This window comes from Cucurbita moschata, unplaced genomic scaffold, assembly GCF_002738365.1.
Source record: "Cucurbita moschata cultivar Rifu unplaced genomic scaffold, Cmos_1.0 Cmo_Scf00001, whole genome shotgun sequence".
Taxonomy (NCBI): domain Eukaryota; kingdom Viridiplantae; phylum Streptophyta; class Magnoliopsida; order Cucurbitales; family Cucurbitaceae; genus Cucurbita; species Cucurbita moschata.
Window position 1 is genome coordinate 9,130,603 of NW_019268517.1, and position 121,896 is coordinate 9,252,498.

General features: G+C 36.6%; 22 protein-coding genes and 1 long non-coding RNA gene across 31 annotated transcripts in view; 12 read left to right on the top strand and 11 right to left on the bottom strand.

Moving 5' to 3' along the window:
* Positions 1-983, bottom strand: part of LOC111449450 (heat stress transcription factor A-3-like) — a 3,041-nt gene extending 2,058 nt beyond the window's left edge. Inside the window, exons 1-2 of the mRNA XM_023089347.1 lie at positions 604-983; positions 5-487 (exon numbers count right to left, since the gene is read on the bottom strand). Of these exons, the coding sequence (XP_022945115.1) occupies positions 5-487 (483 nt within the window). The 5' untranslated portion in view covers positions 604-983. The remainder of the gene's footprint in view (positions 1-4; positions 488-603) is intronic.
* Positions 984-1,611: 628 nt separating this feature from the next.
* On the bottom strand, positions 1,612-9,580 carry LOC111446547 (serine/threonine-protein kinase CTR1-like). 2 transcript variants are annotated; one of them, XM_023085410.1, is made up of 15 exons: positions 8,814-9,580; positions 7,484-7,785; positions 7,262-7,403; positions 6,914-7,017; positions 6,041-6,249; positions 5,328-5,735; positions 5,142-5,182; positions 4,927-4,995; positions 4,732-4,832; positions 4,515-4,596; positions 4,277-4,375; positions 3,859-3,927; positions 3,631-3,762; positions 2,414-2,508; positions 1,612-2,337 (listed from the first exon to the last, which is right to left on the bottom strand). In XM_023085410.1, the coding sequence occupies exons 1-15, from the start codon at positions 9,381-9,383 to the stop codon at positions 2,229-2,231; spliced, it is 2,532 nt and encodes an 843-aa protein (XP_022941178.1). In that variant the 5' UTR covers positions 9,384-9,580; the 3' UTR covers positions 1,612-2,228. The 2 variants fall into 2 exon arrangements, with proteins under 2 accessions (XP_022941178.1, XP_022941173.1); XM_023085405.1 differs by having other exon boundaries at positions 5,328-5,738; positions 8,814-9,579.
* Positions 9,581-11,542: 1,962 nt separating this feature from the next.
* On the bottom strand, positions 11,543-20,899 carry LOC111445641 (protein ROS1-like). Its single transcript, XM_023084190.1, has 19 exons — positions 20,360-20,899; positions 18,204-19,898; positions 17,724-18,116; positions 17,129-17,219; positions 15,660-17,034; positions 15,489-15,568; positions 15,253-15,337; positions 15,088-15,179; positions 14,505-14,573; positions 14,349-14,385; positions 14,195-14,277; positions 13,441-13,917; positions 13,183-13,219; positions 13,010-13,073; positions 12,735-12,871; positions 12,568-12,633; positions 12,366-12,480; positions 12,258-12,296; positions 11,543-11,882 (listed from the first exon to the last, which is right to left on the bottom strand). Exons 1-19 carry the CDS (start codon positions 20,862-20,864, stop codon positions 11,764-11,766), a joined length of 5,559 nt encoding a protein of 1,852 aa, XP_022939958.1. The 5' UTR covers positions 20,865-20,899; the 3' UTR covers positions 11,543-11,763.
* On the top strand, positions 20,852-22,412 carry LOC111445755. Its single transcript, XR_002710909.1, has 3 exons — positions 20,852-20,940; positions 21,379-21,565; positions 21,908-22,412. It is a non-coding gene; the product is annotated as an uncharacterized LOC111445755 (long non-coding RNA).
* A 1,829-nt stretch (positions 22,413-24,241) lies between these two features.
* On the bottom strand, positions 24,242-30,564 carry LOC111451551 (delta(14)-sterol reductase-like). The gene is made up of 13 exons (XM_023092029.1): positions 30,256-30,564; positions 30,054-30,171; positions 29,864-29,934; positions 29,658-29,714; positions 28,259-28,350; positions 28,039-28,086; positions 27,726-27,846; positions 27,589-27,635; positions 26,853-26,934; positions 25,621-25,697; positions 25,401-25,520; positions 24,723-24,797; positions 24,242-24,643 (listed from the first exon to the last, which is right to left on the bottom strand). Exons 1-13 carry the CDS (start codon positions 30,322-30,324, stop codon positions 24,490-24,492), a joined length of 1,131 nt encoding a protein of 376 aa, XP_022947797.1. The 5' UTR covers positions 30,325-30,564; the 3' UTR covers positions 24,242-24,489.
* Positions 30,565-32,623: 2,059 nt separating this feature from the next.
* LOC111450473 (histone deacetylase HDT1) lies at positions 32,624-36,357 on the top strand. Its single transcript, XM_023090642.1, has 10 exons — positions 32,624-32,731; positions 33,684-33,754; positions 33,833-34,044; positions 34,216-34,226; positions 34,323-34,367; positions 34,447-34,625; positions 35,268-35,396; positions 35,507-35,597; positions 35,776-35,914; positions 36,003-36,357. The coding sequence occupies exons 1-10, from the start codon at positions 32,719-32,721 to the stop codon at positions 36,064-36,066; spliced, it is 954 nt and encodes a 317-aa protein (XP_022946410.1). The 5' UTR covers positions 32,624-32,718; the 3' UTR covers positions 36,067-36,357.
* A 1,037-nt stretch (positions 36,358-37,394) lies between these two features.
* Positions 37,395-38,337, top strand: LOC111446159 (peroxiredoxin-2E-2, chloroplastic-like). Its single transcript, XM_023084856.1, has one exon. It carries the CDS (start codon positions 37,495-37,497, stop codon positions 38,179-38,181), a length of 687 nt encoding a protein of 228 aa, XP_022940624.1. The 5' UTR covers positions 37,395-37,494; the 3' UTR covers positions 38,182-38,337.
* A 382-nt stretch (positions 38,338-38,719) lies between these two features.
* On the bottom strand, positions 38,720-41,263 carry LOC111446151 (glucomannan 4-beta-mannosyltransferase 9-like). The gene is made up of 9 exons (XM_023084845.1): positions 40,865-41,263; positions 40,673-40,771; positions 40,335-40,587; positions 40,124-40,234; positions 39,902-40,038; positions 39,707-39,820; positions 39,413-39,612; positions 39,127-39,321; positions 38,720-39,032 (listed from the first exon to the last, which is right to left on the bottom strand). Exons 1-9 carry the CDS (start codon positions 41,192-41,194, stop codon positions 38,870-38,872), a joined length of 1,602 nt encoding a protein of 533 aa, XP_022940613.1. The 5' UTR covers positions 41,195-41,263; the 3' UTR covers positions 38,720-38,869.
* A 1,469-nt stretch (positions 41,264-42,732) lies between these two features.
* Positions 42,733-44,250, top strand: LOC111460568. Its single transcript, XM_023103794.1, has one exon. The coding sequence runs from the start codon at positions 42,733-42,735 to the stop codon at positions 44,248-44,250; it is 1,518 nt and encodes a 505-aa protein (XP_022959562.1).
* A 2,425-nt stretch (positions 44,251-46,675) lies between these two features.
* Positions 46,676-49,366, top strand: LOC111446144 (leucine-rich repeat receptor-like protein kinase PXC1). Its single transcript, XM_023084833.1, has 2 exons — positions 46,676-48,435; positions 48,548-49,366. Exons 1-2 carry the CDS (start codon positions 47,064-47,066, stop codon positions 49,219-49,221), a joined length of 2,046 nt encoding a protein of 681 aa, XP_022940601.1. The 5' UTR covers positions 46,676-47,063; the 3' UTR covers positions 49,222-49,366.
* A 1,106-nt stretch (positions 49,367-50,472) lies between these two features.
* On the bottom strand, positions 50,473-55,971 carry LOC111441124. The gene is made up of 7 exons (XM_023078056.1): positions 55,093-55,971; positions 53,577-53,721; positions 53,427-53,480; positions 53,252-53,343; positions 51,614-51,849; positions 51,331-51,501; positions 50,473-51,019 (listed from the first exon to the last, which is right to left on the bottom strand). The coding sequence occupies exons 1-7, from the start codon at positions 55,917-55,919 to the stop codon at positions 50,922-50,924; spliced, it is 1,623 nt and encodes a 540-aa protein (XP_022933824.1). The 5' UTR covers positions 55,920-55,971; the 3' UTR covers positions 50,473-50,921.
* Positions 55,972-57,116: 1,145 nt separating this feature from the next.
* Positions 57,117-59,071, bottom strand: LOC111441130. Its single transcript, XM_023078068.1, has one exon. It carries the CDS (start codon positions 58,666-58,668, stop codon positions 57,259-57,261), a length of 1,410 nt encoding a protein of 469 aa, XP_022933836.1. The 5' UTR covers positions 58,669-59,071; the 3' UTR covers positions 57,117-57,258.
* Positions 59,072-62,436: 3,365 nt separating this feature from the next.
* Positions 62,437-65,282, top strand: LOC111441140 (F-box protein PP2-A15-like). Of its 2 annotated transcripts, none has more exons than XM_023078080.1 (3): positions 62,437-63,408; positions 63,574-63,692; positions 64,533-65,282. In XM_023078080.1, the coding sequence occupies exons 1-3, from the start codon at positions 63,094-63,096 to the stop codon at positions 64,978-64,980; spliced, it is 882 nt and encodes a 293-aa protein (XP_022933848.1). In that variant the 5' UTR covers positions 62,437-63,093; the 3' UTR covers positions 64,981-65,282. The 2 variants fall into 2 exon arrangements, with proteins under 2 accessions (XP_022933848.1, XP_022933858.1); XM_023078090.1 differs by having other exon boundaries at positions 62,443-63,405.
* A 5,932-nt stretch (positions 65,283-71,214) lies between these two features.
* Positions 71,215-73,369, top strand: LOC111449045 (homeobox-leucine zipper protein ATHB-22-like). Its single transcript, XM_023088886.1, has 3 exons — positions 71,215-71,524; positions 72,068-72,411; positions 72,763-73,369. The coding sequence occupies exons 1-3, from the start codon at positions 71,428-71,430 to the stop codon at positions 73,036-73,038; spliced, it is 717 nt and encodes a 238-aa protein (XP_022944654.1). The 5' UTR covers positions 71,215-71,427; the 3' UTR covers positions 73,039-73,369.
* A 1,369-nt stretch (positions 73,370-74,738) lies between these two features.
* LOC111453997 (60S ribosomal protein L24) lies at positions 74,739-76,863 on the bottom strand. The gene is made up of 5 exons (XM_023095260.1): positions 76,794-76,863; positions 76,064-76,139; positions 75,761-75,862; positions 75,167-75,315; positions 74,739-75,085 (listed from the first exon to the last, which is right to left on the bottom strand). Exons 1-5 carry the CDS (start codon positions 76,802-76,804, stop codon positions 74,929-74,931), a joined length of 495 nt encoding a protein of 164 aa, XP_022951028.1. The 5' UTR covers positions 76,805-76,863; the 3' UTR covers positions 74,739-74,928.
* A 333-nt stretch (positions 76,864-77,196) lies between these two features.
* On the top strand, positions 77,197-88,417 carry LOC111450750 (E3 ubiquitin-protein ligase UPL7). Of its 5 annotated transcripts, XR_002711873.1 has the most exons (16): positions 77,199-77,645; positions 78,040-78,162; positions 78,402-78,642; positions 79,353-79,945; positions 80,388-81,386; positions 81,468-81,802; positions 82,877-83,155; positions 83,241-83,493; positions 84,566-84,736; positions 84,960-85,052; positions 86,339-86,446; positions 86,894-87,010; positions 87,239-87,328; positions 87,499-87,597; positions 87,950-88,300; positions 88,399-88,417. XR_002711873.1 is itself a non-coding variant. In XM_023091022.1 (15 exons), the coding sequence occupies exons 1-14, from the start codon at positions 77,616-77,618 to the stop codon at positions 87,580-87,582; spliced, it is 3,516 nt and encodes a 1,171-aa protein (XP_022946790.1). In that variant the 5' UTR covers positions 77,199-77,615; the 3' UTR covers positions 87,583-87,597; positions 87,950-88,324. The 5 variants fall into 5 exon arrangements, 2 of the variants coding, with proteins under 2 accessions (XP_022946790.1, XP_022946802.1); XM_023091022.1 differs by lacking the exon at positions 88,399-88,417 and having other exon boundaries at positions 87,950-88,324; XM_023091034.1 differs by lacking the exon at positions 88,399-88,417 and having other exon boundaries at positions 88,031-88,324.
* A 602-nt stretch (positions 88,418-89,019) lies between these two features.
* Positions 89,020-90,686, top strand: LOC111450790 (nucleoporin GLE1-like). The gene is made up of 2 exons (XM_023091088.1): positions 89,020-90,057; positions 90,273-90,686. Exons 1-2 carry the CDS (start codon positions 89,326-89,328, stop codon positions 90,627-90,629), a joined length of 1,089 nt encoding a protein of 362 aa, XP_022946856.1. The 5' UTR covers positions 89,020-89,325; the 3' UTR covers positions 90,630-90,686.
* A 301-nt stretch (positions 90,687-90,987) lies between these two features.
* LOC111450798 (peptidyl-prolyl cis-trans isomerase FKBP16-4, chloroplastic-like) lies at positions 90,988-94,755 on the top strand. The gene is made up of 10 exons (XM_023091100.1): positions 90,988-91,211; positions 91,298-91,429; positions 92,743-92,798; positions 92,878-92,933; positions 93,171-93,228; positions 93,740-93,814; positions 93,900-93,989; positions 94,066-94,143; positions 94,363-94,403; positions 94,490-94,755. Exons 1-10 carry the CDS (start codon positions 91,133-91,135, stop codon positions 94,515-94,517), a joined length of 693 nt encoding a protein of 230 aa, XP_022946868.1. The 5' UTR covers positions 90,988-91,132; the 3' UTR covers positions 94,518-94,755.
* A 159-nt stretch (positions 94,756-94,914) lies between these two features.
* Positions 94,915-97,319, top strand: LOC111450783 (wall-associated receptor kinase-like 20). Its single transcript, XM_023091075.1, has one exon. It carries the CDS (start codon positions 95,106-95,108, stop codon positions 97,047-97,049), a length of 1,944 nt encoding a protein of 647 aa, XP_022946843.1. The 5' UTR covers positions 94,915-95,105; the 3' UTR covers positions 97,050-97,319.
* Positions 97,320-98,425: 1,106 nt separating this feature from the next.
* Positions 98,426-104,275, bottom strand: LOC111450769 (cactin). Of its 2 annotated transcripts, none has more exons than XM_023091055.1 (13): positions 103,745-104,275; positions 103,524-103,615; positions 102,910-103,009; positions 102,187-102,258; positions 101,999-102,061; positions 101,722-101,862; positions 101,102-101,197; positions 99,989-100,273; positions 99,740-99,899; positions 99,529-99,659; positions 99,266-99,445; positions 98,908-99,174; positions 98,426-98,813 (listed from the first exon to the last, which is right to left on the bottom strand). In XM_023091055.1, the coding sequence occupies exons 1-13, from the start codon at positions 104,087-104,089 to the stop codon at positions 98,694-98,696; spliced, it is 2,052 nt and encodes a 683-aa protein (XP_022946823.1). In that variant the 5' UTR covers positions 104,090-104,275; the 3' UTR covers positions 98,426-98,693. The 2 variants fall into 2 exon arrangements, with proteins under 2 accessions (XP_022946823.1, XP_022946832.1); XM_023091064.1 differs by having other exon boundaries at positions 99,266-99,442; positions 103,745-104,274.
* An 814-nt stretch (positions 104,276-105,089) lies between these two features.
* Positions 105,090-109,832, bottom strand: LOC111438716 (aspartic proteinase-like protein 2). Of its 2 annotated transcripts, XM_023077273.1 has the most exons (11): positions 109,429-109,832; positions 108,765-108,894; positions 108,419-108,669; positions 107,594-107,821; positions 106,984-107,146; positions 106,784-106,857; positions 106,592-106,688; positions 106,449-106,512; positions 105,888-105,959; positions 105,662-105,797; positions 105,090-105,581 (listed from the first exon to the last, which is right to left on the bottom strand). In XM_023077273.1, the coding sequence occupies exons 1-11, from the start codon at positions 109,668-109,670 to the stop codon at positions 105,548-105,550; spliced, it is 1,491 nt and encodes a 496-aa protein (XP_022933041.1). In that variant the 5' UTR covers positions 109,671-109,832; the 3' UTR covers positions 105,090-105,547. The 2 variants fall into 2 exon arrangements, with proteins under 2 accessions (XP_022933041.1, XP_022932566.1); XM_023076798.1 differs by having other exon boundaries at positions 105,090-105,797.
* Positions 109,833-111,007: 1,175 nt separating this feature from the next.
* On the top strand, positions 111,008-113,374 carry LOC111446735 (dnaJ homolog subfamily C member 28-like). Its single transcript, XM_023085676.1, has 3 exons — positions 111,008-111,411; positions 112,129-112,459; positions 112,902-113,374. The coding sequence occupies exons 1-3, from the start codon at positions 111,023-111,025 to the stop codon at positions 112,986-112,988; spliced, it is 807 nt and encodes a 268-aa protein (XP_022941444.1). The 5' UTR covers positions 111,008-111,022; the 3' UTR covers positions 112,989-113,374.
* Positions 113,375-113,479: 105 nt separating this feature from the next.
* On the bottom strand, positions 113,480-118,925 carry LOC111446745 (vacuolar protein-sorting-associated protein 37 homolog 2-like). The gene is made up of 7 exons (XM_023085687.1): positions 118,636-118,925; positions 117,472-117,651; positions 115,818-115,905; positions 114,764-114,803; positions 114,620-114,666; positions 114,405-114,525; positions 113,480-113,927 (listed from the first exon to the last, which is right to left on the bottom strand). The coding sequence occupies exons 1-7, from the start codon at positions 118,647-118,649 to the stop codon at positions 113,773-113,775; spliced, it is 645 nt and encodes a 214-aa protein (XP_022941455.1). The 5' UTR covers positions 118,650-118,925; the 3' UTR covers positions 113,480-113,772.
* Positions 118,926-121,896: the final 2,971 nt, after the last annotated feature.

Below are 121,896 nucleotides of genomic sequence, written 5' to 3' on the forward strand. Positions count from 1 at the left end.
CCACATAAGTATTTAGCTGTCTGACAAAACTGGAGAAGTTGTTGTGCTTGAAATTAGATGGAAGAATCACTCTAGAAAACTCCACAGGATCCCAAACCACAAAACTCTGCCCTGCTGAACCCCAAGACACAATCGGATCAAGCGCAGGATCCTCAACAAGATCAAAGGTCTTCCACAGAAATGGCGGAACTAGCTGACCGTGAAGGCCTTCTAGAGGTTGAGGCACATCAGTACCCGAACCCCACATGGAAAATGGATCCGACGCTCCTTTATCTGGTTTCGGCATAACGTCGAACAGGTTGTGTGCAGAAGAAGATGGCATTGGGTTTTCAGCCCAAGAGCCTCCGCCAGTCGGAGACGAAGAAAACCCAATGCTCATCATCAATTCAGGATCAGAAGAAACTCCAGCAGCATCGGAATCCGACTGAGCAGAAGAAGAATTCGCCCCAATTGGAGAAACCGAATCGCCCTCTTCTAAGGGATTCATCTACTAAACCCCAAAACACAGTTTCAAAACGAAAAGGGAAAACCCAACAACGAATTCCTGTAATTGGGCAGGTAAATGGAACACAGAAATGGAGCAGAGTATATATAGAGACTTACGCCGACAATGCATTCGATAAAAATCTGGGGAAAGAAATTCAAAGGCGGTGGAGACAGTGACTGTGAATCGAGTCGTAGCTCTACAGTTGAGTCGTTCCTCGTGCAGGGACCCCATTAAGATTGAGCCAAAAAGTTGAGTCTTTGGATTCTCTGCAAATTTAAAGGAAGAAAACGCACAGAAGAAGCCGACCGACCTTCGTTGATCGGATCGTTTTCGCCGAAGCTGCACTATTTCGGAAGGCCGTTATTGTGGTTGTGGGAAAACGGAAACAGGGGGTGATTTCTTCAACGCGGGATTTTAGATCTTTTGTCCGTACGGTTTTTTCTGGACCGGTGGTTTTGGTTTGAAAGCGACGCTTTGGACCGGGGCCTTGCTTAAGGACGAAGTTAACTCCACTCTGTCAGTTGATGATATTCCCATTTTTTTTTATTAATCTAATTAATTTTTTTTTAAAAAGATGGGCCATTAGGTGATTTTTTGGAATATGCCCATTTTTTTTAATCTTTTTAAAAAAGAAAATATAATAATTTTAATCGAGAAACATATAAACTTTTAATTATTTTTTGTTAAATTTTCACTAAAAATTACTAATTGATTATAATAAAGCACATATAAAAATATTTCAAAGCTTATAAATTTTAAATAAAAACCAAAATTTGCATAAAATTACACTCAACTCAGTTTTATTTGAAGAGCTCTGAATTTGTTTAGCTAATATATGTTTTTAATAATTCATATAATTTTTTTTGAAAAAAGAGTAAATTCTAAATTTTTAAATATTATCAAAATCATCTATTTAAGTTGAAGTTAAGAATATTATAGAGAATTTTATGATATTAATTTAAAAATAAAAATTAATTGAATCAAATTTCAAGATATACTTACTAATGGGATGCCCTAACACGTTACAAAATTTCACTCCAAATTTCATTGATATTGGAAGGTCGGGAGGTCGGGTATTGTTTCCATTCAAAAATCTTTTTAACAAAAAATTAAACTTTTGAATATTTGTCAAAAAATATCACTCATGACTACTGGTTGATTGAATGTTTCAACTGCCTGTTAAATAACAGTTATGATACTCTCCTTGGTAACAGGCCAAGCAACACGTTTAACTGAATATATGATTGTATCCAGCCACAACTAATCACCAGTATGTACAAAATTAGTTCCCGGTCCCAGTCCTAGTCTCGGTCCCGTCACGAAATAAGACCAATAGATATACAATCAAATAAGGGTGTGGCTTGCAATAGGCTGATATGGAGTTGAAGCTTCCCTATCACCGTAGGAAAAAGGTTGAAGCTTCCTTGATTGTGGGACATTGAAGTGATCCACATTCTTATAATTTCTCTACATTTTGATGATCCTGAACTGAGAATAAGCTTGTTGAGGTTACGTGGCAGTTGAATTTTCGCAGCAGTTCTCCGTCCCTTCGCAAAAACCCGAGAGATGCACAGTACAAGATCTTAGCTTGAAGAAGGGAACTACTAGTAATGACAAAATGGAAGATTTGGCTAAGAGAATCAGAGATCATTTGGAGTATCATTTTAAATGCACCAGAGATCTCTAAGAGAATACTGTAATTAGCAGGAGAAAACGTTATGCATTCCCATATTCCATATTGTCACATAACCGAGAGTGTGTCTGCACGGCCTTGTTGAGATGGTGCTTGTTTAGTCATTGGCTTCAAGGTTTCCATTATGCTGGAGAAAGATGGACGTTTCCACGGCTCACTGCAATGTTTTCAGTTAGCAATATTAATTGGAAAATAAAAAAAATAATGCAAAAGAGCCAAAGATTAGAACTCACTCGGCCCAGCAAGCCACTATTAAGGAAGCCAATTTGGGATTTACATTACGTGGGATTTCAAGCCTTTTGCACTTAAATCCAACAGCTGCAACAACCTATGCAACAAGAAACTGTTACAGATCTAGCTACAACAAATTCAGCTGATAAATACGATATGCAAATTGAAGTATATTTATACCTGAACAAAAATGTATACCACAAACATGTAAATCCCACACATCACATAGGCGAAGAGTGACAGGGGGAAGAGAGGGGGGGGGGGGNGGGGGGGGGGGGGGGGGGGGATCGTCACAGTTTTTTATGAACTCTGTGGTAGAAACTGAACTTCACCAAATCCATTCTCCACTATTTTTCAGGGTATCATTGTTGTGATATTGGGTTATTTTATCACACCTAATAGAAATCCATCTATGAAAAGTTCACACGGTAAAAATGGAGAGGTCATGTTATGCGGCAGGAAACTCCTAACTTTTGCTCTGAAAGGACTGACAAATTGGTAGTTAACTGACTTTTATCTGGTAGGAAAGACTGATAAATTCTTGAGAACGGCTATTCCATCCCGAATTTTGGTTTGCATACTAAACATACTATGGTGTTTAAGGAAAATTGCAAGGGCAGTCTCGTTGCAACCAGAACGAACTCAAGACCACCTCTTTCCCCTCTGCTACTTTGCCACCATGTTTCGGAGCCACGTCTTAGTCTTTTTTAGTTTGTCCTTGATAACGGACAAAAAAGTTTCCTCGAACCTCCAATCTCTTATGGTATCTCACCCATTCAAAATGAAGGCTAAAATACTTTGGATCAATATCATCCAGAGCTTCTTTTGGGATATTTGGCTAGGCAGGAACAGCAGACTCTTTAGTGGAAAGGAAAGAAACAACACACATATCTTACTACTAAATCTTCACAGCTGCCTCACGGTACAAGCTTAGCATTATGTTTTCTAGTTATTCTTTAAATGATATTTGTGCTGATTGGAGGGGCTTTTTGTAACGCTCTTCTGTTTGGGGGCTCTCCCTTTATTTTCATTTTTTATTTTTGTAAATCATTACGTTAAGGAAGTTCCATTTAACTTTGGAGAGAGAGGATGTTTGATATTTTAAGCCAGGAACCTCAATCAACAAGACATACAAAAGATCAAAGCTTAAAGAGAACATTTGCTTTTGATATCTTCTTATCTGACAACTTAACTACAAGAAGATTGGAAAAATAAAAACCTGAGCTGGGTTTAGATTACACCATGGTTGTTGCAAAGTTGCCAACTCCCACAGAATCACTCCAAAGCTGTAAACATCTGATTTTTCATTTGAGGGCTCATCACGTAGTACTTCTGGTGCCATCCACTCAGGCTAACAAATTGAATAGTTAAATATTAGAAATTGCATAGGCAGCTTGCATGCATAGTGATACTGTGGCAATATATTGCTACAAAGCGAAGCACTCACTGTTCCAGCCGCGGATTTTGATGAAAGAAATGTGCGTGCCTTTAAGCGGGAGAGACCAAAATCACAAACCTGAAAAGAGATCAAACGAAAATTTTGAATCACAAAGACAACAGAGACTGACATCCTTTCAGGTTTCTTATTTATAAATAAAAAAAATAACATGCTCTCAAATAATTCTTCCTGGAGTCCAACTCGAGCTCTCTTTTGTCAAGCATAACATGTACTTTAGGAGTTGCAAGTTTATCAACAGTGATAACAAGTAGATGAGGGACCAGTAAAGAGTATACAGTTTTGATGGACCAAAAAAGAAATCCGGAGCTCTTGTTAGCAAAGAATCAACTTAACAAGAGATAGAGGGCCAGGAAAATAGTGTCCCCTAGAAGAAACATTTTTAACGCTGAGTTTGAAATTTATCTACCTTTACTGTATACTTCTTGTCGACTAAAAGATTTGGTGATTTTAAATCACGATGAACAATTGGAGGGTCACGTCTATGGAGATAGTTCATTCCCTTTGCCTGTATAAAAACAAACGACCGAGCCATTTGCCAAAAGATAGATGATGTTATAATGAAGGTAAACAACACAGCACAAGATAAAAACCTGGGGTAGGGGGTTACTCGAAAACATTTGGTGAGTCATTAGAATAATACATACCACATCATAAGCCATATTTATCCGACGTGTTTCATCTATGTCTTTAACACCTGACTTGTGCAAAAACCTATACAAGCTACCTCTGCAAATAAAACAAATTCTTCAACTTTCAAACCTTTTCTATCGGTTGTCTTGGAATATACCTAATAAATTCACTAAATATTTGATGCTAACTTTTTCAACTTTGATTAGGAGAATGAAGATGGTAAAAGAATACCTCGATAGATATTCAGTGACAATGGACAGGTTTGGTGGCTTGGTCACGGCACCCATAAACAGTACAATGTTGGGATGTCGCAAGGATTTCATGATAGCAACCTATCATGCAAAAATAAGAAAAAACAAAACTAGAGTCAACAAAATAATCCACGCCTCTAGAACGCATATAATTGATATTTCCACCACTGAATACCTCTCTCAGAAACTCATTAACACGTTCAGGATGGAAGTCTTGTTCTGTAAGGATCTTCACAGCAACTTCCTGACATGCCCATGATAATATCTTAGAAATAATAGTGGCGAACACATCATATTGCCGACCATTTCACATGGTAGACAATTAATCCATGCTTGCATGGTAGACTATTTTTGGGAAATAACAATCATCGACCATTCCACATTACTCACCGATCCATGCCAATCAGCACGATGTACAGTTCCAAAAGAACCTGAAATTAGACCCGTAATACACTCAGAATGATCTTAAAATATTAATTGCAATGAGTTCTATAGATAGGATTGACTTCATTTCGTTATGAGCCAACTATCATATTAAAAAATCCAGAACTTTTTCAAAATTTGCAGGATATATACCTGCTCCAATTCTTTCTTTTAAAACAAGATCCTCCCATGGAATGTCCAAATCCTCTGCACCAAGGGGAAGTGTTTTACTCCGAGTGTTTGGTATTAGCTGACCTCCCTGCGCAAACCTTACGTCCATAGTAAAATCCATAATTGGCTGGGACAGATCAAAAGGTGACTGCACATTTCTACGGCTGTACTTTAGTGGGATTGGATCCTCAACCAGGATAGTTGGTTGTAGCAGTTTAAATCGTTGGAAGTCTCCGTCTTGGGAGTTAGGCTGCGAAGTTTTCCCGTGCAGTAAAATGGATTTTTCATCATGAACACCAGTGACAAGCATTTGGTTGCTTCTGTTTGTGAACTTCCTATCAAACTGCTCTGGATACAAGGGAAGTGCACCATCTTCTCCATCCACAGTAACTTCTGTGATGGTAACTTAAAAACTTGTCACCAAAAACAAATAATATACAGGAAAGGCTGGCAATATCAAGTGTGACAAAAGTTTTGTCAGAGTAAGAAAAAGTAGGTGCAAGCCATAACAAGAATTATACAATCCGGTGTATTTCATACAAACTATGACCTTTTCTAAATACTATTTTAGCCTCAAAATCTGCTACTCTGGTTATAACTTACAACAAGGACTTCAAAAGAGAAAAATGCAATATAAAATTGTAAAATATGATTTGCATAGTTTTAAATTAAAGTTTGAAGAGTCAAATAATTACCTGAGGAACATTCATCAAAAACAACATTAAGTAACTGGCAATCTGCAAAGTACTGTTTAGCCAGTGACCTGAAATCAATGGCTGCCTCTACTGGCTTTAGTCGTGGAAATCGCAATGGCGAGGAGATCAAAATGGAGGAGGGACCATTGAGTAAGGAATCAGGCTCATATAAGCAACCAGGATTACCAATTAAGTCGACCAGATACTCCCTGAAAAGAAAATAATCACACCACATATAACTGTATTAATAAAATGAGGGACTGTTGCAAGCTATTCCTAAAATTAAGGCTATTTCTTCAATATGAACAATAATCAGTTTCACACCCTTTCCACCATCCATATCTGCAAAGATCTAAATAGATGGCAAAAAATGATTGCAATTTTTTTTTTTTTTTAAAATCAGCTAGGAAAAACAAGAATGGGTCAATTTGAGGGGGGTTGTCACTGTAAAGTGCAATATATACGTTTAAAATTAAAAGAGGAGCTTAAGCTAATAATTGCACACCTTAGAAAACAAAATAAGTGACAACATAGAAACCAAAATTTCAAAGGAGAGTAAAACCAATGAAAAAATGTGTTAACCATTGCCTCCAAGTCATTTTGTTTTCTGCATATCTCGCCCCACTTAGCAATTTTCACCGTGATATTGTCTATAACTCATTTTGATCTGAATTGGATCCCTCTGCTCTTTTATTATCCCATAGCAATTATTTTCTCGAATGCAATGAAGAATAAAATAGTTTCTAATTGCCTTATTATATGTCAATTAATGGCAGGCACCAGCTTAATTTAACGATATTGTTTGAGCTGCATATTCATTTAATGCAACTGTAAACATTATAGAACTCAAGAAGTATTGCAGAGAGAGCATACTTGTCAAACCCAAACTGCACAAGACAAGAAGAAGAATCATGGCACGAGCAATATTTACAGCCCTTGGCTACTCGACAGGGTAAATCAATTGTATCAGCTAACACCTGCAAATGCCATACTCTTGGATAAGTGAGCCCTGAACTATATCGATTTACTTGATAATGTAAATAGTATCAAATAGCAGCTATGCAAATTGTAAAAAACAAGATTACAAGTTTACCAGAAGCCAAAAGCAGTAAGCAAGCAGAAAGAAATATATGAAATTAATTACTATAAAGGGACTGCAGGAACAACAAAGCATATACAAAAGGATGGCTATTTAAAGAGTAAGCAAAATTGGGATCTCACTTTGAAAAGAAGAGCACGATGCCGGCAGAGTCCTACAGAGAGTGCACCAAGAGGAACAACCACAGAGCCTAAGGTCTCCTTCAAGTTATTACTGCACTCCTTCCAGCTGGGCACCAACACATCTTCTCCAGAAACCGAGCCACTATTGATAACAATAAAAAGGAAGTTATTGGTGTTGAATGAAATAGACAAGTTTCCAAATGGAAAGCGTGGATGTCTCACCCCAAACTCCTACAGACGAGTTTTGCAAGCAGGTCTACAACCTCTTTTGTGGTTATAGAGCTGCAAGAAATGCTTCGGACCCGATTTTGGAGGTCTTTTAAGTTGGGATCAGTGCGCTGATCAATCAAAACAACTTCAATTGAAGAATCTGTGCTAGGATCAACAGACTTTAGAGATTCAATTGATGGCATGCGATCATTATCAGGCAGGCTGGTGCACAAAGTCCATACATATGGATCCATTCCATGGATTAGATAAAACCCATCAGGAATTTTGTCAAAGTATGATAGACAGCCATTCACCTGATCCATATAATAACACGACAGAACATCATTTTTAAAAATGGTACTCTGTTTTGCTAGCCCAAAGAATATGTTCCTCTACCACATTCTCAGTGATATTACAATGAAACAAAGAAAAAAAGGTCAGATCTTCAATATTAGCCACACATGTAAATATACCAGTTAAATTTCCATATTTACCATTTCTCGTTCATATCTCGGCTTTCACAACCTAACCTAATTTTGATAAATTCTTTTTATATCTTCCATGGCTCAGAGTAGAATCCAGCCAACTTTAATAAATTAGGAACTGGTCGACCTATTGACAAACAATTGGGGTGTCCAATACTTCAATGGATATAGCACATAGCTAACTTCCATTCTCAAATAAATATAGGCATAACAAAGTCAGGTGGTTGAACCTAACCAATTAGCACATTGACCACTAAAGACTAACCACAAAAACTAGAAGAAGGTAAACAAAACATGGATCTTAAACTCTTATCAGTTTTCCAAACTTATACCATCACTTTCACAATAGTACTTCAGCTTAGACGGCACCGTTGCCCCAAGGAAAACGTCCTTGATGTAAATTCCAGAGATCCAATAAAAATTTCACGTTAAAACAATAAACTAAACTTGGGTTTTCTTCATCTGTTACCACATCCCAGATCAATAATCCCCTTTCGGGACTTCATCAGCCTTAAGCCTTCTCCTAGGAAGCAACCAATTGCTTAAACCGCTTCAGTAACATCTACAGCAAAAGTCTAACACACTTCTTGAGTATAGATATAAACTCAAGCTCGGACTATCGTCAGAGATCTACATTGTGCCCTATAATTCAACGTTAGCAGTTTTGAATCTATTATCGGGAAATCAGGATTCGACCCAAATATGGGACAGTAAACGAATTAGGTGATATCTAGACTAGCAATGCTAGAATAAACAGAACGTGAATTAGCATTGTCACTGAAGTCAACGCAACAAAACCAAAATAAAAAACCATAAGCACGAATTAGAACATGAGATAGATGGAAAAGAATCTCTACCCAAAATCGATGTGACACGGCCTCAGCAGAGCTAATCGACCTCCTTAAAGCTGAATCATCCTGAAATGGATTTAAGAAATTAGGATCATCAGCACAAGTCGCATCTGAGGAAAGCCGGAGCGCCAATGCCAACTGCAGTTGATAACTCTCCTCCGTATGTTGCGCCCAGCTCTTACCAGAGGATCCTCCAGTTCCGGCTACCTGAGCTCTTGAATCGCCTCCAATCCTAAGCACATCATCCGTCTCATTAGCCACTGTAGTCGATGGTGTCAGTGCATAATACTCCCCGGATATCGAGCTCTCTCCAAAGCTGCTTCCACTGGACTGCCTCTGCAAACCAAAGGCTGAGTACATATTGCCGATCCAATTCACCTGCGGCTGCTGGCTCGCCCTGTGATCACCACCAGCTTCCCAATCCAATCCTCTTTCCAACTTCCTCTTATCGTTCTTCCCCTCTCCCGATGATAATTCGATCAACGATGTCGAAGCTCTGACAGGACCGCCACTGTTTTGGTCATCTGGAATTTGACTAAGAAGCGTATAGTTCAACCTTCTACCGGGCATTTCCATCGAGATTCAGAGAATTCCGATCAACTGGATTCCGTTTGGACCCAAAAATCCACCATCGAAGCGATGAAGAACTCCCTCCCTTCGATTTTTCACCTTTCCGGTGTGCGTCTCTTTCTGGAATTCGATTGTCGGAGAGAGACGCTGAGAACCATACAGGGACCTTTAGGCGTAGTGGCATTTTCGTAATATTCTATTTCTCCAATAAATTCTTAATTAATTTATTTTGGCGAAGATCTAAAACTAATTCGCGGTAATATTATTCGGGTGGACGAAAGTCATTTCCAGTCCACGCGCCTTAAATTCTGAGCCTCGCACTCGCACGTGGCTTTCACACGTGCGCTCGACTGTATCTTCTGGTTGCTTCTGTGTTCAAATCGCTTGTTTAATTGTTTTTTAGGAATAAAAATAATCAATAAGTATACCTTACAATATTACATAATTATTAAAATATTTTAAAATTAGGCATTATATACCGATAATGTCATTACAAATATTTCAGTAATTCATTTGGTAAAAAATATTTAAGTAAATATTTTTTTTATAATATTTTGACTTTTAATATAAAATATTCTTAAAAAATTAAAATATTTGATAATGCTCTTAAACATTAAAAATAAAAAATATTTTTATGCTAATATTTTGTTTTAAAAATTCATTTCAATTCTTAATTTTTTATTTTTATAACACTTTTATTTAACAAAATAATAATAATAAATATTATTAATATTTTTTCAGAGTTTAAAAATACGTTTATCATTAATATATAAATAAAAGGATAGAAACATAAGAATTTTAAAAATATTTACTTTTCAAAGTTAAAAAATATTTATTTTTTGAAATTTAATATTAATAATATAAATATTTTTTAAAATTTTAAAAATTGAAGTTATTTTTTAAGTTTTTAAAAAAATATTACGATATTAATAATATTTTTGAAATTTTGAGATATTTTTTAAACAAAATATTAACGATGGTAAAAATTATTTATTTTTAAATATTTCTAAAATTTAAAAGTATTTTTTAAATTTTACGCGTATTATTATTATTATTATTATTATTATTATTATTATTATTATTATTATTATTGTTGGTTTAAAATTTAAGAATATTTTTTATAAAATTTAGATGAGAGGTATTTTATCAATTTCGGCTAATTAAAAAAAAGTGCTTAAAAAAAATAAAAGCAATATAACTTGGCGGGAAGGATAAAAAAGAAATTGGCGGCAAGAGGTAATAACACCCATTTTATCACGTTTTCTCTCGCTCTCTCTCGTTGTTTTCGTTCCCGCTTGCTCACATCTTTGGCTTTTCACCGCTTTGTCCTCAGTCCGATCTTCATCCGCGAATCGATCTCTCTTCGCTCTCACTCGCTTTACACGTTCGGAATCGGTACGCTTCTTCATCTGAAAAAATAGTCTCAACGATGTTTCAAGCGCCTAGTTGAAATTAGTCAAATTAAAGATCTGTTTATCTTATAATTGTATCCTGCTTCGTCTAATCCAATTTAGTTTCTCACATTATTTGTACTTTTGCTGAAGATTTGATGTCGGTTCTATTAAAGTAATTGTCTCCAGTTTAACGGCTTGATGTTTCAGAATCTATGGTTGTTTAGGAAGTTGCGCAAGATTTGTTCATTGCTATATAACTCGGCTACTGTTATTTTGTTTATTGTTCGATGATTGGTAATGGTTTGAGCACAATCCGCTTGTTCTTCAGATTGATATTCCTCTGTGGTTCGTTTTCCATCTGCGCTTTCGCTTGCAGCATACATTATGAGTCAAGGTATGCTTCTCGATTTGAAATAGTGGTTTTTATTAAGATGTTTCTAGCTCTAGTTGAAATTTGTCGGGGATCAGTTTATTTGATAATTGCGTCCTGCTTCGTCAAATACAATTTATCTAATTTCCGTTGCAAGAAATTTGATGTTTGTGTCATCAAAATAAAATTGACAACGCCTTGCTGCTTAAGATTTTAGAACCAGTGGTTGTTTACGAAGTTGTGGAGTAGTTCATTACTAGATAATTCGACTACTTTTAGTTTGTTAATTAGTTGATGATCAGTAACCGTACTAGCTCCATCTGCCTTTTTCTTTTTAGTTGATGAAAGTCTGATGTGCTGTAATCTGCTGTATGCTATTTAACCTGGTATCTCACATCTTGGATAGAGAAATTAGTAAATAATTCATGGCTAGTGTTGGTCGATATGAACGGTTCGGATCTGTGCCCGAAATGACTAATTCTAATCCCGTTAATCACGTATAAGACAAGAATTTACAAATGGATACTAACTTATTCGCCATGGGTTGGATGCGGTGTCACTAAATGTTTCTTTTCTTACTGCTATGTTGTTCGTGCCATCCTGGTTTGGGCTTCACCTCCTCTTATTGGTCCCCTGTCTTGCCCTTTCCTCTGTTCAATTTGCTGGCTGGAAAATGAAGCCTGGCCATCAAAGGTCGGGGTGCCCTTGATTTTTGATCAAAACCTCTTACACAGACGAATCCTGCAAATTATTTGAATACATTAGAGTGAAAATAGATGGTTTCTCAAATCTCTTTTTGGCTGGGATTCAGATAAGTTAGACACGATCGTTCAAATTGATTAGATAACCATTCAATTCAAATTTTCTACATGCTCCATTTTTAGAATTTTTTAATGTTTACTCCAAGTTATTAGTTGATGCTGGACCAGTAGAGCCTAAAATTGTGTACGCTGCTACTAGTATTCTTACATTTTTAACCTCGTACTTTGTTTTATAAATGTTAAACTTGTTCATATATCATCTGCAAATGTTTACATATATGTGTGTTACATAGCAAACTATATTCTATTTCTTAATAGCAAATATAGATACAGCAGTAAATTGAAGAATAGGTACCTCTCCAGAAACAGTGTTGGATGCCTTGTGTAGATAAACCTGGTGGACAAAAAGAACTGTTATTATTTAAGTAATCATATGATAAGAGGTATATGTTCTATGAGCAACCTTTAAATATTGTTGGTATGGAGGTCCCAAAATACACAGTACGCCTAGGAAGGTTCCATATCCAGTCCCTAGGAATATCTATTGGGTTGAGGCTTGACTCGTGATCCGCAAATACCTACAAAGGAAATAGTCATAGTTAGTTGTGGCACCAAGCCTCAAAGGAAGAACGGGATAACATTGTATATATCTTATTCAACCTTACCTCATTGACTTGAAAATAGGTACCATTCAGTGGAAAGCTTCCTCTCATTGCCGTTCGGCATGGTATCTGTTTTTTTTTTTTTTTTTTTNNNNGGGGGGGGGGGTATCGGTTAGGATTTTTTATACTAATACATTCATAACCCACTTATTTGACAAGTATTGTCTCACCAAAAGAGTCCCTCGAACCATGAGGGAGCTAGCTTCTCTGACACTGTTGCATGAGAAGCACTCCTCCTCATGACACAATTGATGTTCTTGATTACCGCACTTTTTTTCTGGAAGTTGGATGGAATTTGCTGTTTCACCTAAATAATATCAAAATAGAACATGTTACAGAATTCATGAGCGAATACATGTCAAAGTAGTACTCCATAATTTATCTCCTTTTGGCTAAGTCTTCTGTCCATGGCTTCGAGATTTTTAATGTTCTGGAGGACATCTACCTGGTGTCCATATAGCCAAAAGGTACGAGCAAGGATCATCTGGTTCTCTTCTATCTAACTTCAACTGTATTATAAAAGATACCACAGTTATATTGCTCCATATTCCCCATAAAAGAAAAAAACACCCAAAAGAAAAGTAAACTTTTCGTCCTTTTGATTCATAAATCACGAACCTTTTCAAGAAGAGGATGGTTATCTGGAAGTTCATAGCTGCAGATGAAGAAAAAAATTAGTACGCAAAGTAGAAATTTCGTTGAAATGTGATGCAATATAGACCGTTAAATTTGGATATCAGTTGGCCAAACTATTTTCTGAACCATTAAATTATTGCAACTGTCATATACTGCTTTCAATTCACTCCCTAGTGATACAATCGTCTATTGGGAATCTGAAAGATCTTTAGGAGCAAGGATAGCAAATATTTTGCTTACACTTGGTGCTCTGTTCGCAGCCGGCTGACATTCTTAAGTTTGGGCATGGGAATTGATGCAGCTTCTGGGGTTAGTGCAACTAAGGCTTTTGACATGTCACCTTCTTGAATTTCCATGTTCTTTTGAACGTAGTTCTGTAAATTCAATGAAAACTCCTCAATGTTTAGTTTTATTGTAGGAATTTCATCAGGATCTTCATAGAAGGCATCCTCAATGTCGCTGATTGCAGCTTGTATGGTGCTTTCTTGCTCTGGTGTTGCAGGTTCTTCAATAATGGGTATGCACGTACCAGTCGCAGTCATTTTACCAGATTGATGGCTTAAGTCTGATAGCTTGATCTCATCAGGTGATAATGTTGAGTGAGGGAGGGACAGCATTGGTTGGTCGATTGTTCTGGCTTGGTTATCGTTAAGTTCTCTGCATTCAGTAGTACTGACTATTCTTTTATCTTCTGGTGCTGGAAGACCGAGCCTTGCACTGGATATGTAAGAAGTATGTCTATTAGTTACCCACATATCCATAATTAAAGATTGTTGTACCTATAAGAAATTGCTTGCAAGAATTAAGTTTTAAAGTAGGGTATCTGCCCTTAACATGCAATGCAGTGACATTCTGGAAGAATTAAACTCAATATGGTTGTCATTAGTTGGAGCCCAAATCGTGTTGCTTATGCGCACAGTCTCTCTAAAAGGAGAGGAAATGAAGAAAGAGAGGGAAATAAAGACTGTATGGACTAGGATAAAGATGCCCAAACCTCGCAAATGCGCTTGCAAAGTGCCTACATTCTCCTCTCATTGGACAAGCATTACAATTTGGTTTGCTTTTTGTACAAAAGACCTGTATCAAACAATCCTGTTAAGCTCTTATATAAGTTGTTTATGTTAGAATTAATTTCCAAGAAAAATTACCTTTCCAAACGTAATCATTTGGTAGTGTAGCTCATACCTGTATCCAGATTTTATAGCAAAGTAGCAGGCGTTTAGTTTGAATTATCGTCATTTCCACAACTAAATGATAAATAACTTGCATCCGTTTCTAGGTTTGTAAGTAGAAAACAAGCTTACAGTGTTCTTTGATCAAGCTTGCAAAGCCGAGGCCATAGATACTTCTGGATTGACTCCAGCACAGGGTACCTGGGAGTGGCAGCAAGAAAAGCTTGAAATGATGTGCGTTCCGTTTAGATCTGCCTATTCTTTTATAGGTAATATTAGAAGTTTTGTAGTTTTGTTATTATTTATTTGGAAAGTAGTAATAATTAAAACCTCCTTAAAGGTTTAGTTCATTTCTATTCTTTTAAGAACTGGTATTATCAACTGAACTATATTTAAAAATAACATTTATTTTCATATTATATGTTTTTTTACTTGGAAAGATAGTGTTGTAGATCTTAGTTTATATGTCATCATAATAATCAAATGTTTAATTCTGTTTTTCATGTGCAAATTATTCATAAACAGTGATAACAGTGATATAGTTTAAAATAACTTGTAGCACTAATCAAAAGGAATACATGAAATAGAAAGATTGTCTTTAGTTAAAATTGTAAACTTTAAATAATGGATTATGGATTTCACAATAGTTTTCTCGACATCTTTTTTTATATGGTAAAGATGTATGGATTTTTCTAACAATGCTCGTCATACTCACAATTCCAGAAGATGCAACTGTAAGGATTCTGGTAATGGTTGAAGGGGTACCCATCCCAGTCGTACAGCTATACGTCCAACATTAGTGTCAACCTGTTCAAGGTACGAGTGAGAATCATACATATGTTTTATCTGGTTTCATATCAATACTTCATTTTGAACTTACTGGGAAGGCAAGATGATGAAGAGTAAGAAGTCGCACACACTCCACGCTTTTTAGTCCCAATCCTCTTATGCTTAGTAAATATTCTCTGCATGTTTTCCATTTATGTATAAATTCCAATGTATGCTTCATGCAATTTTGGTGGATGCAACATATTCTCAAGTGCAGAAGTTAACATTCTGACTATTCTTCAGTTTCAATTTCAAGAATTTGACATTTAAGCTCTCAATTAATCTTACTTTGCTTGGTCTGGTGCAACATCCCTTAACCATTCCAGATCAATGCTCCCATGATCTTTCACCAGTCGGTTTAGAAAATCCTGTACAAATTACTCATCCAATGCTCAACTAGTGTTATGGATTGATTAAAATTTTAGATCATGTTATCAGAAATCAATGTTATATTGATACCTTGATTCGTTCAGCAAGCATGTTGTTCATGCCCCGTTCTCTGATGGTGTGTGCAATTTCATTCACATCAGCACATCTTATAGCTTCCCAATCCAATGAGTCCATTGTATTTTCAGTTCTTTGTGGTGTCCTTCTGTTGGCTTCTGCCTGTTTTCGTAAGTCATCCCAGTTAATGCTACCTTCTTTCTCCTTTGCACCTTGTTTTCTCGGAGATTTTGAAGTATCAGGTTTCATCTTTTTGAATTCGTTACTAAGCGAATGGTCATACTCCTTTGGATTCGACTGTGTTGCTATTTCTGTAGCATTTGGTGAAATATTTGGTGGAATTTTACGCACATTGTCTGTACATTCTGCTGGCGACTCTACATTTTGAGGGTCTTCGATCACACTGCCTCGAGACTGTAAGGTCAAGCTTGGCTCCTTTGCATTAATGCTTAATTCACTACTAGACAATGGTGCTTCGTGGATATTTGCCATGAGCTCTATTTCAACGTTAGCATGATTGTCAGATTCTACAGTCTGTGTACTTTCTTCAGTAGGAAAAAGTTCATCCTTGTTCTGGCAATCATTAGAAGTTTTAACTCCATTGCGCGTCTGGCAGCAGTCAGCCTCCAAGGATTCCGAGGTGTGGTTTTGCTGCATTTGATAGCCACTTAAATGACTGACAGAATCTTTTATGAATATTTCCTGTTCATCTGATTGGAACGTGCTATCTATTCCATTATCACACTTCTTTGCTGCTAATTTATTGATTGTGGTGTTCTCTGACTGGTCAACGGAAGTATCAGCTGTAACATGAGCATCTAGAGTATTTAGTCCTGCCATCTGAATAAGCTCCTCTGAGGAAGAGTCCAAGTGTGCCACTTTGGCACAGCTTGGTAGATCTTCTGAGTTTCCCTCCGAGGAAGGTTCAATGCCCTCACTGGTATGAGAAATCGAAGAATCCACACAGTCTTGAAATGAAAACGAATCAAATATTTCTCTCTCTCCAGAGAGACATACTTGCATTCGGCTGGTTCCAGTCAACGATACTTCTCCCACTGAATTGCTACATGTCTCAAGAATGTTATGAGATGAACTAAAACTTTTCTTTTCTGACTCCTTGTTTGAGCTCTCATCCTCAATATTACTTCCGCTAGATTCAATGTTGTCAACATTTATTTGTCCTTCACTTTTTTCCATTTCATTTTTCATCAAGGACCCCTCTTCACTTATTTGTTGCTGCATTATCTGTTTGTTAAATTTCATGCCATCCTCTAAATTTAACATGTATTCTTCCGGTTCATCCAACTCTATAATTGGCTCTTGATAGCATGATGGTTGGTGACACTTTGGCTTAGGAGGAAAGCGTGCCGCAAGAGACATAAAGGCAGAGCTGCCAACCTTAGATGGAGTTAGTAAAAGAAACAGAAGAGGTAGAGATGACTTTGAATTACACTTAGCTTACACCATTTAACAATCTAGCTTACCTAGAAAGGTGATCGGAGACATTCTGGGTCAAGAATACTCCAACCACGGAGTCCACAACTGATCCCTTCCATTGAGAGAAACGCCTATCTCCTGAAGAAATGCAATTATGTTACTTTTTGGCCTGATCAGCAAAGTAGTTATTGTAAGGATGCGTACTAGGCCTAGACTAATCTTTCATGCAAGTTAATTTTCATTTGGTGTTTTTTGGAACACATTGCTGATACAAGCACATGTATATGTGCAGAAGCATGAAGACATCAAAGCCTAGGAACTTGATTTTCTGTTTAATCCTCTCTGAAAAAGCATATACAAGAAGGAATGTCTGAAGCACGAGACTGGTAAGCCTAGGAACTTGATTTCCTGTTAAACTCTTACAATTGCCCTAGAAACCTTCCTTGTACTCTCTTTCTCGCCTGTATTGATTTTCCTGAATTAATGCATGCTCCATCACTCATAAACCCAATTGTCTAACGAACTTATCAAATGTAAAGCTATTTCATTGTTAAGATTTGTTATTCATTTGATGTCTACATGGAGTTCTAGATGTAACTCTTTAATAGTGGTTGGTTAAGAGTTGAATAGTTTATATTGTACCTTGAACAAGATGCATCCGTGCAATAAATGAATCTGCTCTCCCTCGAAACACCTTCCTCTCTTCTTCCCACCATTTAATCTTTTCCTCATCTGTTCCATCAATGCCTTCGCTGTTTATATTTCCCATCAGAAGCTTCCATACTCTGCCAGTCTCTTCATCGAGCTCAACTTTAGGCCGTGGCCGTCGTTTCTTTATAGGATTAAATGGTACAATAGTTCCCTCTCTTCCATAAACGACAATGGCATTGAGTGCCTGATTTTGCATGTTATAGGGTACAAGTGCTCGTTCTCTATATCCCAAATTGTTGCTTTCCTTGTTGATGTCTAAATGCTTAAATTGTTCGATTATGGCATCAATAAAGCACATTTGATTGCCATGTTCTGAAGCAGTGCCTGTATAGATAAAGGAAAGTGAAGAAAAAAAAATCGTTAAATGGGTGAATTTCTTCAGCATTCGAGAGAAAGTTTTAATCTTGATACCTGATGTTTTGGGAAAGAATTGATAAGGATTGAAGGATACAGATCTGCAGTCCTGAAGATCTTTGTTTATATTGAGAAGTGCTGAGTTTGAAGGAAAATTCTTCTTGGTTCTTTTCTTCTTTGCCACTGTTGCATGCATTGTCTCAAATAGCCCATTTATGCATGTTCGAGACATATTGATATTTTTTGCAGAACTGTCCAAAGAAGTTTGATTAGTAGGATATATTTGCCGCTTCTCACAGTCATCAATTCTTGCTGGTGGAGACAATTTAGAAAGTCGTTTGGTTGTTCTGGGTCTCTTTTTTGTTCTCTCAGTCTGACCTAAAGCCACGATACCTCCATATGTTAGCAACTTACCCTGAAGGTCGTTTCCTTCATGCCAAGCTGCGGTTTTACTTCTACAAGTATTAAACTGAGGTCCAGCTATGTTGGATCTTGATACCATGTGATCTCTCTGAGGATTATTGAAAGAGCATGCATTTTCTGGCCTCATGAAATGTGTGGCTACAGTTGTTCTAGTAAATGCACTAGAGGAGACTGGGTTCTGGCCCTTCTCAGATCTTTTCTTCTTGTGAATGTGGGGAAAGTGTAAACAGGACATCGACTGATATGCAGATAATGTATTATAATGGGCCCCTGTTAAATTTATGCTCGTAGCATCTGCTTGTTTGTTGGTCTGAGAACGTTTTGTCAGGCAACAAGTTGCTTGCTCTCTTGCAGTCAAATTGGAGTTCTTGCCATCATTGAGCATCGTTTCTACCATGTTTCCTTCTTCAGAATTGGAAATTACTTTACCATGTTGTTCTGTGTTCTCCATTTTGTTGTTCGAATGCAATCTTCTCTCAGGAGAATTATTCTCAGCTGAAATTTCAGCTGGTGGGGCTTGTTTTTCTGGCAGAGACTTGTAGCTTTTCAACATATGATTCGTGGGCCAATTTGGATCGGTGGAAGAGCCTACTTCTTCAAGCCTCACTTCCTCTAGTCCTGTAGTTGATTGAATGTTTTGAGTGAGTGAATCTTGTTCCAGTGGCCCTGAATTGAAGGACCCGTCTCTTGTCTGTGCCTGAGAATTAAAATTTATGGCCCTTCTGCATGACTTCCTTCTATGCATGATCATTTCTTGGTCGGAGATTTCACCTGTTACTTGTATTGTGGGAGTTGCTGAAGGCGTACTGAGTCCACTTTTCTTGACACGCTTTCTCATACTTGGATTGGAACTGTCTGACTTCAAGTTTGGCTTTGTTCTTTTAGTTTTTCCTTCGATTATGACCTTAGGTCTATGTTTTCTCCTTCTCTGCCTCGGTGGTGGGGTTTTATTCAGGTTACCAGCATTCTTGCCTTCCTTTCCATCTGGGGTAGAGGTAGCAGTAATTGTTGAGTGCATTGCAGGATCAAGTTCTTTATTTTCTCTCGGGTTTTCCCCGCCAATTGTTATTGAAGTACTACAGTTTTCTCTCAGGTTATCACCATCAACTGTTATCAAAGTATTGCAGTTGTGGTTCTGTTCTCTATTATTCCTGCTGTTCTCAGTTGGTATCTGCTGTACTTCTGTCTCTCTTTCTGTATATTTACTCTTGCCCATATCTGGTGTTGGAGGTGTGAATTGGGAAGTAAGTCTGATTGCAGCTGCATCTGATTCCATCCCAGATCGAAAATTGAGGTCATAAGCATGCCGGAAATGGTCAGATATTTCATCTGTAAATTTGAAGGTACAAACTTTCAGAACACTAGATGTCAACAACAATGAACTTATAGAGATTTTTCATATTATTCATTATAGGAACAAATCTGAATTACATTCTTCTCCATAGCGTAATTAGAAAGAATATGATAAACTAATTGAAGCATGTAGATTGCAGAACTTCACAGGAAACAGAAATGTCAAATAAAGAAAATGAATATCCAGGAACTAACAATTAGCTGAAAGTAAACTCACCATGAATTCTCCATTTTTAATCAGTTTTCTCCTGCCAATTCCCTTATCTGTTAGATTGGTTCAGTTTCCCCAAAGATTTACACTTTTAATACAACAGCCTGCTTTTAACTCATCAATTTATTCTTTAATGCTTCTTATGCTAAATTTTGTGTAAGCATCACAGTTATACCATATTTAAGAATCCTCAGTGTAAATTACTATTTATATAAGCTGGACTTACACCCTGTGGCTTCAGGTACGCAGGAGTTACTGAGACGACCCTTCATAGAGCTAGACTCCAATTCAATTCGATAGCTGGAGCCAGAATCGAACATATCGCTTGCATTTCCACCCAATGTAGCATCCGCACCCACAGTAGAAGCCGCATCTGCCAGTGCCATTAGCTGCAAAAAGGGAATGCCCTCTACTAATGCGTCAATAGAGGGTTTCGCCACTGTTCCATTATCATTACAGGCCACTTGGAATCGCCCAGTCTGAGCTGCTTCCCAACCGTAAGAACCATTAGCTTCACCATAACATGCAACTCCACTGCTGGTCTCAGCTTCGTTAGAATTTGAGAGTCTCTCTGATCCCACCCAGTATGACCGTGACTGATTTCGGTCTATCCTTGCATAGATCAGCGGCTGCGGCGGAGGTTTTGGTAAAATGGGCTTCATGGGTGTTGCCGGAATCCAGGAACCGCCTTGATCATAGGCCGGATTTCCCTCATGTTGGCCGGAATCCATTCGGTTGGTTTCCACTCAAGCAGAAGAGCCAATTTAGCCCTCAAGCTTGCTCCAGAAAGCCCAGCTTCCGGCAAAGGTACGCCTTATTTTCTTAACGTAATTCTTCGTTCACTGTGAGAAAACGTGATAAGTTTAGAAATTTCATGGTGTCTCTTAGCACCGAGAAACCCAAAAAGCCAGTTTTATGTTCCAGCTCAAACAGATCGTAGCTGAAATACAGTACAAAATTAGACTTAACGATTAACAGCCCATCTGAATTAAAGATCTCCCTTCTACAAAACTTCTGCTCTTTCATGGCAGCAAACACCCAGCTTTCAAAAATGGGGGAAAGAAAATGAAAGTAGAGAGAGAAAAAGAAGAGTGAGAGAGAGAAAGGTCCAGTTCACAGCTTCAATGATCATTGGAATTGAAGGGCAAGACGAAAGGAAAAAAAGAAATCCCAACAAACCACAATAATTTTCCCTTTCCCTTCCATTACTAAATTAATTAAACTGAAAAATCACCATACTTTCAGGCGAATAGTTACCGGAGGACTGAGTCAGTGTCGGCCAGATCTGAGTTGTTACTACTCACCGGAAAGCCAAGAAATCCTTATCTTCCTTCAACCCTTCACTCCCTTTATCTCTGTAAGGGGAGAATTGAAAGGAAAAACCAAACAAAAAGATGGTGGGTTTTATATATTTGCAGAGCTCTTTGATCAGGTGATTACTTATTTTCTTCTTGCCCATTCTCACCTTCTTATGTCTCAGTACCTTATCAGGAGCTGTACATAGTTTCTTTTGCTTGCACGAAGATCATCATGCATGTTTAATATGTTACGTCCTTACAATTCTGATATAAAATTTTTTAAATTAAATATTTTAATAATTTTCAAGTCATTATTTTATCTCTCGATCACTTTATTATATAATATATATTCTTTTTTATTGCAACAGGAAGCCTAGACATAGAAACAGATTTGGATAGAATATTTCTTTTTATTTATTTCTTTTTTGGGCTTAATAATTCTTTTTTTTTTTTTTTTTTTTTTTTTATTGGTGTAGGATGATAATGGGGGATGTGGAGTAAGATAGAAGCAACCACGGAAGGGCCAAATTGAAAATAGGGTATAACTAACTACCACGGCGCGTTAAGTGTCGGGTTTGGGAACAAACACGTGAGCTAACGAAAACCGAGAGGATGACGGTGGGGGATTTAACGCTCACCTGATGCATACGGCAAGCAAACAAACTAACTGCATTAGCAAACGGTGCGATTCCGTCAGTCAATGCCTCCGTTAGTCTTGACCCCAAGGGAATCTTCAAAGCTTTCCATCTTTTGGCCTTTTATTATTCATATTGGTTTTGAAGATTTGATAACTTGACCCTACAGATCACCGGAAACTATGTGCTGCTTTGGTTCAAGGTTGACACGTAATTTAAGAACAAAAGACACTGCACTGGCCGCCTTTATTGTTTGAACCTGCCATTGGCCAGACCCCTCTTGTCTCATCCCAGAAAATTCAAATTTTTGTACACAATCCCAAAATTTTAAATTAAATTAACAAATATAAATTCTTTTTGGTTCATTCGGAACTGGAAAACTGACTAGTTCTAGCATGGTGGTGGATAAATTACTAATTGTTTTAAATATCCATAATTTAATCTTCATCTCTATAATTATTGAATTAAAAAGGTCTTTCGGATGTTTTTATGTTGGCAAATAAAATAGTTGCTATTTCATTTGTTTAATTTTCTATACTAGCCAAATTAATTAAATACATAATTATATAATGAGTATAAGATTTTGTACTGCTATAATTTATACATTAAATAGTTATATATATATATATATAAGCAAATAAATATGATTTGATTTATATGATATTGTTGGAAATGTGTCCCATGTAGTTTGGATAAGATAGGACACTGAAAATTAAAAAGTCTATGTGTCCCCCAAAAACCAAAGTAGTTGGCCTTCAAAACCCTTTAAAATAATAATTATTTTTCTGCATAAATTGATTTGTGGGACCCATAAATACCTTCCTAAAACGATTTAACGAACAGTATTATGTGGTAGCTAAAGTCAACTCAAATTAATTTATTAGCGACCATTCAATTATAAAATAATTATTTAAAAGTAAGATTAAAATTATAGTTTTTACGAAAAAAAATTAATGATTAAAAGAGTTCGTATTTACGCTCCTATGCTCCCATTTTTCAAGATAATTAGATTTTAAAATGAAATTAGTATATTCACAAATATCTTGCTATAATAATACTAAAAGATGTTTGTACGTAAAATATATTTATCATACTAAAATACGGAATACGGATGATAGTTAAATTAAATAATAACTTTTATAATCATTAAAATTTTAAAATATAGTTGGTTTTTCTAGGACTTGATAAATATAATTACATCCCTTTTGTATTTTGTATTTTGCATATGATATTATTGTTTTATTTATTCAATTTATTTCAATGAATTTAATTTTACAAAATATAATAATAATAATAATAATAATTATTATTATTATTATTATTATTATTATTATTATAATGATTAAGTGACAGATGAGGGAAGGAAACATTTCAACGAAGGAATCAATGCATCCTTTCACTTTTCCGAAGGCAGAGAATCTCTGTCATTCAGCAAAATTTCTACTCATAATTTATTTGAAGGAATAAATTCCTTTAAAACTAATTCATAATAATTATTATTTAAAATATACGTTTGTAAAGCATTTGAATTTAATTTTTAAATTTGAAGGCTTAATACACTTATAAAACTAAAAAAATAATGAACTTATTAAACCTTTTTAAAGATTATAATGTTTTTTTTATAACACATATAACACATGGATTATTGGGAAGAGTTTCTACTTTTATGAAACTACAATTACTCCTTTCACACTTAAAGTGCCTATATTTCGCATTTAAAGTACCTATATTTCGCTTGCAGCCAATCCAACCACAACTTAATTAGTACGGGCTGACTCTATTGAGATTGATAGCGCTTTTTCCTAGTGTCAATAATTTGTTAATATTATTCGTCTCTGTATTCCCTCAGACAAGCAACTTCTTATCATTCTTTGATGAGATACAACCATGTGAGAGGTCAAGCCTGGTGAAATGGCACATCGAGTACTTCATATTCCCACTTGGTAAAGCACTCTCTTATTTTCTTAGTGGAAATATGCTCGGAGGCATTCCTGTTGAATACGAATACCCCGCATTCAAGTGATACCCAACTTCACTCTGCAGTCCTTTTGCCTAAGAAACACTTTTCTACCATTATAGCCTCGGAGACTCAAAGTCAAGTTCATGTCACCGGCTATTAATTTTATCAAAACTAAGACCAATAAAGGAAACAAAAAAAATGGAGAGAAAGAGAGAGATGATAATAAAGGAGAGAGTATTTATTCCCATTGTCACAAGAATTTCTAAACCTAGAAAATGAAGTGCAGGTTAACCAAGTTAAAAGACACAATAAGCAGACAAGAATAACTTAACACAGACTTTGTAAAATGAAGACAATCCATGAACATGGGAAGCAGATGAAAGTTGTGTCCTCAGGGAGAAGAGAAGAGAAGCACCAGACAAGAAGTGTTCATATTTCACACAAGTAACAACATCTGTCTATGCTAATAAACATAAGGCAGTATTCTCCAAGGGACGAGTTTGGTATACTCCGCCCAAATGTCTTTATATTTCTCAGCGCATCGAGCTTCATCCCGTCTTTCTCTCCATATTAGCAGAAGGAGGAGATATGTGGGATAAAAGTATGGAATTGGGGAGCTGCAAAAATGACGGGATTATCAGATTTCTTCTTCTTTCTTTTCTTTTGGCTACAAAGAAAGAGGAACCAATAAATTACCTTATCCCACATGGTAAGCTGAAAGAAAGTGCAAGCAACAAGTCTCCAAGGTAATTACAATGCCTAGCAATTCCCCTGTTTCAACAGCAAGTATAAGATTTTTAGGCCGTGAAGAACGAGAGACGTGAACAGAGGGTCAAAGTGACGAGACACCGGGATTGCGTAGTTATTTCAGATGAGTATGAGGAAATAAAAGTGGATTGAAATTGATCCACCTTTTAGTGATAGGGTGGCCTCCCATGTCCTGAGAAATGGTGTCCAAACAATACCCATGATTTGCAAAATGTAAGATCTCAACAGGCCTCAGGTTTCAAGATCGAAAAATTCAGGGGTCTTGGCAATATCCTCGTTTCTTGTTTATTGTTTCTAGTTTCTAAGAAACACGTGTTCATGGATTGATCGTTTTACGTTTCTTGTTTTTCATTTTTAAGAGTCTCTAAAATTGTGTATAAAATTTGAAGAATTTATTCTAAAGTATTATTTTCGAGAAAAACTTTAACCTATTGAGAGAACAAGAAACGTTACCATTATCAAACACACTTCGGAAAGAAAAACAAGAAACGAGAACATTGCAGTATAGCCCTAAAAAGCTATCAGAAAAATTCTGCTCCCCTCAAAACACTTAATGAGACGTTATGCCTATGACAACAAATAAACAAAAATAGATGAAAATCTTACCAATAACCAGAAGCAAGCAACTTTCCTCCTACAACTTTGGGAGGCCTACCCCATATAAGCGCTTTGTTGTTCTTTTTAAACATGTGTTTTTGCTTGTTAGATCCTCTAAACACAAGATATCTGCCCAAATTAGTACACAAAAATCTCACAACTTAGTGAACCTTCAAGACAAGGAAAAAGAAAATGTCAATGATAAGTCATGTCACGTCGTGATAGCTACCCGATTAAAAAGACCGAGCAGTTAGCTATGGTAGCAGCTGTTGTTAGCTCAGCCTTGTTTGTTAAAAGCCACCAACCCTATAACAAAAGCGAACACAGATAATCTGAATATGAAAACAAATTTACGATCCATTACTACTTACAATATACAGATAGTTTAACATAGAGCCTTCATTAAGCTCTAAAAGATAAATTGAAGGATGAAGATAATGGTCCAGAATTTGTGATGGTGAAATGCGCAAGACAATCTGAACTCATATGGGTGCGTTTCAGTTTGAAATTGGAGAATTAAGAATCCGTTTGGACACAAAATACAAACAATATCAGAGCAAGTGCGATAATGATCCTGGTTCCATGCAAAAGTTTTTAGTCAACAAGATGACTAATAAGTGCCAAGTATAATGCAGCAGAACTAGACGATGATCTTGAATTCCTTTCATTTGTCCATAAGGAGTTGGCTTTTAATAAGCAGATGAAAGTCTGTGGAATAGCCTCCTAGATTGAAAGATAGAAGGAGGTCTTTGTGGGAAGCTCGTGTATTCTCTTTTGTTAGATCAACATGTGGAGTTGAGGATTCAAACTTCTAAGCTCTTTAATATTCTTTTTTGTTATGCTTTCATGGGGTTTTTGTATTCCGAGGAGGTTTCTTAAAAAAGTTGTGTGGAAGAAGAACAATTTGTGAATGATTTTCTAGTGGGGATGTTTTCTTATATTTTACCAAGGGTTGTTGTAATTTTTCTGTTTACTTCATGTACAGAGTGATCTTTCTATATTCCTAAAGGAGGTTTTGCGCTTGTGTTACAGCCCAAGCCCACCGTTAGCAGATATTGTCCTCTTTTGGCTTTCCCTTTTGGGCTTCTCCTCGAAGTTTTAAAACGCGTCTATTTGGGAGAGGTTTCCACACCCTTATAAGGAATGCTTCGTTCCCCTCTCCAACCGATGTGGGATGTCACAATCCACCCCCCTTAGAGACCCAACGTCCTAACTGGCACACCATCCGGTATCTAGTTTTGATACCATTTGTAACCGCTCAAGCCCACTGCTAGCAGATATTGTCCTCTTTGGGTTTTTCCTTGGTTTCCCCCAAGGTTTTAAACGCGTCTGTTAGGAAGAGGTTTCCACACTCTTATAAGAAATGTTTTGTTCCCCTCTCCAGCTTCTCACTAATTTAATGAAGATCAAGGGAAAGCGAATGTTTAAGTGGCAGTAGAGAAACTGGTAAACATTATTTACCTGAATGCTAAATGTAAAAGGAATCCAAACAAGATCTCCAAACACCAGCATGAAGCCTAATCTTTCAGCAATTATGTCCCATCTACACAAGATAAATCATGCCTTAATATTCAGTCTGATTGCACAAGATCGCAAGTGAAATGAAGCGAGTGCTCCAAGCATAAAAATGTATAATGACCACAGTTCATATGAAAATGGCAATTAAGAATTCATAATGGCAGGCACAAAATCTAATGGAGACAATTTTATGTTATACAAACAGAGCTATTATTCACCAGAAACCTGTCTTTTGAAATAACACGTTTTTCGTACAAGGTAATTCGGTTGCTGATTAGAGAGTTGATGAAGGGCAGAACCAGATTCATGACTGTCTCCAAGTAACCAGTTAGGCTAAAAAATGTTTTAGAAGCCGGCTAATATGGATAAAATACAGAGACTCCAACTACCTCAGACAGACAATAGTCATAATAAGAATAACATAACCGAGATTCAACGAGCACCGGTATCCTAGAGTAGCAACATATAAGCTTCTGCTATAACATTTTAACGGATGCCATTCACAATTTTATTTCCCTAGTGCCCAAGGAATTGGTCAGGGTTTATATTCATTACTTTTCATTGGCAGACTTGTTGATGTTGAAGATCCTTGGCTCTTATTCAATCAAGAGACCGAGCTCAGAAGCATTTCAAAATATGTTTCAAACAACAGGAAAGAATGATCTGAAAATCCACTTACGTGGAGGTCATGTACTCCTCGTGAACGAAGTAGTCCAGCACATATAACTGAATCAACATATTAGACCAAACATCCAACCATTAGATGCCACCAAAATAAAAGGAAAAAAAAGGAAGGAATACAAACTATCAGTTTACCGCACAAAATGTCTGGTAGAGAATCATTGATTGGCTTAAGGTGGCGTCCAAAACACTTCTGGCAAGAACTGATAGGTTAATAAGTAGCCACCCCATCATTCCAGCTCTCACAAAGAAAAATCTACAGGAGGACTTAAAGCATTCTTGTCAATATGAAATCAGGTGCAAAGGACCATCTGTTAGTGAACGTAATAAGAATATTGAAAATCAATAAATGTAAACAGCTGAGAGCATCGTTGCATAAGAAGTGGCGTTTAAACTAATAACATTATTCCTGAATGGTACGTGATAAAGTTCGAAATAAGTAGCATACTTGAGATCAATGCCCAAAAAGTGAGGATTCAACTGCATACCAAACCACCTGTTAAGCAGCAAAAAAAACTGATACTTAGATAAGTGGTCAAATCAGACTTCAAGAATTTAGCAAACAAAAAAATTATGCCTTTTTTTCAAACTTTCAAAAACTAAAAGCCAAAAGGAGAACCAGTGACATTATACATATACAGAGAAAGGAACCAAAATTGAATATGTACCAATCGTGAATAAAGTTCCCTGTGATACAGGGCTTTAGAGAAGAACTTTGACTACTTGAACTGTAGCCAGCAACACAAAGTAAAAATGTTGCCTGAAAGTGAGACATTAAAGAGAAGGTTAAAAAAAGAGAGCTAGAAATAGAGAAGTAATTGATAATAGATGACCAGAAGATTCAGAGACCAAACTTAACAAATAGTTAAAAGGACATGTTATAAGAATAACCACATAGTGCAAGAATCATGGTACTGGTATTGTGTTTTAATTATTGAAATCGAATAATCATCAATTCTGGAATGATGATTTGGATTTGGGGACCTAGACACAAGCTTATTGATGGTCATTGTAGGAAATCTTCCCAAGTGGTTCCTAGGAAGTTACAAATCAACAGAATCCCCTATTGAATTCCTCTTATAACATAAAGCCCTTTCAGAATTACAATGGGATATCTTAAGAAACAAACAAGCGTATTCTACACTAACCAACTATTTATCGCTGAGGGACAAGAAGTTTTGTGTTTAGGTGCAGAAATAGTTATCCATACGGAAGCTTGTCAACATGATAGAACCACTTGATCGACCCCCAATGCTTAATGTCAAAAATACAAAGAGAATGAGGGGGCAGAAAATGATATAAAAGTGTGTGTGAGGATTGTTGTAGTGGGGTCCATGTGACGATTATGATGTAAGCTTGAGTAAATATGAGGAAGCATACAAATAAAAGCTTTGGCTTAGAGGTATATGTGGTTTTGGTTAGTTATGCATTTGGCTTAGAAGAGATAGGGGTTCTCGAAATCCCCCTTTGTGACACCCGAGTAAAGGAACAATACATGAATAAACTGAGACCACATTCGAATGAGAGCAATCCTCAAGATAGGATGTCTAAGAAAGACTTAAAAGAATTTAAAAGTACTAACTATACCAACAAGGTACACTTTCTTTTATGGTAGCTCAATCATAAGAACTTATAGTTAAGCGTGCTTTGCTTGGAGCAACTCTATGTTGGGTAATCTCCTGGGAATTTTTCTAAGATGCATACGACCCAAGAGAAAACATGCTGGAGAAACTCGGGTTGATCTGTGAAGATAGTCTTCACTCTTAAAAGCGAGGAGTAAGTAACGTGACCATGATGCTAGAGAATGTTGGGGTCATCAAGTACCGAATTCGGATTCCAAATTCTGGCCATGCGTCATTACACCCTTGGCCTGTACCTCTTTGTTATCAACAAGAATTAGTCTCTATCACCACCACTCAAATCTCAAAAGGAAAAAGGTAGGCGTGAAAAGTCAACAGGGATGTTGTGATGTGCAAAAGTTCGATGCAGAAAAATGTCAGCAAGTAACGTTGATAATATCAGCTGCATAGCAAATAGTTCAGATATTCAATTTGAAATTTCACATACCAGGACACTAAACCAGAAGGTTGCGGATAACAGCTCCACCCCTCTATCTGAAATTGCCTACATATGAGTTGTATTATAAGCACATCTAATAAGGACAGTTACCAACATCAAGGAAGAAATACTAATACAAAATTTCAATAAAAAAATTTCTGTAGAGCCAAATAAGTAGAATGATCCAACACATGCGAAAATCAATGAACACTCACAGTGGGCGAAATGTAATTCATCTTAACACCAATCCCAAGAAGTGCAACAAGCACCAGAAGAGAGAGTAGACCTATAGCAGCACAAAAGAACCCAAAGAGGAATCCAAATTTTAGTACTAATTTGCCAAGAAATGATGATCTCAGTGATATCAAACTTAACAAACTGCATTTACATATGAGATAACGATACCATTGCAGCGATAATGAAGCCTAGTGCGGTCCGACAAGATCACTCCTGGGATAATCCTTCCAGGTAGAACAGAGCCAGCAATCGCCAAGTAAAAGAAGAAAATGGAAAGTATAGCAACCTGATTATCCAACAACATACAGCAGGAAGAATCTCAAACACATTGAAGTCTAAATCAAACTTATACAAAAGAATTAGCACTTACAGCTTCCCAAGAAGGGATTGCAAGTTGAAGAAGAAACTCCAGATCCATATTCCTCAAGAAATCGATCATTGACAACTTGTTCGGATTTTGTCGCTCGATCGACTTGTTTCCTCTGGTAACAATGATAATTTGCTGCAAAATTGGAACTAATTTCTTCTCGGGATTGTCTAATTTCAACTATGGCTGCCTTTAGCTCGAGCCCCGAGTCTGTTCATTGCAGCTACTAAATCCACGGGCGCTGGTTCAACTGCTCTGCTAACTTGTAAATCTTCACAGCAGGCGGGAATGGCTGGGCTGCCTTTTCCCAAATTCCTAATTATGCTAATTAATTTTCCAAAATCAAATTATAGATTTTTTCTATTTTTTTTAACCATTTTATTTTTTAAAAACAAATCAGTTGACTTTTTGAATTTTCTAGACAGGAATAAACTAAAAATAAATAAATCGTGGCTTTTATTTTCTTATTTTATTAAATTATATTTTATTTTTTAATAATTTTTATTTAAAATTTTTTTAAAAATTGAATTTTAAGCTAAATTTTGGCAACAACGATCAAAGAGATTTCTTGTTTATGTGACAAAGACGATGAATAAAGAATTAAAAAAAATAAAAATAAAAAAAAAAGAGTTTTAAGATATATATATATATATATGAAAATAAATGAAAATCTCATCAATAAAATTAAGAAATTTGGTATTATGTTTATAAAATAATAAAAAATAAATCTATCCGTAGGAATATTTAATATTATATTATAGTTTACTCTATATATATTATATGTGATATTTTATTATAAAGCAAATATCTCGATATTTGCTTTGGTAATCTTTTAATTTATTATAAACAGAGAACGTTCACACACCGTTTAGGTGAAGTGGATTAAACAAACATTCTCATGGTATCAACATTTGGCATATTTGTCTATACGACCTCACCTTTTCCAACACAATTGATTTTCCCCTTAGCCAACATAGTGTCTCTCATTTTCTTCCCAATCAACCCTTCATCCTTCACAGAAACCCTCATCTCAAGATCTTCATCAGCGTTCTCTTCGAAAATATACGGAATCTCGATAAGCCCATCAATCTTCTGCAGAGATTTACCTTTGGAATCTAAGCACTGGCCTCTTTGCCAACCCAAGTCGCCACCGCCCTTCTCGCCAAAATTGGCTCCTTCGCCCATTGTGACGACTCTTTCGGCTTCAACATTGTATTTGTCCCTTGTTCTAGGTTTCCCCTTCTACTTCTTGGGTTAGACATATTCTCACTTGAGTTAAGGCAGTATCGTCATTGAGTGATGATCCCTCTTCATGGGTTAGACATATTCTCACCAAAGCCAAGGCAGCATCGCCCCGCTAAGCAGCGATCCCTCTATAGTCTTTGATGGCCAAGAAAGTCTCTATGCCTCCTTCAAACTAGGTTGTTGCTCTATGTGATATGAACCAAGAGACATCAATCATACAATATGCTTCAATGAAGATGTGGAGAAAAGGTTATCAAAATAATCAAAAGATGTTTCAATTCATGCTACATTGAAGAAGAATAAAGTTTGATTGTTGTAAATTTTGGGTGGGTCATAATTTAGAGTTATTGTGTTTTAATATTTTTTATTTAATTTCGGTTACATTTACATAATGGCTAATTATGGCCATAAAGTGTGAATGTTACAACTTTTGGAATGCCTTTAATAGTTTCATTTTGAGGCTATATAAAGCCATCTATGTTGTATTTGTAATCAGACTTAGAAGATATATCAAAAGAAGCATTTGTGCTTTTCTTTAGCCAATGGCTAAGTTTCTTTGCAACTCTATGTAGTTTAGGTTGCATGTAGAATCATTCAAGCTCGATATGATCAATCTTGCTTGTGGAGTGATTCGAATCTCAAACAAGTGTTTGAGATTACTTGATCAACAAGAATCATTGAAGCTAGACATGATCGATCTTGCTTCTGGAGTGATTCGAATCTCAAACAAAATGTTCTTTGCTTGAGATATTCGATCCACAAGGTAATCCGAATCTTACTCCCCTTGTAGTTGATTCCTTATCTTATCACTATGCCTTCTCTAAACTAAGTTGTTGACATCTCCACGAAAAATGTTTCTTAACCTCTCTCTAAATTTTTCAGATTCAAACTTCACGTTAGTTCAAATCCGACACTCAGCTTGTGGGGGTGTTAAGAATATTTAATACTAAATTATAGTTTATCATATATATCATATTTGATATTTTATTATAAGACAAATATCTAAATATTTACTTCTTACCCTATAAACAATTTTCACCTACCATTTAAAGGTATTGGAAGATTGCAGTGTTACGCGAAACACTTGATTATAAGTTCCACGGAACTTTACGGTCACTTTACTAAGGCTCAGTCCTTCGCCTTCGTTGAGATAAAAAGGGAAAACAAAAATAAAAACAAAAACCCTACCTGCAACTTCCCATTGATCTCTGTTCTTCTCCAATGGAGTTTTGGGGTAATTTCCTCTCTTCCCGTTTCTCCTTTGCTTCTTCATTGATTTTTTCTTCTCTCTGCGCTTCTTCTTAATTGGCTAAGATCAAGGGGTTTCATTTCATTTTTTGTAGTGATTTAGGTATTACGACTGTAGAAAAATAGTTGAAGAGTACATTTAGCTTAAGGAGTTGTTTTTGTTTTTGTTTGTATTCTTCCTTGGAAGCTTCTCGGTTTAGGCTACCTGTTTATGCACTGGAATTTTGCTATTTCTTAATTTTCAATGCTATCTTGGGAATAATTTGATTTGAACCGCTATTTTGTTTTATTAAGTTCGTCACTGTTTGAATTTGTGTGTATATGACGTGAATTTGAGCGTTGAGATACTGAAGGCAAAAGGCACTTGAACGATTTTGGACTCGCTTCTCTTTTACGGAGATGTGATTATGGACATGGTTTGTTTGAAATTTGATGTGCATTGTTAATCTACATCGGTTCTGTTTAACGAGATAGGATTGCTTCATCTCAGTCTTTACGTTTTTGCTCTTTCTGGTTGTTTTATTTTCTTGTTTATGTGCGGCCTTTTTAGTCAGCTCCCTCCTTTTGGCTAATTAATGAGTTCCTACTTATTCATAGTGCGTAGAAGTTTTTTGAACTTATAGTTTAGGAAAAAATTAATTGGAGCTGCTATTGCTGGATGATTCCAAATTTTCGACGACATTTATTTGTAATTTATTGTCGCTAGTAACTATCTGGCTGGTGTTGAAAGATCAAGATAACAGTTTCTGCTGGAAATGGAGAGTGGTTTTCTATGTCATGTGCCTATTATTTCTTGGTGGATATGCTGGAGTTACTACAGATTCTCAGTTCTCTTACACGTCGATGTACCTAACTAAAAGCACATTGGTATATGCATATTCAGTTCTGTGCTGGCTCTATGTGTTTCCACGACTCAGTGCTATTGATATGTCGTGCAGGTGCTGAGGTTAAAGCTGGAGAACCTCTCTTGGTGAGTCCCGGAGAGGAGAATATATTGCATCTGTCGCAGGTATCGTCTTTGAGCTAGTTTGTTTATATGTTGATGAGAAATCAGTTGGGCATTTGTTGAGTTATATAATTTCCGCAGGCATGCCTTGGAGAGTCCAAGAGCAAAGGAAGTGAACAGGTTTTTCTGTATGTCAAGGTCGGCAATCAAAAGCTTGTTCTGGGGACATTATCCTCAGAGAAATTCCCACAAGTTTCTTTTGATCTGGTGTTTGACAAAGACTTTGAGCTATCTCATAATTGGAAAAATGGAAGCGTCCACTTTACGGGATATTTATCCCTCCTTCCAGAAGAATATCCTTTCTCTGAGTTCCTAAATAATTTTAGTTTTTTTTTTTTTTTTTTAATTCAGCATTGAATTTAATTTTTTAATTTTCATTAAAAAGAAAGTTTTGTAGTTTAATTGTTTACTTCGCACTTTCTTGGGTTTTTTCCTTGACTAGTTTGAGTTTTTCTCATTGCCACGGAGGAATCTTGTAAGTTATCTCTCAAAAAAGGCATTGTAACTTTATTTTTATTTCATTAAAATCAATGAATAAGCATTGGTTTGGTGTTTTCTTTTCCATTTTCAGATACTGATTCTGAAGAGGATCTTCCACAAGCTGTCATTGACAATGGTAATGTTTACTCTCTGATACAGGTTTGTGTATTTGTCATTTATATTTAATTACTTATGCTATAATACTTTGGTTGCAGGAAAACCAGAGCCACAGCCACAACCACAGCCTAAGAAAGATGAAAAGCCTGGTACTTCTGGAACGAAGAAAAAAGTGCAGATTGTAGAACCAAACAAAGGTGGCTCTATTGACACTAAGAAGAATGCAGACAGTTCTGATGAAGATGATGATGACAATGAAGACAGCTCGGATGACGAGGTGCACTTATATGTCATTTTACTTCTTAGTGTGAATTTATTCAAAAAAAAAAAAAAAAGATTCATGATAAACAGGGTACAAAATTAATTAATTTAGCTCTCATTTTCATTCCATGTGAAACTCGAGAACGTTCCATGAAGAATAGGTTTTCAAATCATTGATTAAAAGAATTTTGGCTATTCTGAAATAGTTTTAATATTTCCTTATTATTTCACTTAAAAAAATGCGGCTAATCCCCAAAAAATGCGGCTCATCCCCCCGCTTCAATTTATCCAGTATTTGATTACCTTATCATGTGCAGTAGTTTGATTCTTTTGATCTTTGTCCTGTACAATGGTCATACCCGATGGAGCATTGTCTCTTCCTGAGCTACTTGGATATTTGTTATTGTCTGAGGCATATAACGAAGTTGGTATCTTAGGATTTACCCTACAAGAAATGAAAAGAGACTAATACTCAAAAGATACAAATTCCATAAATGAATGAAAGAAGAAAACGAAACAGAATCACAAAGGAAAAGTAAAAGTATCACAAAAGGTTTGAAAAGAGAACATCGCGAAGAAGACTTCTGGATTTTCAAATGGGTACTAATATGGCCATTTAATTTCAACTTTCTTTATCATCTGTCCTGGTTTCCTTCAGAATGCAAATGGAGGTGAAGAAGACGACAGTGATGATGAAAATGAATTTTCTGGGGACGACAGTGATGATGACGATGAAAATGAAGACTTGGATGACAGTATGGAAGAGGATGAGCAGACACCAAAAAAGGTTCAAGCCTGCTATCTTTCTCTAATTCTTAGAGAATCTCGATTGCTTCAGGCATTCTTTTCTTTTATTTGCTATTTTTTTCAACCAAATAATTGTTGGAACCATTGAAGGCCGAAGCAAGCAAGAAGAGGCCTTTAGAGGCTGCTAATAAAACGCCTGCTCCTGATAAGAAGACAAAACTCGTCACTCCCCAGAAAACTGGTTTGTTTCTTCTGACTTTTATGAACATGTTTTACATTCTGATTTCTTAGCCATTATATTGCTATATATGTGGAGTTGACCACTCGATCTTACCACATTCCTTTTCCATGTTATTGCATTGCAATTTCACGATTGTTTGGTTTTTTAATACTTAATTTAATGTTATTTTTTACGACAGATGGCAAGAAAGGCGTTCCTCATGTAGCTACTCCTCATCCTTCAAAACAGGCTGGGAAAATGCCTGCTGCTAGTGACCAAAATAAACAGCAGACTCCCAAATCAGCTAGTGGTGCATTCCCCTGCAAATCTTGCAAGAGGTATCTCTTGCTACACGTGTTTTTCTAATTTCTTGGAGAATTGAATGGTTAAACTTTAGTCTAATTGTGGCAATAAACTTTACTGCAGGGCATTTGGCTCAGAAACTGCGTTACAATCCCACACAAAGGCTAAGCACAGTGCTGAGAAGTGACCAGGTTAATATTTCAGGAAGAACGTGTTGGATTTGCTCAACCTGGCCAGTACGTTAGATCCGAACCACGATACTGGCTGGTTTTGAATTTTCTACCCCTCAACCCTTTCGAGGTTCATCTTCTAAATGTTCTGATGTGATTTCACATGTTATTATTATCATAAGTTTTAATGTATGGACACTGGTTTTCCTGGTGATGGTTCGTTTTAGATATCGCATATGCTAGTTTTGACTTATGCTGTAGGTCTTTTTAGATTCAGTAATATATTATCTCTAATGTTACTTTAGCTCGAGTTCGCTTAGCTTATTCTTCTGTCTTTTTTTGGCAACATTGGAAGAGAGGAATTAAGTAAGAAAGATGAAATTGCCTGTCAACTTCATCCTTGCTTTCAGATTGCTCTATTGCTTTACCTGTGGTGCTTGGAGACCCTTTGCTTGGATTAGTTGGTTTCTTGGACTAGCCCATGTTGTTGTGCAACTTTGCTCGTCGAATGCTGGCATGGCATGATCTATCTAGGCAATTTTCCTTGCCTTTGTTTGGGTCTTTTAGAGGAGAGTAGAAATAAGCACTAGAAAGGCCAATGTTGGCGACGAGATCTGTGCGCAAGTAAAACTTCTTTATCTAATGTGTGGCGTGTTGGGATCGAAGGACATCGAAATGGTGGATGGAGGCCGTGGGTGTGACTTTTATGTTTGTGTCTAATAGATTCTTGAACTTAAAAGATTATCTAAAAATATTTAGAGCTTTCAATTTTATGTCTAGTAGTTCTTTATTACTCAAATGTCATATAATGTAATCAATCAGCTGACGATGAGAACAAAACATTATTTATTAGGGTGTAAAAATTTTCTCCCTAGTATATGCGCTTTAAAAACTCGGGGAGAAGCAAAAAAGCCAAAAGAGGACAATATCTGTTAGTCGTGAACTTGGATTGTTACAATTGAAAACCTTCACGTGTAAGGACGAGGAAGACTTTCCTAGCCCCGTTCATTGTATACAACCCTTTAAACTTGATATTGATATTAGTTATTTATGTACGTTTGATTAACTTTTTAAATAAATTAATAATAAAATCAATTTATCATAAAAGCATTGTGAATAAATTACTAAAGTGGGTAATATTGTGAATAAATTATTAGAATAATTGATAATAAAGTGACTCACTTCATAAACCATAAAGTTTATATATATATATATATATATATATATATATATATATTTATTTATATTTTTTAATTAAAGTAAGAAATGCGTTAAAAAGAAAATTAAAAAGATTAAATAATTGGTGGGCGAATTTATAAATAGGCCGGCCCATATATAATTATCCCTTGTATTTTCCGCCCGATTACTGAATTCTGAAGCTTCCCTCCTTACAAAAACCAAAACCACTCGAAACTCATCCCTCTGCTCCCCATCTCTCGACAACGATGGCGGCCTCTTTCTCCATTTCCAGGCTCTCTCTCTCCCTTTCCTCTGCCTCTTCCATTTCTCTCTTCCCCTCCAGAGCCACCACTCTCTCTTCCCGTCTCTCCTTCTCTTCTCTTCCCCTCAATTCCTCCCGCCGTATCTCCCCAAAACCCCTCCGATTCTCCTCTTCTCCTACCTCCAAATCCACCATCTCCGCCGCCCTTTCCGTTGGCGATAAGCTTCCGGAGTCCACTTTTTCTTACTTCGACGCGGCCGGCGAGCTCCAGACCGTCACTGTCTCTGACCTCACCAAGGGCAAGAAGGCAGTCTTCTTTGCCGTCCCCGGTGCTTTCACCCCGACGTGCTCTCAGAAGCACCTTCCCGGTTTCGTTGAGAAATCAGCCGAGCTTAAGGCCAAAGGCGTCGACACGATCGCCTGTATTTCGGTTAATGATGCCTTTGTGATGAAGGCATGGAAGGAAAATCTCAATGTTAACGATGAGGTTCTGTTGTTATCCGATGGGAATGGGGATTTCACTAGGGCGATTGGTTGCGAGCTTGATTTGAGCGATAAGCCGGTGGGATTGGGCGTGAGGTCGAGGCGTTACGCGCTTTTGGCTGAGGATGGAGTCGTGAAGGTCTTGAATTTGGAGGAAGGAGGTGCGTTTACCTTCAGTAGTGCTGAGGATATCCTCAAAGTTCTTTGAATGAGATGAGATAAGATCAGATTCCTTTCTTTTTTTCTATTGAACGCTATCGTTTTCCACTGCTTGTTGGTTCACTTCATAGTGTAGCTATTTCGATTTTGGCGAATAAATGGGATGAATTGCATCTGTTTGAATCAATCTCTGAGTTCGTCTTCATGGTTCTTGATTTTGCATTTCTTGTTTCTCTCTTTTTTTTCTTTTTTGTGACTTGGTTTTATGCTTCATGTTCTATGATAATTTAGCACGCCTACAACATGTTCGACGAAATGCCTGAAAGAACCCACCTCACTACCTCAAGCATGAATTCCTTGCATTTTACTAAATATATCATTCTTTCTTGTCATAGAACAAGAAATTAAAGATTTCATCTCCAAAATTAAGAATATCTCACCCAAACGACTTCTGAATGCTATTGAAGCTGTTTATATATTTATCCTTTGATTGCGTCTTATTGGGTTTAGTTAGCAATTAGAAACGTAAGGTGAACTAGCACCTAAACGGTTCATTCTTGTCAACAAGATTCACAAGTGAAGTAAAAAAAAAAAAAAAAGGACTCGAAGTCCAATCCTACATCTTTTGTGATCTCCATTCATTTCTCTTTGTTCTATATTCACAAGCTAGCTGTTGCCTTTGTGGGCAACAAAACTTTGCTAAAACAATTCCTAGGTTCTACATCATGGTTGGGGTACTAAGAGCTGGGAACAATGGTGCCAACATACCCAAACCCCACAATGAAAAACGAAAGTGATTGAACAAAAAGGAAAATGAAGAAGTTGGTTTTCCCAAAGAGAAAACTATAGCATCCACAAAAGAAGAGGTAGGCTCCAATCCCTAGCTCCGTGAAATGAATTCTGTTGATATAGAAAAAACAAAGCCCATGTTAGATGATAGTATAGTGATTTCCTTTAAGAAAACTATTGTTGTTAGGGAAGGACTGAAAAGTACCTATCTCCAATTCTAACCCTCGGTTTCTTGTTTGCTTTTGAGGCTGATTTTCCCTTCAGAACATCTCCTAACTTCTCTGTGACAACCCATTCATTTGCTCGACTACCTTCTAATAAGCCAATGAGGGTCGCCTTGGCTCGGTGTAGAGACATAACATTCTCAAACATGATCCAGAAAATCGTCAAGTGGAATGACCTGAAACAAAGAACCCAATAAGAGCTTAGAATTTAGGACACCATTACAAAACACTTCCAACACAACACGAATTTGACACGAAGAAACCTACTTTGGAGTCCCGATCGCATTAATAATGGTAGTAGCCGTAGGAATATACACTGCTCCCCATTTTGGAATTTCAACTTCAGGTACCCAAACAGTTGCTGGCAAAACAACGCAGAAGAAAAGAAAGGTGTTGATGTGAGCTATGATCTTCCTGACGAAGAAGAAGCTGTAAATCACATACACCTTCTTCCACAATGTCACTTTCTGCAGTAAGAAATTCCCAGATCTTAGTCACCCTGTTTCAATATTAAGTTGATTCACAAAGCCAAACCTGAGTAGCATCAACGTTTGCGGATACCTTGTTTCTTGCTATCTCCATGACCACTTTCCTGAATAGGTTTGCAGGGCCGCAAGACCATCTGTGTTGCTGGAATCGAAAGGCCTTGAAAGTGCTTGGCAATTCATTTTTAACCTATTGGTATGAAGCAGATATCAATTTTTGAATTTGAATCTTTTAGAAGCAAAAGGCTGTTAGAAGTTAGGACTTAGTTACTTGAAGGTCACCAAGGTACAAGAATTTCCAGCCCTTAAGACTAGCCCTAACAGCCAAATCCATGTCCTCCACCGTGGTTCGATCTTTCCATCCTCCAGCCTCATCGATCGCTGCAATTCTCCAAACTCCTGCTGTGCCTGTGTATATCAAGCGTTGAGCAACAATTTTAGAATGAGATAGAGATTGAATTATTCAAATAGGAGAAAGGGAGTTTGTGCAAACCATTAAAGCCGAAGAAGGCATAGGTGGAGGAGCCAACTTCTTGCTCGACCGTGAAATGGTAGTCCAACGACATCTCTTGCAGTCTTGTCATCATACATTCGTCGGAGTTTACTGCAAAAACATAGCGGGATAAGTCCCGGAGAGCATGATTCTCAAGTCAGTGCGTTCTGTATTGTTGAACTAAAAAGGGTATAGGTTAACGTAGTGTTACCGAAAATCCATCGAGCTTGAATCAGAGCAAGTTCGGGATTATGAACAAGATAAGGAATAGATCGCTGAAGAAAATCAGGTTCAGGTTGAAAATCAGCATCAAAGATGACGACGTATTCACATTCTTTTGCATAGCTGCGTTTCAGGCCTTCTTTCAAGGCACCAGCTTTGTATCCAGTCCGGTTGTCTCTTACTTCGTATTTTATGTTTATCCCTTTGTTTTCCCATTTCTTGCACTCAAGCTTCACCATATCCTGTTCATGAGTTCAACCATTTTCTTATCGTTTCTTCTAAGAGAAGTTCTAGTTTTGAGATGGGATTTTGTTGTTGTATATCTACCTGGATTGTTGGGACTGTTGAATCGTCCAATACTTGTATTATGAACCGATCAGATGGCCATGATAGCCCGCTAGTAGCTCTGATCGACCATTGATAAACCTAAAATGAATCGAAGATGTTTATGTCAATTTGAGCCTAACTCAGTGAAAACAAGCACGAAAAAGGGTAAAGAGAAAAAAAAAACAGAGCAACCTCTTTTTCATTGAACATGGGGATCTGAACAAGAACCATAGGATAAACCGAGTTCCCAAGCTCGGAATCATCTTTAATGGCTTCCCATTTATACCGTTTCTCCGGTGTCCAACGGAGAAGTTTCACAGCAACGATCACAACTCCCATATAAATTCTCTCGACAAACTGCATCACCGACAACGTGGAACAGACCGCCATCGCAACCTGAAGCAGAGGGGCAATCAACGGAGCTCTAATGGCGTTCCAAAGGAGAAGAAGGTGGGCTGGAATGCCATCTCCGGGCGCCCAAAATGCTCCAAGAAGAAATGCCGACGTCGAGAGCTGATCCATATCCGACAGTAAGGATAAAAAATTGAAATACCGAAAAGGAGGAGAAATTATTAGGGGAAAAAAAGGGTTATTTTATATTCTGCTTCTGCTACGGATTGCAGAAGCAGAGAAGCAACAGAGGAAAGGTTTGAATGTGAAGGGGAAGTGGAGGAAGATGGGAATTTAAAGCAACAAGTTTAAGGTAAGAAAGGGAGATTTGTGGATGGTGGGAAGTGCTACAATTTCTCCTTTAACGATAAGTGGTTTTTTGGCTATAAAACCATCGTGGCTGTGAGGGCTTATAGCCCTTCAAAAGAGGAGGACAAACGGTATAATGTACATAATATATGTTTTAAGTATGGCTCCCAACTATATGGATTTGTTTTTTTTTTTTTTTCTAACTTAAACTATGAACGGTGACATTCTATGTTTCGATGAAAATATATGATTAAAAGATTAGAAATTCAAATCTCATTGTCCTACTACATTGTTAGACTAGACCTTGAAACCTCTCCTAACATACGCGTTTCAAAATTTTTGAGGTTGATTGTGATACGTGACGGGCCAAAGTGGATAATATTTGCTAGCGGTGAGCTTGAGCTGTTATAGGTGATATCAGAGCTAGACATCGGGCGGTGTGCTGACTAGGACGTTGGCCTCCAAAGGTGGTAGATTGTTACATCCTACATTGGTTGGAGAGAGAAACGAAACATTTATTATAATGGTGTGGAAACTTCTCCCTAATAGGATGTGTTTTAAAACCGTGAGGCTAATGACGATATGTAAAGAGCCGAAATGGATAATACCTACTAGTGGTGGGTTTGGGTTGTTACAAATAATATCAGAGCTAGACATTGAGTAGTGTGTCAGCGAAGACGCTGACACTCGAGGGATGGACTATTATATCCACATTGACTCGAAAGGGAATGAAGCATTTCTTATAATGGTGTAGAAACTTTTCTCTAACAGGACACGTTTTAAAACCGTGAGATTGATAACGATACGTAACGAATCAAAATGAACAATATCTATTAGTGGTGGATTTGGGCTGTTACAAATAATATTAGAGGTAAACACTCAATGGTGTGTCAGCGAAGACGCTAGCCCTCAAGGAAGTGAATTATTATATCCTAGGTGGAAAGGGGAAAGAAGCACTCGTTATAAGAGTGTGGAAACTTTTCACATGGGGTGCAATTTAAAACCATAAGACTGACGACAATAAATAACTGACTCAAACTATTCAACATCTCCTGCCACTAGGTTTGAATTGTTACATGTTATTATTTCTCTTCGAAAATTTTAATTTTTTTATTAATATTTTAAAAAGGTATTTACCTAGGTGGGAAAGGTAACTAGGTGCACACCATGGCCTTTGGAGACAAGAATATGCTCCAAAATCGAACATTAATCTTAGCAAACAACGTTAAAACAAAACATTGAATAAAAAACGATGGAATTTCCAAAGCTTCTAAGCTCAATCTCGTCTCTTTCTTATATTTAATCTTCAATCTTACCCACTTGAAATTTCTACATTATTTCGAGACCTGTCGCCGGAAAACATGGCGAAAGAGCGGCGAAGTTCAAGTTTCCGGTGGGCTTTCCGGAATCTTGTGCAGCCGGAGCCAGACACGGCGGCCATCGGTTTCTTATCCTTCGAAATCACAGCTCTAATGTCAAAGCTTGTTCTGCTATGGAATCGATTACAAGACAGCGAATTCACAACAGTAAAACAAAACCTCTCAAGTTCAACAGGAATCAAGAAGCTAATTTCAGACGACGAACAGTTTCTAATGGAACTTTTCATGAAAGAAATCGTTGAAGATCTTCAATACATCGCCAAATCAATCGTGAGATTTGGGCCCAAATGTTCGGATCCTGTTCTTCACGAATTTGAAAAATTCGTCACCGACCCATTGAAGAACGAATTCAATTGGTTTGGTTGGCAATACAAATGGAAGAAAATGGACAGACGAGTTAAGAAAATGCAGAGATTCATTGTACTCACGGGGGAGCTGACGAGAGAAATGGAGATTGTGGCGGAGATTGAACGGCATTTGCGGCGGAAGACGGCGATTTTCGCCTTCGCTGGCGGCAAAAGACATTCGTTCAAGTATCGGAAGAAAATTTCGTGGCACCGCCGCCATGTTCAGAGCTTGAAATTGACGACGCCTTGGAACAGAACATATGATTACATTGTTAGACTTTTCATGAGATCCATGATTACAATTATAGAACGAATCAAAATTGTGTTCGGAGTTAAGGAAATCCGGCGGCTGGATTACGGCGGAGAGAAATCGGCCGACCGCCTAGTCCCGGTGGGGAGTTGCAGGAGGTCGGAATTAGAAGAACAGGGGAAAAAACAGAGCAATAATCATTGTCCGCCATTGATGAAGATTTCTTCAGAGATTAAAAAAGCTCCTCAATTTTCCCATTTCCCATTGTTTCGAGACTGTAAAGACGGCGGAATTGGATCACCGCCGCCACTAACAGCGGCGCGCCAAACGCTGCCGTTGACGCTTAAAAACAGAGCACCATCTTCGCCGAGACGAACCAATGGCGGCCATTATTCAATCTCATCATTCTTCATCAAAGAGAATTTATCAAACCCACCACCCAATTCCCTCGGCGCCGCCGCCTTAGCAATTCATTACAGCAAAATAGTGATTTCAATCGAGAGATTGGCGTCGGCGCCTCACCTGATCACCGCCGAGGATCGGCACGAACTCTTCAACATGTTACCAGCGAGTATCAGAAAGGCTGTGAGAACGGCAGCAAAATTTCGGCATCCGCCGTTGTACAACCCGGATCTCGCGGCGGAGTGGAAATCGGCGATGGGAAGAATATTCCAGTGGTTAGCTCCAATGGCTCGTGACATGGAGACATGGCATTCGGAGCAGAGCATTGAGAAGCAGCCCGACGGCGCAGGCACCGCCGCAGATGGCGGCGGTTCAAGGTCCCATGTTCTGTTGCTTCAGACTTTTCATTATGCAGACAGGGAGAAGACAGAGGGCGCCATTGTTGAGCTGCTTGTGGCTTTGAGCAATATTTGCAGTTCAGGTCAAATTTTTAATATGTAAGCTTTGTTCTTATTCATGTTCCAATAATAATATAAACAAATGTAAAATAGATAAGATTTCGGATGCACTCTTGGTTGTGTTATAATTGGGCCTAACATCAAGTAAGCCCAAGAAAAAATTGGCCTTATGAGTAGGCCCAAAACAAAGTTCAAATTCAAAGGGTTTACATATAAGCTTGGCTTGATCGATGTAACCGTTCAAGCCTACCGGTACCAAATATGGTTCGTTTTAGCCTATAATGTATCATTGTTAGTCTTACGATTTTAAAACTTATCTATTAGGGAGAGGTTTCCACACCCTTATAAGCAATGTTGCATTCTCCTCTCTAACTTGTGTAGGATCTCACAATCCACCTCTCTTTGAGGCTCAACGTCCTCACGGTAACAATCTAAGCTCTTTGGTCTGTTGTGTGTAGCCAATTTTATGGTTTTTTTTTCCACCCTTATATAGAATTTTTCGTCCTCCTCTCCAACCGACGTGGGATCTCACAATTTAAAAAGGGTACAATACGAGGACTTTCCAAGCGGTCACCCAACTTAGTATTACTCTTGCCCAAACATGCTTAACTGTGAAGTTCTAATGGGATCTGGATTAGTGCTAGTATGATCACACCCACATATTACGATTGACATATCAAGTTTTTTTCATCTAAATTGATTCGAATCAAATCTTAATTAATTATATATATTTTTTAATATAATTTTATTTAAGTTTTCCCTAAAAACTATTTTGAAAAATGTGTAAAAGATTGTCTGCTGGTCACATAGCCATTAGGAATTTGTCTGTTGGAAAAGCCTATAAGTAAACAATGAAAAAGAAGGTTCTTCTCATACTTTATTCACTTTAAAAACAAATATATATTCATTATTTTTATTAAAAATAATAAAAATAAACCAAGCAATTTCTATGAAAATAAAAGATCTAATAAACATTAATAAATTAAATTATAAATTTAATTTGACCCATTAAACATAAAATTTAAAAATTTTAAAAATTATTAAATACAAAATTAAAATATATAAATTTGGAGACGTCAATCCCGCCATCAATCGCTCTTTAAATTTAGTTTTTTTTTTAAAAATAATATTTGTTTTTTAGGTGAAATTAGAAAAGAGGAAGATTAAAAAAAAAAAAAAAAAGTAAAAAAAGTAAAAAGTGAAAAAAAGAAAAGCTGAAGCAATTGGTTTGCTTTAGTCGACAACATTTAGGCCCCACATGCCCATCTCCATCTCTCAAATTTAAAAACAAAATTTTATTTTTTTTTATAATAAATTATTGATAATTTCATAATTTTTAAAAATTATTAGATAAAAATTTAAATTTTAAATCTAATAAAACTTAAATTTCTAGTTTTGTATATGATAAATTAAAAAAATAAAATAAAAAATTTGAGGCTAAATTTGTAATTTAGACATAAAAATTCAAAATTTTAATTTAATAAAAAATAATAATGTTAAATTGTAAAATGGGTTGGAAAGTTTATCTAATCATATATGAGACTTAGTTAGTAATTAAACTAATAAAGTGCATTTAGTTTAATATAAAATTTTGAATTAAGTTAGATTATCATTTTTTTTTGTTTATTAGTAATAAAAAGCGCTTTAGAAATTATATTAATTTAAATTCCTTTATTTATTTTTACCACGGATAATAGAATTTATCCGGTTCCCTAATTTATTTATTCTCTTTGTAACTATGATTTAAAAATATGAAACTTCCATCGTTTTTAACAATATAAATTAAATTATTTCAAATTTAAACATATAAAGATTTAAATACTCAAAAATGAACAAAAATATTTAGGTTCACATTAAGTTTATTTTTAGATTATATATATATATATATATATATATATAATTAAAATAAAAACTCCATTTGACTTTGACTTCACATTCAAATTGTTCATGGGTTTGTGTGAAGAATTTAAATATACTAAAAAAAGGTAAATAAATAAAGTGAATTGAAGATAGAAATATCATTGTAAAGTAAATATTTTACCAATTGAAATAAAATGGTAAAAAATTAATTTATTAACTTAAAAGAAATGTGATATACTGGGCCCTACAAAAGGCAATAAAGCTGATAAAACATTACTTTAGGTAAGAGTAGTTTGTCAGGAAAAAAAAAAAAAATCTTTTTTTTTTTTATAAATATTATTTATGATGTAAAAAATATTAGGACGACCTACTATCTTCCCGGATTATATCATGACACTTTTCTATCTTGACCTGCGACAACACAGGAGGGTCGTCTCGGAGTGTCAGTCTGATCGTGTCAGCGTCCATGTATTTGAAAGAAAAACTCTATCGAACTTCTCAGCGTCCGTGTATCAGTTCATGCCTCATTTTGTAATTCGAAGTTTGGATGAACGAGGTGGAATAAATTAATTTAAAAAATTGAAAAGAAAAAGAAAAAAAGGAAACAAATTCCCATTCTTCACTCATTTCATTACGTGAGGAGTGGAAGACAGCAATGATTCAAACAACTCTTCTTCTTCTTCCTCCTTCTTGGGAAGAAAATAAAATTTTAAAATCATTCCCTCTCTCAGTTTCAATCAGCCCCTTAATTTTTTTATGATCATAATCTCTGTTCTTAATTAATCAATTCTCAAACACATTCTTTAATCATTCCCCCATTTCCCTTTCTCTGTTTGTGAATTGATTGGCGGATCAAACAGATTCTGTTTCTCTGTCTCTGTAACCTTCTTCTTCTTCCTCAGACAGAGACAAATCAACACGATATTCCTCTGCTTTTTTTCCATTTGGGTTCCTTCAATTCTTTCTACAAACCCATTTCAGGCCCCAAATCCTTCGATGGTGACGATGATGGTGAAGGAGAAGATGGAGGTGAAGATTTTCAGTTCCGCCATAGCTTTTCTTCTCTGCATTACCCTTTTGATTTCACCTTCTCTCTGTTTAGATGATACTTCTGCTCTGATTCGCTTTCGTCTTCAAGCTGATTCCCATGGCGGCCTCCTCGGAAACTGGACTGGTTCTGATGCTTGTGGTTCTTCATGGCGGGGAGTTCAGTGCTCTGTTAATGGCCGCGTTATCGCTCTTTCTCTTCCTTCTATGAACTTGCGTGGCCCCATTGAGTCTTTAGCGCCGCTCGATCAGCTCCGTGTACTCGACCTCCATGACAACCGTTTGAACGGAACCATTTCGCCGATTGTGAACTGTACGAATCTCAAGCTGTTGTATCTCTCTGGCAATGACTTCTCCGGCGAGATTCCGCCGGGATTCTCGTCTCTTAGACGACTTCTCCGACTGGATTTGTCTGATAACAACATTCGCGGCGGAATTCCTGAGGATCTCTCGAAATTGTCTCGACTTCTTACTCTCCGTTTGCAGAATAATGTCCTCTCCGGTACGGTTCCCGATCTCTCTGTTTCGCTTGTGAATCTTACTGAAGTTAATTTAACCAACAATGAACTGTACGGACGGTTACCTGACGGGATGGTGAAGAAATTCGGCGAGGAGAGTTTCGCTGGTAACGAAGGGGTCTGTGGATCGAGTCCTTTACCGATCTGTTCAGTTACTAGTTCACCGCCGGCGTCGGATTCCGGCAGAACGGTACCATCAAATCCAATCTCAATACCGAAAAACCCTAATATCAGTCCGAACATTAAGGAATCGCGAAAAGGGCTCAGCCCTGGCGCGATTGTTGCGATTGTGATCGCAAACTGCGTTGCGTTGCTCGTGATTATCTCCTTCGTCGTCGCGTATTACTGCGCTCGTGACCGGAGCTCGAGTTCCATGGCGGGAAGCGACAATGGGAAGAGAAGAAAGAGCGGAAGTAGCTACGGAAGCGAGAAAAGAGTCTACGCCAATGGCGGTGGCGACAGTGACAGTACTAACGCTACAGATAGAAGCAAACTGGTGTTCTTCGATTGGAAGAAGCAATTCGAGCTTGAAGATTTGCTGAGAGCTTCGGCGGAGATGCTCGGAAAAGGAAGCTTGGGGACGGTATACAGGGCGGTACTCGACGACGGTTGTACAGTGGCGGTGAAGAGATTGAAGGATGCAAATCCATGTCCGAGGAAGGATTTTGAACAGTACATGGATGTGATTGGAAAGCTGAAACATCAAAATATCGTTAGATTGAGAGCTTTTTACTATGCTAAAGAAGAAAAGCTTCTGGTTTACGATTATCTTCCTAATGGAAGCTTGCATTCTCTTCTCCATGGTTGGTTCTGTTGAAGCTTTTGAGCATGCTTACAAACTGTTCGATGAAATTCCCCAATGAAAATTTTTGCTGATTTTTCTGGTTTTGTTGTTGTTTTTGCTGATTGAATCAGGTAATCGAGGTCCAGGAAGGATTCCATTGGATTGGACGACGAGAATCAGTTTGCTTTTGGGTGCTGCTCGTGGTCTAGCAAGAATCCATGGAGAATACAGTGCTTCAAAGATCCCCCATGGCAATGTCAAGTCTTCTAACGTTCTTCTTGACAAAAATGGAGTTGCTTGCATTTCTGATTTTGGGTTGTCTCTCCTCCTCAATCCTGTCCACGCCATTGCTAGGTTGGGAGGCTACAAGGCCCCGGAACAGGACGAGACAAAACGACTCTCTCAAAAGGCAGATGTCTATAGCTTTGGTGTCTTGATGCTAGAAGTCTTGACCGGACGTGCACCATCGCTTTACCCATCGCCTTTGAACTCACGAAACGACGAGCAAGAGCAAGCAGTAGATCTCCCGAATTGGGTTCGATCCGTGGTGAAAGAAGAGTGGACGGCTGAGGTGTTTGATCCCGAGCTATTACGGTACAAGAACATTGAGGAGGAGCTTGTGTCAATGCTTCATGTTGGGTTGGCTTGCGTTCTTCCTCAGCCTGAGAAGAGACCGACGATGGTAGAAGTGGCAAAGATGATCGAAGATATCAGGGTCGAGCAATCCCCGCTCGGAGAAGATTACGACGAATCACGTAATTCGCTTTCGCCTTCCCTTGGAACCACAGAAGATGGTATGGTGTAGCTAGAATTTTCAGGTGGATTGTTGATTAAGATGATATGCTTAGTTTAAATTAATGGTGTGTATGCATTTTCTCATGCAAATTTGTGGTATTTATTAGAATGTATGCTTTTGTGTTTATTGTAAAACTTTGATTAACGTATGTTTGATCCAAGCTGCAGTGGGAAAGATTTGTTGATCTTCCCCTAACCTGTTATTAACCTAATTAATTTGGTTTTCTTCCCATAAGTTTGGGAGTGCAATCAAAATCATATATATTGGATTTTTTGTAATTCTTTTGTAATCCATTTTAAGTCAGGACCGGTCAGTGTGCCAGTGAGAATACTAGCTTTCAAAGAGGTGGATTGTGAGTTGTCACAGTTCCCACGTTGGTTCGAGAGAAAACGAAACATTTCTTAAAGGGTGTGAACTAGCTTTCAATGAGGTGGAGGACCAGTCAGTGCGCCAGCGAGAATACTAGCTTGCAAAGAGGTGGATTGTGAGATGTCACAGATCCCACGTTGGTTGGAGAGAAAACGAAACATTTTTTAAAGGGTGTGAAAACTTCTTCTTAGTAGACGCGTTTTAAAATCGTGAGGTTGACTCCGATACGTAATGAGTCAAAACAAACAATATCTACCGGTGATGAACTTGAGTTGTTATTACATGAGATGGGGAGTTAGACGTTCCCGCTTGTGAGAAACATGTTTGATTATTTTTTAAAAAAAAATTTTGTTATGAATTTAAACCAAAAATAAATATAGCCTTAAAAATTGGGCTTTCTTTTAAATTATTTTGGTTCATTTGTTAATATTTATTTGACTTTAAATATGCAATAACTCTAAGCTTAGAAAATACTCCAATTTACTATTTTTGTCTCTTTAACCATTTAATTCACTCACCCACCCACACAAAATATGTTAATAAAACAATAACTTAAAGAACATAGCAACAATTTATTAATAAGATTAACATAAGTTTAGTATATTTTGATTCGTGGAAATAAGCTTTAAAAAAATATCATATACTAAGGTTAAACCTTAGGACGATGTAGAAAATTAACTCGCTAGCTTCTTACACCAGTTTTTGATGTCGACACGATGAACATGATGCTACACAAGCAAAGATTCCACAACTATGGAAGCAATGGCTACAAAAGACAAGATTCGTTAATGCAAATGTATTATATCATTAAGAGATTACATAACGACCCTGATCTTACTATGGAGAGTAGGGATGAGAAAAAATAAAAGAAATATTTTTGTAACAGCACACTTCTGCAACACACTTGGTATTTTATACATTATGAAAAACAGCAAAAGGCTGTGTTTGAATCATACATTGAAAACGTTCAACTTACAAACACTTCACATACATTACATGACAAGTTTACATACCAATACACTTCAAATCTGCCATCCCCATCCATTTTCTTAGCTTACCCTTCCACTGAACCAATAATAGTATACATACAAATATAGATACAAATGCAGAAGAAATTTTGGCACCACACCAAGAATCAGATCTTCAGATTAGTAATCAGAATCTACTCTACTTTCACACTGAGTTACTAAGCAAGTAACATAGCAAACACTCCAAATCCTAGCCAGGAAAGACGACCCCAGAAGCTGAGAGGGCAGCTACCATTTCTTAAACGAGCCAACCGAACACTCTACGGACTCGACACGACATACCTAATACTAAAAATTTAAGAATCACGGACACTAGCTAATTCTTCCGTTTTGATCAATCAGTGTACCCACTTGGTCTCCGCACAATGCTTTTGAGATATTTTCAGGCTCGAGAAGATTAAAGACGACGACTGTAAAAATAAAATTGGGTTGGATTTTATCTGATTCTTAAACAGCAACGCAATAAACAGGAAAAAACTGAACTCCTAAGCATTGAAGGAGGATTCGACCAGTATCGTGTTATAATCTAGTTTCTAGTACTTGCTCTACCTCATGGATAAAAAAACGTCCAAACTTGTATTTAGTGTTATGAGATCAAACCAGAATTTTCTGCCTGTCGCTGTATGGAATTGGTATCGTAAAATAAACTAGAATTGAATGCATTAGTTGAAAAGATTTTCCCTGAATACTAAATTAATAATATATAAACAAGAAAACGTACCGGGAATGTTGTTCTCTTCGCAGAAAGTTAATGCAGTCACGTCCATGCTTGTGGCACCTCTTGAGGCCAACTCTCTGAAAGAGATGTGCTTGAATGTAAAATTGTTGTCTTGCGAACTGCAGTCATACACCCCATCAGCATTGGTACCTTTAAGAACTGCCTCGGCATGAACTAAGAGAGAAAGGCAAGTAAAACTACGTAAGCATTCAAAATCCTAAAGATTAGCATATGATGCTGCAACAACAAAGCTAAAAGAGAGGATGGTAGGCAGAGGGTAATATACTCTCAGAAGCTCGAAGAGCTGCAGCTGTATCAGTGGAAAATAGGGGATTGCCAGTGCCAGTGCCAATGCCACCAAATATAACTACTCTGCCTTTCTCAAGATGCCTTATAGCACGTTGCCTACTGTATGGTTCAGCAACCTCATGAAGCATAAATGCAGATTGGACACGAGTCTGGACTCCCATATTCTCTATTGCTGACTGGAGAAGTATTGAATTCATCACAGTAGCCATCATACTGTATAAATGGTATTCAACACGTCAACATCAGTCATGCACATAGTAACACGATGTGATGTTTATCGAGTAGGTTTTACCAACAAATTAAGGTCAGGATATACATAAACCTATCCTAAATTAAATGGCATAGCATTTCTTAAGCTACCACTAGCAGCACTTATCCAGCCAACAAAGAACATATGATATGTTCCAACATCTTCGTACAACTTTAACATCAATAGACCTAGTGTGACAACTTTCAAGCTTTAGAAACTTTAGAATTCAAGGATATAGTGGTAAAAGTTGCAACAGAGAATCGGAGATCCTATTCAAGAGGATTAGGAACTTATTCAAAAGGATGTGAAATTTTTGTGACACTTATTCAAAAGGATTAGGAACTTGAATGTTTTTATCTCTAAAGATCTTATCTTAGAAAATGTTCTGCATGTTCCTAACCTTAAATGCAATCTTCTTTCAATAAGCAAACTAGCAATTACGAAAAAAATGCATTACAACCTTCTACTCACATGGGTGTATTTTTCAAGATTTGGATTTGGGGAAGACGATTGGCAATGCTAAAGAATATTTGGGTTCACTATATCCTGAATATCCCCAAGCCTCAAGTAAAGAAGTTAGCCGTTACTAAATCCTTTTTTTTTTTCTCTTCTTCTTCTTCTTCTAAAGATAATTATGACAGTAGGATAAATCTTTTTTTCAATAAAAGTTCTAAAGATAATTTTTATCCTATAGTAGGATTTAGCCTCAAGTAAAGGAACTTTTATCCTACGATTGGCAATGCACCAACATTTAGGCCATCCCAATATATGTATTTGAGAAGAATTTTTCCAGATACTTTTAGTAAAAGTTCTCTGGTTTTTCAATGTGAACCTTGCGAAATGGCAAAACTGACTTGATCTTCATATCCGATACGTCCTAGAGCCCGAGCTGGATCTAATGAACATATACAATCCAGTTTGAAGGGAATGTTGAAAACAGAAGAATTTCTCAAATATCTTTCCATCTTTGTAATTGTGTATCTCCTTTATTGTCGATTCCTTCTTTGTTTTTTGTTTTTTTTTTCTTTTGTCACCGCTCGGGTTTTTACTTTATTTAACCTATTTTCTCTCCCTTTAAAGATAGGGTTATACTGGTGAACAGTAGTGAAATAAGAGATATCTTATTCCGGTAAAAATTACACTTCCCATATCACTAGCATTTGTGGAAAAGCCTCTTGCTTCATATTCTAGATAACAAACCTCTAAATTTTCCAAAATGTCACATAAAACACTGATTTTAGTACCTATATGTTATCTTGTTTAGGAGAGGTACAATATGAACAAATCAATGTAAAATATCAAAACAGCCTATTAAGTAATGGGAAAGAAGATTTAGTATCGCCAAGGTGGTGAGTGAAAACGTACCCAATTTGGTATGCTGTACATCTATCTAAACCTGTTGCAGTCACCCAAGAATCTCCACAAAAGACGTTACGACCTCCAACAACGATTGCCACCTGTAATATTATAATAAACAATATACTCGACGTGAATAAATGGAAAGATGCAACAAAAAGTGGTTAAACGCAATAATCAGTACCTCCACACCCAGACGACAAGCTATTACAACTTCTCTAGCAATTGCCATTGTAACCTAATCATCAGAGAAACAAACTTGATGCTTGCAACTATCCATCCTAATGATATAATGTTATAACTCCTAAGAAGCTAACAAGAAAATTCTAATAACCTTCGGGTCGATGTTGTTAGGACCAGTCCCTGTAAGAGCTGTACCACTTATTTTAAAGACAACTCTTCGCCACCTTGGACTGGAAACTGATTTGGGTTTTAGATTATTCATGTGCCCAGTAGTATTGGGTGCGGGAATAACGTACCTGCGAGGTGGATTGCGAAAACAACAACTAATTAGTTGTTAACCTCATGAACATAACTAACACAAAATGTCCTCCGTTTGGAGGAAGCTAGAAACATGAAATTATAAGAATCAAACTCAAGAGAAAATTGAAAAACCAACTTATTGTTAGCAGTTCATTAGGCATATCCAGATATTTGTTTCTTATATGTTCATTTAAACCAAGTGACTCCAGACTTCACTCAGCTTAGAACACGATAAAATACACTATTGGGTGAAAATATGTCAAGCAAATGAAACTGAAATCTGCTTCCAAAAGCAAGACTAACCAGTTTCATTTTCACATCATAAACCTACATTACAATAGCCAGGCCGAACAACAAATTATGAGTTCATCAACACACCTGCAAACTGCAAACACATGACCAATAAAACCGAAGAGATTAAACAACAGATGGAAGTTCTAGAGATACCGTATAAATCGATTTTTCGAGAAAAAGCCATCACTAGACATATGAAAGTGTCTTTGCTGCTATTAATGTTTTCGGACAAGTTAAAAATTCTAAACATTTGCTGCAATTCTTGAACGATCTTGATCCAGTATGATCTGAGCACTGTTTTCAAAGAAATGCACTTGAAATTTCAAACTGCTCCTTTCACTCCCAGAGCCATGACCAGTAAATACAGGATCCCGAGGATGAAAGAATAGCAGATATACTCGTAATTACAACCACGAGGAGATGAATGAGCATTCTTTATAAGGGTGTGGAAACATCTCCCTAACAGACCTATTTTTAAAAACTTGAGAGGACGCTCTAAAGGAAAAGTCCAAAAAGGACAATATGTACCGGCGGTGAGCTTGGACGGTTAGAACAATCCCCAACAGCAAAAATATGTAAAGAACTCCCAGAGCACTGTTTTCAAAGAAATGCACTTAAAATTTCAAACTGCTCCTTTCACTCCCAGAGCCATGACCAGTAAGTACAGGGTCCCGAGGATGAAAGAAGAGCAGATATATTCGTAATTACAACCACATCAGTTGAGGAGATGAACGAGCATTGTTTATAAGGGCGTGGAAACCTTTCCCTAGCAGACCTATTTTAAAAACTCTAAGGAGAAGCTCAAAAAGAAAAGCCCAAAAAGGACAAGATCGGCTAGCGGTGGGATTGGCGGTTAGAACAATCCCCAACAGCAAAAATATGTAAAGAGCTTGTGTCTCTTGCAGAGTTGATATGCAAATAGAAGATTAAACTAAACATCAAGAACTAATGATCAGCAGAATCCAAAAGAAAAAAAACATAGAGAACATATTATTTCAAAACATGTTTTGTTCTCCAAATCATAGTCGTAGAATGCTATACAACGGGAAGAAAGAGGCGGGAAGGAGTAGAACCTCTTTGATATCCTCGGAGTAGTCGCCGATGAGCCGACACTTCGATCTTCGTCAGACACAACCTTCATCGTCAAAGAATTTCCAACAATTTGCTCCATCTGCTTAAACCAAGGCCAGTGGCTGATCGAAATGCCACCGTCACTCATCCTTTGCCTCTCCAGCTTGTACCTCTTCTTTAAGTTGTCTACTTTGTTCTTACACTGCTCTACGCTCTTGCTCTGCTTCTCGCACCGTTCACTCACAGTTGCAGCCACTTCCTCCCAATCCCTCCCTCTCAAATTCCCCCTATTCAGCTGCGTAAATTTCTCCGTATACGCATCCAGAAGGCACGAGATAGCCGCATCGCTCCACTCCTCTCGATCCTTCCTGTATTCTCCCCCACTGGACGAAGGCTTCGCTCTTTTGTAACTATAAGAACCTCCTTCCTCCCCAAGCTCATCCGACTGATCCTTCCTCTTCTCAACTCGCACATCAACATCAACACCAACACCAATCCGATTCTGATCTCCGTTATCAAATGAACTGGAGCAGAAAGTAGCATCGCCATAATCCTCCCCATCGTCGTCCTCCTCCTCCTTATCTATCCGCCCGCCGATCTTCTTCGGACTGCCGGACGGCGCGAGAATCGGCTGAGCCGCTTGAGCGGAAGGTGGCGGAGGCGGCGGTGGGTGGACAGAAGACGATCGAGGCGTGAAGCGGTGAGGAACGTAGGATTGATGGATATGCTGAGGATTTGGAACATGATGGTGGTTGGTGGTGGATTGATGGTGGTTGTGGTGGTGGTGATCGTCGCTGAGGAGAGAGAAGTCATCGTCACAGGAAGCCATTAGAGGACGTTAGGGTTAGAGTTCAAGCTCCAGCGGGAACGAACGACGGCGTTAGAGGAGGAGAGCGAAACGTTTGAGGGCGTTTTCAAATTCAGACGAAAATGATTTGACGGAACTAACCCTGCCGTCAAGTTTTGACGAGTATGTCGTCACGGCTTCTTACGGTTCCGTTAACTACTGATAAATTTCAATCGCGTTCCCACATGGTGGGGCCCTTGTAATTGAGGTCTGTGACGATCGTTAGCCTTTTTCTATTTCCAGAAATACCCTTCTTTAGCCTTGGAAATTGTCGATACTCTTCCGTTTATGGACAATTACGTCAATATGGCATAAATTTATTAATCAATAAAATACCTTCAAAATTGAAATTTCTTTTTTAATATAAAAAAAATGTATAATTTAAAAAGTTTTAAAGCATATAAAATAATTGCGGGTTTTAATGATTTTTTTTAACCAGCATGAATAAATTTCATTAAAAAAGAAAAAAAAAAAAGAAAATAGAGAAAGTAAACATGAAAGCTAAAAAGCAGAAATGACAAAATAAACTTAAAATTAAAAATATTTGGTATGCATAATGAATTAAATTTAATACCTTTTGGTGAAATTTAATTAAGACTATTTCAATATATTAACCTCAACATAATTACACAATTATCTGACTAATAATTGGAATATAACAATAATTAAAAAAAAACTTGTAAATTATTACAAAATTAAAATATTTAAAAAGTTATTTTAATCGGGCTGGACAGCTGGATTTGAGCCCAATAGATTCAAAATTTTGTTTCTCTTTGGGCTTAGGCGGGCAAGATGGGCCGATAACCATTAATAATACCGAAAATAGCGGAGGAATTTTGTTGATTTAAATAAAAATAAAAAAAGAATAAAATATTTTATTTCATATTCTATAAGTTTTGTTTAAAGAGGCTCGTATACTTAATCGAGAGTCGGAAGCTAAAATTTCACCTCGGCTATCAATAGGTTTAGCTCGGACATTTATAAATTATTAAAAACTCAGATCATTTGGGTGTAGCTAAGAGGTGCCTATAACTGAGACCTATAGATGCGAACTCGGCTGTCTGCTTGGTCTGTGAATGGTCTGTGAATGCATATAAGCTTTTGCACTCACTCGAGCCGAAGTCTCCAGACCACCAAACGCGAGAAATGGATAGTTAAATAATTCATATTTTTAAATAATATTGAAAGCAAAATAAATTATTAAAAAATAAATCATGAGAACAAAACTAAGGGTGATTGATTATACAGTTTGTTCTAAAATTAGTAAATTTACATCCCCTGATTTTGAAGCCCTAACCCTAATCCCCTTTCTTCATCGTCTTCAACCTGTAATCGACGATGGATCGCCTCGCTTATTGGAGGAATGCTGCTGCTGCTGATAATGGTGCATATCCATCCAATCCAACTCCTTCTGCTTCACCATTAGCACCATCCTCTCCGTCTCCAGCCTTCTCTTCTCGTTCTCCAGCTTCGCCCTCTCCATATCCCTCTCCTTCTTGCTCCTGAACTTCAGCCATTTCAGCCGCTGCTTCTCCAGCTCGAACGCCTGCGATTGGTAGTTCACCTGTTGCTCTTCAAGCTGAATCAACCGGCTCTTCATCCACTGCTTCTTCTCCCACGGACTCCTCCCCCCGTCCTGCAGAACTCCGATCACCTCTGCATTCAATTGCTGCATCGCCGCCACTGCAATCCCCCCTTTCCTCGCTCGCTTCCTCGATTCCGTCTCATCCTCCTCTTCGTGACCTCTCGAAGTTCCTTCAATTTCCTCCTCCTCGTCATCCTCATCTTCCTCCGATTCCTCTTCTTCGTCGTCCTCATCTTCGTCATCTCCGTCCGCTCCTACTGTCGCCGCGGCAGCGGCGCTCTCCGTCGCGTGGAAGCATCGTTGTTGTTGTTGTTGTTGTTGGTGTTGGTGTTGTTGAAGGTGGGAGGGTGGTTCTGCTGCAGTGTCCGGAGAAGGATGGGCGCCTCCTCCGCCGTTGTTGCCAGTGCTGTGACGGCAAGTGTTGTGGTAAGCGCACATTTCTCTGAAGAATAGATGTTTAGAATTGAGTAATTTTCGAACTTCTTCCTTCGTTTTTGGTGTTAATTCCATCGAATCCAATAGCGTTTGATTCTCGACGACTCTGCAAGCGGTTCCCTTCCCCAAAATGTCGTTAACTCGTTTATATCTCTTGTTTAAATCGTTGAATTTGTCTTCGCATTGCTGTGGCGAAACGTAAAATCCCTTCTCCATCATCGCTCTGGAAACCGATTTCCATTTCCCCTTCTTCTGCAGCAGTCCCACTGGTTTTTTCTTGCCGGCGTGGTCCGCTTGCTCCGTTCCACCTTCATCGCCGATGTAAAACACCGCCGTGATTAACAGCCGGACCATCATGTCCGTCCATTTCATCCTCTGCCATGGGGAGATCTTCTTCTTTCCATCGCTGTTGCCGTCCTCCACCGCGAACCCCTGCTCCTCATCATCGCTGAGATTCGACTGCTGCGGCTTGGGCTTCGCAGGGTAAGGGTATCTCACGGCGGTAGGCGGCGGTTGTTGTTGGAGTTGCGGCTTTTGTGGGGCGTAAGACACCATTGAAGCGTGATGTAATTGGTGAGAATTCGGGGGATTCGTGGGGTGTGGATGAAGAGGTAAATCCAATCCCAACATTGCCGAATTCAGCCCGGAAAACATCCCTCCTCCGCCGCCGCCACCGCCTCCACCGTCGCTTCCTAAACTATCGCTTTCCATTAAAACCACACCCAAATTCCTCCGATTCGCCGTTACAAATTCCAGAAATAGAACCAAACCCAGAAACAGAAATCCCTCAAAACCAGAAGAATCTTATTCTAGAGAGAGAGAGAAGAACAGTGGGTTCATGGGATCGTGCGAGTGAGAGAAAGTGAAAGACAGGGTATATAGATAGAAGAAGGGGCAGCCGGTTTTGGGAGAGCGGATAGCGGTATTGGGTTGACAGAAAACCGCCCATGGTTTTGAGAGGCAGCGGCGTTGGTGGAAATTTGGAAACAAGATGAAACCCACAGGATTGAGAAGAGAGAAAGTTGAATAGGGTTTGTGAGTGGCTGTTTGGTTTGGTAAAACGCCTTTGCCATTACACACATCGTTTTTTTCCACTCTCTTTCTTATTTCTTCTTTGGTCAACTCTTTGTGTGACTTTATCGTTGTTTTGAATTTAAATATATTTTTGTCTAAATTAATAAAAAAATATTTTTATTTTTGCATTTGAAATTTTTAATTTTTTTTATACATTAATTCATGTATTAAATTTTAATTTGCTCCCACACAAATGCCTTATTAATGAAAAGATGCTCCGGGCACGCGAGCCGATCCGTAACATCTAACAAATATCGTGTAGTTTTCGTACAATACAAGTTCGCATTATATGTCTTTTCTCGTGATACCTTTTTTTGTTACCTTTTCTGGAGAGCTTTCGTTATTGTGACGTTACCTTCCACTTTTGCGATCTTTTAAAAAATAATATCTACGTTTCATAAGATATTGTCTGCTTTAGTTCGTTACGTATCATTATCAACCTCACAATTCGAAAACGCGTCTACTTGGGGCCCAATGTCTTCGATGTCATGTTTATTTTCAATCAATGTTGGATCTCCTGATATGGAAATCACTACAAGGAAAGTAAGATTCGGATTACCTTGTTGATCGAATATCTCAAGGCAAGAACATTGTTTGAGATTTGAATCACTCCACAAGCAAGATCGATCATGTCTAGCTTGAATGATTCTTGTTGATCAAATATCTCAATGCAAGAACACTTGTTTGAGATTCGAATCACTCCACAAGCAAGATTGATCATATCGAGCTTGAATGATTCTACATGCAACTTAAACTACATAGAATTGTAAATAAATTTAGCCATTCGCTAAAGAAGTACAAATGCTCTTTTATATATAGCAAATAAACTTAGCCACAAATAAATTTAGTCATGGGTTAAAGAAAGCACAAATGCTCCTTTTATATTTTTCAGTCTACTTACAAATACAAACATACATCACTTTATATAGTCTCAAAATGAAACTATTAAAAGCATCGTAACATTCATATTTAATGATCATAATTAATCATTATGTAATTGTAACTAAGTAACTAAAAAGTCTTAAAATATATTAATGAAATACAATAACTCTAAATTACTCTAAATTATAATCCACTCAAATTTATAACATGAAACTTCATTCTTCTTCAACGTGGCATGAATTAAAATATCTTTTGATTATTTCAACAATATTTTCTTCACATCTTCGTTGAAGTATATTGTATGATTGATGTCTCTTGGTTCATATCATCTTCTCTCCAATTGTATGTATATTTTCAACCACACCCTTATAAGAAATGTTTCGTTCTCCCCTTTAATCAATGCATGATCTCATAATCCACCCTCCATGGGAACTCAACGTCCTTATTGACACACTGCCCAGTTTAGCAAATGTTGTCTGCTTTGGATTTTTCCTTTCGAGCTTTCCTTCAAAGTTTTAAAACATGTCTATTAGAGAGAGGTTTCCACGTCTTTGTAAGAAATATTTTGTTCCCCTCTTCAACCGATGTGAGGTCTCACCGTAACAATTGAAAATGTAGCCTATTAGTCTTTCAACTACACACCGACCATAACGTACAAAATCGAGCACAAGAAGCCATCAACATCAAACGTGCAGCCAAAGACTTCCCTCCATAGAGAAATATTTACTACGGTAAAATAAATGGTCCCAAATATCACTTTCTACCACCGTTTATAAGTTTTTACCATAGCCGAACATTCTCGATCAACTTCCAACTTTCTTTTGTGCCTCTCCACGTCATGGATGCATTTAGGTAAGGTTCAACAATAAAACACAATGATGAAGAAAAATAACCAATATATATATATATATATAATATAAATTTAATTTTTGTTTTATAATTTATATTTGCCATAACCTTTTTGTTTGGGAGATTATAAAAAATAAAATAAAATTGGGCCGCTTGAAGTAATCCACATTCATTTTGGGCCGACACTGTTAGGCCCAAAACCCAAAACCAAATATACTTTCTTTAACAACAAATTAGATAAATGGTTAAACTAAATAATAATAATAATAATAATAATATAATTATATTTTCATTCACAATTTATCTATAACCATTTTAAAATTTTAAATTAGTAATATTTCCACAATTTTTATAATTCAAGATTCACTCCTTCAAAAATAAAAAATAAAAATAAATGGAGATTGATATTATTTTCTAGACAATTTAATCATAATTTTAAAATTAAAGACATAAATTTATTTTCAAAATAAGCTAATAATTGTGCCTTCCATCACAAATATCTCATCATGTTGATATATTTCCCATAATTTTTTGAAAAAATATATTTTTTAAGGAAATAATATTACACGTGAATTTTTGATGAGACGCCAAAGATTAATTTGGATCGTCACATCAATCAATTAACCCGACATTTTACACTATTTTAATTAATTTTGATAAAGTCTTGTTTGATTTGTTTAAATATATTCACGTGGTTAATAATACCGAAAATTCAAATATATCACTATTTTTCAATAATAAATTTTAGGAGAATTTTTAAAAAAATATATATTTATGAAATAAGAATAAGGTATTTAAAGGCGTTATTAGGTGTATCATCCCTAGACTATACAAAATTTAAGCGGTTAGGTTAGAAGGCCTAACATAGAGACTAAATTTACGGTGAATGACTATTTATATGAAGAAAGATAGCCCGTGAGCCTCTATCGGATGTAGTTAATATCTTATCAATTGAACTATGTTTAAATTGTGAATTGAGAATGAGTTCTACTCTCTACGTGAGATCTCACAATCCAGTCCCTTGACCCCAACGTCCTTGTTGGCACATCGTTCAGTGTCTTGCTCTAACACCATTTGTATCGCCCCCAAGATCACCGCTAGTATATATTATTTTTTTTAGGCTTTCATTTCCGAGCTTCCCCTCTCCGACCAACATAGGATCTCACAATCCACCTCCTTGGCCACAACGCCTCACTGGCACACTACTTAGTGTTTGGCTCTGATACCATTTGTAACGCGCCCATGCCCACTGCTAGTATATATTGTCTTCTTTAGGCTTTCCTTTTCGGGCTTCCCCTCTCCCACCAACATAGGATCTCACAATTCACCCCTTTGGCCCCAACGTCCTCACTAGTACACCGCTCAGTATTTAGCTCTAATACCATTTGTAACGACCCAAACCCACAGTAGATATTCCCTCAAGGTTTTTAAACATACCCGCTAGGAAATGGTTTCAACACAGTTATAAAAAAATGCTTCATTTTCCTTGAAAACCGACATGTAATCTCACATATACGTTCAACCACGTGGTTAGATATTCGAACATACATTTAAAAAAACCCTTTTGAATCATATATCACATCCACCATATGCTACTGATATCACAAAATCATAACGTCCTCAAAATGTGTAAACCAAAAAAAGTAGAATAAGAAAAGGTGTCTCCTTCGGCGTTACGTCATAGAACTTGATAACCCATTAACGAGGCGAGAGATCTCAAAGCCCGTCCTCCACGATCCGTAGTTAGTGTCGCAGTGGGGCTTCCAAGTTCTCCAATGGCTGAAACCAAAAGGGAAAAGGAAATAAACAAAACTCATCCCAACGCTGTAAATTTCAACCGCCCACCACTCCTCTCCTTCCACGACCATTTCCCTGCCCTGTTCTGAATTTCTCACGGCCCATTTCCGTGCCCACTTGTCGCACCGAACCCATCTGCGTGAGCCCTTGGATGAGCTCCAAATTCTTCGATTCGGTGGTTTCTTTATCCTAATTTGACTTGTTTGGTTTCGTTTGGTTTCGTTTGGTTTCGTTTCTGTGTTGCTTTTTGTAGCTCGCCATACCCTTTTGCCTCCATTTGCTTTTCCCTCACTTTCCTGTCCGGAAAAGGCAAAAGTTCGCTTTCGAATTTGTATTTGTTTTGTGGGTTTTCATCGAAATCCGTGTCCGGATTTCAAGGACCTGAAACCGCCGGACGAGGGTCGTGGTTTTGATTTTGTTTTTTGTTATTATTTTTAATCCAATCTTGAATGTTTTTTGTGCCGGTGATGATGATGATGCGATGACCTGTAGAAACTGCTGAATTTTGAGGTTTTGATTTCGGAATCGGCGGCGATGGGAGCTTCGCTCTCGAACTTGAGTGAAGTGACCAATGGCTCCACCATCGGTCCTGGCCTCGGCGACATACCGGAGAGTTGTGTCGCCTGTGTTTTTCTTTACCTTACTCCGCCGGAGATTTGTAACCTCGCTCGGCTAAACAGGGCGTTTCGCGGCGCCGCTTCATCGGATGCCGTTTGGGAATCGAAATTGCCCTCGAATTATCAAGATCTTCTCGATTTTTTGCCCCCCGAACGGTACCAAAATCTGTCCAAAAAGGATATCTATGCTCTGCTATCTCGTCCAGTTCCATTCGATGGTGGAAATAAGGTGGTTCGTCGACTTCCCTATCGCCGCATTTCGTTTCGTTTTTGCTATTTCTTTTCTGGGTTGAAATTTATTTGTTAGGGTTTTGATGTTTGATTCTTTTGTGAATTTGGGAGTTCTAATTTGTGGAGGAAGCTATGTTTGTTCATGGAATTTTGAACCATTTTTCAGGAGGTGTGGCTGGATAGAATCACTGGAAGGATTTGCATGTCGATATCAGCTAAGGCCATGGCTATTACTGGAATTGATGACAGAAGATACTGGAATTGGATTCCCACTGAAGAGTCTCGGTTAGATTTGGATTGTTCTTAGCTTCAAACTTTTCAAATTTTTTCTTGTTCTATCCAAGTTTTGAATACTAGTTTCTAAGAACTTTATCTTCGTTTTTGGAATTTGGCTCACCTAAACGCCTTGAGGGGTGGCACTCTTCTTCGGAACGAGGAGTTGCTTGCTCAAAAGATTTTCAATATTTTCGTAAGAGAGTTTAGATTCATCGTAGAGAATTGACGAGAAAACACGCCATTTTCATAAACCAAATAGTTATCAAACGGAGTTTAGCTTCTTAGTTGGTGTATGTAGACTTTTTGTTCTTGAATTGAGTTTAAATTAGGCAATCCATTCAAGTAATGAAAAGTTCTTGTTAGCATTTTGATGGAAGATTCAACTATGAACAGATAAGGTGAGTGACTTATATTGAATTCATGGACTCCTTTGGTTTCTTCTGATTATTTTGTTTATTTGTCGAGGCAGTCGTTAGGATAGAACGAATATTCGTCGAAACGTCTTTACGTGCGTAAACTGGCCGTTGATGGACAATAAGGGGATAGTGTATAGTCTGTTCTTTGGCTATGATGAACATGGAAAATTCTGCTTTGGTTTTGTTTTAAGATGTCTTTTGAATAAGTTTCTGAATTATTTGTTTGCTCTTAGGCGCTGCTATGGTTCTTGTTCTGGTAATTTATGAATGTTTATATGAAGTTCTTGAGATAGTTCATGATGCAAATAGACTTGATAAGCTTTTTAATCCGAGCAATGAGAGCTAGAATTCATGTTCGGTCAGTTGTTATTCAGCTAAGTGTTACGATCTTACGAAACAGCAGCACGACTCTTATGTTGCTCGATCTTTTCAGGTTCAATGTTGTGGCATATCTGCAGCAAATTTGGTGGTTTGAAGTAGATGGGATGGTAAAATTCCCATTTCCTGCTGATATCTATACACTGACCTTCAGACTTCACCTTGGAAGGTTCTATAAGCGGCTCGGTCGACGTACATGCAGCTTCGAGCATACTCACGGTTGGGGCGTAAAGCCAGTACGGTTTGAAATGTCTACTTCTGATGGACAGCAAGCAACGCATGAATTCTGTTTAGACGAGCACGGGTTTATTGATGTAAGTGGACACCGTAAGCGTGGGTGTTGGATAGAATACAAGGTAGGCGAATTTTTGGTCGACAAGTCGGGATCAGCCACGGAAATAAGATTTTCCATGAAACAGATTGACTGCACTCATTCGAAAGGCGGGCTTTGTGTAGATTCTGTATTTATCGTTCCGAGTATCTTGAAAGATCGTAAAAAATGAGGAATCCCAGAAAGAGTAGTCAACAGAAGATGATTATAACTTGGAAATTTACAGGTTACACCATTTTTAGGCTTCTGATATTTGGGAGGACGTTGTCTTGGTTTTCCCTGATAGGTATGCGTTCTTTCCTTTTTGCTTATGTACATTCTGTTATCATACAAACTCATCAGTTTTGTTACGTTCTGTACAATTAACTCGAGACCGACATGAATTAGGAGGATTCGCCTGATTTCTTTGCTTATTCGAACTGGTTTGTCTCTGTGTTCGGTTCAGTTTATCGAGTTTTATCAATTTTCCTGATAGAAACTTAAAGACTTTACTGCTTATATCTCTTCTCTGATGTGAACACTCTTGAGATATCTGATTCTTAGTTATGTTCATTACATGATTTGGAAGCTCTTTTTCGATAAAGCTTCACTGAAATTTGTTTCGGTTTGAAGCTGTTCGGACTCCCAACTGTTATTATGAGATCCCACATCGATGAGAGGAGAACGAAACATTCTTTATAAGGGTGTGGAAGACTCTCCTTAGTAGACACGTTTTAAAAGCATTGAGGGGAAGCCCGTAAGTAGTAAGCTTGGGCTATTACAGAACATGTCTAGAAACTCGAAACTCTTGTTGAATTCTTTAGATGATATAAACAAAGCTTACCTTCTTGGATTAGAGGACAAACCGAAACCACCATGACCCGATTGCTTTTAAAGCAGAAGAACGACTTCAAAGTAGTTTTAATGATGTGCTAGTTTGGTTATGGTGGGGTTGGTTTCGTTGTCGTCGAACGAACTAAGCATTTAACGCTTTGGATCAATGAATAAGGTCGATTGGTTTAAAGTCAGTGTTCATGTTTGCTCAAATCAAGCTAATCGTTCTTATTTTCAAACTTGGACTGAAATAAAGCACTTATGATCAATTCTTATCACTGTTTATGGCTATAGATGTATGAACAAAAAGAGTGCTACCTTGTGTTCGGAATGTATCATTTAATAATTTCTTTACTCACTTTCCATTTAAATATGCCTTTAGGCTTCTCTAGGCCTTTTTTAGTCTTTTGCTTGTCCTCATTCGTTACCTGTCGTTCTCTCCCGTTCTTCGACTCGAATCTTATTTATTTGTAGTTGATGTTCGGATTCATTCTGCTCTTCACGTCAACTACTTTGCTCAGCATCTTCTGCTTATTGTCGACTTGTTCGATTGACTTCAAAGGATTCCAATCACCCAACACAACATTTTTTTTTTCTCTATAGCGAATCCATTATCGTGAAATCTCTCTTTAGTAGACACATTTTAAAATTGTGAGACTGATGACGATACTAGCGGGCCAAAGTCAATAATATTGACTAGCAGTGGGCTTGGGCTACAAATGATATTAGTGTCAGGCACTGAACAGTGCGAGACACTAGTTAGCGTAGGGCTAAACCCTTTTCATAATAGATGCGTTTTAAAATCGTGAGGCTGATGACAATGCGTAACGGGCTAAAGCGGATAATATCTAATAGTGGTGTGCTTGAGCTGTTACAAATGGTATTAGAGTTAGACACCTGAGAGTCTGCCAAGGAGGACGCTGGCACCCAAAAAGGGTGGATTGTGAAATCCCCATATCAGTTGGAGAGGGAAACACAATATTCAGTGTGGAAACCTTTTCTCGACATACGTGTTTTAAAACTGTGAGGTTGATGGCGATACGTAACGTGGCAAAACGGACAATATCTGCTAACGGTGGATTTGATATGTTATATGCTGCCCCTACTTTAGAAAATCAGCAATCCATTGATAAGATCCCGATTCAATTTTCTCATACATTACAAAAATCCAGCTCTCACTACAAGTAGTAATCTAGTCATTTTCCCATTCTCGTCTTTCTTTTCCCCATGATTTAAATGAAAACAACTTAACCTAAAACGTAACATATCACACACGATGCCGCGTGTATGAATGCTATAAATGAAAAGACGGAAAAATATAGTTGAAAAATAAAGAGAAAATGTACAAATTACTCAAACATCAATACAAGCAAACAAGCTCAACATAGATCGATCCAATTCGAAACACCAAATCAACTCATTCCAAAATTAAAAGCTCGAAACATGTCGAACCTAACCGCCCACATTGATAAATAGCTTCACAAATGATGAAATACTTGAAAAATAAGAAAACAAAGTTGAAGAAATCCTAAGCAAAGTTGTTTGTCTTAAGTACTGCGCAGACAATTGCAGTCACTCCATTGTCCTTTTCGCTGCGTTTTCAGACACACAACAACTTAGAATAATGTCACATTTTTCCATTTACTATTTAATACTTTTATTAAAGCTTTTGGTCTCATGTTTTTTTTAAAAAGAATATTTCAAATACCCCGACTAATCTCATAATTAAATTAATATTAATTAGCTGAGCTATATTCAAATCGATTAAATTATTTATTTTTATTTTTTGAAAAAAAAAAGCAATTCAACCCAAAAGTGGGTAGTTGGGGTACAAATAAACACGTAGTGAAAATAAAAATAAATAAAAGACACATTATTATTATTATTCCAAACAGTCAATTTATGAAATATTTAACGAATTTAAATTAGAATTTACCCTTCCAATCCATAATCGTACAGTAATTAAAAAATAGAAAATTCAGAATTTTCATTGGAATGTAAAATAAAAAATGGAGAAAATAAATATGAAAATAGAAAGAAAATATTTAATTTGAGAGGGGGTTGCGTGTAAATATGAAGAATAGGGGGGGTTGGGATATAAATTAATTTCACCAACCCCATGGCTGGGACCAGGCGGGCTGAAATGTAATATTAATATTATTATTATATGTATTGATTTTGCAATGTGAATCTTTAGGTTATAAAGTTTGTAGGCATTAGGCACGGCTATGTCTGCACATTTTTGCCTTCTTCTCATTCAAATCCTTACCCATTCCTAATTGGTGGTTGGTTTATAATATATGCTTTTAAAATGTTCACACTCGTTACTTATTACTCGTCACTCTTACCGTAACAACTCGAACTTACTCCTAGTAGATATTGTCTGTTTTAGTCCGTTACGTATCGTCTTTTAAAATGCATCTACTAAGGAGAGATTTCTACACTCTTGTAAGAAATGTTTCGTTCTTCTCTCCAACCAACGTAAGATCTCATAATCCACCATCCTTCGGGGCCAGCGTCTTTGTTGGCATACCGTAGGGTGCCTGGCTCTTATACAATTTGTAACACCCAAAACCCATCAATAGTAGATATTGTTTGCTTTGACTCGTTATGTATTGTTGTTAGCCTCATGATTTTAAAATACGTCTACTAGGGAAAAAATTTTACACGTAAGGACTACTTCATTCTTCTCTCTAACTAATCTGGGATCTCACAATTATCCATTCTCGATTCATTTTTCTTTTTTTTGTTTCTAAACTTTAAAAAACTTTTCTAATAAGTCCTTCAATTTTATAGTATTAGAAGTCGGGATTTTCAAAGGTCTTTGGACACAAAATTAAATATATTTTTTTTTTAAAGATTTATGGATCTTGTAGACACAAAGGTTTACTCGTAATTAGAAATATTTTTTAATAAATATTTTTAAAATTCAAACTATATTTTGAAACTTAAAAAAGTAGGTCTTATTGGAGAAAATTATTTAAAAAAGGAAAAACCCATATTTAATAATATAATTAAAAAATATTAAAATATCAAAAAAGGTTAATTTTTTTTTAAAATAATACAAACAAAATCGAAAAACACACCGGAAGGGACAATAACAAACAAACATATATTTTCCCAAAAAAAAAAAAAAAAAAAAAAAAACATAAAATTGGGTAGTTGCTTTGTGTTGTCTCTATCGTGTTGTTAGCTGTTCATATTTTTTTTTATTAATTGTTAATTCATTTTACTTTCAAATTCATTTATCCATGTACTTTGCTACCCAATTTATTTTATTTTTTTACATATTTATTTTATTTTAATTTATAAATATTTTAGAAAAAAAAAATATTAGTTAAATTATAGATACATGCGGTTTATAAATGTGTCATTATTAAATGCTAATAATTTTTAGGGATGACTCGTGTTTTTTTTTAAAATATGACTAAAGAGAAGGACGATTATGTCCAACATAAATATTGAAAGACAAATCAAAATTGTTTTGAATCATGTTTTAAAAACTATGCAGATAAAAATAATATTTATAAGCTTAACAAAACGTTGCTAACTCGTTACCCTTTTACTCTATTGTGAGATCACACATCGTTAGAAAAGGAAAATGAAATATTCCTTATAAAGCGTGTTTTAAGATCGTGAGGCTGACGACGATACATAACAGGTCAAAACGGACAATATATGCTAGCGGTGTGCTTAGGCTGTTACGTCTATAATATGTTTTTTTTAAATTCTACAAAAAACGGGAATCCAGATATTCGATCTCTACACTAAAGACACACGTCTTAACTAATTATTTTGCTAAAACGGACCCTTTTTATCTATTTCAAGCGTTACACGTTTAGATCTACGTCTATTTTTTTTTTTTTTACCGAACCGAAACCCTAAAAAGAATTGATGAAAGTGGGTTGATTGTTGAAAAAAGTACATAAATGGGGAACTCCATTATTACGTTATTGCCCACTTCAAGACTTCAAAATCTGTTTCTCTCTTAGTAAATAGCAGACTCAGCTTTGAATGAAAATTCAAAACTTTCACCTCAACACCATCTCTAACTCCAACGACAAAGGTACATTTATGTAAATTCATCTCTTTATTTATTTCAAGCATATATTTTTTTTTTTAATTTTTACTCCATTGAACTATATTCACGTTGATTTTAATCTAATTTATCAATTTAAATATATTTAAAATATCTATCCGTGATTTGATTTAAATGCAATGGCTTCTCGACAAGTAGTTATGAGTATGTCTCCATTAAATTCAAATTAATTTTTTGTCGTGCTCGAACTCAAAAAGTAAGTAAATAAATAAATAATAAATATATAATTTAAACATGAACGAAAATATATGTCTTAACCAATTGAGTTTATATTTGGATGGAAAATTGTTATTTATCAATAATTAAATACATTATTTGAAACCTAATAATAATAATAAAAAATTAGTCGTTAATTAATTTATAGAATAATTATGGATTAATTACGAAAATTATTATAAAACTAAACAAATTACCAAATCCATTTGACTCTAGTTTTAAAAGGGATGATTTAGTATTAGGCTAAGAAACAAAGTCAAACAGATTTGCTAATTTTGGGTCCACTTACACTAATTTTATCATTTAAATTAACTAATTAATATATATTTTAAAATAATTAATTATAAAAATATATTTTAAAATGAATAAATAAATATTTAAGAGGGGAGAGATTATTCAATTAATTATGATTATGAATTTACCCTTAATCATCTAGCCTTTTTATTTTGGTGGGGCCTTAAGTATTAATTATAAAAATAAAAAAAAAGCTTAAATTATTTTAATTTGGTTATTAAAATTAAAAGAAAATTAATAAAACTCGATATAAAGCTTTTTATTTATTAATTCTTAAAAAATGTTTTAAAAATATAAAATCACTAAATAATATTTTTTTTAAGTGAATTTAGAATATTTGAAAATAAAAAATTAATCACACACTAATTATTACATAAACCACGTTTCCCTTTGCATACTCATAAAGTTGACATTAATAATTATGGTCCACCTATATATATATATATATATATATATATATATAGAAATAATAATGAAGTTAATTAAAACTCATGTCAAAATATACAACACAGATTACTTAGTTTAATTAATTGTATTATGTCACTAAGATATAGCTTTTCAACTTTATCCAAATACTCTTAATTAAGTACATATAATACATTATCCCTCTAAAAAAAATGATTTAACCAGATTAGAATAATATAGTTCGCCGTCACACACACCCAGATTAATTTTTTAAAAACCGTTAAAATATTTTAGAAAATAAGTATTAAAATGATTAAAATATCATTTTTTTTAAAGAAATTGAAATAACATAGTTTATCATTATACGACGTAAAAATCAAAACTTTAATTCGTGACGATAAAACAATGATTTTAAAGATAATATTTACGTCGTTCTACACGGTATTTGATCGTTTTTTGTTTGCGTTCTCTCTCTTTGGTGGATAAGATATTGCATTTATGTATGTGTATATATATATATATATATATATATATAGAAAAATAGAGAGGAGGCAAGAGAAAAGAAAAGTGATAAACAGTAGAGCAAAGGCATATGAACACTTTTCAACACTGATGACTCTCACCCTCCTCATTTGTAGCCCTAATTTTCAATTGCCCTAAAGTTCACTTTCTCTCTCCTCTCTCTCTGTTTCTCTCTCTATTTGTAGCTTCAATTCCCACTCAAAACCCTCACTTCCATCTTCAACATTTGAAGCTAATCTGATCGGGAAGTTTCACCGGAGACCGGAAAACATGGAGTGGGCCACCGGAAGTTTCAGACCCTTTGTTTCTCGAGCGCCGGAATCTTCATTTGGGTTTCTCTATAACTATAATCTTGAACAGTATCAGGGTAATATTCAGTGTTCTTGAGGGTTTTTTTTTTTTTTTTTTTTAATGAATTTGTTCTAGTGGTTATAAACTTGAAAATAATGACACCCAGATCAGAAAAATCTCATCTTTCCACTTTTTAAGGTGTTTTTTTTATAAAAAAATTGTTCTTTTTTGTGTTTTTTTGTGTGTGTGTGTGTGTGTGTGTGTGTGTGTGTGTGTTTTTAATGAATTTGTTGTTTTGTTTATTTGATTTGTTCTAGTGGTTATAAACTTAAAAATAATGACACCCAGATCAGAAAAATCTGATATTTCCACTTTTTTTTTTTTTAAATTGTTCTTTTTTTTTGTGTTTTTTTCTTTCTTTTTCCCGACAAGTAACTGTCACTAAACGAACGGATAATCGAAGATCTGAAACGGAGGTGGTTTTTTTAACGAATGTTTCATGTTTTTCGAACATGATTTTCTTGCAGATCCATGGAGGATATAATTAATTATATAAAATAATTGAAAGATTTGTAGAGTTTTGTTAATCTTGTCTCTGGGGTTTTGCTTCCATGAGCAGGCATGGATGTGAAGCATTCGGCGATGGCGGGGGCGTCGGAGACGGTGCTGCAAGGGCTGGTTCCAGGGATGGACATGAACAGCTATGGAAATTTGGAGAAGAAGAAGCGGCTGAGCAGCGAGCAGCTCGACTCACTCGAACAAAGCTTCCAGGAGGAGATCAAGCTCGATCCCGACCGGAAGCAGAAGCTGGCCAAGGAGCTCGGTCTGCAGCCGCGCCAAATCGCTGTTTGGTTTCAGAACCGCCGTGCGCGGTGGAAGGCGAAGCAACTCGAGCACCTCTACGACACTCTCAAACAAGAGTTCGATGCCATTTCTAGAGAGAAACATAAGCTTCAAGAGGAGGTATGCTTTTTTTCCCTTGATCTATGAAGTTTAATTTTTTTTTTCAAATCTTTTTAAGATCTCAACTTAATTAGTGAACTAAATTATGGGCTTTTTATAACAAAATTACTTGTAATATATCTCATAAATCATATAAGTGCTTTTTAATCATAAAAAGTACTTCAGCTTTAGAGAATTGAATTAGGGTTTGTCTATACTTGATTCGATCTTGAATATATCTCATAAATCGTTCGTTTTTACACAATTTCGTTGCATTTGAAATAGAAAGTTCGGAGCTTTTTTAGTCAATGTGATTGGCAGTTTTGAACCGTTGAATGTAGAAAAGATGAATATCGTCTTTAACCCTTGTAGGTAATGAAACTGAAAAGCATGCTGAGAGAGCTTCAAACTGCGAGGAACCAAGTGTCAACGGTGTACACTGAATTGTCGGGGGAGGAGACGGTGGAGAGCACCTCGGTCGGAGCTGGCTGCTCGAGCAAGCCGAGTGCGGCGGCGGTGGCAGCAGCAGCAGCAAACCAATACCCGACGCCACCGGAGCAGTGCAACTATGTGTTCAACACTGAGGAGTACAACCCCATGTCTCCAACATTCTGGGGGACGCTCCCATCGTCTTATCATCCCCAGTAAACTTGTTTGCTTTGGTTTTTTTGTTTTTTTTTTTTTTTTTAATTTCATGAAAAAGTAAGATTGTGAAGTGAGAGGTTAAATTAGGGTTTTTTTTTTAGAGATTAGTGTTGAAATTCGACAGTTTCTAATATCTGGGTCTTGGGATTTGTTTGGACAGTTCAGATCATACCACCTCAAATCTGTGTTTTTTATTTTATATATTAAGGAAAAAAAATGGAGAATTTTATGAAAAAAAATTATTGAGAAAGAGTTGAGGTTATATGATCTGAACTTTCTGTGCTGATCTAATGAGATCCCAGTTTAATAAATTTAATTTATGTGTTTGTGTTCATTGATTGATCTGTTTAATGATTAGGGTTTGGATGGGCTTTTGATGATTTTAAGGATATATGTTCATATTTGATTCTAATTAGAGTTTATGTTGGATCATAATGTTGTTGTTAGTTTTTTTGATTGAAATCTTGAAAATTTTAGCTCTGTTTTTAAGTTTAAAACATATTTTCTCATGATTTTGGAAACATTGTTTTTAAAGGTATAAAAACGTTTTAATGTGGAGAAGAAGATGAAGTCGAAAATGTGCTTATAAGTTACTATTAAATTATGCTACATTTTGACTTTATGTTGAATGTTAGACCAAGAAATATCACATCGTAGTAGTAGAGGTCCTCACCATATGGCTTGTATGTATCTGCATGTTTTTGCACGAGGACACACCTGGTGCAACACAATGTAGTAAAATTTGTTTGATGGAAAAGAGGGGACTTCGTTGAGGATTGTTGGGAGAAATGGGAACAATGACTCGATGTAGTTAGTTATATAATATTATAAGAAAATTAATGTGGATTCAACTTCGGCCATCTTGAACATCGTTGGTGATTGAAAAAACTTCACTGACTAGAGCTGACGGGCGAAAGACTTGACCAAGCATCGGTTGAAGTAATGACTTGCTTGGAAATTATTCCACCACCAACGTTGATTCTCACTCCCGTAACTTGAAGCAGCCAATTTGACGGGCGGCAACACCGAATATGAGTACCCATGCACAATCGACGATGGTAACACCCATCCTCAATCATCGAAGATGAGTACCTATGCACAGTGACGGTGGTAACACCCATTCTCAATTGGCGATCAACTTTTAAGGATAAGAATATATTGGATCCTCTCATTTATTGACCTAAATTAAAAATTCTCATTAAACCTAAGTCATAATTTTAAGGATGGGAACTCAATCATTGCAAATGGAAGTATTTTAACTAAATCATAGTAAAAATTAATTATTTTATATGAAAGTTCAAAAACTAAATGGTTACAAAAATCAAAATAAAGATTACATTATTACAAATTAGAGTAACCGGTAAAAAGAAATAATTTTTAGAAAAGAAAAATTATATATATATATATATATATATATATATATATAAAAAGACAAGACCAGCTTGCTTTGTATCCATCAATAAATGTACATCGACACGTGTGTTTTCTATCCATCACCATTGTATGACAAAATATATGTAAACATTAGTGTGTTTTAAATGTATTTAAAACTTGAAAATAAAAACTAAAATAAATATAATATTTTATAAACTATATGACAAGGGAAAACATGCATTATATAAAATTTTTAACAAAAAGAATTAATTATAGCTCTAAGTTTATATGAAGTTAAACCAACATTTCTTAAGAGTATCAAAATGAAGTAATCTCATCAATCTTCTGACTTCAAATATAAAATTTAAACTGGAAATTAACCACTCGAATAAGTGCACATTAAGTTTATCAATTAATACGGATTACTTCTCATAACACAAAAAAGAACGCAAAATTATCAGAATGTCCTATCTACCAAATCTGGCAATTTAAATCACAAAACAAAACCTAATAGAAGGATCAACGCTTTCCACCGCCACCACCCAGCTTTGGACCCTTGGGTGCAGCTCCCTTAGGAACGTTACCCTTACCTGGCGCCTTCTGTGACTTGGCCATCACTTCTGCCTTCTTGGCCTTCTTTTCGTCCTTGGTTTTCTTAATCCTTTCCTTAATTTCACTGCAATTCAATCAAAAATCTTCATAAGCTGAAATACAAAATTTCTATTCTAGTTCAATCTTTATTCTTAAGAGGACGAACCGGAGAGCAGCTTCTCTAGCAGCATCACGCACTTCTGGCTTTTCGGCTCTCTTCTTTTGGATGACTTCCAATGTTGCACCAACAATGGACCTGGAGTAGGGCTTCTTGGTGGCACGTCTCCTCTTCTTTACAGCCTCTTGAGCAATGTCCTGCAAATGTCAAAATAAAATGGATAAAGATCAATTGCCCACAGCAAGCCAGCAAAACAACACTCAAAGAGAAGCCTTCATCTATGTGGTTAAAGTGAGATCTCTTAGGTATGGATTTAGTTATTACACTTAATTGTAAGGATTTAAATGTTGAGTAATGTGACTTGTATTTGCAAAATTAATCCTAGAGCTCAGTATATGAGTTAAGGTGAAACTTAAATCCACATTAGATCCCATCAGTAGACTAGAAACCTGACTAGTTTGTAATCCCCCATTGTGAGATTCTTTCGAGATTAACTATTTTCAGTGGAATCAAGTTTGCATGAAGAGAATCATTATCCAAGTGATAGAGTTGGTATTTGGTATTTACAGACAATATTCATTCACTGGTCCTCGTGAGAAAAAAAGAAAAAGAAAAAGTGTCGATAGAAAATCTTAATATTACCTTCTTGTGCTGCTTCCTATACATGGCTGTCCAGGTAAGCTTTGATGGCTTCAGCCGGTTGTGGAAGTACCTCTTGCATTTTGAGTTGGCGAAGAGAAACACCTAACGAATTGACAGCAAAAATGTCAAACAAGCAAGGAACAGAGAATAATTCAAATAAATCAAACAATACTCCTCCAAGCACCATTGTAGAGGTTGGGGTTAATTAGAGAAGAAAGGGTTTACAACGTTTTCTATAATTGTTTAAACTAAAAAAATATCAGTTTATCTCAAAATAATCTAAAATACAGTAACCAAAATCACCTGAGAATCGGCCCGGATGAATCTGATGCCTCTCCCTGGGTATATCTTGGCCCCACTGAATCGACAAAGCTCAGTCCTGAAAGATTAGTATCAAACTATTAGGGGCAGAATTCATGACTCAAAAGTTACTAGCTCATATACTTCTTTTCCAACATACAGAGCCCATGAACAAGATTGAGCACGTGAATCTCGAAGTTCTCGAACTTAGTTTATGATAAAATTATACCACACCCGTTTGTTCAAACATTAAACTACAATAACAGGTCCAAGAAACAAAAAAAAACTCATCTTCTAAACCTTCCCCTTCAAATTACATATCCTGTTCCTAAATTTCCATCAGAAATACTTCCTTCCAACCAGGTTATAAAAACATAACAGATGCTGGTCCCAATTAACCACGCCAGTACCTCAGTGCACAGACATGTTGCATATAGCAACCGTAATCACGCCTAATAAGTAAAGTATCTATATTTAACCCACAAAAAAAAAAAAAAAAAAAAACACGGAACTTCGTTAAAGATTTGAAGTATCTCAAAAGGAAGACTTCTAAAAATAAGCCTATTTCTCACTTCAAACACACGCAAAACCTTAGATCTCTCGAGCATGAACAATGCACGTACAAATGCGAAAACAGAACCACAAAAACACGCCGACATATAGAACGAAAACAGAGGATATGGCATCAGATCTAAGAACGCATGAAAATAGAGATGGAAGTATTTTGACGAACTTGAGAACCATGGCCGCTGCGATACTAAGCTTCCCGCCGCGCTGTTGATGAAAAACCCTAGGAGACAAAATCTCACCGAATGACTCGGTAGCTTATATTGCAATTGTTGGACAATCTTTTGGGCCCAACTATTGAGTTTGGGCTTCGTATTGGGCCTGGCTATAAAGTATTTATCCGATGAAATTGAGAGAAAACAATAAACTAAATAATAATAATAATAATAATAATATTAAATTTAAAAAGTTTCTACCACAGATCTGAAAATGTATATATATATATATTTTTTTTAATTTAATCATTATTTAAAAAATTCCTGTTTTTTTTATTTTATTTTAAATGAAGAATAAATTTCATACGGTCAATTTTTAGGGGAAATAAAGAAATTGAGAATCAGATGGAACAAAGAGCGCCACGTCAATCCAATACGCGAGTAAAGCTGATAAGCTATTTTATTACAATTGTTATTTTCTGGATAAGCACAAATTTTTTTCAACGATTGGACCTCCGGCACCGGAGACGTGCGTAGTGTTTGCCGTCGGCGAAGGGACAAGGGCCTTAAGCGTAGCGGTGGAACGATCACTCGTCGATGAAACAAGGTTGCGACGGATGTTTCATCATCTGCATCAGATCCAAAATCTTTACGACAGGAATTTCAGAGTAGTCTCTTTGATATTTGTTGATCCATCGTGTTATGATCGCTGAAAATTCCAATTCCAGCAGCTGGTTTGGATTGGATTTGGAAAGCGTTGATAACTAGCTTTTAGCGGCTCGTCGTTTACAGGAAGCGAATGTGGATTGGAGCTTGGCTCCAACAATCGTTAGATGTCCATGGACAAAGCTTCCAAGCATCAGGTTCTCTCTCTCACCTTCCCTCTCTAGGATTGAATTTTAAACCAGCTACCAGAAAGTATACACAAATTCATCTGTTTCATGAATATGGTCTTTTACTATGACCTTCTCCTCCGTCGGTAGTTATTCGTTCGTTAGTATTGAAACGAAATTCTCATCGTGGTCGAAGCTTAAATTACTACATCCATTTTATATCTAATTTGAGCCGGACATTTTCTTTGGATTAGCTGCCTCTTTCTTTTCGTTCTCTGATTTGCGAGCAATTGGCGTGGGAATAATATGGAACTTGGGGATTGGTTTGGTTTGGTTAGTTTGCTATGGTTTTTATTGTTTGGGACTAAAAAATTACTGTTCTATAACTTCCAAGCTCTTTATATTCCTAACGAGATATTCTCAGGTATCATTGAGGGGAGCGAGTGCAAAAGAAATTACAAGGGATGCTCTTGTTCAGAAGGTTATCCAGGAGAGAGAGCTACGTCAATATGCAAGAAAAGCTGCAGCTGCGGCTCTCTTTATTCAGGTCTATTACATTTACTTCTAGCGGTCTTCAAGTGCCATTCTTAGTTTATCTTGCACGTTCTAGCAACTGATAGTTAAGTTGCAATGGAGAATGGTTTGTGGGTTTGATCATTGTTCCTATATTTCTATGTAATTGAATTAAGTTGGATGTTTACTCTTCATATCTATGCAGCTTCTCCTGGTAACAAAGGCAAGTTCTCAAAGTTTGAAATTACTAATCTCGTTTCTTAATTGATGCAGAGAGTATGGAGGCGCTACAGAGTGACTAAGATAGCTGCTTTGCAGCTTCAAGAAAGTTGGGAAGAGTTGGTGAATAATCGTTCTGGTGCTCTGGCTGGCACGTTCATTTCCTATAATATTTTGAGACCGTTTCTCTTCTTTATCTCATCTTTTCTGAAACGACCCCAAAATATCCAGACCAGAGATATAGACTGTATGAAGAATTGCTTTACAATCTTGTTTGAAAGCATCAATTCTACCGGTATCCACTTCTTCACCGATACTCTTTATTATTTTTTTCATCTTTTTGCATTTCATTTTAGACTGAGTTCTAAGATCCAATTGATAAATCTTATTATCACGTCAAAAAACAGCAGAATAGGCTGAGTTGTATCTTAATTTGGTAAGTTGAGTTACAAACTGATATTGCATGGTGGGTTTTGGGATGCCTATATTCTAGATATATTTTAACTTTAAAGTGGCATGTAATTTGTGTGCTATACTCTACTTGATTTGATAGTCTCCAGAACATGGAATTAAAGAAACTGGAAAAATATCATATTGACTCCTTTGGGCACATTTGTTGAAAACATACATATGTGGTTTTGGAGGAAGACTTTGCGTAGTAATCACGATTTGAAATGGAAGCGTCTCAATCCTCAAATACTGGTAGGTTTGAGGCTCAAATTTCCATACATCACATTTTTTGTACTAAAAAAATCTACCAGAAATCCTCACAATATTAATTTGAGTTTAGTAAGCTTGCAAAAATTGATTAGTGTTTGGGGAGTGGAAATTGGAAAAATGTGAGAGAAAGAGAATTAGTCCATACGATACTATTTTGGATGAAATCTCCATTGCCTTGCTCATTTCTACCGTCATTTAGCTCTTTCTTTTATTGTTATATATATTTATTTTTAGTCTATACATCTATTTTGGACTTGACATGCTATAATCAATTTTCGTGTCAAGAATCAAAGAACAACTTTTGCTCCTTGGCCACTGGTACATCTGAAGAAAGAAGAATATGGACTTACCAATCAAGGAAACTTATTTCTGTATGCTTATTTATTCTTGTTCATTTCGACAAGTTGCAAGCAAAGGAGCAAAAAATTATTGTTACAACCTCTTTAGCCATGCGCTTGGTAGTCGTCTTCACTGATTATAATGGGTGGAAGAATGTAAATGAGAATAATCGTTTTGATACAGAAGCAGCATTGAAGGATTTAGTTCATTATCTAGGAACTTCTGAAAGTGGCCTTTACCTATCCGTCAGAAAATACATGTGTAAATTGAGTGTTATCCAATCTTCACGGACCACCAGTACCATCCAGACAAATGATTTATTTGTTATTACTGTGAGTGCAATAACTTTAGCTTTACGACCATTTCGTCTAATGAATTTTGATGCAATTGGCACTACTTCGTGGGAAGGGCATCATGTGGCTGAACAGTTCTGTCTGTTTCTACTTACAATTCCCGAACTTGTTCAAAATCTGCCTCAAGTTCTTGTGCCAGCTGTAAAGCATCGATCTATCTTGCTACCATGCTTCTGGACTCTATTGGTAAGGGCCATTGAGGTTGAACAGATTTTTTATGGTTTTCATTTTAGTTTGTCACCACTGAAACTAAATAGCTCACTTTCTGCCTGCTTATAAAACCCAATGATACTTGTATATTATGTATCTGTTGGTTATTTAATTACTTTGTTTGCTCAAGTTTAGGAGTTATGAAAAAAAATGAGTTACTTCTTTCTGAATTTTTGGCAAATATAGATGCATTCATTTTCTTGATTTTGCAGCTTTGATAACGAGTACCTATCTAAATAATTTTAATAGAATTTCATTGTGTAAAAAAAATTCATTTTGGTTATAGTGAGTTGACAAATTAACAATTGTTACGTTTTGAGTTGACAAATTAACAATTGTTACGTTTTAGTATCAAAGAGATTACATTTACAATAACATCTTGATTTGGCACTGATTGAATTGTGGCAGTTGATGGCAGGCCAAGAAAGAGACAATTTTATTGGGAATGTCTGACCTGGATCGGTTATCAGTTGATTGTGGCTCTAAGGTTGTTCCGGCAGTTGGATGGGCTCTTGCTAACATTATATGTCTGGCAGCAGGGACTGAAACTAAGGCCAGGGATTCTGGTTGGTTCAAGCAGAGTTTAGATTATGTGTTATATGTTCGTGTGGGTATCACTTTGGCAGAAAGACTTTTGGCTTTGATTGGGGATTTTGGGTGTGGTAGAAAGGAGAATCAAGATATCCAAAGCGAAAATTTAACTTCTTATGAACCCTCTGATGCAGCTGTTCTCAAGAATGAAATGGCATCCATGCCCTTAAGCACATTGCCCATTGATATGTTTAGGCCTATTTGTGAACAGAGGCATCTCACAGATCTTTTGACAATAGTAAATACAGATCTTCACTCCGAAAAAAGTACTGCACAGTCAAATAATATAGACTGTATGAAAAGCTTGAAACTGATCGATATATCATACTTTTACATGTACATGCTCAGAATATTTTCACTTTTGAATCCACCCGTTGGATCCTTACCTGTTCTTAACATGTTATCTTTTACTCCTGGGTTTCTTGTTGATTTGTGGGGAGTGTTAGAAAGTTCCCTTTTCCCCAGTGATGCTGATGAAGCTGAAGGTCCCTTTCCTGGCTCAAGTAAAATATCAAGTAAAAAGAAAGATGAAGTTTTTAGCAAAAAGCCAAAGCAAGTCAACAGGGATGGAAATAGTAAGAGGGTAACTGTCTTTCATAAGTTCACGAGCAAGTCACAACTGGGCAGTGATCATATGGACTCGGTTAAGGATCAATCTAGTTCAAGACAAGGGGATGATGACTTGCGTGATGTATGGGACATAAAATCTCTGAGTTGTGGTCCACAAGGAATTTCAAAAGATTTGTCATGTCTGCTCTATCTTTTCAGTGCCACTTATGCTCATCTGCTGTTAGTTCTAGACGACATAGAGTTCTATGAAAAACAGGCAAGATATTTCATCTCTCCCTCCATTGTATGATTTTTTCAAATGTGATGCCTTATTTGTAAACTTCATTATGTGGACTAGGTTCCGTTCAGGCTGGAGCAGCAAAGGAAACTTGCATCAATGCTTAATACACTTGTGTATAATGGCTTGTCCCATGGTACTGGTCAGCAGAACACATCCCTTATGGAATCTGCAATCAGGTGCTTGCATCTGATGTATGAGAGAGATTGCAGACACCAGTTTTGTCCTCCTATGCTATGGCTTGCACCTGCTAGAACAAGTAGACCACCTGTTGCAGTTGCTGCAAGAACTCACGAAGCTTTATTAGCTAACTTACGGGCAGATGATAGTTTAACAGTTCCAACTGTAGGTTCGATTATAGCTACCACACCGCATGTGTTCCCATTCGAGGAAAGGTGAGAATCAGACTGCTAACTAAACTGGCTATTTCCTTTTCAATATGCAGCTTTGCTACTCTCATTGATCTGGATTTGCCGCCATCTCAGCTTAATTAATATTTCCTGTTTGCTTCTTATAAGAAAAATCCAATCTTGTTTGATGTTGTTACTTTACTATCGTGAATCTTCAAAACCCTCAAATATGTATCAAGCAACATCATCTCGGTGATCCCCCGTAGAAGGAGATGATGTTTACAAGTTATCAATAGGAAATGTTATGTTCCCTTCAGTTGCTACCCAACGTGTAAAAGTATAAAGCTTGATATTGTGCATTTGGAGTACTGTTCATGGTTGTTGAGAGCATTGAGTGCTTACTTTTTCATCCAATTTCTTTATATGAGCATGGGCAGAGAGGATTGGACATATAAGCATCCTTGTGTTGACCCTTTCTTTCACCAGAACCGGGGTGAGAGGAAAAGGACATCAAAATGTCCCATCAATAAAGTGAGGGCTTTCCGGACTTTATGCATGTAGGGCGATAGAACTGACTGGTCCTTGTAATTGGTTTGGTCTCCATATGATCGCATTGGAGTGTTGCGTTCTTCATATCGGATACCAAGTTAGTTTTTCCCCTGGTGGTTGGCATGAAGTTTTTTCTCTACTGGATTACATAAGCCATTTTCCATGAGGGCATTCTTCACTACCTATCGTTTTACCATTCTTAGCTTTTATTATATCTTTCATAAAAATTTAAATTCTATTCTAAGTAAAAGCTAAAAGTTATCTTGTTGATTCTATAAATTCCACTCATCATTTACATTTTACATTTTACATTTTCTAGTTTAATGTTATATTTTTTTCTGGTCAATGTTCCTTTTAAAGAAAAATTTATTTTAGAAACTCTGTCCTTCCCTCTCTCCGAAGCCAGTATATAGTACAAAATTTTCTTCAGGACTTTGATTAAACCATGATGTTCTTCTGTGTTTGGTGCGCATTGGAACTTATAAGCACTTATACATCCATAAAGAAGTCTCAAAATTTGTCTTTCCATATCAAAGGCTTTTCATTTTCCGTTCTTTTTTTTCCTGGCAGAGTTGAAATGTTCAGGGAGTTTGTCAAGATGGACAAAGTTTCCCGAAAAATGGCAGGTGAAGTTGGTGGACCTGGGTCACGATCATTTGAAATTGTAGTTCGTCGCAGCCATGTTATTGAAGATGGATTCAGACAGTTAAATTCCCTTGGGTCAAGGCTAAAATCAGCTATTCATGTTTCATTCGTTAGTGAATGTGGCCTTCCCGAGGCTGGCCAAGACTGTGGTGGATTATCCAAAGAGTTTTTAACTGATATAGCCAAAGCAGCATTTTCTCCTGAGTAAGTTACACAAACTACATAGAATCATTGTGGTCTTTCTTTTTCGGCCTCCAATAATCTCTGTCTTGTTTATTTTTCCTTTTAGATATGGGCTGTTCTGTCAAACGTCTACTGAAGACAGGCTTCTTATCCCTAATGCATCAGCAAGATATCTCGACAACGGCATCCAGATGATTGAGTTTCTTGGTAGAGTTGTTGGGAAGGCTCTCTATGAAGGAATATTGCTTGATTACTCATTTTCACATGTTTTTGTTCACAAGTTGTTAGGCCGGTATAGCTTCCTTGACGAGTTATCGACACTTGATCCAGAACTATACCGGAATCTCATGTATGTCAAGGTAAATTCTTCATACTCACAAGGTCAAGCCAAAACTACAATATTACGATATGATGTTTCCTAATGATTACCTAATAGTATTACTGGCTTTCTTTATCCTCCTGTCTCTTTTATTATAAGTTTTTTTTCCTGAAGTGAAATCATTGAATATCTCCACGTGGTCAGAATGGAAAGATTCGTGAAAGGCATATGCTTTCCCTAAGAAATTACGCTAGTTTGAGTCAAATAAACAAAGCATTCAGTAGACTGGTTGGTAGATGTTGAGGTGGATCTGGAGGATTAGGAGTTAAAAATGCGGTGTGATGATTTACTGTGGGCTGGAAGTGACTGACTGTGAGATGAGCATTAAATTTTATGGTGATGTCAGGACAGCTTCAGAGACATTCTTCAGAATTTTCTTCTTACATTATCTAGTTCCTCGGTTGGATTACGGCTATTCGATGAACATGCCGTTGTTCATGATAATTGATTGAGACCCAGGTCATCAAGTCCATGTGAACCTCACCAAGATGACAGGCAGACGGTTCTATATGATGGGAAGCTACTTAAAAGCACATCTCATTTTTAATAATATATATGTTATTATGCATGGTTGTTCTTTATAGTAATTATAGTAATTGTACATTCTTTAGTTTAAGATTTTCTTGTGTACTTATATATATCTTACTCTAATCTAAAATATGTTGAGTCTTTTTCCAATACTTATTACATGGTATAAGAGTCCCTTAAGTTTTAAATTCTCGTTTGAAAATTAAGGTTCTCTCTTCCAAGTGCGGTTAGAGTTTGAAGATTGGGTCATTAGTTTAAAGTTGGTTAATCTCTTCAGAAGAATATGAGGTGAGAAGAGCACGTACATGACTAAATTGGACAATGCCAATTTTTTATATGCAATAACTGAGATAATGTCCGTTCTTGATTGGTTTTTTTAAGCCTTGGGTAAGATATTTTTTAATATCTTTGATTCTTTAGGCCCTTTTTTGTTTAAGGTAATTGATGAACTACGCAAAGTTGCATATTTATTTTTGTAATAATAGTTTTATGAACTTTAATTGTTATGGCTCTTCTTATGGCAGTCTTATGAGGGCGATGTCAAAGAACTCTCGCTGGATTTCACTGTTACTGAAGAATCATTTGGCAAGCGACATGTTATTGAGCTTATACATGGTGGCAAGGATGTTTCTGTTACAAATGAGAATAAGATGCAGTATGTTCACGCCATTGCTGATTATAAACTTAATCGACAGGTCATTGGTTGTTCATCATGTAATTTTTTCCTTTCTTGGCGATATTTCATGTCTGGTGGTAATGTTGCTTATGAGAGATGTGGACCTGACCTATGTTTGTGATTTCTTTAGGAAATAAAGTATTCTTGCAACTCAAATAAAGTTCAGCCGTGATTCTTATTTTATACTCTGCAAAGATAATTGTTTTGGTTCAAATTTATGTTCATTCCCTGTTAAATTGCAGATACTGCCTTTTTCAAACGCATTCTATAGGGGTTTGACTGATCTTGTATCACCGTCGTGGTTGAAGTTATTTAGTGCAAGTGAATTCAATCAGGTATATATCATTGCTCTTGTTAATCGATGTGCATTATTTATGCTCTTCACTATAGACTTGGCATCCTGGATTGTTAGCTAAACTAAGCAAGGCATGTGATTCCTTAACTTTTAAAAGCTCATACTAATGTGGAAATTTTATGTGAGGACCTCCAAGGGGTCTTCTATATCTCAGGCTAATAAGGAATGGTATGAATGACCTTTTATTGATGATGGGATCTTTGGGCTGTTAAAAGTTTTGGGAGTCCTTAGTCTCCAGTCTGCATGGCGTCATGGAAAATTTCCATAAAAAAACAAGAGAAAAAAAAAACTCCGGAAACCATCTAGTATGACTTGGTTGTGATATTTGATTGATTCCTAAGAAAATTACAGCCTTCTCCATAAGTGAGTGGAACAAATTGAAGTTATGGCAATAGTTTTGACAGGAAGACTGTAAATATCCTCCCCATGACTATATCCCTTTACCCGTTGGTAACCGAGAAATCCCTGATGCTTTCGTCATTGCAAATGAAGCAGCACATGAGTGGCGAAACAAATAGAAGCTAGGTTGAGTGCTTAGGCCGTGAAAGTGCCCACGACTTGGTACTTGGTCAATTGACAATTCTTAAAAGCAGAATGGGAGAAAGAAAAGGCTCTAATAGAAGATGGATCAAGGCCTGCATAACCTCTATTTCCTTGTCTATCTTTGGATTTTTTTTTTTTTTATTTTTTTTTTTTTTTTTTTTTTTTTTTTTTTGAAATACTAACATCGATTAGTTGGTAATCCTTAAATCTTTGTTTCATCACCAAAGAAAGACATATAGTATACTGATTAGATAAATGATCAATAGTGGTACAAATTAGTTTCCATTGTTTCCAATACTCGGTATGAACTAGTTCTTGACACATGCTGGTTCTTCCCATACTTAAGAAGATTCCATTGGGTTGGAACGATTTTTAGAACTATATAATTTTATGGACAATAATATATGTGCTGAATATGCAACCAAATTGATTATTACGCAAGATGGCAAAAAGTATAATAATTGGATAAGGTGGGTGAAAGAGGTTCAAATAAGTTTCCATTGTTTTGTATACTCGCACTAACCAGTTCTTTACAACTTGCTGGTTCTTAGAATACCTCAGAGGATTTCATATGGGTGGAACTGGTAGTAGAACTATATAATTTTTAAATGGTTTAAATTTGTGAACATCCGCATTCTTATCTTTACTATGGTTAAATGCAATTTTTTTCCTCATTTTTGTTTTGTTAAATTTTTTTTCCCTAATATAAATTCCATTCTGTAGTTGCTTTCCGGTGGAAACCACGACATTGACGTTGATGATTTGAGGAATAATACACGATATACAGGTGGTTACACAGAGGGCAGCCGAACTATTAGTATTTTCTGGGAGGTATAAACTTTGTAGTGATTAATCCGCATTGTTTTGGTATCAGTCTAATATCCAACTTTTCATATTATTTCCAACTGATTTGATTCCTTTGGGAAAAAAAATTCTTAAAACTAGGCAAGTTGCGATAAAGTTCCTTGTGCTTATGTAACTCTGTTCTGGTTGATGGGCGTGACTTATTTTAGAACTAAAGAGATACTTACATGGCCATATTTCATACAAATAATATTCCTTCTCTCTCTCGCTCTCTCTCTGTCTCCCCCCCTTCCTCCTTTCAAGCTCATGTTATTGGGCAATCTGTATGAATCATGCTTGGGCCTTGTGATGTATACTGTTGGAACTCCCCAGCTTTTCACCCCCCCCCCCCCCCCCCCCCNCCCCCCCCCCCTCTTTTTTTTTAATAATTTTTAATTTTGTTAATTTTTCTGCGGGGGTTGGGGGAATGTGCAGGTTATTAAGGGGTTTGAACCAAAAGATCGTTGTTTGCTTCTTAAATTTGTCACTAGTTGTTCTCGAGCTCCATTACTTGGATTCAAGTACCTGCAACCAGCTTTTACCATTCATAAGGTGTGCATTCAATCTTAAGTTTCCAGTTACATTTCTTTTGTTCGTACTTTAGAGGCCTTTTATTCACCAGTTTAAATCCCAGAGTCAGGGTCTTCTGATCAATAAATTAACTGCCAACAACAGTTCAAAATATCTGTATGCGCCTTGTTCAACTTTAAATGAGCTGCTTGGAGTGCATTGAAAATGTTATTCATTGTAAAGTCTGATATGGAAATTAACCTGATGTAGGTCTCATGTGACGTACCGATATGGGCTTCACTAGGAGGACAGGATGTCGAGCGCCTTCCGACAGCTTCCACTTGCTATAATACTCTCAAGGTACGAAAAATGAAGCAAGTATCAGTTTTATTTAAAAAAAGAGACCTCATTATTGACAAGACAGCCATTAGTAATGCAAATGTAGATTAGTCATTAATGATGTTCTAAATTCCTCTGTTTTTCAACTGCTAATTATCTGTGCCTTTCGTTTCTATATTTTTTGCATGCAGCTCCCTACATATAAACGTTCGAGCACCTTGAGATCAAAACTTCTCTATGCGATCAATTCCAACTCCGGATTTGAACTTTCTTGAATTATCTGACCTCAGGTACGTAGTACCATTCTTTCCTAACTGGGATTTGAGCCTTCTTTGTGCTTTGAGCTGCTCAGTAAATCTTGAACAAATTGAAAATTTAGCTTTTCAGTACGGTGTTATAGGGAAAGAAGTTTTGGTACTTCCATACTACTACCATTCAGAAACATTTAATTATGACACGTTCAAGTATGATATGACTAGTGATAGTAGCTATTATGGGAGTAGAAATTTTTTCCGGACGGATATGAATGTTCAATATGTATCAATATCCTCCCACCAATTTTGGTCCTTTCAAAGAACCTGAGATTTGGAACTTAAATCATTAATTATGCTTATTGAGCCTTCCTTACCTCACTCTTCGCAGGCTGGCAGCTGGTTGGTCCAAAGCTGCATCTAATTATTAGTCGGTGCATAAAATGTGGGTAATAATTGTTCTTATTTACAGGTCTGTGGCACATCAAAGGCCGCTGGTTTGTTCTTTGATCTCATCCATCTCAGGCCACGCCACAGTTTCACCCTGTTGGAAGGAAACGTTTGATAGAATAAGATATTAATTTCTATGGAACTGTTAATTCCTAAATGATTGACTTATGGTCTGGTTTGGGGTTGTTTTTGTTTTTCTAAAGTATTGAAGATCAGCCTCCATTTTGAGCTATTCTTGACAGCTTTTGTAGAAACAACGTATGAGATTAGATTTATCCATGACAAACTTCAGGTGATGTTTTTTTATTACAATCTACTATCCTCTAAGCTCTGCAACCTCCTCTCTCTCTCACTCTCTCTCCATTTTGTTTCTTTTACATATTTTTTTAGTTCAATATAGAATTGGCGAGGGTTCGAACTTCTAGGTCGAAGACATGTCTCAATCGGCTGAACTATGTTCAAGTTGAGTGTTCTTTACGCATTATAAATACATAACTCGTTTCTCAAAGTGTTTCTATTTTTAGCTCTCATTTTGTGTTGTAATACCTTATAAGTTTTTTTTTTATCTGTTTCTCTTAGGGAGAAATATGAGTTTTGAACTTTCGACTCTACGGGAATGAATGGTATTAACCATTTAAATTGTAGTTAGACGAACAAACATGATATTGTTTAACGGTTAGAAAAAATAATACTTTGTTGAGAAAAACTACTTTATTTAGTGTAGCGCACATTTCTTAGTATACGTGAAAGTAGAATACTTTATTTGGTACTAACAAAAGCACATGTTATTATACAAGTAAACGTGAGAGAAATGGACCCAATAATTTTTACACGTAAACTTCATTTGAAATAATATATAATAGAAATACCATTGTTGGAAGAGTTACTTAGAAGCATTAAATCGACAAATGAATCAAAAACCTTTGCTCAGTTCCACCTCTGTTAAAAGATTATGCTAAGTTTAAATTATAAGAATAGAATAACACCAAATTTGTTTCGTCCCACTAAAACCAACATGGATTGATTGAACTCAAAGTAATTCCCAAAGCCTTAGAGTAAAGCTTAGAAGCCATGGAGTCGTAAAAAAGCAAAGGATTACCCACTTTTAACGGATTGGTAAAGAATCTTAACACCATTTTGATCAAAGAAACCTATCTAAGTAGCCTCAACTCTTCATCCATTTTCAAACCACAAATCGAGCCGAGACAACGTGCAGTCTATAATACGAGCAACGGTGTTGGAGTTTGAGTCTCTCTGGCCTACAATCGGACTATTACAAAGAGACATCAAACTGAACTGAACCGAACCGAATCTCTAATGATGAATACAACTTCAAAACCCGAGAATTTGGAGCCGACCCTCTTGAAAATTGGCATTCCTCTGGCTCTATCAGCAGCTGGTGGAGTATGTTGTGGCATAATGATGGCAAGAAGTTCATTTCCCTCCTTAAATCCACTCAAACGCATATCAAAACTCATAAAGAATGAGAACTTTGACAGCCAAAATCACTCAGCTCCACTTCCTTTGAAGCAAAAAGAAACTTCACCCAATATTGAGGAAGTTTTTTTAGGCTTAAAAAACAGAGTTGAAGATCTTGAAAGAAAGGAATTGGGCATAGAGAAGCAGTTCATTTGGTACCAAAATTTGAAAGAGAAGGAAGCTTTGCTGATGGAGTTGAAGAACACATTGGTTTTGGACATGGCTCATATCAGGTTCTTGGAGAAGGAGATTTTGCTAATGGAAGAAGAAAACAAAAGGTTTGAGAGTTTGGTGACTGAATATTTGGGAGTTTCAGAGAAGTTTGAAGGCCAAAAACCAGAGAACAGGTTACTTGGGAGAGAAGTAAAGAAAGTGAAGAAGAGATTGAAGGAACAATCAAAGATGATAAGAGAGAAGAATTTGAAGATTGAAGAGAGTAGAACAGAGTTTTGGAGAAACAATGAAGAAATGGAAAGGAAGAAGAGGATGATTGAGAAATTGAGGAATGAACTAAGAGACCTCAAAATCCAAATGGAGAACAATGCTTCATCTTCTTCATCATCATTTAAGGTCGTCTTCTTCTTAATCGTGTTTAATTTTTATTAGATATTGATTACGATTGAACTATGCTCATTTTGTCGATCTAAACGATCTTATTTTGACATAGATAATGGTTCGTTTTTTAGTAGCTCACGAGCGTGATATTTTTGACCCTAATCAATGTAGAACTTTGACGATACGTTAACCGGGTATTTGGCTAAATCGAATGCTCTCTTGTTTGGCAGATTGAAGAAGAAAAAGAAGTGACAATGAAGGATGTTAGCAAGCTTTCAATTGGAAACCATGAACAAGAACAGCAAGAACAGAAAGAAAACCATAAGGATTTGGATCAAAAGGAATCGTCTCCTGATAAAACTACAAGACCAAAGCTCACGGAGGATGTCAACAAGCTTTCGATTGGAAACCATGAACAAGAACAACAAGAACAACAAGAACAGAAAGAAAATCATAAGGATTTGGCTCAAAAGGAATCTTCTCCTGATAAAACTAAAAGTACAAGGCCAAGGCTTCTTCGAAGGATAAGCGATTCTGGGAGTAGTGAAATGAATCCAAAGATGAAGAAAAAAATTAGACCACAATAAGAACCTCTAAATTAGCTCTTGTTCATATGATTTGTAGTTTTGTGTGGAGTACTCTCTTAAAAAACATGTTTTTTTTTCTCTTGATAAAATATAATAAAAAAAACGAGATCTAGAACAGCTAATAAATTAAATTGGATGACTACTATTAAATTAAATTATCGAGGAAAGTTCAATATTTTTTATAATTCAGAGAAATAAATCCATAAGATAGCCCGAGAATTGAGACAGTTAAATTTCACTAAAATAATTTCATTAGCACCTGAAGTATTATAAGATGAGACCGTGAGATAGTTAAGTATTTGAATGAAATTAATTAGTTAAAGGAAAAAACAAATTTTGGATTGTGGGTAATATAAAATGTGGCAGAGTATGATCTGGGCCACCTGAAATTGTGGATGAGATTGTAGAGATATCTTCCTTTTTCTCTCAACAGAAAGCTTCCGAAGAACCTTTATGAACTAATATCCATGAATCCCATTTCATAACTCTCATTAATCGATACAATGGAGCTCTTCCTTCTTCCATCATACAAGCAAAATCCCACCATTTTCTACAAACCCCTTACCCCTTTTCCCATTATCGGTCTCTTTTTCCCTCTCTTTCTCTATTTCTTGTGTGTTCTTTTCATGGGTTTCTTTCAGAATGAGTTAATATCTTTGAATCTGCAGGGAAGAGACGGCCATCTCTTTTCCCTTGTCGATGTTCATTATCGTCCTCTCATGGCGGACCTTCAGAACAAGCCAAAGAATCGCTGCGGTGTGAGGGAAGAAGGGCATTGATTGGTGGTTTCCTGTCGACGGGTATCTCTATAAGTTTTTGGTGTATTGTCTTGTGAATTTGTAGATTATTGTTTGATATTGTTGAATGCACGAAATGTTCTTGTTGCTGCTGCCTTCTGTGATGTTGTAAATTGGAGCCAAATTTAGCCTTTACATGTCTCTTTGAAGATGGTATGTGTTTAGTTTAGGTAGTTGGTTCTGATTGAGGGACGGCTAGAAATGAGATGCCTCAATGTCTCATCCACATGGCCTTTGAGGTCTGTGGTTGGCTAACGATAGACGATTAGTCCCCCGAACATAGCCTACAACTTCTTACCCTCGAAAAGAGTAACTCTTCTCAAAATCTCGTAAGGGAAGTATTGTATCTATAGAACCTCTCCTTAACAAACGTGTTCTAAAACCGTGAGACTGACGACGATACGTACCCAAAGCGGACAATATCTGTTAGCGGTGGGCTTGGACTGTTACATCATTAGTGTCCAAGTCAACTTGTGTGTATCTCCACTATTTTCATGGGCAACCCGTCTATCCCTACTACAATTAGTTGCCATGAAACTAGTACAATATTAAATCTTGTAGCCGCTATGATATGAACTCATTCCCTCTTCTTAAGTTTTTTATGGCATACATTGGCCCTCATTGACCACTATGTCAACCGAGGGTGATTTGTTTTGTCTTACTATTTGATTCAAACTCGGTATAAAAGAGTCTAGACATTTTGAATGATATGCTTCATTAATCATGAAAACTGTCATGGTAGAGTAGAATCTTGTAAGATCTCACGTTGGTTAGAGAGGGGAACAAAATATGTCTTGGAAGAGCGTGGAAACCTTTCCCTAACAGACACGTTTTAAAACTTTGAGGGGAAGCCCAAAAGGGAAAGCCTAAAGAGGACCATATCTGCAAGCAGTGAGCTTGGGTTGTTACAAATGGTATTAGAGCCCCAACGAGGACGCTGGCCCCCAAGGGGGGTGGATTGTGAGATCCCACGTTGGCTGAAGAGGAGAACAAAGCATTCCTTATAAGCGTGTGGAAACTTCTCCCTAGTAGACGCGTTACAAAACTTTGAGGGGAAGCCCAGAAGGGAAAGCTCAAAGAGAACAATATCTACTAGTCGTAGACTTGGGTGATTACAAATCTACTCTTACATTGCACTAAAGATGATTGATTGATTTGCATATGGTTCGTTTGGGGCTCCTTGTTATTGAATTGCACCTATTATCATCCATTCGTTTCCTCGCCAGCTGATAAGCTCCACACACATTTTCAGATTCTTGCATCATTCATGTGTAAATTCCTAATGTTTTTCTTTGAGAATTCAACTTTTGTTTCAGCTGCGGGTTTATATTTCTGCAGTGTAGCCCATGCTGTTAGCACAAGTCGAAGGGCTGTAAGTTTCTTTCCACCCTTGTTGATTCACAACGAATATAACAAATGTAGAAGTGTATGAAAAGCTTCTATTTTTTCAGCTAAGAGGGGCAAAAGTACCTGAAAGTGAGTTTACAACTCTCCCAAATGGTCTGAAGTAAGTTCCATTACTATTTTTAGAACATGTTCTTCTTTTTTAATACTGTTCTTCTCTTCCTCTTCTCTTTTTGTAGTTCTTTATTGTCTCTTATCTCTTGGCATAACATTTTCAGTTGGAGATTATCGTTCTCATTAAATGTTCGTATCTCGACCCTATTAATTCCAAGCTGGGGTTGGTAGTGGTCTTGTTTTTCTGCAACATATGCTGAAACTCAGAAAGAAATGTATCCTTCAGGTACTATGATTTGAAGGTTGGAGGAGGAACTAAGGCCGTGATTGGATCGCGCGTTGCAGTACGGTTGTGAGCTGGCTGTATTTTTATATTCAACTAACAAAGATTTTATACCCTTTTTCCCACAAGAAACAGAATGGCTAATACATCGACAAGAACTAATCTAAGAAAATAGATAGCTTCCAAAAACTGGACAAAGCACTCCAAGCTTCATGATCCTTGATATGATCAAATCTTTCCTCCAAAGGGTACTTTTGTTCTTGAAATCCTGTTTCTTTCAAACCAAATTCGCCAAATCGAATACTTAACCACTGTTGATCCAACTCTCGTTTTCCTTTACAACTATGGCCACAAAACGGAATGAAAAAGTTGTTCTCTGCCCTGAAATTCTCGAGAAAAGTCTACGGGAAAAAGTATGAATGATATTCAACCATTTGTATTATATCTCAAACTTGCATACTTAAAAAGTGTCCTATTTGATCCAAATTTTAGTGTGTGTTCTAAGTAGATCAACCAATGTCCAATTTCGTGGGGATTCAACGCATAACTAAAACTATAGCGTCATTTTGTAGGTTCACTATGTGGCTAAATGGAGAGGGATCACATTTATGACCAGTAGACAAGGGCTTGGTGTTGGTGGAGGAACGGTAAAATCGACCAAACTAGCTTATAGTCGTTTTCTAAGCTCACCCTTTTGATCAGTAAAAGCACTCAACACTTGAATTGCTGCAGCCTTATGGATTTGATGTAGGCCAATCAGAAAGAGGATCAGTTCTCAAGGGATTGGATTTAGGTGTTCAAGGCATGAGGGTTGGAGGTCAGGTGAGACACTATTTCAGTACTGATTAAACTTCACTCATTACAAAAGCCTATTTCTTTTCAATTCTGGTTTTCACAGAGATTGCTTATAGTCCCTCCTGAGTTAGCTTATGGAAGCAAAGGCGTTCAGGAAATCCCTCCAAACGCAACAATCGAGGTAACGTTTCTTTACCTTCTAGCGATCTATTCGTTCATCAGTAGCATGGCTCGATAGAAAATTTAGTTCATTCTTGTTTCAATGGTGGAAGACATCATTATTAACATAACTTTACCTTATAGAAAAGGGAAAATAAACAACAAGAACATTTTTTACCTTTTTGTTTACTTACTGCTCAACTATATGTATTTACTGTTCTATTCATCTTTGGATCTGTAGTTGGATGTGGAATTGCTATCCATCAAACAAAGCCCATTTGGGTAAGTAGTGGTTCTTGATATTCTTCACTATTTTAGTGGATTTTCTTTTCTACCATGATTAGTTTTACTCCTTTTCCTGAGTGTAGGACTCCAGTAAAAATAGTTGAAGGTTAATAAAAAGAACTATTCTGGCCTGAATCAGCTCTATATCTCAGTGATTTGGATTAGCAAAGATTGAAAGTACAAAAACTGGTGCAGAAGGGAAAAGTTTCCTGTTCTTAGTCCTTTTTTTTCCAGAAAGATATGCCCATTGCCATGTTGTTTAATGTTTAAATTCATTCTCCTGTCTTATGAATATCACTTGTACTTTATGGAAAGCAACTGAGCTGGTAGTGCAGGTTCCATTATAGTATGGATTGCCTTGTTTAATATTATGAACTGTCTGGTGTTCTTCATTGTTATGATTTGTTGCGGAGTGTTATTAAAAAAATGAAGAAGATATGAGTGTTTTCAAGGGATTGGAAGCCATATCTGGAAGAAGCTTGCCATATGGGGGCAATGCATCTAGAAAAACCTCCTTTTTTGTGACCATTCAAGAGGAATCCACTTCTATATAAAGCCAAAACATCTACCACAGATTCTTTCTTCTACCTTTTCCATGTTCATGTCGTCCTACTTTATTCTCTAGTGCTGTCGTCTACTTATGCCGCCCTCGACCCAATTGTTCCATAAATCAGCTCTTCCTCATTGGTTCTTTGAGACATGGTAACTATGAAGATCCCAACACCATGCTTGTTTGGAAGCTACCTTTTCTTTCTTCTGTTCTTTAGTCTCTGCTGCTATTCGCAGAAAACGTGCCCGAGCTGCGGCTCCATTGATGTTCCTTATCCTCTTAGTACCAATTCAAACTGTGGTGACTTAGACTATACTCTCCGCTGTGATTCTCATTCACAGAGACTCTACTTTGATGCACTCAATGGAAGTTCGTATCCAGTCCTGAAAATCAATGGTTCGAGTCAACGTTTGGTGATCCAACCATCTCCGTGGGTTCCTGACTCCTGTGTTACTCAAGACATGTTGGTCAGTGAAGGCCTGTGGTTAAACCAATCACTCCCTTTTAACATCACTTCATCCAATACAATTTTCCTTTTGAACTGTTCTCCTCGACTGCTCGTCTCACCACTCAATTGTACTCCATCTAGTATCTGTCATCACTACTTGGAACGTTCAGGACGTGTTGATGGAAAACGAGCATTTCAGTGTGCTAGTGTTCTTGACCCTTGTTGTACCTTCATCGCTGGTGGGATGCCCTCAGCGTATAAGATAAGACTTCATAACTCAGGCTGTAGAGCATTCAGGAGCATCCTTCATCTAGATGTAGAAAAGCCTGCAAATCAATGGGAGGAAGGTTTGGAAATTCAATGGGCTGCCCCACCTGAACCAATCTGTAGAACTCAATCCGATTGCACTGGAGCGTCGGATTGTCGTCCTACTGGCAGTTCCAACAGCCGATCTCGTTGCCTTTGTAGAACGAGCTACCATTGGGATCATATCCTCGGAACATGCCTGAGAACAAATAGGAAGAGCATGGTTGGACTGAGTATAAAGCTCCTGGTATGTCTTGTTTCATTTTTCGTTCTAGCTGCGATTATCGCTCTAATTACTATCAGGAAGTCGAGAACATTCAGTAAGCAGGAAAAGCTGTGTAAAGAAAGAGAAGATATGTTGAATTTTAGAAATGGGGGCAGACCAGCCAGAATGTTTCATCTGAAAGAGATGAAGAAAGCAACGAATAAGTTTTCGAAAGATAGGGTCCTAGGATGCGGTGGCTTCGGAGAGGTTTACAAAGGTGAACTTCAAGACCGGACCGTTGTCGCCGTGAAGTCAGCTAAAGTGGGCAATCTAAAGAGTACCGAGCAGATACTCAACGAAGTCGGAATACTGTCTCAAGTAAACCACAAGAATCTTGTGAAACTTATAGGTTGCTGTGTAGAAACAGAGCAACCATTAATGATATATGAATACATTTCCAATGGCACCCTCCATGACCATTTACATGGTAAGTTTCCCACTTTCTTGGACTGGAGAAAAAGGCTAAAAGTTGCTTCACAAACTGCTGAAGCATTAGCTTACCTTCATTCAGCTGCATACCCTCCCATCTATCATAGAGATGTCAAGTCAACAAATATACTCTTGGATGATAACTTCAATGCCAAAGTTGCAGATTTTGGACTTTCAAGATTGGCTTTGCCAGGAATAAGCCATGTTTCGACTTGTGCTCAGGGTACATTAGGTTACCTAGACCCAGAATACTATCAGAATTACCAGTTAACAGATAAAAGTGATGTGTATAGTTTCGGAGTTGTCCTGCTCGAGCTTTTAACCTCTCAGAAGGCCATAGATTTCACGAGAGATGAAGATAGTGTCAATCTAGCAGTGTATGTGATCCAACGAGTGCACAACGGTGCGTTCATCGACACTGTCGATAAACAGCTTCTGAGTGACGATCCAACGAGCAATACACTGATTAGTGTGAAGCACTTGTTGGAGCTCGCACTCACGTGTTTGAGGGAGAAGAAATCGGAAAGGCCTTCCATGAAGGATGTAGTCCAAGAACTTGAGTACATAGCTCAGATATTGGAGAGTCCAGAAACAGTTGGTGAAGAAGAAGAAGAAGGGCAATCTTACAAAGGGTTAGAAGTTTAAGAGTAGTAGATTTGGTGTTAAACTTTGGTGTAATGCTTGAATATTCATATTAGAAAAGAGGTGGGGAATGATTCGGTGAAACACCGGAGAGGGAGATGGCAATAATGGATTCTGGGATGGTAGAAAATGAAAGAAAATACACAATTGGGATCAGATGCCTACTTTTTGGACAAAGTATTCAAAACGAAGAACAGAATGATTTTGATGAGGAATCTATGATAGTGAAGATGGATAGCTAAAAACAAACTCAACCAGTGGTCGAGTATTCATTCAATAGCATAATTTCTATCTTTTCCATATTTATTTTTTTGGTTCAACGATAAGAGATTTGAATATCTTACCTTACAGTTTAGAATATATGCCATAACCAGCTGTATTGTACCGTAAAATTGTAGCTGTGATTGTAATAAATCATAGGTTTTGTCTCTAAAATTACTTCTTCTCTCAATTTTTTCGCCAGATTGATTAGTCCGTAAAAGAATGAACCGCTCTTTTTTTGCTACAAAGATATAATGTATCAAATGGATTCTAAGAACCAGAAGACCATTTTAAGGTATCAAAACAAATGACCAAGGGAGATACTCCATAATACTTAGTTGGATGCAAAAGTTGTTTCTAAATAATGTTACTAAAAACCAATTGAATAGCACCATTCTAATTCAAATTTGTTGGCTTTATTGAAATTTTGCATATCAAATTTCTGTTGCTAAAATATTGTTCAATATTTATCATTAAAACCACTTCTTTTCAAGTGATCAAACACCGTCACAATTAAATTCTATTGTTAATTTTATCAAAGGTAAACTTGATTCTCATTCTTAAAAAAAGGAAAGGTAATGTTAAATATAGTAATGATAAAAAGAGGTGTTATTTCAAGGTGTTTTGGAAAACCTACCATTTCAGAAAAAGGAAAGGGAAAAACAATAAGCATCCAGATGTTTGGCTTGTCATGGCCATAGAATAACCCACTTTTTTATGAATGGGATTAGTCCACACCAATATGATAGCTTTAAGTTATGATGGCTACAACATCAACTAAATAAAAAGAAAGTGGGAATAAGAATTTAAAATGGGCAAATGGATGGTCTTTCCTAATCTTTCCAAAACCAAATAGTTCGATTTTCTAATATTCGTGACCGAACCAGCTTACATATCAACCCTATGCTCGTGTCACCAGGAGTTGAACTCATTCTCTTTGAAGACTTTTTATAATTTACATGACCCCAATCGATCACTCGTCACTCGACCAAACCACACGCCATAATGTCTAGCACTTACTCAATTACCACCACATCAATGTGTATGTATGCATATAAGGCTAAAACAGCAGTAGAAAAAGAGGAGAAAGTGGAGAATCAAACCTGACAGCTAGGAGGTAAAAGGAATGCTGGAAGCAATAGTTTCAAAATTTTCAGGATCTAACTATTTGTGTATTGCCATATTGGCATTTGGAAGTGATAAATGAATGACTCAAGGAAGGGAAGTTGGAATATCTATTATTGGTCATATCATTTAACTTACAAGGAAGACTTTGCGATGGATGCTTTCAATCTAGTTGGTGAAGTTACAACCAAGACCTCGAAGGAGATAGTAACTGAGCAACATGCGCCAACACAAAGAACACGTGCTATGACTAGCATTGTGTTACCTGCGATAACGATATCGCTTAAAGTTGAAGTATACGTGCAAAATACCACGCTCAAATGTGCACTTAAACCCCTTCTTATGAGAGTACTCCCATTCTTTGTTTACAATTCGAAACGCCTATAATGAGATAAAAGAAAATGACAGTTAAATATAGATATATGAAATAAACCAAATGGCAAAGAAATCAATTGCAGATCAAAAGAAGACTTACAATATCCTCATACGGTGGCCCCGCGTGGAACCTTATGATACATGTCTCGCTGCTGTTTCCATCCTTTTCAATGGTGTAAGTTGGAGCTTTTGTCTTGTCAACAAGGTCTGGATAGAAGATGTTAAACTTATATCCTTGGACAATCTTTGGAGGTGGATTGTCATGATCATAGTGAGTCTGGTTGTATTTGTTCCACTCGTATCCTGTGTGAACCCGATTGAAATATTTCGGTTTTCTTGGACGATATTTGTCATGCCACCAATATACCTGCAAGTTTTCGAACACTAAGATCACCGTTGGAAATGTAGGAGCATAAACAATCCAGGTAAGGAGCAGACAGATAATAATGACAGTGCACCTGTGAATCCAGGTTCACTTCAGCACCAGATCCAAAAACTGCATCGCCTTCCTCCATGACTCCCATTGCTTTTGAGGCTTTAAGCTCAAAATTATCCTCTGGTGGAGCAGGTTTTGTGGCCATTGCTTCTTGAATCCGTCTCTGCTGTTCTTCCAAGACAGCAATTCGTTTACGTTCCTGCTGAATTTACCAAGTCATAACCAATCTAACTTTTGACATTCATTACAATATATAGATAGTGAATTTAATATCTGTAGACATACCAGTATGGCCCTATCCTCCTCAGGATCAATCGCCTGTTCATCTTCATCACCATGAATAAGTTCCGGTGAAAATGATCCAGCTTCTTCATTCTCTTCTTCCTCAAGGAGATCAGGCGAATATGTTTCCGCTGCTGAAGTGTGGAAGAGATATATATACATCAGACTCTGGACATAAAATTCAAGATTGCAAGATAAAGACTCTGGAACATACCTCTAATATCAAGCTCTTCCTCTTCAGCTTTCACTTGTAAAGAGCGTTCAGTTTCCATCTCGATTTCCTGGTCCACCTTTTCTTCATCATCCTCGAAAGGCTGCTCAAGGCGTACAAGATGCTCATGCAGTTTTTTCGTATGAATCTCCTTCAAGCAAGCCTACCAAATGAAAAGCAATAGTGAGCCTAATTCATTAGCTTTAAAAGATGAGAAGAGGGCATACGAAAAGAACCTCTAACAATGAATACCTTGGCCTTGTATATATGAAGGCGCTTTATTACAGCCTCCCAGTACTCAACCACCTTTGCAGTTCCAGATCGCATCTGTGACTCAATCTGAGATTGTAATGCCTCCAATTCACCATAAGTCTTTCCTTCCAGAAGATTTTTGACATCTGTTTCAATGCTAGAATGCAGACCCCTTTCTTCTGCAAGCAACTCAGCAGGAGGCTCCTCACCACGAACTCTGGCTCTATCCAGAGCATCCTTTTTTCGAGCTTCAGCTAGTTCCCAATCACAAACTACGAGAAGTGCCTGTTTAATTGCACAAAGCAAGACCTTGCTTAGCTTAGGAGACAGATGCTAAACCTTAGAATCTGAACGACCAGGAAAGTGAGGACTGAACCTCCCCAATACATGGCTCAATTACTAGCTCTCATGACAGCATTATTAACTTATTAAAACTGCTTTAAGCATATTAGGAGACAGATGCTACACCTTAGAATCTGAACGACCAGGAAAGTGAGGACTGAACCTCCCCAATACATGGTTCAATTACTAGCTCTCATGACAGCAGTATTAACTTATTAGCATATTACGAGACAGATGCTACACCTTAGAAGCTGAACGACCAGGAAAGTGAGGACTGAACCTCCCCAATACACGGTTCAATTACTAGCTCTCATGACAGCAGTATTAACTTATTAAAACTGCTTTAAGCATAACAAACAATCAACCTTAAATTACTTAACAGCAGCACATCAACAGATAGCCTAATTGGCATCAAGTTGGCGACTACAAAAAGTATAATTCATTGTAAAATTGTTAAATACAAGACCAAATGCCCTAGTCATGTAATTATTTTAAGAGAACGACTGGTCAAACTAAATCTATATCAATATCGCTGATCATATTGAGCAAAACAATATCAAAGGTTATATTATATATTGACAATACCAAAGTAAATGTTCAGAGTAAAATTTCAAATAACTAATAGGACATGCAGAGAACAATCTCTCAATATGTAGGTGTTACTCTGTCAAAGGAAGGGTTCAGAACTAGTTGTCAACAGTCCATCAAGACGTGTAGTTCAACATAAAAGCTTTTCAAAATGTAAATAGGAAAGTCGGCAAATGTTTTCACCTCCCAATACTCGATATGTGTAGGCGTCGCCCTGTCCAGATCAAGATGCATTTTGATGTCATCACGAAGCTCTTCCATTTCTTTCACAGTCAAGCCCTGGATCATACATGTAAGTACCAATAAGAGGAATCTATTTTGAACATATATCGTATGCTGTAGTCAGTGAAAACAGTACTTAGAATCTAATAGTGATAAACCACAAAAAATGAAAATAGAGAACAAATCCGATCCATAAATATGAATACTTCAGTTACTTAAGACCAACCAAAAGAATTAAAATGAAAAGGAGAACGAGTAGCACACTTAATGACAAGAAATTTCCGTTTCTAAATAGCGCTTATTGGAAGTCAGAAGAGAACAATCGCCATTGAAAAAGAACAATGGAGGAAATAGAAAACGAAAAAACAACTGAAAAAAAAGAGAAATCTTTTGAGCATAACTCTTAAAGATATAAAAACTCTTTAGCTCCTGCTCAAAGAACAAGAACGGGTTGCCTGTAAGATCATCACCTAAGAAGAACACAGTTAATTTATAAAAAATTGAATCTTGAATGACACACTGAACAGAAAACGCAAGTCATCTAAAACAACTATAAGCACTATAACCAGAGAGTTTCTTACCTTGAATACAGTGTATGGCTCATTGATTACTATATCAAAATCATCCGATCCATTCAGTTGCTTGGATAGAATATCAATAGGCTTCGAACGCCCATCACGAACTCTTATCTCTGATCTGATTTTGCTTTGATCAAAATGGAACTGAGGCCAAAAGTTTCACGCTTAGTAATTGTCCAAGGGATCATTAACAATAAAGTCACAAGAAAATAATGGAAAACCCCATGCAATATGAAACATAAAAGAATACATGGAATGAAATTACAAGTGAGCATACTACCTCTTCTTCCTTTTTCTCCCAATCCTGAAATTCAGCACGAGCACGTTCTCTAGCTAGCAATGCCTAAACCAGCAAAAGAAAGTTAAGGCATGCAAGAAAACATACCATACTGCAGATGTTATGAACTGACAATAACTACCCAACTAAAAATTAAAATAAAGCATCTTTCAATGCCATGTTCTGATTACCATTTCTTCCTCATGTTGTGCTTTTTCAAGAGCCCTTTCCTCCCTCCTTTTCTTCACCTTTTCAATCTCTGCCTGCATGGTAAATACAAATATGCAATGTACAAGTAATGCTCAATTGCACACATCAATTCATAGACTTCAGCATTTTTGTATCAGATCAAAGGAGTTCACATGTTTTAAACCTAAGGTACAAAATGTGGGAGAATTAAATTCTGGATTTATCTTCAAACCAACAGCCAATTGAATTGTTATTAGGGGCAAATTTATGACATTAGTTAACCTTAAATTAGACATTGTCAAGTAGTAGATTAAGTGGATAGCCCAGTAGGCTGCAAATATGAGAATCTAAGTACAACCACAACTTCCAATGAATAGTGGGACAAGTAGTGGTACGTGATAAATCATCAGAGGCATCTCTCTCATGGACAAACAAATAAGATGACATTAAGTAATTACGTAATTTATGTACTAGAGCAAACTACTTAAACTAAGATACAATATGGTTACAACCCAAAAATCTTTTATTAAACAAAAAAACAAGCAACAGTCGAAACCTTTTTCTACAGTTCTCTTAACGTAATTTTGTTGGGATTTTGTTTTGTTGGCTCCCTTCTACAGAAGACTTTCTTTTTGTCTTGCCTACTTTTGTTCTTACATTTATGAAAGTTTAGTTTCTTTGCTAAGAAAAAAAAAATGAATAACATTTGGACTAGAAGCACATACCATTCTTTCTCTCTGTCTTTTTTTCTCGGACTTCATTGAAAAGGCATCAAGCGACACGCCTTGAGTAACATCACGCTCAATTTTCTTTCGCCATACAAATCTGCATACCAGATTGTTGTCGACTCAGAAACAAAATCAACTACTAAATTGTTGTGATTGGCCTTAAACTTCTCTATGCTATCAAATCATTGATCGACCAACAATACCGAGAAGTAATAAATTCACTTGACAATATATTGAAATCTTAACATAAGCCTCTGACAAAAACCCGATATTTATAGCTAAAACTATATGCAAATAGGTGAGACACTAAAAGAAAGCCCTAAACACGAATGCTTCTTCTTCGAAGTATGTAATTATTTACATTAAGAGGGGCGCTGGAGTTAGATTCACCGGAATGAACAAATTTGGTCAAGCATTTTTTGTCAGAATCCATCTATCTAACAGTCTTCCAAGTATTCCCCATTACTCCAGAGAATATAATACACACATTTGGAAACGAATTATAATCAGACTGCAAATGCCTATAGCCGCGACCGTGCTAAGTAAAACAGTACAATCCGAGCAATGAGTTTTGTCAATTTTAGCAACCGCAAAACAGAAAAACCACTCACTTTTCATTGAGATTGGAATCGCCGAATGGATTCGAATCGTTGGAATAACCAGAAACCGTCTGGGACTTCAATTTCTTGGCAACTCGCAAGGCCTATACAACAGAACAGAGCATAATAGATGATAAGAAATATATTACGAAAACACCATAAAATTAGTTTGGAAACATTCATAAAAATTAACCAAATTACACAAAAGAAACAAAACTAAACCACATTGGGACCTTTTTCTGCGCTTTCTTGGCCAAGTATTCGCTAATTTCCTCTTCAGTGACTTTCCTGGAAGACTTACTCTTCTTGCGACCACCATCATCGCTGCCATAACTATCATTCGAACTATCGTCTCCAGAATCCCGCCCACGAGAGGAGCTCCTTCGTCTACTCCGGTGACTACTCCTGCTACCACCGCGTCTTTCCCTGCGCTTCCGGGAGCTCGCCACTGGAGATGAATCCCGGCTATCTGAGTCGTCGGAATCAGATTCAGAGTCGTCAGACCTTCTTCTGCTTCGTCTCCTCGAAGATGACGTCTTCTCTTTCTTTCTCTCACTGCTTCGGCCATGAGTACCCATACTTGGAAGAGAAACTCAAATGCGTCACGACGCCGGTCAGTGACAGAGGAAGCTGCTATGGTTGATCGAGGTCCCCGGAGAAGCGAATTTAAGAGGGTCCGACCAAGAGAGAATTTGATCGGAGATTTGGGGTTGCCAGTTAGGGTACCATTAAAATCTGCCAACCCGATTTTTTCTAAGACGACCCGATTTTTCTCCCTCTTAAATTATAAATATGTCGATAGTTTTAATAAAATTATAATTTAGCCTCAATAACTTATTAAAATTTAAAACTGTTTTATTAAAATATAAAAACTATCCGTAAAATGCTATTAAATCATGAGAATAAAATGAAATAATTTTATCCTTTTTTTTCTTAAATTACAATAATAAAATTTGCAATTCAACCTAAAATAAAATAAAATCTATTTTCAACACTTTTTTTAGAATACTATACATTACAAAAATTAATAATAAATTATAAACGTAAGTAAGTAAATAAATAAATATATATATAGTTAAGGATATTTAATAATAAATTCTAGTTTACCATATATATCATATTTGAAATTTTATTTAAGACAAATATCTAGATATTTACCTCCTTATCATAGGAATCTCTGTATTGTTATTTCTGTTTACCCTCTTTCCATATTCTTGTAATTTATTTGATTATAAATAAGATAACTTTCACACCATTTAGGTGTGGTAAATTATACAAACATTCTCATATATATATATTATTTTAACATCCACAATTCACACTTATTATCTTTCGATGGATATACGTATAACAAAGATTATTTTTCATTCTTCTTTGCAAAATTGAATGTAATAGCAATGACACTCGTTTAATAGATTCTTGACGTACTAGCCTTACCTCGGATTACTATTAGGTTCTATTCAAACAAAATTTAATTTAAAATTTAAAATTAATTAATCTCTTTAGAAATATTAAAAGAAAAGCCATAAAAAAAATGCACTAAGATCAGCAGAAATACATTTCTTTTTTAAAAAGTAAGAATATTATATTCTAGATTATATATATAAAGCAATATATTTGTTCAAATGCTCAGGCTAAAATACAACAACCTCTGCTATCACTCATCAAGAACAATCACCATGAACCTCTCTACAACTCGCTAGCACATAATTTACAATTCTAGCATGCTCAAAATATGAGCCCTTTACAAATGGAGGCCCAACTCCAAACCCAAAGAAGACAGGCCCAATTTAAGTAGTGGGACAGAATATCTTCAAGATGAAGGCCCAACTTCAAGCCCAAAGAAGACATGCCCAATTTAAGTAGTGGAACAGAATATCTTCAAGTTCAACTTTCTGACCTATTGCATCTCCCGTGGTCCAAAAATAATAGCACAACACGGCCACTACCAATCATTATAAATATAGACTGGAGGGGCAGACAATTGGTGCAAAGAATGGGGGATTAGAGAAGAGTGAGATCTACACAGTTGAAAGTTACAGAAACAGGAAGTGGATGAACAAAATGAAACTCAGAAAAAGAGCTAATGCTTCTATAGCTAGTGATTGAAGGAGCTTATCAGAAACAGGAAGTGGATGAACAAAATGAAACTCAGAAAAAGAGCTAATGCTTCTATAGCTAGTGATTGAAGGAGCTTATCTTGGGTTGAGCCGCTCACGCTCAGCTGTCCTGCATTGACGAACTCGTTCTTCCCAGACGTGACCGATACATTTACAGCTTGAGAACCTGGAAATGGAGTTTGTTTTCATGAAACTCGAATTGAAGTTGTTTGATGGGGTTGTATAGATTTATACACAGCCTTGAATTTTAACTTACAATCATAGTTTGCCCACCCGATTTGCTGGCGTGCCAAATCGTATACGAATATCTTATCTTTCATAACAAGATCTGCAAGAGGAAGGCATTAAAATGAGATTCAAAGACGGAAGATCAATACCAAGCTCATCGCAAGCAAAGGGATGGCAATAACTAAAACTTCGATACCCAAATTCATTCACCCAAAGACAGAAGACCGAACTAATCTCATTCTTTTTTATTCATTACTACAACGCGCCACCTGAAGCACAAAGCGAAGCTCCTCCGTAATGCCTATCTATATATGTGAGTGGCTCTTTTTTGGAGACTTAGCCTAATGGCTTCATTGCGGGTTTAAGCCCCGTCAGTCCCGACGGATCAAATCCAATAAAAAAATACATAGATAAATTAATGTCTCCATTTTCTGTAAATGGAGTACAAATAGCATAATTTCATTCTAAAAATCTGAAAATTGATAGCAGATGCAAATTGATTTTGCCAACAAGCAGTTGGAGCATTTCATTACCCAAAAGTTCTAGCAGATACCCACATCAAAAAAGAAGTCCAAGTTCAGGGACTAACCTCCTAAAATTGTTACTCCTTCCTGAACTTTCTGAAAACCAATACACCATAATGCAGCACCATCCTGCAAGGATAGAGCAATATCGAACATCGCAACATGGTCGATGATATACAACCAAAGGAATGAATCTCACACAACTTACATAAAAGCCAAGATGCATAAGATATTCTTCGGGTCTTAACACCATAGATGCACCTGCCGCAAAATTTAAGCTAACCATGGGAAATATCTCGTCTACACTGGACATGGAAGAGAATTTTGACCCATTCAATTCTTGAAGTAAGATCAGCATTTTTCTTCTCAAAGATCAATACAGTTAAAAATGGCGACAGACCTGGTGGATACTAGATAACACTGGCTGCCCTTTGAAATAGTAGGAGTCACAGATTGGGAAACAGCAGCAGTTATCTTAACAAGTCAAAAGCAAAACACATGTTGAGTAGTTGCATAAATGCATCAATAAGAGTTTAGGTTGGTTTACATTAGGCCCTTGTCAGTAAAACATTGATTCTGACATGGGGAAAGGAAACTTACCGCGCTGACAAATGGCGTATAAGCTTCTTCCACAAGATAAGCCAATGTTGTCCCGGAGTCTACAATAGTTCCTCGATTATTTGATGTTGCAAACACAGATGGATCGATTGGCAGCGTCTGACCATTGACAGCAATGCTTTGCAGATACAAGTTATAGTGAGGCCTGATATTTTAAATGAGGAAACAGTCAAGCTTTCATACAGTTGTACATTTTTCTATCTACATACACAAGCACAAATGTGAAATAAAAATCTGAAACATTAGAACCAGTAAGAAAATGCTTAAATTGATAGAATGTTTAAGCGTAGTTCCTCCTAGATTCCCAGATCATCTCTCGATTATAGGAAGGTTGGAAGGGAGATGCTTGTGAAACAAAACAACCACCAGAGTACAATCATTTGTGACAAAATAAAATTTATAAGTAGCTAATGCAATCCGGAACTTAATATCAACAAATAATTATGCAAGAAGCACATTCAGATTGGCAGTTCTCTGAAAGAAAAAAGGATTCAGTAACTTCCGACATTTGAAATAAGTTGCAACTTTTTTACTTGATTGTTTTCAGCGGTGAACTCTTGATTTAGAAAAATAATGATGAAGGTGGACATACTGAGAGGGGACGAGTGGGCTATACACAATGCCGGGCTCCAGAACCTCTCCAAGAACCAATATACCACCTCCATTTCCTTCTCCTTTTAAACAATGGGAAAATACTTTAGGGGTTATCCCTCGAGCTGATAACTGTGATATGACAGACAAATCCCCGGGGCCAAATCCGAAAATGCCATCTATTGCATGGTCTGATTTAGTCAAGTCACCTGACTGATATGTGCTGCAACTGCATTTAAATATGATACATTTAGCATTTCCCAAAAGATGTAAGAGTAGAACGCATACAGATTGAGGTAGAAGGAAATATATTCAGACCATAGAAGTAGACATACTACATTTTGTATCAAAACATTCAGTGTATGGTATGATAAGACAAACATTAACCTCATATTCTTCCTCATGTACATGACTTAGAAAACAACGGTCGGAATTCAAAATGTAACAACCCAAGTCCACCGCTAATTGATATTGTCCTCTTTGGGCTTTCCCTTTCGGTCTTCCCCTTAAGGTTTTTAAAACGCGACTGCTAGGGAGAGGTTTCCACACCCTTATAAAAAATGTTTCGTTCTTCTCCCCAATCGATGTGGGATTTCACAATACCTGCTAGCGGTGGACTTGGGCTGTTACACAAAATTAGCGTGTCTGTGAGGTAAACGTGACAGTTCTAAGAAAATACCAGTTGAAAGTCCATCCAAATAGAAACCTTTATATGATAAAATAGCTACTTCATCCCGATAGAGTCCATTCGAATTTACGGTGTGTTAAGCAATTCAAAAAGTAACTTTCAATCTCATATGTAAAAAATTGCTCCCACCCAACTCACCCAAAAACAACTGTAGCTGAAGAGTTAGCAATCATAGAATGCCCCATAACCATGTCAAAGTACATGGACTCAGATACATAATAACCTGATGTTCCACTTCCATCACCATACTGAAAGGTGTAACTACATTGATTAGTCTGAGATAAACACTGAGTCGCAGTTGTTTGGAATGCAGAATTGCATATTGGATCAGAGCAGGAAACCAGCGAAGAACTTGATGAGTTGGAAGCATCAAAGAAATTTAGTTGAATCTGCACAAGGAAAACTAAAATAAGAACTCCAACAAGGAGGCCATTGGGCAATTTCAAACTAACAAAAAGAGGAGGTAAAAGAAAAAGACTCTTACTCCAAGTCCACTTGCTCTGGGGCAGCCATTGCAGGAATTGCAGTTCACCCACAATATATCGCTTCCAGTGTCGATCTGCACCGTAAATTCCTTAGGGGGAGTGCCCAATTTAACTTTGGTAAAGTAAAGCCTGAACAAGCCATTAACAACGAGATTACAAAACAAAAAAAGAAACAGCCATAGAATTCTGAAAGGTAAGAATGTAAGAAGACCGCCAAAAAAACAAACGGCTATATTTGCTTTAACTCACGGCGTGTGTAAAGTAGCATATCCACAAGAAATATTTAAATCAAAAGAAGAACAAGAAGAACCAAATAAAGAATTGAAGTAGCATTTACTATTATTTCGCTGTTGGAACAACAGAAGAAAAGGAAAAGGAAAATATAAAGCATTTTTCCAGTTTTCAGTCAATAAGATCAATTCGACAATCATTCTTTCGCTTTCTTTAGTCCATTTCCCAAAGCTCTCTCTCATGAACAACCTAACAGCCGCTTAACAGAGCATCAGAGGAACGAACATGCCACAGAACACAGAAAGCGATTCCAAACAATCGAACCAAAAGCCAAGAAAACCACAATAATCCTAGTCTAGAGAATTATCGAACACATCAAACTGCTAAAAACAACAAAAATTAAAGAAAATTCAGTGGAGGAGCAGGAGTTACCCGACGAGCAACGGATCGGAAGAACCTTCGACTGAGAAGTCGACGACGCCACTGACGACACCTTGCAAGATTCTGGCATGCCTGAGACGGTCCCGAGCTCTGAGAGTTTCAAGTTCGATAGAGCGAGATGAAGGGAAGGCTCTCTGCAGAGAGAGACGTTGGACGGGGAAGCCGGAGTAGACCACCGTCGCCGACAAAACGACGGATACTAAAGCGAAGATCAAGGAAGTGAGGGCCCGCATTTCAATGGAATTTTGTGGATTTTGAGTTCTCAGATAGGAAGACTCATGAACAAAGATCGAGTTATGGGTTTGTTCCTGCACATTGCAGTGAAAGAGAAATAGAGAGAGAGCAACAACAACAACAGTAGGAAGAAAACTTTTGGATTTGAATTAACTAAGAAGTTCGGTTTATTAAAGCTTAATTCTCAAAACCGCCATGGATCTGCTCGAGCTTTATTTACTTACAGACCCCACCGGCACTCGAAAATGAGCGTGAAAAGACGAAATTAGCCCTTTCGCTTTAATCCATCTCATTTTAGAGCGAAAAATACTTTTTCTTAAATCTATGGTCAAAAAGTAAATAAATCTCATTTTATTTGTTGAATTTTTTTATACTTTTCTTACATTTTAAAATAATTGAATTTCAACTTTTTTATTTATTTATTCTATTTCTGTCTATATTATAATAATCTTTATATTTTTTTATCACATAACAAATATAAAATATAAAGATTTGAAGCTTTTTAACTCATAATACTAAAATATAAACATTTAAATACTATTAGTGAACTATGCAACTCGGGATCAGTTAGTTCGAAGCTTCTCAGTTGTGTTTAAAAAATATATGAGATTTTTTTTAGTGAAACAAATAGCAAAATCACGAGGGTTTAGGTAGAAATTGAACAATAATAACACGTGTGAAACTTCTACATGTTCCTAATTAGCATTATGAGGAGAATATTATTCATTTAGTCGGGTCGAGTAGGACCAACATGTATTGAATAAAAGTTGTAAGATGAAAATTTTTCCAAACTAATAATTAATAATGATTTGAAAATAAACTCAAATTAGAATTTTAAAACAAATTATTAAGGCATAATGCAAATATGCATGGACAAGGGGTTAGTGGTAAAATTACATTAAAGAAAACAATATATATGAAATTCAACCGTAATTTTCAACCGTAATTCAGTTAATAATTTGTGGGCCGGGCTTCAGAAAGTTGGGCCGGACCGGCGGCAGTTGACCAATTTCGCTCAGAGAAGTGCAGTATTTAAAGGCAGCTGGCGGCAACCGAAAATGACTTGTAACCACCGATGGTAAGTTCCGCAGCTCCAGACTCTGCCACCGGGGCCGCGTCGTCCGTTGCCGCCCCCACTGTCACCGCCGGCTCGAGTCCGGCGTCACCGGTAGTTACACCGGTGCCCTAACGTGCTTGGGGCGATGAAGAAGATGACGATGTGGGATGTATTAAATAATTTTTTAGTTGAGAGAAAATTGAAAGTAGCATGAAATAAATTTGTAATTTAATTAAAAATTAACATTATATATATATATATATAGTAGTGACGTGTTCTTTGATAATACGTGGCATGGTATTAAGAGGCGACGTGGAAAAACTTCAACCGCTGTTGTGGCCACGTAGCTGGCCAATCTCTGACAAATTCCATTTGGGGAAAGCTTTCCGACCTCCCCTTGCTCGATTCTCCGCCATGGCGACCCGCCTTCCGAGGACGAAGCTATTCTGGTCCCTAACATCCAGATCATCGGCCGACGATTATTCGCCGATGGCCGTTCTCATCAGATCTAGGCGAAGGTGGGCCTCATCGTCGTCGTCATCATCTTCTTCTTCTTCGTCTTCTCCGCCTAGTAAGTCGCAGAAAACGGAGAAGAAGTTCGTGGACCGTCTTTCATCGGTGATAGACGCCGTCAATGACCGGAAACTCCCTCCGGAGTTTCGAGGCCAGCGTAACTCTGTCAGGTCCTCCTCGCTTTACTCCATTTCACTTACCTGCATATCTGGTTTGCGCTCTCAGATTAATTCCTCCTTAATCGACTTTCCTGATGCGATCTTTATGCTTAGGTTCCGTTGAGAATTAGCTAATTTCTGAAACAGAGTTTCTATTCTATTACAAATTTGCTCGTGTTTTTATTACTTCTGCATTCCTCATTCTATGTGAAGATTATTATAGCAAGAGAACAAACGCTTTTTTCTGGAGATTGATTATTCCCCTTCATGTAATTCACTGTCACACACTGCCATTCGAATGTTTGAAACTTCGTAGGTATTAAATTGTCTACCAAAATTCAGCAAGTAATTAGCAATGCTTCCATCTCTGTCAAAAAGAGAAGAGGAAAAAAAAACCCTTAGATGTCCATTTTGCTATTAATATAGCCACGAATTACAGACCTAATCCTATCATGCTTGAGCCTATATGCCTAATTTCTGTGTAAATCTATGGTTCATCTTTACCTTCTTTAACATTTTGTTTAAGTTATTGTCATCTTCAATTATATGGTTCATCTTTACCTTCTTTAACATTTTGTTTAAGTTATTGTCATCTTCAATTAGACGAACTTTTTGTTTAATTTTGGTTATGTTCATCCTCACTGAGATAAGCCTTTTACATTTCACTTTATTGTAGATCTCTGCTTTTCACCTGCTGTTGTTTTGACTTGGCTAGAATATTTTGGATAGGTCAGAAACTGATCTGATAAATGTTGTTGAGAGGAGGATTTGGAATTCCATGGAAGAAGGGCAATTCGAGAACTTACCAGGAAAAGGGAAACCTCTGAATCTCTCTACTAATCCCCATGCTGATCCAGCAGAAGACACATTGTACCGAATCTTGTCGAAAAATGGATGTGCACCAGAATGGGTTGAGCTCAACAAAGAGATTAGGAGCAATATATCTGTGTGGCGATCATCGTTGAAGAAAGCATTTGAAAGTAGGGGCAATGAAGATCTTTCAAAATGGACTGAGAGTTCAGAGGCTTTGAAAGTGCAATTGCAACACATCAATGACAAGGTCAGTTATCAGTTTTCTGATTCTTAATAATGGAAAGTTGGGTTCTAAATTCTAATTCAGTATCAGGTTCTTCGTTTCTCACCGGAAGTTGGTGAATTCAACAATTCCTTAAACCTCCCAACTTCAACTGGGCGGCTGGGAAGCAACTAGCAAGTTAATGGTTGCTTGTTGGGATTTAAGGTTCTAGTGTGGGGAAGTGCCTTTTTCATATTAATGCGTATAAAAGATTATAGCTTATGCTTCTAAACGTCTAACCTCTTAGTTGAAGATTTATATCCTAACCCTAAGCCCAAATGGGGTTGGGAGATTAAACATCGATATATATCATAACCATTGACACGTCTAACCTTTTAGTTAATTTGTGCTTTTAACTGATTTAGCATTCTATTCCACGACCATTCTGCAAAGGTGTAGTAAACATAGTTTCAGTTTCCATTTGCAGGTTTTTCGGTATAACTTAATAGTTCCTTTTGGCCGCCAAATGTCTGGATTGAAATGGGAGAAAGAACTGGATCGTCTTGTAGAATGAGACAACCTGTTTCTCCTCTTTGCAATCCACCGCCCCAGTTTCGCTTTGCCAGGTCAGAACCATTGAACCAGCATTCATGTCTCTACAGACAGAAGAACTGTTCTAGCCGTCACATAAAAAAGAAAAGAAAGTTCTTTTGGCATATAAAAAATGACTGCCCGTCGTCTTGTATCAAATCCGTATATCTGCAGTGCTTATCTAGTTTATACCGTTTAAAAATGTTCACATATGATTGTGGGTTTTGAGTCTTACCCATTTTTCACTTCATGATTTTTAATTAGGTTGAAAGAAATTAATGTTGTACTCATCGAGTAAAATGTACTGTTCTAACTTTTGATTAGGATTCTTATGAATATCTATCATTAATACAACATTTTACAGTTTAATTAGCGTATCATATGATGGATGAAACTATATAATAATGTAAAAATATAGGGACCAAAATAGAAAGATCATAGAAATATATGAACCAAGATAGAATATATTTTAACTTATAAAGTGCAAGTAAAGTATGAGGATATGAATAGTAAAAGTGAACGGGTATCATTTTTTACAATGATTATTACAAAGAGAAAAAACGATCATCAAAATGAAAACAAAGAATCAAGTTACTGTCATCAGTAAAACGAACAGACTTTCACAAGGGAAACAACTGGTAAAAACCCCATCTGGGATTCAAATGATTTCAACCTCTACTTGAAGAAGTGTTTGTAGCAGTTGCATAAGCAGTAAAAGAGTAAGAATTTACATGATCAGTGTCGCTATCGATGTTCTGCAGTTCAGCTCAGGTGGTGGTAGCAGCAAGTTGGATGAGAGCTCGCCGGTGGTAATCCATACGCAGCTTCTTGTATTTGTGAGTAAAAGAACCCAAATCTATCTCTCTGTCAAGGAGCTGTCTGTGCAGATTGTCCGACTCCTCTTCAGTCTCCTTCATTCTCTCTGCATAAACAAAGTTTGGATTCAAGACCAGATCAAGTAATGGAGAATTCTGTGGTGTGTCGAAATGCAGAACAGGAGAAATAAAATTTTACTTCTTTTCTAATTATACAAAGAACTTCCTTTCAGCTATCAGTTTCGGAAGTAGACTTGTTCGATAACGTTTTCTTTTGTAAAAACGGTGTTGAAAACAATTTTAACCGAACAAAATTTTCAATCCTGAGCTTTGAAGATTCATTCTCAAAAACAAGTTCCAAACTCATGACCTCTTCTTACTATCTATGAAATTATGAACGTCTTACTAGCCTCTAGTTGGAACGTTACAAGGGATCCTTTAAACTACTCTACTCATTAACAGAGATAGGAATGATTGTTGGAAGGATATGTATGCCCAATCTCCCTAGCCTTGAATTCAAGCCTAGCCGGTAATTATCAATGATAACAAAATCAGAAATCCAATAAACAACTACTACAATATACCTTGAAGCCTTCGGATAAGTGAAGCAGGAGAACAGAGGTTCAAGATCTCTTTTTTCTTTCGGTCAAGCTCGTTCAGCTTCTCCTCGGCAGCAGCCAGTTCAGTTGTCCGGATTATTCTGCACTGTGAGAGAATGAACAGGAGGGCGGAGTTCAGCACGGAGGGCAAGTGAATTCAACCAGCAAGAGAAATAAGTAATTTTCTGATAAACCCATACCTGGTTTCTAAGTTCCATGATGCGTGGTTCCTTTTCCATGTTCTCACCTTTTCAAGTTAAAATGATGGTTGAGATTTGTCCCATAGAGAAATGCTTAGAAGGAAAGGCAAGCAGAAAAGTCTTTAAAAAATCTATGTTACTTACTTGCAAGCTGAAGAGTTTCCTCGCGCAGCTCCTCTCTTAGCTGGTGAAAATTATCAAAAATTGAAAGCAGCAAAGATCCAATCAGCAATCATTTTAATTTACAAAGAAGAAGCATATAAGAGAAGCCATGATATTGGGTGCTACAATAATATGGGCCAACAAGAACCACATGATAAACATAAGAAATCATGAGGAAACAGTTATTAAAAAGATTGATTTTGACGCATGGACCCAACTGATATGGTTGCAAAGATCCTCCGTTAACACGAGGTGGTTATGAGTAACTAGAGTTGTTTCATTCACATATCTAGGTGTAGTCATCACCTAAGATATTCAATGTATAAAACTATTAGGCACGTGTTAGTCATGAAAGTCTTGATTTTTTACTATTAGAATGATCATAAGCAGCTTCCAAACATAGCCGACATCTCGATGGTCAGGGGTTCAAGCACAGTGGGATTGGGATTTTGATCTTGGTCGGCCTCAACATAAGGAGGTTAAAGTTCTTGTTGAGGCCCCCAAACTAGAAATGGATGCATACAGAAAGAAGAATACAGACTGCATCAAGGCATGGTAGAGGCGCAGCTGAGGGATCCTTGGAAGAATAGATCCAGGCCAAAACCTTCCACCCTAAATTTTCTTCCACTTATGATGCTATTTTTTAGGATGTTGCCAGTTCACCCCTTTAATTGAAAATAAGTCCAAGCTTATCGAATTCAAAGCCAAGAGAGATATAATGAAGGAAAGAAAATCCTGTGCTTTCTTTGAAAATGGAATTAACTCGGCATTGAAATAACAATGAATATATACAGAATGAATGTGCAGTGCTTAAAAGTAGTATACTAGGAAAGATCAAGTAATGCTCTGCAATTGCTAGTATGGAATCTGAAATGGTAAAGCTGCATGAATGAATAAATAAACAACCTGCCTAAGACAACCATCAGATGAGCATGTTAATCCTCTATCAGAAACAAACAAGATATGAACTTTAATTTCTTACATTTAAGCTTCACAATTGAGGAAGTTCAAGAACTACAGGGCAAATGTAACTTACGTTGTTCTGAATTTTAATCTGGTCGAGTGAAAGGAGGAATTGATTATAAGCATCCTTATCCGACAATAGCTTTCGTAACTCATCAACACTGCCCAAATTAAAAAGGGGAGAAAAAAAGAGAGTGATCAATATCCTCAAATGATGAAACCAAGAAGGTTGCAATCTGGTTCAGGTATTCATAGCGTGCATTTGAAATCAGAAGCCACAAAATTAATATTAAATAAAAAAAATGGACAACACCACCATAAACGTGCAAACATCATAGGTTTACTTACAAAAATGATTACTAAAAGAATTTCCTCGTCCAGAAAATAAAAGTAGAAGATACTCAAGGTAGCAGTTTGGAGTTTCAATTGAAAAAAAATAAAACGCTCGATATAAAAGTAGAAGACCTTGCCAGCGGAGGTTACAAAAAGCTCTTCAAAATGGAAAAGAAAAAAAAAAAAAAAAAAAAAAAAAATTGTTGACTATAACTGTTGAAAGGAGTAAGTTAAGACCAAGAAGAGCCACAAATGAGACAGTCTAGGAAACAAACATAGGTCTTCTCTCCATTTTAAATGTTGACTTTAAGACAAAGCTCGATATATGAACATAGTGATAGTGCCTTCTATTAAGACCCCCTATAATTTTGTGATTGTATGTAAGAGAAGAATGAAGATGTCAAGATTTTCTAACCATCAAAAATAGATAATGGGAGAACTCTAATTTCTAGAACAATTGTTGGGTGAAACCTCTAAAAGTTATCTCTTCCAGATTACAACAGATTTCGAGCTCCGAAAACATAGTCGTAAGAGGTTTTGTTTAAAAAATCTTTGTAAGACAATGGGATTGAGAAAGCCTTAACTCTGATCATATCCTAAGGACACTAGAGCAGCTCCTTTAATCATATCCTAAGGACAAGAGAGCAACTAACAGCCATGCTTGCAGCTCCTTTACTTTTCTTCATGATAGAGCCTATTTTATGAATCAAAGTCTCTATGGATGCATCCAAATCGCTGGAGTACCGAAGAAGATTAGATTGCTGGAATTTGTTGTTGGCTGGGCCTTAATACGGCTCAAATGCCTTCAAGGAGGCACATCACAACTTCTGTTTATCACCAAGCTTCAGCTATGGGAAATCTTAATCATCTCTTCCTCCACTATTCCTATGCTCAAGCCCTGAGGTCGTTTCTCTTATGCAAGATTTCAATTTAGCTTGAAACTTTAGAATTTTTAAAGAGACTTCTAAAGAGAGAACATTTGCAGTACTATCCATTTTCGAGTTTCACTATATACCTATATCACCTTTTTTTTTTTTTAACTACAGTTCTTTTTTCATTAATGTCGAATGAAGGACTATTATACAACCACTTGGCTATTCCGGGTTGATTGCTTACACCCTTTATGCTGCAGCTTTTAATCCATCAATGACGTTTGATTCTTGTTTTTTCTTTTTTTAACATACACACCCACACAAGAGATGGGTTTTCCAAACTAAACACACATTAAAAAGTAGGCACTAAAATTTACTCAATGTACAAACAGCCAAATAAAGGTCAATAGAACTGAAACAAATAATCCAAAAACCATCAACTTTCAAATATAAATGTTCACGGGGAATCGAAGAGTGGGCAAAAAAGCATTATTTCAGGTAGTCATGGACCTTAAGCTATACCTTTTGTCCTTCAAAGCAGAAATAATGCCAGCAGCTTCAGCCGGTGAAACGTGTGATGGAGATTGTGGCCTGGAGGAGGTGCTACCTGGGGTTCCAGGGCGAGAGGAGCTAACAGAAGGTGGATACCATGATTGTGTGATAACATCTTGAGGAGGACGTACCTGTTCTTCCTGAGATCCCCTGAAAATAGATACAAAATCACTCAGATGTTTCAATACTATGCAAATCACATATGAAAAACAATAGCTCAAGTGGAATCAGATCAAATCACCAATCAACAAGAATCGTTGCAAGTTTGCGACTAAGAACAAAACATTTCCTAAAAACTGAACAATGGGAAAGTATGGAAAATCCAGAGCTAATGAGGTGGAATACATTGCTCAGTGATCAGAAGAAGAAAACAAAAAAAGTGATGCTGAATCCAGATGAAGGCATGCTAGTCCTTTTCCCAAACATGAACAAATTCTCCACAACATGAAAGATCAAATACTCTCCCGCAAGTTATATGTGGTTTCTTTCCAGCAAGTACAAACTATCCAAATTGTTTCTTCAGAAAGTTAGCAGGGGCAACGAAGAACTCCAAATGATCCTTCGTTTCCGTGCATCACTTCTCAAATACACTATGCAGACATCTTTTAAATAAACTGGAAGGGATTGAGGTTATAGACTATTTGGAACCCAAGAAATTGGCTTTGCCAACTGCGAACTGTCCACACAACCTTGAGTAAGCAATGTGTCGAACTGACAATGCATGCAGTCCGATCAGATCTATGCGGAGCAAATCTGTCCCTCAGTCACCTCAAACAGGACCAACCTTCAATCTAAAGTATATAAAACAGCCATCCGCTGGACCTTGTTACGAGAAATTTTGACAAAATAAAGCACAAACAGCCGGTATTGATCCAACTATAAGCTACTAAACCCTCAATTCATAGCAAAAGAAACCGTAATCTATTTTCTAACCAACCAACAAATCCCAAACGAACTACGAACCATGTTCGATCTAAAACCAAGTTGAAAAAGCAGCTTAATCAAGAAAATGATACACAGACTACCCGGAACGCCCAAAAATCGAACAATCAGAGTTGCAAACGAATTACAGAAGAAATCCCAATCCAAATACATGAAAGTGGAAATGAAAAGGAGAAAGAGAAGAGATCATACCAAAACTTGAACATCGGTCGGAAGGATAATCGATCCCGGGGTTATCAGATGAAATTAGAGACAATACTATGAAGGGAAAAAAAAAAAAAAGTACAAAACTCTCGGATTAAGAATCCTCCGACCGACGAAAGCAAGGATCCGGCGTCAATCAGACCTCAAATTCGTGTCCGTGCGCGCTTTCGCTTCCTTAGCCAAGAATCAAAGTCCGTTTTTTTCCTCTTTTAATTGATGGAGTTTGAAGATTATTCCGAGTTCTAATACCGGCGCTGTCGATTTCTCGACCTTTCTTCTAGCCTATTTATTTATTATTTTCTTTATTAAATAAATTTCTTTGTTTTTATTTTCTAAAATTACAGTCATGAAAAAATATAATTTAATATAAAAAGAATTTTAACGATAATGTAAATTTCAAAGTTGCCCCTTTTTCTCATTTTATTATCAAAATCATCCATTAAATATACAAAATATCATAAGTAGCCCTTCTTTTAATAAATATTAAATCAAACAAACTGTTACTTCGTATTAATATTTGTTACCATATATAAATAAAAATATATATATATATATAAAAAACTATATTAAAAAGTTCCATTTTGAAATAAATAAACATTGTGGGGGTTGAATTGAAAAGTACTTTTTTTGGGCCGACAATGTTAGTTGGGCCGACATTATTATGTTTCTGTAACCCAATCTAACTGGGCCACGACTAAGGGCCCATGATTCAAATAGTCCATTCACTTTTGAAATACAAAATCAGTCATTAAAAAAAAATCAAAATGAATTTGTTAATATAAGTAATAATTATTAAACCATCCTACTTTCTTGATCACTCTTGATCACTCTGGTCTTGATCCATTCATGTATCATTCATTTGCTCGAGTGTCACGTGTTTTGTATCTTTCGTCTTAATTCGTCTCTAAAACTTTATATGTTAATATAAGTATAGTTAAATAATATTCAAATGATCAGCTCACTATTCAACCGAAAAACCTAAATTGTTGTATAAATTTAAACATGGGTAATATAAATTTATACTTTCCAACCCCAAATTTCATAAATTTAGAGTAATTAAAATTACGGGTGGAACTTCTCTTCACTTATTTATATCCAAACAACTCGTTGTTTCGTGCATCATTCCAAGTTAAGATATGAAGCATTGAAAGAGTAAAAGTTGTTCAATAGAATAATAAGAAGAAAAAAAATTAAGTGGTCCTTAGATGAGTGATTCTACGAGGGTGTGCAAAATGGGGAAAGGCTTGGCAGCGCAGCAAGGCGCATGGGGCGGGGGCGCATGGGCGGCGGCGAAGGGCAGGCGAAATGGGCATTTGGGCATTTTGACAAACAGTTAGTGGGCACAAAAACTAAGATGGATGCTTTAATTTGTGAGATCTTATGGAGATTTGATAAATGTGATTGAATCATAAAGTTGCAAATATTAAAGCATTTATTGAAGACAAGGCAAAGCAAGCTAGCTAATCATGTTGGTTGTTTAACATTTTTGTAATTAGCCTAAAGTTAAGTATTCTTTCCATCATCACCTCTCATGAGCCGACATGAGAAGGGACTAGGTGTCCCGACCCTAAAAATTTTAGCATTTCTATATGTTTTGTGTATAGAACTCGACCCTACAACCTAGTTTTGAATATTATTCATGTCATGCTGATATATATTCATCGGGTGAAATTCAATGAGTTGGTAACCCGAACAACCAAATTAAAGTTCACAACCCAACCCAACTCAACCCGTTGTCATATGATTCTTTTTTTTTTATTTATTATTTTAAAAAAACATAATTATTCACAATACACGTTACATTAATAACTAAAATCTAACAAAATTCAAATATTAAATATTTACAAGTCACAACGTATTTTTTTTTTTTTTAATAAGATTAGGTTGGTTGTAACCCTAATTTCGGGTTGGTGGGTTCATCCGACAAAAAAAAATGTCAACTCGTAAACTGAACTAAACTCTAGATTTTTCATAATTCAACTCAACTTAAAACTTGAAAAATTAAAAAAAAAAAAAAAAAAAAAAAAAAAAAAAAAAAAAAAAAAAACTAACCTGCTAAGTTGTGTTATCCAAGTCAAATTATGAGATTATATGAACACCCATCATTTAAATTATATATATATAATTTATTTATATTTATTGCTTATTAAAAATGGTGGTACAACAACAAGAAGAATGTAACGTCTGACCTAAAATTGGTCTACATTCCATAATGAAGATACGTCAAAATCCAATGTTTTTTTTTTAAAGGTGATGTTCGTAAAGATAATGAATAATGCATTCACTCAAGTCCTTTCACGTCGATTCACCACCATATTATTAAATTCAATACATCTTTTAAAATTTTCGAATCTAATAAAGTAAAATTAACCTTTTAGAGATATATAATATATAAGTTAATTATAAAAGATATAAAATTAAATTAAAAAAAATAAATTTTCATAAATTTTTTTAACCCAAACTTAAATTTACTAATAAAATTTAAAATTAGAATTTATTCAAATATGAAGGACTAGAAAATAATTCATTGTTAATAAAGCAAATAATATAATATACTTAGTGAATTGTACTCCACATGAGGAGACAAAAAAAAAATTAAAATGGTAATAATTTATTTGAAAAATGATTATGAGGTAAGTAAGTGGATATATTTATATATATAATTTAGGTAATTATTGCGAGGCAAATAATTTAATAATAATAATAAATAATAAATAATAGAGGAGAGATATTTAAAAAAATCCAACTGTAAGGCATATGGGCTCATAATGGCTCCAACTGTACAGCCCTTTACGGAGCCACAGCTTTCAACTTTCTTCGCCTGAGCTTTCGGTGTCCCACTCATTCCCCCTCTTAGGTTTCTTATTATTATTATTATTATTATTTAATTTCATATTTATATAATTAAATTTAAAAAAAAACATTCTTCACTGACACATTGTACCATAAATAGATAAATAAATAAATGTATATTATCCATTTATCCTCGGCTCTCACAATATCCAATATTAGTTTTTTTTTTTTAGGAACACCACTCTCTACAATGGTATGATATTGCCCACTTTGAACATAAGTTCTCGTAACTTTGTTTTGAGTTACCAAAAGGACTCAAACCAATGGAGAGAGTATACCAAAAGGGTTCAAACCAATGGGGCGAGGTGGGATTTCATCATCCAACCGTCCAGACAATTTTTTCAAATGGTACGAGTGTCAGACGCCCAATGTTAAACCTCCAAGAAGATGGATTGT

Bases quoted from the DNA above. Each gene is read 5' to 3' on its own strand.
- LOC111446547 (XM_023085405.1), bottom strand. From the start codon at position 9,383: ATGGAAATGCCCGGTAGAAGGTTGAACTATACGCTTCTTAGTCAAATT. The intron at 7,404-7,483 runs GTGAGACATCCA...TGTTATCAATAG, and splicing joins CTCGTCTGTAGGAGTTTGGG to TGGCTCGGTTTCTGGAGAAG. The intron at 4,597-4,731 runs GTATTCTTTTAC...TTTTATTTGCAG, and splicing joins GTCACTGAATATCTATCGAG to AGGTAGCTTGTATAGGTTTT.
- LOC111445641 (XM_023084190.1), bottom strand. From the start codon at position 20,864: ATGGATTCCGGCCAACATGAGGGAAATCCGGCCTATGATCAAGGCGGT. The intron at 14,278-14,348 runs GTAATTTTTCTT...TGTTTGATACAG, and splicing joins AAATGATTACGTTTGGAAAG to GTCTTTTGTACAAAAAGCAA. The intron at 12,297-12,365 runs GTTGCTCATAGA...TTTGTCCACCAG, and splicing joins CATACCAACAATATTTAAAG to GTTTATCTACACAAGGCATC.
- LOC111451551 (XM_023092029.1), bottom strand. From the start codon at position 30,324: ATGATCGATTTCTTGAGGAATATGGATCTGGAGTTTCTTCTTCAACTT. The intron at 28,351-29,657 runs GTATGTGAAATT...TCTCACTTTCAG, and splicing joins CCTTCTGGTTTAGTGTCCTG to GCAACATTTTTACTTTGTGT. The intron at 26,935-27,588 runs GTAAGTGGATTT...TATCTTGTGTAG, and splicing joins GAGGAGTACATGACCTCCAC to ATGGGACATAATTGCTGAAA.
- LOC111450473 (XM_023090642.1), top strand. The intron at 34,368-34,446 runs GTAATGTTTACT...CTTTGGTTGCAG, and splicing joins ACAAGCTGTCATTGACAATG to GAAAACCAGAGCCACAGCCA. The intron at 35,915-36,002 runs GTATCTCTTGCT...ACTTTACTGCAG, and splicing joins CCCTGCAAATCTTGCAAGAG to GGCATTTGGCTCAGAAACTG.
- LOC111446159 (XM_023084856.1), top strand. From the start codon at position 37,495: ATGGCGGCCTCTTTCTCCATTTCCAGGCTCTCTCTCTCCCTTTCCTCT.
- LOC111446151 (XM_023084845.1), bottom strand. From the start codon at position 41,194: ATGGATCAGCTCTCGACGTCGGCATTTCTTCTTGGAGCATTTTGGGCG. The intron at 40,235-40,334 runs GTAACACTACGT...ATGTTTTTGCAG, and splicing joins TCAAGCTCGATGGATTTTCG to TAAACTCCGACGAATGTATG. The intron at 39,613-39,706 runs GTATCCGCAAAC...TTCTTACTGCAG, and splicing joins TGGAGATAGCAAGAAACAAG to AAAGTGACATTGTGGAAGAA.
- LOC111460568 (XM_023103794.1), top strand. From the start codon at position 42,733: ATGGCGAAAGAGCGGCGAAGTTCAAGTTTCCGGTGGGCTTTCCGGAAT.
- LOC111446144 (XM_023084833.1), top strand. From the start codon at position 47,064: ATGGTGACGATGATGGTGAAGGAGAAGATGGAGGTGAAGATTTTCAGT. The intron at 48,436-48,547 runs GTTGGTTCTGTT...TGATTGAATCAG, and splicing joins CTTGCATTCTCTTCTCCATG to GTAATCGAGGTCCAGGAAGG.
- LOC111441124 (XM_023078056.1), bottom strand. From the start codon at position 55,919: ATGGCTTCCTGTGACGATGACTTCTCTCTCCTCAGCGACGATCACCAC. The intron at 53,344-53,426 runs GTACTGATTATT...ATAATATTACAG, and splicing joins CTTGTCGTCTGGGTGTGGAG to GTGGCAATCGTTGTTGGAGG. The intron at 51,850-53,251 runs GTACGTTTTCAC...CCATTTATACAG, and splicing joins TGTACAGCATACCAAATTGG to TATGATGGCTACTGTGATGA.
- LOC111441130 (XM_023078068.1), bottom strand. From the start codon at position 58,668: ATGGAAAGCGATAGTTTAGGAAGCGACGGTGGAGGCGGTGGCGGCGGC.
- LOC111441140 (XM_023078080.1), top strand. From the start codon at position 63,094: ATGGGAGCTTCGCTCTCGAACTTGAGTGAAGTGACCAATGGCTCCACC. The intron at 63,409-63,573 runs GTTCGTCGACTT...ACCATTTTTCAG, and splicing joins TCGATGGTGGAAATAAGGTG to GAGGTGTGGCTGGATAGAAT. The intron at 63,693-64,532 runs GTTAGATTTGGA...CGATCTTTTCAG, and splicing joins ATTCCCACTGAAGAGTCTCG to GTTCAATGTTGTGGCATATC.
- LOC111449045 (XM_023088886.1), top strand. From the start codon at position 71,428: ATGGAGTGGGCCACCGGAAGTTTCAGACCCTTTGTTTCTCGAGCGCCG. The intron at 71,525-72,067 runs GTAATATTCAGT...TTCCATGAGCAG, and splicing joins TAATCTTGAACAGTATCAGG to GCATGGATGTGAAGCATTCG. The intron at 72,412-72,762 runs GTATGCTTTTTT...TAACCCTTGTAG, and splicing joins AACATAAGCTTCAAGAGGAG to GTAATGAAACTGAAAAGCAT.
- LOC111453997 (XM_023095260.1), bottom strand. The intron at 75,316-75,760 runs GTAATATTAAGA...TGACATTTGCAG, and splicing joins ATAGGAAGCAGCACAAGAAG to GACATTGCTCAAGAGGCTGT. The intron at 75,086-75,166 runs GTTCGTCCTCTT...ATTGAATTGCAG, and splicing joins GCTAGAGAAGCTGCTCTCCG to TGAAATTAAGGAAAGGATTA.
- LOC111450750 (XM_023091022.1), top strand. From the start codon at position 77,616: ATGTCCATGGACAAAGCTTCCAAGCATCAG. The intron at 77,646-78,039 runs GTTCTCTCTCTC...AGATATTCTCAG, and splicing joins ACAAAGCTTCCAAGCATCAG to GTATCATTGAGGGGAGCGAG. The intron at 83,494-84,565 runs GTAAATTCTTCA...TTCTTATGGCAG, and splicing joins GGAATCTCATGTATGTCAAG to TCTTATGAGGGCGATGTCAA.
- LOC111450790 (XM_023091088.1), top strand. From the start codon at position 89,326: ATGATGAATACAACTTCAAAACCCGAGAATTTGGAGCCGACCCTCTTG. The intron at 90,058-90,272 runs GTCGTCTTCTTC...CTTGTTTGGCAG, and splicing joins CTTCTTCATCATCATTTAAG to ATTGAAGAAGAAAAAGAAGT.
- LOC111450798 (XM_023091100.1), top strand. From the start codon at position 91,133: ATGGAGCTCTTCCTTCTTCCATCATACAAGCAAAATCCCACCATTTTC. The intron at 91,430-92,742 runs GTATCTCTATAA...CTTTTGTTTCAG, and splicing joins TGGTGGTTTCCTGTCGACGG to CTGCGGGTTTATATTTCTGC. The intron at 93,815-93,899 runs GTAAAATCGACC...GAATTGCTGCAG, and splicing joins TTGGTGTTGGTGGAGGAACG to CCTTATGGATTTGATGTAGG.
- LOC111450783 (XM_023091075.1), top strand. From the start codon at position 95,106: ATGGTAACTATGAAGATCCCAACACCATGCTTGTTTGGAAGCTACCTT.
- LOC111450769 (XM_023091055.1), bottom strand. From the start codon at position 104,089: ATGGGTACTCATGGCCGAAGCAGTGAGAGAAAGAAAGAGAAGACGTCA. The intron at 101,863-101,998 runs GTAGTATGCTCA...TTTTGGCCTCAG, and splicing joins GGGAGAAAAAGGAAGAAGAG to TTCCATTTTGATCAAAGCAA. The intron at 99,900-99,988 runs GTATTCATTGTT...TTCATTTGGTAG, and splicing joins TTCATATATACAAGGCCAAG to GCTTGCTTGAAGGAGATTCA.
- LOC111438716 (XM_023076798.1), bottom strand. From the start codon at position 109,670: ATGCGGGCCCTCACTTCCTTGATCTTCGCTTTAGTATCCGTCGTTTTG. The intron at 108,895-109,428 runs GTAACTCCTGCT...TGGCTTGTTCAG, and splicing joins TCCGATCCGTTGCTCGTCGG to GCTTTACTTTACCAAAGTTA. The intron at 106,858-106,983 runs GTAAGTTTCCTT...TGACTTGTTAAG, and splicing joins ATACGCCATTTGTCAGCGCG to ATAACTGCTGCTGTTTCCCA.
- LOC111446735 (XM_023085676.1), top strand. From the start codon at position 111,023: ATGGTATTAAGAGGCGACGTGGAAAAACTTCAACCGCTGTTGTGGCCA. The intron at 111,412-112,128 runs GTCCTCCTCGCT...TATTTTGGATAG, and splicing joins GGCCAGCGTAACTCTGTCAG to GTCAGAAACTGATCTGATAA. The intron at 112,460-112,901 runs GTCAGTTATCAG...TTCCATTTGCAG, and splicing joins TGCAACACATCAATGACAAG to GTTTTTCGGTATAACTTAAT.
- LOC111446745 (XM_023085687.1), bottom strand. The intron at 114,667-114,763 runs GTAAGTAACATA...TAACTTGAAAAG, and splicing joins GGAAACTCTTCAGCTTGCAA to GTGAGAACATGGAAAAGGAA. The intron at 114,526-114,619 runs GTATGGGTTTAT...ATTCTCTCACAG, and splicing joins TCATGGAACTTAGAAACCAG to TGCAGAATAATCCGGACAAC.